General features: G+C 68.2%; 5 protein-coding genes across 11 annotated transcripts; 4 read left to right on the forward strand and 1 right to left on the reverse strand.

Annotated features, from left to right (window-relative positions):
- Positions 1-10451: 10451 nt before the first annotated feature.
- WFDC2 (WAP four-disulfide core domain 2) lies at positions 10452-20682 on the forward strand. Its single transcript, XM_075900791.2, has 4 exons — positions 10452-10608; positions 11950-12084; positions 19807-19957; positions 20330-20682. Exons 1-3 carry the CDS (start codon positions 10521-10523, stop codon positions 19953-19955), a joined length of 372 nt encoding a protein of 123 aa, XP_075756906.1. The 5' UTR covers positions 10452-10520; the 3' UTR covers positions 19956-19957; positions 20330-20682.
- Positions 20683-28954: 8272 nt separating this feature from the next.
- LOC142818803 (uncharacterized) lies at positions 28955-54006 on the forward strand. Of its 5 annotated transcripts, XM_075900778.2 has the most exons (12): positions 29005-29405; positions 29781-29921; positions 30445-30585; positions 32766-32909; positions 33941-34096; positions 34694-34837; positions 36096-36236; positions 37181-37321; positions 40250-40291; positions 44859-45032; positions 47488-47655; positions 53817-54006. In XM_075900778.2, the coding sequence occupies exons 1-12, from the start codon at positions 29321-29323 to the stop codon at positions 53825-53827; spliced, it is 1488 nt and encodes a 495-aa protein (XP_075756893.2). In that variant the 5' UTR covers positions 29005-29320; the 3' UTR covers positions 53828-54006. The 5 variants fall into 5 exon arrangements, with proteins under 5 accessions (XP_075756894.2, XP_075756897.2, XP_075756893.2 ...); XM_075900779.2 differs by lacking the exon at positions 40250-40291 and having other exon boundaries at positions 28955-29405; XM_075900782.2 differs by lacking the exon at positions 44859-45032 and having other exon boundaries at positions 28980-29405.
- Positions 54007-54880: 874 nt separating this feature from the next.
- On the forward strand, positions 54881-86110 carry LOC102453690 (uncharacterized). Of its 3 annotated transcripts, XM_089769774.1 has the most exons (20): positions 54881-55025; positions 60233-60379; positions 61737-61877; positions 64942-65148; positions 65733-65891; positions 67167-67310; positions 68017-68184; positions 69952-70101; positions 71083-71214; positions 72912-73055; positions 73399-73545; positions 73729-73878; positions 74092-74238; positions 79151-79294; positions 79638-79784; positions 80058-80207; positions 80457-80603; positions 83888-84025; positions 85516-85656; positions 85952-86110. In XM_089769774.1, exons 1-20 carry the CDS (start codon positions 54953-54955, stop codon positions 85978-85980), a joined length of 2805 nt encoding a protein of 934 aa, XP_089625900.1. In that variant the 5' UTR covers positions 54881-54952; the 3' UTR covers positions 85981-86110. The 3 variants fall into 3 exon arrangements, with proteins under 3 accessions (XP_089625900.1, XP_089625903.1, XP_089625901.1); XM_089769777.1 differs by lacking the exon at positions 83888-84025; XM_089769775.1 differs by lacking the exon at positions 71083-71214.
- Positions 86111-90141: 4031 nt separating this feature from the next.
- On the forward strand, positions 90142-97478 carry LOC149523479 (uncharacterized). Its single transcript, XM_089769785.1, has 7 exons — positions 90142-90364; positions 93230-93373; positions 93719-93865; positions 95755-95904; positions 96148-96294; positions 96884-97024; positions 97320-97478. Exons 1-7 carry the CDS (start codon positions 90268-90270, stop codon positions 97346-97348), a joined length of 855 nt encoding a protein of 284 aa, XP_089625911.1. The 5' UTR covers positions 90142-90267; the 3' UTR covers positions 97349-97478.
- A 4524-nt stretch (positions 97479-102002) lies between these two features.
- On the reverse strand, positions 102003-106755 carry SPINT4 (serine peptidase inhibitor, Kunitz type 4). The gene is made up of 4 exons (XM_075900792.2): positions 106599-106755; positions 106062-106235; positions 103168-103335; positions 102003-102994 (listed from the first exon to the last, which is right to left on the reverse strand). The coding sequence occupies exons 1-4, from the start codon at positions 106693-106695 to the stop codon at positions 102984-102986; spliced, it is 450 nt and encodes a 149-aa protein (XP_075756907.1). The 5' UTR covers positions 106696-106755; the 3' UTR covers positions 102003-102983.
- Between the last annotated feature and the right edge of the window lie 1922 nt (positions 106756-108677).

Consider the following 108677-nt stretch of genomic DNA (forward strand, 5'->3'; position numbering starts at 1 on the left):
CCAACGCGCCGTCGCACATGGATAAGAAGGGGGGCTCTGGCCATGGGACTCTGGGTTCAGGCCTGCAAGCCGAGCCTCAGGCTATGTCTAGACTACAAGCAGATTTTTCGAAAAAGCGCCGTTCGCATTCAATAGCACCTTTTGGAAAGAGTGCTTGTGAAAAAGGCGTTATTCCGCAGAAAATGAGCTTTACTGTGATGGAAAAAACTGCCACGTTCTTTCCTTTTCCTTTCGAAAGAACGTGGCTGCCGTCTGGATGCAGGTGAAGTGTTTGCGAAAAAACCCTGCAGGCTAAACACGCCCTCAGAGGAGCCTGGAGTCACGATCGCCAAGAACCCGGCTCCTCGCTCCGTCAGCCTGGCCTGCACCACGACGGCGTGGTGCCTGTGCTCCGCCTTCGGGGGAGGGGCGCGCGTGGCTGTAATTCAGTAAATGCGGCGTATTGCCTTTCCCCCACAAAGTTCCCGTGTGCTACCGAGAGCCTTGGGGCAGAGGCTGCTGCAGCCAGGCAGCCAAGGTCTAGTGCCCCTCAGCACAGCACAGCACAGAACCATCCCCACCATCACGCCACTGCCAGCACCCGGCTCCTACAGATCTCCCGGGGCCGGGCGTCGTGGGCTCTGCTCATCGCTGCTCCCTGGAGCCACAGGCAGCTGGCTGCACGTTTGCATGATGCCCTCATTCGCACAAGAGAGCCATGAACACGTGTGTGCACGTGCAGGCACAGTGAGCGTGCACATTGTGGGGCAGCAACGCCTGGGCACGGGGATCTTTACAGCAGAGAATGGGGGCGAGGGCAGCCCCGCCCCCACGCAGACACCCTGGTCCAGCGGCAATGGTGCCGTGGTTAATGATTCCTCACATCATGGCCCTGCCCGGAGCAGGGTTGGGCCAGGACTGTCCTCTGGCCAACGGTGAAATGAAACGACACCTATCGGCACCCAGGGGCCCCAGGAGCCAGCCCTGCCCCCGCCCACCCAGTCAGCCCCTGCTGCGTATAAAACCAGCCAGGATCGGCATCGGCGCTCACACCGACTCTAGATCCAGCTGGGATTGGCGCCAGGCGCTCGCTCCAAGTCTAGATCCAGCCGGGATTGGCGCCAGGCACTCGCTCCGAGTCTAGATCCAGCCGGGATTGGCGCCAGGCACTCGCTCCAAGTCTAGATCCAGCCGGGATTGGCGCCAGGCACTCGCTCCGAGTCTAGATCCAGCCGGGATTGGCGCCAGGCGCTCGCTCCAAGTCTAGATCCAGCCGGGATTGGCGCCAGGCGCTCGCTCCAAGTCTAGATCCAGCCGGGATTGGCGCCAGGCGCTCGCTCCGAGGGTAAATCCAGCCGGGATTGGCGCCAGGCGCTCGCTCCGAGGGTAAATCCAGCCGGGATTGGCGCCAGGCGCTCGCTCCGAGGGTAAATCCAGCCGGGATCGGCGCAGGAGCTCTCACCAGCGGTACCATGAAGCCAGGCACCATCCTCCTCCTCATGGGACTCCTGGCCCTCTGGGCCGCGCTGCAGCCTGTGTCTGGACAAGGTAGGTCAGGCCAGTGCAGACAACAGCAGCCAGGCGGGCGGCCTCTCCCAGACCAGCCCCCTAGCGCCATGTGCCTGGCGGAGAAGCCAGGGACTTGCCCAGAAAGCTCGAGGGTGGGCTGGGGGCCGTGGCTCCCTGCTGTGCGTGCCGGAGCTCAGAGCCACGGGGCTGGTGCTGATGGGAGGGCTGTGCGTGGAGCGCTGGGAGCTGGTGGAGGGCGGGAGGGCCGCCCTGGCAGAGATCGCTGCCCTGGCCAGAGCTCACATCCACAGACCGACTCCGGTAACTGCCCCGGCCCTGGCTCCCAGCAGAGACCAGCTCGGGAAAGTGCCGTAGGGCTGAGCGTGGCACTGCCCCAGGCCCTGAGCCCCGGGGAGCCGCGTCGGGCCACGGCCGCTGAGCGAGGGGAACGGGCAGGAGGCATCGAGTGGGGTGCAGGGGAGGGGGGCCCCCGCTGGACAGCGATGTATCCACCTGCCAGCTGCATGGGAAGTCCTGGGCCGTGCGGGTCCTGCAGCCGGTGGGAGGGGGGGAGGTGGCACCCTGGAGCGGAGCTGCTGCCTTGGTGCTTGGAGCACAAGCTGCAGCATCGTGGGCGGCTCTCCCACCGACCAGGACAGCACCCGCCAAACAGAGCCCCAGCCCCAGGGGTCCCCTCGTCCCTTCCCCCACCCCACAGCACCCGGTCAGCCTCCCCACGCCGCACAGCGCCTGGTCAGCCTCCCCACGCCCCACAGCGCCCGGTCAGCCTCCCCCACGCCCAGCACAGCGCCTGGTCAGCCTCCCCCACGCCCAGCACAGCGCCTGGTCAGCCTCCCCACGCCCAGCACAGCGCCCGGTCAGCCTCCCCCACGCCCAGCACAGCGCCCGGTCAGCCTCCCCACACCCCACAGCGCCCGGTCAGCCTCCCCCACGCCCAGCACAGCGCCCGGTCAGCCTCCCCACACCCCACAGCACCCGGTCAGCCTCCCCCACGCCCAGCACAGCGCCTGGTCAGCCTCCCCACGCCCAGCACAGCGCCCGGTCAGCCTCCCCCACGCCCAGCACAGCGCCCGGTCAGCCTCCCCACGCCCCACAGCGCCCGGTCAGCCTCCCCACACCCCACAGCGCCCGGTCAGCCTCCCCACACCCCACAGCACCCGGTCAGCCTTCCCACGCCCCACAGCGCCCAGTCAGCCTCCCCACGCCCAGCACAGCACCTGGTCAGCCTCCCCACGCCCAGCACAGCACCCACTCAGCCCCCCCATGCCCTGCACAGTGCCCAGTCAGCCCCCCCATGCCCAGCACAGCACCCAATCAGCCCCCCCAACACACACAGAGCACAGCACCCGGTAAGCACCCCCGACACTGAGCACAACACCCAGTAAGCCCCCCCCATGCCCAGCACAGTGCCCAATCAGCCCCCTCCACACTCAGAGCAGTGCCCGGTCAACCCCCCACACACCCAGCGCAGCGCCCAGGCATCCCCCCTCCTGACACCCTGCAGAGGCAGGCAGGCTGGTGGGCGGCGAGGCGGGGGCCAGCCAGGCACGCTGCCAAAGGAGGAGAGGGGTCGCCTGGGGTCGCCGCCCTGGGACCGGCAGCAATTCGAGACGCTGCAGCTCGTCCTCGTTCCCCGCTCTCCCTCCCAGCTGGGGGGTCGCCCCGAGGGGTGCCAGACGGCTTCAACACAACCCCTGATGCCCAGTCCCCACTGCGCCCGCTGGAGACACCACCCGACACTCCTATTGCCTCCGTGTTTCCCGCACAGAGAGCTCCGAGAGCAGACTGAGCGGTTCAAAACTGGATCCCTGGCAGCCCCAGCTCGCCCCGGGAAACCCCCCTCCCCCTCCCCACGGGGCTGCAGCCGGGAAGGAGAGACAGCCTGGGCGGCCGTGGCCCCATCCCATGCCTCAGAGCCCAACCCGCCTCCCTGCCTCGTGGGGACGGCCCTGGGGAGGGGAGCCCCTGGTTGGAGCCGGGGGCCGGGCCACACCGACGCCTGCCTGCCACGGGGGCGGTGGGAGATGGGCATGGCTCGGGGAGGTCTCACTGGGGGGCCCTGCGGGCTGGGCGGGTCTGCGCTGTCAGCCCACGCCTTTGGGTTCCTGGTCCGGCGCCCTCGGAGCAGCCAGCCTGGTTCTCCAGGGCGGGCCAGAGTGGGGGAACTGTGCTGGGGAGGGCTCCAGGCACGTGGGGGCTCAGCTGGCAGGCCCCCCCCACCCTTCACATGCTCCCCTCAGCTGGGGCATGCGGAAGCGCCAGCACCTTGGGGAACGTGCCGCACACATCAGGCAGGCCGGTTCCGGCTGCCCGGTGCCACTGCGAGGCTCTGGCCGGAGGCCAAGCAGGAGTCCAGGCTCTGCGCTCAGAGCTGAGCCAGCCCGCGAATTCCCCGCGCGCCGGGCGGCTGGAGGCGGCTCCAGCCAGAGCAGCTTTGGGAGCAGTTAATCGCCCCGGGGCACAGGCCCGGGCTCAGCACAAACCTGCCAGTGACCCCGGCGGGGGAGCTGCCGCTCCCTGCTGGTCCCTGAGAGGCCACCTGGCGTCTGGGCGCAGGCACGCGAGCGCTGCCCGCTGACCCAGCCGCCAGCCCCGGGGCAGCCAGGCCCAGCGCCGGGGGCAGAGAGCAGGGGGCCCACTGCACCCTGCCTTTGCCTCACGCCCCTCCAGCCGGCTTCTTCGCGTGGGGGTGGCTGTGTCACCGCGTGGTGATTCTCAGGTGCGGGTCCCCCGGGCCCCTCAGTGTCAGCCGCAGGGGGGCAGCCCCTGAGACCCTTCGCTGCTAACTGGGATGCCTCCCCAGCCCCCGGGCGGCTTCAGCTGCCCCGCCCCAGCCCTCAGCCTGGCGAGCTGCCCGTCCCTGCGCTCGCCAGCCACCCAGGCACTTCTCAGGGGAGCCAGCCAGGTGGGTACCTCAGCAGCCGGCGTGCCCGGAGGCAGGAGCCCGGCTCCGTACCAGGGAGGAAGCGTGTCCCCGGAGGGGCGGCGCAGGCCTGACGATGTTCGAGTGCCCCTCTTGGTCCTGCCTCGGGGTGTCTGCTCGGCACCACGGTCTCTCCTTGTCTCCTCGTGCTCCCCCATCATGCCTGGCCCGCCCGGGTTTGCTGGGCAGCCATCTGGGGCGGGGCTGGCCTGTTGTGTGCGGACAGCGCCCGGGCCCCCAGGCGGCTGCTGGCACGATGGTAAGATGGGGGGTGATGCTGGGTCCCCCAGGGCCTCCGGAGCGAGCCGCAGCCCTTCTGAGCCAACGGGCGGCGAGGAGCCAGGCCGCAGGCGGCAGCTGGAAAAGCCTCACGGCAGGCTGGGAACGCGAAGCGTCGGTCGCTGGCAGCCCCCTCCCCGGCCGCCGAGGTGAAGACGCAGTTTCATGGACGCTGGCCAGGAGCAGCCAAGGAGGAGGCCAGGGGCTGATTTCTCCTCCTTTCCAGCCAGCAGGCAGTGCAGCTCCCAGCATCCCTGGGCAGCGTCCGGCCGCCGGCTCGGAGCCCTTGGAGACGCTCCGGGGTTCTGCGCTGGTCTCCCAAGGCCGTACCAGCCGGCCCCGACTCCCTCCTGCCGAGGCAGCCGGATCGGCGAGTTCCCCTCGCTCTCCTTCCCAAGAGCCTCTGCTTAGGGCGAGGGGGCAGGCTCAGCACGGCCTACGGCCTGGGGCTGCCATGGGAGGGGTTAGACAACGTGTGACGGGTCAAGTCCTGGGCTCCATGGGAGAGCAGCTCCAGGGACCTGGGCGGGCGCAGGCAATGAGCTAGTGACCCACCCAATGGCCCTGCCATTTCGCCCAGAGCCTGCTCATCTCTGGCAGGTGCATTATCGCAGCACCGTGGAGCCCCCAGCATGAAGCACAGCCCCACAGTGCAGGGCGCTGTACACGGAGCACAGCCCCACAGTGCAGGGCGCTGTACACGGAGCACAGCCCCACAGTGCAGGGCGCTGTACACGGAGCACAGCCCCACAGTGCAGGGCGCTGTACACGGAGCACAGCCCCACAGTGCAGGGCGCTGTACACGGAGCACAGCCCCACAGTGCAGGGCGCTGTACACGGAACACAGCCCCACAGTGCAGGGCGCTGTACACGGAGCACAGCCCCACAGTGCAGGGCGCTGTACACGGAGCACAGCCCCACAGTGCAGGGCGCTGTACACGGAGCACAGCCCCACAGTGCAGGGCGCTGTACACGGAGCACAGCCCCACAGTGCAGGGCGCTGTACACGGAGCACAGCCCCACAGTGCAGGGCGCTGTACACGGAACACAGCCTCACAGTGCAGGGCGCTGTACACGGAGCACAGCCCCACAGTGCAGGGCGCTGTACACGGAGCACAGCCCCACAGTGCAGGGCGCTGTACACGGAGCACAGCCCCACAGTGCAGGGCGCTGTACACGGAGCACAGCCCCACAGTGCAGGGCGCTGTACACGGAGCACAGCCCCACAGTGCAGGGCGCTTTACACGGAGCACAGCCCCACAGTGCAGGGCGCTGTACACGGAACACAGCCTCACAGTGCAGGGCGCTGTACACGGAGCACAGCCCCACAGTGCAGGGCGCTGTACACGGAGCACAGCCCCACAGTGCAGGGCGCTGTACACGGAGCACAGCCCCACAGTGCAGGGCGCTGTACACGGAACACAGCCCCACAGTGCAGGGCGCTGTACACGGAGACAAGCCGCAGTGCACAGTGCTGTACATGGAACACAGCCCCAATGCACGGTGCTGTACATGGAGACAAGCCACAATGCACGGTGCTGTACATGGAACACAGCCCCAGTGCACAGTGCTGTACATGGAACACAGCCCCAGTGCACGGTGCTGTACACGGAGACAAGCCCCAGTGCACGGTGCTGTACATGGAGACAAGCCCCAGTGCACAGTGCTGTACATGGAACACAGCCCCAGTGCACGGTGCTGTACATGGAACACAGCCCCAGTCCACGGTGCTGTACACGGAGACAAGCCGCAGTGCACAGTGCTGTACATGGAACACAGCCCCAGTGCACAGTGCTGTACACGGAGACAAGCCGCAGTGCACGGTGCTGTACATGGAACACAGCCCCAGAGCACGGTGCTGTACACGGAGACAAGCCGCAGTGCACAGTGCTGTACATGGAACACAGCCCCAGTGCACAGTGCTGTACACGGAGACAAGCCGCAGTGCACGGTGCTGTACATGGAACACAGCCCCAGTGCACGGTGCTGTACATGGAGACAAGCCGCAGTGCACGGTGCTGTACATGGAACACAGCCGCAGTGCACGGTACTGTACATGGAGACAAGCCGCAGTGCACGGTGCTGTACATGGAACACAGCCCCAGTGCACGGTGCTGTACACGGAGACAAGCCGCAGTGCCCGGTGCGGTACACGGAGACAAGCCCCAGTGCACAGTGCTGTACATGGAACACAGCCCCAGTGCACGGTGCTGTACATGGAACACAGCCCCAGTGCACGGTGCTGTACACAGAGACAAGCCGCAGTGCACGGTGCTGTAGACGGAGACAAGCCCCAGTGCACGGTGCTGTAGACGGAGACAAGCCCCAGTGCATGGTGCTGTACATGGAACACAGCCCCAGTGCACGGTGCTGTACACGGAGACAAGCCGCAGTGCACGGTGCTGTACATGGAACACAGCCGCAGTGCACGGTACTGTACATGGAGACAAGCCGCAGTGCACGGTGCTGTACATGGAACACAGCCCCAGTGCACGGTGCTATACACGGAGACAAGCCGCAGTGCCCGGTGCGGTACACGGAGACAAGCCCCAGTGCACGGTGCTGTACATGGAACACAGCCCCAGTGCACGGTGCTGTACATGGAACACAGCCCCAGTGTACGGTGCTGTACACGGAGACAAGCCGCAGTGCACGGTGCGGTACACGGAGACAAGCCGCAGTGCACAGTGCTGTACATGGAACACAGCCCCAGTGCACGGTGCTGTACACGGAGACAAGCCGTAGTGCACGGTGCTGTACACGGAGACAAGCCGCAGTGCACAGTGCTGTACATGGAGACAAGCCACAATGCACGGTGCTGTACATGGAACACAGCCCCAGTGCACAGTGCTGTACATGGAACACAGCCCCAGTGCACGGTGCTGTACACGGAGACAAGCCCCAGTGCACAGTGCTGTACATGGAACACAGCCCCAGTGCACGGTGCTGTACATGGAACACAGCCCCAGTCCACGGTGCTGTACACGGAGACAAGCCGCAGTGCACAGTGCTGTACATGGAACACAGCCCCAGTGCACAGTGCTGTACACGGAGACAAGCCGCAGTGCACGGTGCTGTACATGGAACACAGCCCCAGAGCACGGTGCTGTACACGGAGACAAGCCGCAGTGCACAGTGCTGTACATGGAACACAGCCCCAGTGCACAGTGCTGTACACGGAGACAAGCCGCAGTGCACGGTGCTGTACATGGAACACAGCCCCAGTGCACGGTGCTGTACATGGAGACAAGCCGCAGTGCACGGTGCTGTACATGGAACACAGCCGCAGTGCATGGTACTGTACATGGAGACAAGCCGCAGTGCACGGTGCTGTACATGGAACACAGCCCCAGTGCACGGTGCTGTACACGGAGACAAGCCGCAGTGCCTGGTGCGGTACACGGAGACAAGCCCCAGTGCACAGTGCTGTACATGGAACACAGCCCCAGTGCACGGTGCTGTACACAGAGACAAGCCGCAGTGCACGGTGCTGTAGACGGAGACAAGCCCCAGTGCACGGTGCTGTAGACGGAGACAAGCCCCAGTGCATGGTGCTGTACATGGAACACAGCCCCAGTGCACGGTGCTGTACACGGAGACAAGCCGCAGTGCACGGTGCTGTACATGGAACACAGCCGCAGTGCACGGTACTGTACATGGAGACAAGCCGCAGTGCACGGTGCTGTACATGGAACACAGCCCCAGTGCACGGTGCTATACACGGAGACAAGCCGCAGTGCCCGGTGCGGTACACGGAGACAAGCCCCAGTGCACGGTGCTGTACATGGAACACAGCCCCAGTGCACGGTGCTGTACATGGAACACAGCCCCAGTGTACGGTGCTGTACACGGAGACAAGCCGCAGTGCACGGTGCGGTACACGGAGACAAGCCGCAGTGCACAGTGCTGTACATGGAACACAGCCCCAGTGCACGGTGCTGTACACGGAGACAAGCCGTAGTGCACGGTGCTGTACACGGAGACAAGCCGCAGTGCACAGTGCTGTACATGGAACACAGCCCCAGTGCACGGTGCTGTAGACGGAGACAAGCCGCAGTGCACGGTGCTGTAGACGGAGACAAGCCCCAGTGCACGGTGCTGTACACGGAGCGCAGCCCCCGTGCCCGGATCCCCACTGGCCTGCTACCCTCCCCCTAGGGCTCGCTGCTGGCTGCCCCTCTGGCCGAGTCCCGGCGCAGGGGCGAGCGATTTGAAAGCGTTCTCTCCGCCCGATGGCTGGGCGTCTGCGGGGGCGCTAGCTATTGTGTAGCCAGTGATGTGCGGCCCCTCCACACCCCATCGCGCTGTTGGCTCTGCGCTTCGACAATCTGCGCGGGGACAGAGCTGCCAACCCGTGCATGACTGCAGAGCCAAAGCCAGCACCATGCCCAGCGACACCTCTGCCTGTGAGCTGTGCCTCAGTTTCCCCACCTGCAACTTGGGGATAAGGGGGGGTGGCTTGCCACAAGCAGGGAGATGGTGACAGTCTCCCTCACCTCCTGAGTGTATTGAGAGGCTGGGTCCATCAGTGCTTCAGCACGGCCCCTGGAGAGGCCCAGCGTCTGTCCTGCCGATCCCAGCGCTCCAGGGCCTTGGCGTCAGACAGGCTGCTCCACTTGCCCTGGAGAGGGCTCACTGGGCCTGCTGGGATCACTGCACGGAGTGAGCCAGCGCCCGGGGGCTCCGTGGGGCTCCAGGCCTTCAGCTCCTGTAGGTGCCGCAGTCTCCGCAGCAGCGCAGAGCCCTGCCATGCCCGGGCAGGAGGGCTGCTGGCGTGGTGGCCGCTGCTGGCAGTGAGCAGTTCTGTGGGTGCCCCCCGCTGCCCCGGCACAGGCCTGCCCGGTCCTGCCGGGCTCTGTCGCTCTTGGATTCCCCGCCAGTGATCATGGCGTGGCAGGAACCCACGGCCCGGACATGGGGAGTGCGGTGGGTGCTCGCCAGCAGCGAGCGTGCGAGCCAGGCGCTCCCCGCAGCCAGGCCCAGCGCTGCTCCGGCTCCGGCCGCCCACCTGCAAATTCTAGGCACACGCGCGGTGAGCACAAGTGCCCTGTCCTGGCTCGGGCTGCGATCGGGGAACTGGAGACCCCGTAAGCACCTTCACGGGTGAGGCTCGCTGGCTCCCCGCCCGCCCCAGGCAGGGGGCTGCTCCAGCCCGCGGGGCCGCCAGGGGCTGGGGCTGCTCTGCCGGCCAGAGAGCCGCTGTTCGTGCCAGGCCCGGCCCCGCCGCAGGTAACCTGCCAAGGAGCCGGCTGCAGAGTGCGCAGCGAAGCCACCCCGGGACGGGGACGGGGACGGGGCGCTCGGTGTCAGGGAGCTCAGACTGGCTGAGCTACAGGCTCATGGCGAAACCGCCGTCGCTGGGTTTGTGTGTCCAATCTGCTGCAGTTTGGGGGTCCGGGGCTGCGCCCTGCCCCTGGGGCCCAGCTGTTCAGAGCTGCTCAGCCTGTGATTCTCACCCTGCCCCGGACACGGCGCCCCCAGAGATTTGCCACCCCGGGAAGTTGCCCGCCCCAGGGGAAGCAAGGTCCTGAGCCTCCCAAGCGAGCCCCCTGCGTCCGGGGGCTGGAGACGGGGGCTGCCCGGGAACTGCAGCTCCCTGTGCCGGCGCTTACATGCTGGGTCCCTTTGGAGCTCACTTCCTGGTTCGCGGGCGGGCCAGAGCGGATACCTGACACGCAAGGCTTGTGCAATGGAACGAAGCGAGCGAGCGGGACTCTCCTGGGAGCCAGGCCCCTCCCCCCACCGCTGGGAACGCATAAAGCCCCGCCTGGGCCAGGGCCGGACATTCGGAGCCGCTCCCCACAGCACCATGGGGAAGTCCAGCAGCATCCTGCTCCTCGTGGGGCTCCTGGCTCTCTGGGCCCAGCTGCCGTCGGGGGCTAGCCAGAACGTCACAAGTGAGTAGAAGCGCCGCGCCCCACCCCACGTCCCCGGCCAGAGTGGCCGCCCACGTGTAGCACCAGGCCCACGGACACAGCCCACGTGGAGCACCGGGCCCACAGACACAGCCCACATGGAGCACCAGGCCCACAGACACAGCCCACGTGGAGCACTGGGCCCATGGACACAGCCCACATGGAGCACCAGGCCCACAGACACAGCCCACGTGGAGCACAGGGCCCACGGACACAGCCCACATGGAGCACAGGGCCCATGGACACAGCCCACGTGGAGCACAGGGCCCACGGACACAGCCCACATGGAGCACAGGGCCCATGGACACAGCCCACGTGGAGCACAGGGCCCACGGACACAGCCCACATGGAGCACAGGGCCCATGGACACAGCCCATTGGCTGCAGGGAGCCCACATGTAGCACCAGGTTCATGGACACAGCCCACGTGTAGCACCAGGCCCACGGACACAGCCCACGTGGAGCACTGGGCCCACAGACACAGCCCACATGGAGCACCAGGCCCACGGACACAGCCCAAATGGAGCACAGGGCCCATGGACACAGCCCATTGGCTGCAGGGAGCCCACATGTAGCACCAGGCTCATGGACACAGCCCACGTGTAGCACCAGCCCCACGGACACAGCCCACGTGGAGCACCGGGCCCACAGACACAGCCTACGTGGAGCACTGGGCCCACAGACACAGCCCATTGGCTGCTGGGAGCCCACGTGGAGCACTGGGCCCATGGACACAGCCCATTGGCTGCAGGGAGCCCACGTGGAGCACTGGACCCATGGACACAGCCCACGTGGAGCACTGGGCCCACAGACACAGCCCACATGGAGCACAGGGCCCACAGACACAGCCCACGTGGAGCACAGAGCCCACAGACACAGCCCACGTGGAGCACCGGGCCCACAGACACAGCCCACGTGTAGCACCAGCCCCACGGACACAGCCCACATGGAGCACAGGGCCCACAGACACAGCCCACGTGGAGCACAGAGCCCACAGACACAGCCTACGTGGAGCACTGGGCCCATGGACACAGCCCACGTGGAGCACTGGGCCCACGGACACAGCCCTTTGGCTGCAGGGAGCCCACAAGGAGCACCAGGCCCACGGACACAGCCCATTGGCTGCAGTGAGACCACCGAGGGAGAGGGCTTGTGCATCAAGAACCCGGCCAGCACTGGGAGCCAGCCCCACGGTCTCTAGCTTTCAGGTGCTCCCGGGCTCTCTCCGTGAGCAATGTCTGCGGGCCCTGGTGCTCGGGGCAGGAGACGCGTCCGCGCCCCTGCAGGCCTCTCCTGGCGACACTGTGGGCCTCTCCCGTTTCAGAGACAGAGGACGGGTGCCCGGGCCCGGTGGGGAAGGCAGCTAACTGCTCGGAGGAGTGCCAGGCCGACAGCGACTGCGCAGAGACCCTCAAGTGCTGCCCCACGACCTGCGGCTGGTCCTGTCAGACCCCCTACGGTAACGCCCCGCCGGGCTCCCTCTGGCCCTGGCCCCCGGAGCACTTTGCCCTGGGCTCCCGGAAATGGCCGGAGGTGCTGAGCGGCCGCGGCGAGCAGCGAGGGGAGCCCAGGGACGTGGCTCCGAGACGCGGGGATGTCTCTGTGCCACGGCCCCGGGCTCCTGCTCAGCAGAGACCTGCCTCCTCTCAGGTGGCAGCACCTACAGGCCGGGCGGGGGGAGGGCCCCACCGGGGGGCTGCAGCTCCTGGGCTGGCCCAGTGTTCATGCCCACGTGCAGAACACATGGTGCTGGTGCCCAGTGGGGAGGTGCCATGTGACACGAAACGTCCAATTGGTTCCCCCCACAAAACTCACTCTGCACACGCGCTGAGGGGCCAGGCGGGGGCCACGGAGAGGGGTTCGGGGGGGGGCTCTAGCTAGTGGTGTGAGCTGCCATGGCTCCAGCGGGGCCTGCCAAGGAGGGACGGCGCCACGGCCAGGCAGGGCCAGGCCAGGCTGGGAGGGGACCAGGGGAGAGACACTGCTCCCCGGGCCATGGCTGCTCCACGCTGGGCCACAGGCAGAGCCACAGCAGCTGGGGCTTAGGAAGAGGCGTCTCTCCCCAGCGCAGAACCCAACGGGCAGCGGCGCGGCGAGTGGGCTGGGACCGGGATACAGGCTGAGGCCAGGCACTGCCCAGCTCCTGAGTCGGGGTGGGGGGGGGGCTGCACCAGGCACCGCCCAGTTCCTGAGTCGGGGTGGGGGGGGCTGCACCAGGCACTGCCCAGTCCCTGAGTCGGGGTGTGGGGGGGGGCTGCACCAGGCACTGCCCAGTCCCTGAGTCGGGGTGTGGGGGGGGGCTGCACCAGGCACTGCCCAGTCCCTGAGTCGGGGTGTGGGGGGGGCTGCACCAGGCACTGCCCAGTCCCTGAGTCGGGGTGTGGGGGGGGCTGCACCAGGCACCGCCCAGTTCCTGAGTCGGGGTGGGGGGGGGGCTGCACCAGGCACTGCCCAGTTCCTGAGTCGGGGTGGGGGGGGGGCTGCACCAGGCACCGCCCAGTTCCTGAGTCGGGGTGGGGGGGGGGGCTGCACCAGGCACTGCCCAGTCCCTGAGTCGGGGGGGGCTGCACCAGGCACTGCCCAGTTCCTGAGTCGGGGTGGGGGGGGCTGCACCAGGCACCGCCCAGTTCCTGAGTCGGGGGGGGGGGGGCTGCACCAGGCACCGCCCAGTTCCTGAGTCGGGGTGGGGGGGGGGGGGCTGCACCAGGCACTGCCCAGTTCCTGAGTCGGGGTGTGGGGGGGGGCTGCACCAGGCACCGCCCAGTTCCTGAGTCGGGGTGGGGGGGGCTGCACCAGGCTCTGCCCAGTTCCTGAGTCGGGGTGGGGGGGGGGGGCTGCACCAGGCACCGCCCAGTTCCTGAGTCGGGGTGTGGGGGGGGGGCTGCACCAGGCACCGCCCAGTTCCTGAGTCGGGGTGTGGGGGGGGCTGCACCAGGCACCGCCCAGTTCCTGAGTCGGGGTGGGGGGGGGGGCTGCACCAGGCACCGCCCAGTTCCTGAGTCGGGGTGTGGGGGGGGCTGCACCAGGCACCGCCCAGTTCCTGAGTCGGGGTGGGGGGGGGGGCTGCACCAGGCACCGCCCAGTTCCTGAGTCGGGGTGGGGGGGGCTGCACCAGGCTCTGCCCAGTTCCTGAGTCGGGGTGTGGGGGGGGGGCTGCACCAGGCTCTGCCCAGTTCCTGAGTCGGGGTGGGGGGGGGGCTGCACCAGGCACCGCCCAGTTCCTGAGTCGGGGTGGGGGGGGCTGCACCAGGCACCGCCCAGTTCCTGAGTCGGGGGGGGGGGCTGCACCAGGCACCGCCCAGTTCCTGAGTCGGGGTGGGGGGGGGCTGCACCAGGCACCGCCCAGTTCCTGAGTCGGGGTGGGGGGGGGCTGCACCAGGCTCTGCCCAGTTCCTGAGTCGGGGTGGGGGGGGCTGCACCAGGCACCGCCCAGTTCCTGAGTCGGGGTGGGGGGGGGGGGCTGCACCAGGCACCGCCCAGTTCCTGAGTCGGGGTGGGGGGGGCTGCACCAGGCACCGCCCAGTTCCTGAGTCGGGGTGGGGGGGGCTGCACCAGGCTCTGCCCAGTTCCTGAGTCGGGGTGGGGGGGGCTGCACCAGGCACTGCCCAGTTCCTGAGTCGGGGTGTGTGGGGGGGGCTGCACCAGGCACTGCCCAGTTCCTGAGTCGGGGTGTGGGGGGGGGGCTGCACCAGGCACCGCCCAGTTCCTGAGTGGGGGGGGTGATTCCCACACTTGGGCTCTGACCCAAAGCAGCCCCCTTCGCAGCATGGGCGCTGGAAAGGAGACCGGCCCCAACAAGGGACGCTGGCGAAGGGGATGGAAAGGAGACCGGCCCCAGCAAGGGACGCTGGCGATGGGGCTGGAAAGGAGACTGGCCCCAGCAAGGGACGCTGGCGACGGGGCTGGAAAGGAGACCGGCCCCAGCAAGGGACGCTGGCGACGGGGCTGGAAAGGAGACCGGCCCCAACAAGGGACGCTGGCGAAGAGGATGGAAAGGAGACCGGCCCCAGCAAGGGACGCTGGCGATGGGGCTGGAAAGGAGACCGGCCCCAACAAGGGACGCTGGCGAAGGGGATGGAAAGGAGACCGGCCCCAGCAAGGGACGCTGGCGACGGGGCTGGAAAGGAGACCGGCCCCAGCAAGGGACGCTGGCGAAGGGGCTGGAAAGGAGACCGGCCCCAGCAAGGGACGCTGGCGATGGGGCTGGAAAGGAGACCGGCCCCAGCAAGGGACGCTGGCGAAGGGGATGGAAAGGAGACCGGCCCCAGCAAGGGACGCTGGCGAAGGGGCTGGAAAGGAGACCGGCCCCAGCAAGGGACGCTGGCGATGGGGATGGAAAGGAGACTGGCCCCAGCAAGGGACGCTGGCGACGGGGCTGGAAAGGCCGCTGCACGAGTGCGATGTCTGGGCCCTGCTCGGGCCCGTTCCACACCCCAGCACGGAGGCCCAGATGAACTGTCCCCCCCGGAGAGGCGGGCAGGCTGGAGAGCGCGGCGCCGGGCAGGGAGCCCTGCGGAGGACGGACGGGCCAGACGCTCTGGCACGTCAGGTGCGACCGCGGCCTGGGGCGGGGCAGGAAGCATCCGAGGAGCAACTAGCCAAAGCCGCCAGCGCCAGCAGCAGGGGGGCGCCGGGCGCCGGACGCGGAACCTGCCAGGCGCCGGGGGGGCCCTGGACGCTGGGGGCGCGGATGGAGCCGTCCTCGTGGGGCACTAAGTGGCCTTTGCCTCGGCCTGCTCGCGAGGGCGGGTCCCAGGGCGCTGCCAGCGGCGGAGCCCGGGCGAGGAGGTTGGGAAGCCGGGCGGGATTCCCCAGGAGCTCGGAAGGAGGCGGGTGTGAGACCGCAGACCCCGTCCTCCCTCGGCCCCTGCCCAGGGAACAGGAGAGCAGCCAAGGCCGGGCACTTGGAAAGGGCCCCAGCCGATCCTGGCAGCTACAGGCCAAGAACCTCATTGAAATACCCGGCAGTAGAGAGCAGCGGCGGGGCAGGAGGAGTTCGCAAGGCGCCCTCGCTACGGACTCTGTAAGGAGACCTCCCCGCCCGGCCTGGGGGAACATAACATCAGAACGGCCGTACTGGGTCAGACCCAAGGTCCATCCAGCCCAGTATCCTGCCTGCCGACAGTGGCAGCACCAGGTGCCCCAGAGAGGGTGGACCGAAGACAATGATCAAGCGATTTGTCTCCTGCCATCCCTCTCCAGCCTCTGACAAACAGAGGCCAGGGACACCATTTTATCCCCTGGCTAATAGCCTTTTATGGACCTAACCTCCAGGAAATTATCCAGCTTCTCTTTAAACTCTGTTCTAGTCCTAGCCTTCACAGCCTCCTCTGGCAAGGAGTTCCACAGGTTAACTACACGCTGTGTGAAGAAGAACTTTCTTTTATTAGTTTTAAACCTGCTCCCCATTCATTTCATTTGGTGAACTATTGGCCGGCGAGCAGCAGGGAGAGCCGGGCGATGGATCGCAGGGAGCTTGCACAAGGGCTCGGAAGCGGAGCCGTCACGGGGCAGAGGAAATGGCCCCTCCCGGGCCAGCAGCCCGTTAAAGACGAGTGCCAGGGCGTAACTGGTCAGTGCTCCGGACGGGGAGCGGCCTCGCGGGGCTGCCCAGCGATCGGTCCTGGAGCGGGCGCCTCTCCTCGGGGTGGGGAGTGAGCTGGAGACGGGGGAGCGGTGCGGGGGGGCTGCGGGGTGCGAGCGGGCGCCTCTCCTCGGGGTGGGCGATGAGCTGGAGACTGGGGAGCGGTGCGGGGGGGCTGAGCGGTGCGGGGGAGCTGCGGGGTGCGGGCGGTGCGGGGGGGCTGCGGGGTGCGAGCGGTGCGGGGGGGCTGCGGGTGCGGGCGGTGCGGGGGGGCTGCGGGTGCGGGCGGTGCGGGGGGGCTGCGGGGTGCGGGCGGTGCGGGGGGGCTGCGGGGTGCGAGCGGTGCGGGGGGGCTGCGGGTGCGGGCGGGCGGCCCAGCGTTAACGGGCATCGCGCAGGGCTGGGCGAGACGGGGCAGATGAAATCAGACGTTGGAAATTCCTTCCCCTGTGGCCCATTCCCAGCTGCGGGCACATTGACACTAGGGCCTCATCCCTGCCCCGCCGGGCCAGTCGCCATTGAGGGACGCATCCTCCTGGAACTCATGTTCTTATCGGATCCCTGCTACAGTCTGGGCCTTTCCACCGTCCCCCAGCAGTGAGTTCCACAGGTTCACAGCCCATTTCTTCTGTTTGTTTTAACTGTGCTGCCTGTCGGTGCCGCTGGCTCTGCTCCGGTTACCTTGGCGAAGGAGTAAGTAACATTTCCTTCCTCTATTGCCCCAGCCCTTCGCAAGTTTCTAGACCTCTAGCATATCCCCCACCCGAGTCCTCTCTTTTCCAAGCCCCCCGGCTTGTGACTCTCTGCTCCTGTGGAAGCTGCTCCTTCCCCGAGTCATTCTTTGCCCTTTCTGTACTTTTCCGATTCCAAGAGATCTTTCTGAGACAGCGCGCGGGGACCCCCCGATCCTGCACCCCCGTAGCAGCAAGATGAGACTCCAGAGCCAGTGGGGGGGGGGTTATTGCTTCGCCAGGATACAGCCCAGCACAGATGTGAGGTGGGTACAGGAGTCAGGGGCTGGCAGCCTCAGACCCCGTGGGGGAGGGGTGCCTAGGCCCCTGGACTCCCAGCTCTCGGCTTAGCCTCTTCTCTCCATGTCTGCCCGGCCAAACCGACTCCAACCCCCCCCCCCTTTGGTCAGCCCCTCCCTGGACAGGCGAGAACCGGTCGGGTCCCTGTCTAGGTGACCTGAGGTTCCTCAGGTGACCCCCCACCTGCAGCGCTTCCAGGCGCAGGCCAGTAGGGGTCACCACAGCCCAAGCCGAGCGCCCAGCGATGTCCCGGCACCGCGCCCCGGGGGGACCGGATCCGCGCGCAGTGTTCTCCGCACGGATGTCCCGTGACTTTCGAGAGCGGCAACAGGAGATTTTCTGTCTTCTGGGCTCTTCCTCCCTCGCGACTCCCAATGTCCCTTTGCTCCTTAGGCGGCCAGGCCTTTGAGGAGACGCTTTCAGGAAACTACCCGCGGTGGTTCCAAGGGCTCTGTTTGGGTTTCCATTTTCCACGAGCATTTCTCAACCCTGAATCCCCCTGCCCTGTGCTGCCCCGTCGCCCCGCTTTGCGAGATCCCCTGGTAACTCTTTGGAGTCAGCTCTGGTGCGATGGGGCGCACCAACCCCACACTGGACCAGCAGGGGTTAACCAGAAAGCTCCGCCCCCACAGCCTTGCTGGGCATGCGCCAGCTGGAGGACAGGTATAAAGGCCGGGGCAGCCGCTCAGTCCGGGCTGATGGTCGCTGGGGAGGGAGGTGTGAGCAGGGCTCTGCGGGAAGAGCGAGGCTGGATGGCACCGTGGGGGCTGGTCAGCAGGCACTGGCCGGAGAAGCTTCCAGTCCGGAGTCGGGGAGGCAGTAGCCCGCGGGGGTTCGACCCTGGAGAGTTTGGTGCGTTTAGGGCAGATTCCCTGCGAGCTAATGGTAGGACGCTCCCGCCACCGAGAGCCCGGCTGGCACCCAGTGAAGGGGGTGGGCGTGTCAGGGATTGGGGACCGTGGACAGATGTGAGGTGTCGCTATGAGGCAGGCTGGGCTGCTCCGGCTGCTCGTCTCCCTGCTGCACCCCATCCTGGCCCTCGAAGTTGCAAGAGCCTCCTCCAGGCGCTGGCCAGGGGAGGAGGATGCTGGACGAGGTGCTCGGCTCTGTGGGACTGGTTGCTGCTTGTCCGTGGGCAGAGCTCCCTTGGGCCCCCGCCAAAGGCTCCTGGGAGCCAGGTGCTGTGTGGGGCTCTCTGCTCGGTGTCCCCTGGGCCTCTGAGCCAGCGCCCCTCTCTCCCATCCCCAAACGGGGTTCAGACCTGGCTCCGGTAGCTCCTCCCCTTAGGCTGGGGGGCGGGGCCATCCGATGTGGGAGGGGACAAGAGCCGCCATAGATGCCCTGAATCAGCCGTGGGGCGCAGCCTGTCTGGGGAACTGACCCTGCAGCTCCTGTCAGTCTGGGCACCAGGGCTGTGGGCTGCCCCTCCCGCGGCTCTCAGCCCTGCAGACGCTGCAGCTTGCACAGCCTGTGCCCAGGGCCCGCCCGGCACCCGCCCACCCCGCGCCAGCCCGGCACCCGCCCAGCCCCCATCCAGACTCTGGCCCCTCCGCCCCATCCCGGCTGCACAGCAGGCTCCAGCCCCCGGCCCTTGGCACCGCCCCCGGCTCCGGGCGCTCTGGGCACAGGCTGCCCAGCTGCAGTTAGGACGCCTGCCTCTGCGGGACCCTGGGGCCTGCCCATAGTGGGAGCCCAGAGCGTGGTCCAGAAGGGCCTGGCTGGAGCAGTTCAGCAGGCGGTTACCAGGCCCGGCCCTACGAGCCCCGCACGCCGCTGGCTCGCTCAGGAGCCGAATGCTGCCATGAGGGCCGAGCCGGGTGCGGTCGATTCCCGCGGGCGCTCGGCTCCCAGCACACGGCGCCGGGCAGCAGCCGCCCAGACACCGCGGGCAGGCCGGCAGTAGGAGCGAGCTCTGGTGCTGCTCCTGGGCGCTGGGTCCCGTGGGCTCCACTGATGCCCCCAGTGTCAGCGCCGGGGTGAGGCCGCTCTCCAGAGCACTTACCCCCGAGGGGCCTGGGGCCACAGCCAGAGCCGACTCAGCCCTGGGGCAGCACAGAGGTCAGGCTGGAGCTCGGGGCCGGTTTGTGCCAGGTCTGGGGCTGGGCCCCTCAGCCCCAACGGCTTCACTCCGGGGCACAGACAGGCCAAGCTTGGGGGGCTCTGCCCCTGCGAGCCCAGGCCATTGGGACGGTGCCCCCAGCGAGGGATCGGGGCGCGCTCTGGGCGCAGGGTCCCTGGCTCTGCAGGGCCCGTGCAGCCCAGCTCGGGGGCTTGCTGTGCCGGGGGCGCCCTGGCCCACCCTGTGTCCCTGCCGCCGGCTCTTTGGGATGGGCTGTTCCTGGCCAGCCCCAGTCCCGCCAGGCTGCTCCCCCCGGTGCGCACTGCTCTGGGCCTGGCGGGGAGCTGGGCTCCTGGCCCCGCGGGTCCCTCGCTGCGCAGCTCGGCCGAGCGCCCGACTCCCTGAGCACGGCCAAGGCGGGGCCAGGCACCGGGCCAGGCGGTGCCGTGGGGCAGGGACCCCAGAGCCGGGGGCTCCAGTGACTCACGTGGCCTCTTTGCTCCCCAGAAAAGCCCGGGACGTGCCCCGTGGTGAGACGAGGCTTCCCCTTGCTGGGGCTGTGCCGGCACCAGTGCCGGGTGGACTCGCACTGCCCCAGCAACCGCAAGTGTTGCCGCAACGGCTGCTCCAAGATGGCCTGCGTCTCCCCGCAGTGACGGTGAGCGGGGCGGGGGGCGTCCGTCCGTCTGTCCGCCCCCGGCTGCGGGAGGGGGAGCCTGGCCGCGCCGTGCGTGCGCTGGATCCGGCCCTCGGGGCTCAGCGGCACTTCCCCCGGGGGCTCCAGGCGGGGGGCAGAGGTTCAGCCAGACACCGGGCAGCCTCCCAGCTGCGGGCCTGGCCCCAGTGTCGCGGAGCAGGGCTGAGGCTGCGAGCCAGTCCCGCCTCAGAGAGCCCCGCGGGGCGCAGCCTGGGCCAGAGTCCCCACCCGGGACACGCTGCAGGCTCAGCAGCACCCCGAACCCAGCGCTAGTGGGGCAGGTCCTGCTCCCACCTCCGCCCAGCCCCTCATCGCTTGCCCTTCCCTTCGCAGACCGGCCGGCCTGGCCCCAGGCCCAGGGGAGCGGCTCTGAACAGCCCGGCGCTGCACGTGGGTCCCAGCGCCCCGCACGGACCAGCCCCGCCCTCCTGCCGCTGCTCACGGACCAGCCCTGCGCCCCCCCCCGCCCTCCTGCCGCCGCTCACGGACCAGCCCTGCGCCCCCGCCCTCCTGCCACTGCTCATGGACCAGCCCTGCGCGCCCCCCCGCCCTCCTGCCGCCGCTCACGGACCAGCCCTGCGCCCCCCGCCCTCCTGCCGCTGCTCACGGACCAGCCCTGCGCCCCCCGCCCTCCTGCCGCTGCTCACGGACCAGCCCTGCGCCCGCCCCCATCCTGCCGCTGCTCACGGACCAGCCCAGCCCCCCCCCCCCCTCCTGCCGCCGCTCACGGACCAGCCCTGCACCGCCCTGCCGCTGCTCACGGACCGGCCCTGCGCCCTGCCCCGCCCTCCTGCCGCTGCTCACGGACCAGCCCCGCCTCCCCCCGCCCTCGTCCTGCCGCTGCTCATGGACCAGCCCCGCCTCCCCCTGCCCTCGTCCTGCCGCTGCTCACGGACCAGCCCCCGCCCTTGCCCCCGCCCTGCACACTCTCAGACCAGCACAGCCCTCCCGCCTGCCCCACTCTCCTGCCCTAGGCTCACAGACCAGCCCAGCCCCGCTTGCTCTCCTGCACCCCAATAAAAGTGGCGTTTGTGCAGCTCTGGGCTCCTGTCTCCACCTTCCCAGCTCTCTGGGCCGGGTCGCTGGCCGGCTCTGATCCTGCACGAGCGTTTCACCCTGAGCCCTCCCTCACCCGTAGGGCCAGGTGCCCAGCTGGGCTCCCATCCTGCAGCCCAGGCCCTCAGCCGGCGCGTGTCCCACGGGGGCTCACGAGCTCCCTCGCCACCGTGCACATGGCTGTTTGTCTTGCACAGTGCGTGCACGTCCCATGCACGGCTACCCCGCGTGGCCACCGTGTGCGCACAATCCAGGGCCCTGTGGCTCTCCAGGCCCCCCTGACCGCACGAGGGCTCCCCAGTGCCAGGGCCCCCCAGCTCCCCAAGGCCAGGCCCCTCCACAGCTGGGCTCCCCAGGGCCCCCTGACCCTCCCCCCGCCATGGCCAGGCCCCCCTTCCTGGCACAGTGTGCGTCTCTGTGCGAGGGCCCGGCTGGTCCCGGGATGCACCAGGGTCTCAGCCTCAGGCCTGAGCAGCTACCCAGGGCGTCTCGCCGGCCCTGCCCCGCCCCCACTGTGCCCTGTGGGGCAGCTGCTCGCTCTGCCTGCGCTCGCTCCAGGAGCGGCCGGGGCCACATGAGCTGTGCCAAAGGAATCGGACCCGACCTCCCCCCATGACTGGCCCTGGGCCCCGCAGCCCGGCAGGGCCGCCTGCTGCAGAGCTCGGGGTGCAGGTGGGCTGGGAGCTCAGGCCCCCCAGGAGCAGGGCTGCTCTGTCCCTCCCTGGCTGGGCTCTGCCTGGGGGCATCTCTGCAGGGCTGGAGCTCGGGCCCAGGCGGCCTCTGCGCTCAGGAGCCCTTGGCAGGGGCAGCACCTGCTGCTCAGGACCCAGCTGGACTCGAGTGTCGGAGCTGTCCTGCCCCCAGGGTGGGGATTCCCCCGGGGGGTGGGTGGAAGGCACCCGGCCTGGGACAGGGAGGGGGGCTGCTCTAGCCCCATCCAGGGGGCTGGGCACTGCCCTGTGACGGCGCGTCGGGGTCCCCCCGATCCTGCAGCAGCAGGAACAGACTCCGCCAGCCAGTAGAACGGGGGGGGGGGGGGGTTACTGCTTCTCCAGGACACCGCCCGGCACAGACGTGACGTGGGTACAGGGGCCAGGGCCAGGCAGCCTCAGCCCCCTTGGATTGGGGGATCCGTCGCCCCCCAACCCTCAGCCCCCTTGGATTGGGGGATCCGTCGCCCCTCAGCCCCCAGCTTAGTCTCTTCCCTTCATGTGTCCTAGTCAGAAACTGCCCAGCTCCCAGCCCTGCCCCCCAGCCAGGTGGTGTCTCCCCCTCCCCCCTTCATCTCCCCCGGGAAGAGCCTTGTTCCCTGCCCAGGCTGGGCCTGGGTGTCTGGGCCAGTCCCCATGTGGGTGGGTCAGTGGGGAGCCCAGCGCAGCGCAGGGGACCCCGGGGTGCAGAGCAGACCCCCCCACTGCGTCACATGCCAGAGGCCCTCCCTTGCCAGGCTGGCCACTGTGGGTCTGACCCATGCCCAGGGCTGCCCTGCTCAGCCACACTGCCCAGAGCTGCCCCCCATGCACAGACCCCACTGCCCTGCTCAAACCCCCCCTCCCCCCCCCCCGGACACAGAGGGCTACTCCTGGCTCTGCAGGCCTGGGGGTCAGTGTGTGGGGGGGGGGGCTGGTGTCCTGGCCCAGAGCAAGGGCAGAGCCCAGAGAGCCCGGGGCAGGGAGGGCCCGGCAGGCTGGCAGCGCTGCACTGCCCGGGTGAACGTTGGCGTCCATCAGGCTGCCGGAGAAGCCGGGACTCGCTGCTGGAGCGTGGGCCCTGCACCCGCCTGGCCGGCGCTGGGTCAGGCCCTGTGCGAGGGGCCTAGTGGGCGTCTTCAGCCAGTGGGGTCACTCTGGGCCTGGGAGCCTGCCCATCGCCCAGGGCCCTTTCCTTAGCCGGGGGGGGGGGGTCATGGGGCACCCGGGGCCCTTTCCTTAGCCGGGGGGGGTCACGGGGTACCCAAGGCCCTTTCCTTAGCCGGGGGGGGTCACGGGGTACCCGGGGGCCCTTTCCTTAGCCGGGGGAGGGGGGGTCACGGGGTACCCGGGGCCCTTTCCTTAGCCGGGGAGGGGGGGTCACGGGGTACCCGGGGCCCTTTCCTTAGCCGGGGAGGGGGGGTCACGGGGTATCCGGGGCCCTTTCCTTAGCCGGGGGGGGGGGTCACGGGGTATCCGGGGCCCTTTCCTTAGCCGGGGGAGGGGTCACGGGGTATCCGGGGCCCTTTCCTTAGCCGGGGGGGGTGTCACAGGGTACCCAAGGCCCTTTCCTGAGCGGGGGGTTGGTGGGCTGTGAGGTACCCAGGGCCCTTTCCTTAGCAGCAGGGGAGAGCTGTCACGGGATGCCTGGCTCCCTCCCCTTTCCCCTGTGTAGCTGGGGGCAGGGTCACATCTCTGCCCCTGTCCAGGGCCCCCCCAGCTCACATGGCCCGTGCTGCCAGGCGTGGGGGGCTCAGCCGGCCCTCCCCTCCACAGGGCCCAGCAGAGCAGCGGGAGCTGGTGTCACATTACTGGATTTTAAGGGGAGCAGCCAGATCACTGCTGCACCCAAAGGGGTGGGGGGGGGTGTTTGCCCCAAAGTGATACAAAGGGGCCATGTGAGGGGTCACGGGAAAGCTCCTGTTCTGGTTCTGTGTGTGCTACTCCTGTGCCGGAGTGGGATCTGTGAATGGGGTTAGAAACAGGGACGCTGCAGGGAGGCTGGAAAATCGGTCTGTGGCTGAGCACTGGGCCAGGACAGCTCGGCCAGTGGCTGTGCTAATTAGCAAGGGGACAGCTCGGCCAGTGGCTGTGCTAATTAGCAAGGGGACAGCTCGGCCAGTGGCTGTGCTAATTAGCAAGGGGACAGCTCGGCCAGTGGCTATGCTAATTAGCAAGGGGACAGCGAGGCCAGTGGCTGTGCTAATTAGCAAGGGGACAGCGAGGCCAGTGGCTATGCTAATTAGCAAGGGGACAGCGAGGCCAGTGGCTATGCTAATTAGCAAGGGGACAGCGAGGCTCTCGGGGCCAATACACACCCCAGGAATGGGACTGATGCCTGCGGACCAGCCAGGGTAACGGTTGCTGACTTGGGACATGGGGATAGGTCGATGGACCATGTGATCTGCTCAGGCCAGGAAGATGCCAGGAGGGGTCTCTAAGTGCCACGTGGCCCCTCCATCTGGTCTGCAGTTTTGCTCCTGATCCCACAGGCAGCCTTGCAGGGAACCACAAACCGGGAAGAACCGTGGACCTGTCCTGACATAGGATGCGCACCAGAGACTTTTCGGGTAGCAGAGATGTTGTAAACTGCTGCGAGCTGCATCGAGAACTGGGAGAGTCGCTGCATGTAATTGTGATGTAGTGGGGGTACTTGCTGGGCTGTGGTGACCCCTGCTGTCTGGAGCAAGACCCAGCAGGGAAAACCTCGCTAGGCAGAGGTAAGGACAAACTTGTTGAACCAGTGGCCAGACACCCCACATGGAGAGGAACAAAGGAAGGTGGATGCTGCCCTGGCTGGGGGGGCAGGGCTGGAAGGGAATTTAGTTAGTTACTGTGGGAGAGCATGGAGGAGAGCCTAGGAGAAGGGGCTGGAGTTTAGGGGCCCAGTCTCCCCCATCTCAAGGGGGCCTGAGGCATCCTAGCCCAGCTCTGGGACCAGACTACATCTGTGCTGTGCTGTATCCTGGAGAGGCAATAAACTTCCTCTATTCCACCGGCTGGTGAAGTCTGTGTGTGCCATTTCGGGGTGCAGGAGACGGGGAACCCCCAACGCGCCGTCACACTGGTGTCAGAAGTGGGATGCACTGCACCCCGTGGATGGAGCTTCCAGCGGCAAGCGACAAGGCGCAGTAGAAGCAAGAGCCCTGGAGCCAGGCGTGCTGGAGACAGAGCGAAGCGGTTCCTGGGAATCGTGGGGCGCTGCAGCACTAGACTGGTGAGTCTGCACCGAGAGGCCCAGCGGGCAGATAGCCTACGCCCAACTCTTGAAGGCAGAGCTGGTGGGGCTGTGCAGAGAGAGGGGCTTGCCTGTGCGGAAAGCAACCAAGGCCCAGCTGATTGCCCAGCTGGAAGAGAATGACCAGCCACAGGGCCAGGATCTTGTCCCCAGGGGAAGCAGCCAGACCCCCCCTGAGAGTGTGTCAGGCTCAGAGAGGGGGAGGAGCGCTGGAACCCACCGGAGAGATGAGACAGCGTCTCCCGGGAGGCCTGCAAGCCGTAGCCCATCTAGGGCAGGGGCCAGCCCAGCGGAGCTGCGGCGGCTGGAGATCCAGCTGCGGATGAAGGAATTGGAAGTACAGGACCGAGAGAAGGACCGCCAGGATCGAGAGAGGGAGCGCCAAGATCGAGAGAGGGACCGCCAGGATCGAGAGAGGCAGCGACAGCATGAGCTGGCCATGGCAGAGCGGAGAACCGGCGGGGCCCCGGCTGCGCCAAGAGTGGATGGGCCCCAGGGTCCCGGGGCTGCCAGACGCTTGGAGAGGCTCGTGGTGGCCCAACTGAAGGACGTGGGCGACATAGACGGGTTCCTCAGTGCCTTTGAGAGGGCCTGTGGACTGCAACGGGTTCCCCCAGCTGACTGGCTGCAGGAGCTCATCCCCGCACTGAGCCAGGAGGCGGCCGGAGTGCTCAGTCAGCTGGAGGACCTACAGCCAGGGGATTACAACCGAGTCAAGGAGGCCCTGCTGCACAAGTTCGGGCTGACCCCCGAGATGTACAGGAAGAAGTTCCGGGGGGTACAGAAAGGGCCACGGGAGACCTATGTGGATCTGGCCTCCCGCCTGGCGCAATACTGCCGCAAGTGGGTGTCTGGAGTCGGAGCCCAGACCGCAGAGGAGCTGCTCAAGCTGGTCATGATGGAGCAGTTCTATGAAGCGTGCCCACCCAAACTGAGGCTGTGGCTCAAGGACCAGAGACCAGAGAACCCCCAGGAGGCCGGGAGACTGGCGGACGAGTTCACGGAGAGCCGGTCCGGGTGTGAACGGGAGTCCCGGAGAGAAAGGGAACCGCGCAGAGACCGGATCTCGGCTGAGCGACGGAGGGAGTCAACTACGGGGCGAGACCAAGGAACAGGTCGTCTGCGCCCCAGAGAACCAGCCAGGGCCTGGACAGAGACAGCCCAAAGCCTAACTTGCCATCGCTGTGGGCAAAAAGGCCACAAGAGGGCTCAGTGCACCAGGTCCCAGGACCGGGGACTTTCCAGGGTTAACTGGCTGGGGCGGGAGGAAGGGCAGGCTGCCCCAGAGGCAGGGGCTGGCCAGCAAACCTCAGCTCAGAGAGAGGGGAAGGATGCTCAGTGCACCTCCCCTGGGAGGTCTGATTCTCAGGAGGCGGATTTCTCCGTGTACCGGGTGGGGGCAGGACGGCCCCTGCGGAGCGAGTGCCTCATACCCCTGGAGGTGGATGGTAGGAAGGTGACGGGCTTCTGGGACACGGGGGCGGAGGTGACTCTGGCCCGATCCGACATAGTGGCCCCGGAGCGGATACTACCCCACGCGCAGCTGACCCTGAAGGGCATAGATGGGTCCCCGTTTAAGGTGCCTGTAGCCAGGGTGCTTCTGAAATGGGGGGCCAAGGAGGGCCTCAAGGAAGTGGGGGTGCACCCGCACTTGCCCACCGAGGTGCTGATGGGGAATGACCTAGAGGAGTGGCCCCATGAATCCCAGCGGGCTCTAGTCACTACCCGGAGCCAGAGCCAGCGGGGGGCTGACAACGTGGGTCCAGGGAAGGACTCCTGGCAGCGTCCTCAGGGTCCCATCCCAGTGGACACGGGGTCCAGCCAGGCTGGGACTCCGGACCTAGGCAGAGGTGGGGGACAGGTCCCGATCCCTGCCTCAGCAGCTGAATTCCAGGCTGAGGTGCAGGCAGACCCCTCCTTGCAGAGGCTGAGGGACCAGGCTGGCCTCCATGCAGCTCAGCCCCGGGGGAGAGGTGGCCAGGAGAGATTCCTGCGGGAGCGTGGGCTCCTGTTCCGTGAGTGGCTCCCCCCCAGGAAGGCGAGGGCATGGGGGGTCCAGCGGCAGCTGGTCGTCCCCCGAAAGTATCGCCTCAAGCTGCTGTATTTGGCCCACAATGTCCCCGTTGGGGGCACCGGGGGATCCGGAGCACCCGGCTGAAGCTGCTCCAGCACTTCTATTGGCCGGGAATCTTTACAGCCGTGCAGCGGTACTGCCGGTCCTGTGACTCCTGCCAGAGGGGCGGGAAGGCCCAAGACAGGAGGAAAGCGGCTTGGGGGTCTCTACCCCAGATAGACCCTCTGGGCTTGCTGAGAGAGTTATGGGAGGGGAAGACCTCCCTGGATGGAGCATCGGGGATGGAAGCCGCCCTGGCTGTCCAGAGAAGGCTCGCTGGGCTCATGGCCCCGGCCCGAGAGACCCTGGCCAGAGATCAAGGCCAGCGGAAGGGTGGGTGTGACCCCCGAGGACAGGCCTGCGCCAGTCGCCCTGGAGCGGGGCGGCGAGTGGACAGAGGGAAGCCAGCTCATGTGGGGCCTTGCCACGGCCGGCCTGAGTCAAGGGGAGCACCCATGTCCCCGGGGCGGGTTCCCACGCAGAGGACCCGAACTTCCCTAGGTCACGAGCGGAGTGACCCTGCTCAGTTCGCTCTCGGAGGGGGGAGAACTGTGACGTAGTGGGGGTACTTGCTGGGCTGTGGTGACCCCTGCTGTCTGGAGCAAGACCCAGCAGGGAAAACCTCGCTAGGCAGAGGTAAGGACAAACTTGTTGAACCAGTGGCCAGACACCCCCCATGGAGAGGAACAAAGGAAGGTGGAATGCTGCCCTGACTGGGGGGGCAGGGCTGGAAGGGAATTTAGTTAGTTACTGTGGGAGAGCATGGAGGAGAGCCTAGGGGAAGGGGCTGGAGTTTAGGGGCCCAGTCTCCCCCATCTCAAGGGGGCCTGAGGCATCCTAGCCCAGCTCTGTGACCAGACTACATCTGTGCTGTGCTGTATCCTGGAGAGGCAATAAACTTCCTCTATTCCACCGGCTGGTGAAGTCTGTGTGTGCCATTTCGGGGTGCAGGAGACGGGGAACCCCCAACGCGCCGTCACAGTAATGCAGGATCCTTTAACAGCCTCACCCTCGTGCTTTTCTTTCTTGTCGTAATAAACCTTGAGATTCTAAGGACTGGCCCAGCGCGCTCAGGTGGGTAAGAGCCAGAGTGTACATTGACCTGGGCCCGGTGGCTGGTTTCTTTTGACCGGAGAACCCGTTGGGGGTGGGTGAGATCGGGTCCTATAACCCCTCACCCGTGGGAGGCCTGGGACTGACTGTGGCACAGGGAGAGCTGGGGCGTCGGAGGGGCTTTGCTCATGAGGCTTCCTGCTGGCCAGGCTGGCAGCTGAGCGCTCTGGGACTGGTGTGTGGCCTGTTTGGGAAGGGCTCGTCGGGGGCTGTATGGAGCCCCGAGTTTGAGCAATTCGCCCTGAGCGGACGCCCTCAGCAGTGTCCAGACCCGGCCCGGCCCGTCACTGCTGGCCCTTGGGGTATTGACCGGTGCTCCCTGCGAGCCGGGTGCGTGTGGCCTGTTGGGAGCGATTCCAGAGCCTCCCCGCTGATCGGCAGAGCACCCACGGCTCCATGTGTTTCTCCTGGTGGTGCACTTTCCCGCATGCCTCGGTGCACAGCACAAAACCGCATTCCGCACACCCATGGGACCATTGCCATGGACGCCTTGTGAACGCCCTGCTGGGGCGTCGTCTCCTCACCCCACAGCTGGTGGTGGGGCCCAGAAGCCTGGCCCAGCTCAGGCCAGAACCCCAAGAGCTGCCACCTGGCTCAGGGGTGGGAGGGCAGCTGAGCCAGGGAGGAACTGCCCCGGGCATGCGGCGAATGCCCCCACCCAGCTCCCCTGGCTGTGCTCCGGTGGGGGGGGGGGGGGCTTCAACCAGGCCCTCCACGCGGTGCCGCAGACACCATGCAGCTGGCCCTAGGCAGTGGGGCCCAGCGAGAGCTTTCGCACAGACCCCGGCTGGGCAGAGGCAGGTGGCTGGTGCCCCTCCTGGCAGGCTGGCCTGGGGCTGCCCATCACTGACAGGGCAGCGCCCGAGGGGCACTGCGGGCGGGAACCGGCGCAGGAGGGAGCAGGCTCCCTGGAGAGGTTTGTGGGCTGCCTGCCCAGCTCTGCTCCCACGTCCGGCCCGGCCCGGCCGCCTCCCACGCTGGCATTGTGAGCTGGCAGGGGCACGCTGTCCACCTGGGAGCCGGAGCCAGCCCCTCCCCACCCGGAGCCAGCCCCTCCCCACCCGGAGCCAGCCCCTCCGGCCCGGCTCAGCGCTGGGCACTCTGCCGCAGCTGCCATGGAGTCAGGAGGCATCTCCTTCCTGCTGGGGCTCCTCGCCCTCTGGGCCACGCTGCCGCCCGCCCGGGTGCAGGAGCAGCCAGGTGAGTAGCCGGAGCCACCCAGCCGCATCCGTGCAGCTGGTCCCCGGCTCGGAGCCCCTGCCGGGGGAGCGTTTGCCGGGGGCGCTGCCCGGCAGAGGAGACCCCGCGGGGGGCAGGCCACCAGGCACACGCAGGCTGGGAGTGGGGTGAGCGTGTTTAGCGGGGAGGGGGCCGGACTGGGGGCACAGTTGCCAGCGTGTGGGGCGGATCCTCTGGCCAGTCTCTAACCCCACTGGCTGGGTTTCTGCCCGCTCCGTGTTCGGGGCTGGCCTGCGGGGATCGCCGGGGCTAACCCAGGCCGCTGGGAGTGCAGGGCGGCTGCAGGGAGCTGCGACCGCACAGGTGCTGCCCTGCGGGCTCCTCTCTCTGCCGCAGGCAAAGGGGGCGACTGCCCCGCGGGCAGGGTGGAGTTTGTGCGTCCCTCCAGGATCTACTGCCTCTCCGACCGCAGCTGCCCGGGCAGCGAGAAGTGCTGCAATAGCGGGCACATGAGAACCTGCCTCCTGCCTGACACCGGTACGCCCGGCTCGCCGGCGGCGGGGCCCCGGGGGGGGCAGGGCTGGAAGGGAGGCAGGAGAGCGAACGGGGCCATTCCGAGGCCCTGCCCACGGCTTTGTTCGCCTGGCGCGCGAGCTGGGTCTGGTCCCTGCCCCACAGAGCTAACCGCGGCCCTGGTGTCCGGCAGAGGCTCCCCGAGGAGGCTGCTGCATGCCCTTAGCGACCACCTCTGCTCCAGGCCCCAGGCAGGCACGCTAACTAAACAGGCTCCGCCCAGCGCCCAGGCCCCGCCTCCAGAGCTCTCCTCCAATGGGAGACCAAGATGCAAGGCCCTGCCGCTGAGATGCCGGAGGCTCAGAGGGAGCCGCCCTTGCTCTGGGCTCCGGGCCCATGCTCCTGCCCCCAGGGGCTCCCCGCCGGCTTTGCCCATTCAGTGCCCAGCAGCAGGCACCCCCGGGGCCCCGCCCTCACAGCCGCTGAGCGCCCTTCCTTGCGCGGGGGGCCCGGCTCAGCGACTGCCCCAAGCTCTCCTCTCCGGCAGTGAGTCCCGGCTACTGCCCGGAGCGCGGCGCCGGGGCGGGGGAGCCCTGCCGAGCGAGCTGCAACAACGACTCTGCCTGTGCCAGCGGGGCCAAGTGCTGCGCCCGGGGCTGCCGTGTGCTCTGCGTGGGCGCCGTGCCAGGTGAGCGCCGCGAGCCCTGTGCCCAGGAGCAGAGCGCTTGGCTGGTGGATGCACAAGGTGCCAAGGGCCACCATGCGCCTTCCCAGGGCACTGCCCAGGGCACTGCCCAGGGAAAAGCCCCGGCCCTGGAGACGCTGCCCCCTCCTGCCGATACAGGCTACGAACGGCCCAAGCCGGACCCCGGGCGCCCTGCCCCACAGCGGGGCCTGCGCTGCACAGGCATGGAGACGCTCGAGGCTCTTTGGCACCAGTGGGGGGAGACAGCAACCTGCCGGAGCCGTGAGGCTCCAGCACCAAGCCCAGCCCTGGCAGGGGAGGGACTCGCCCCGGGCAGGGCAGAGGTCGTGGGCACGTTCCCTGCCCCCCTCGGTCCCACACCCACATGCTCTGCATTGCCTAAGCCCTGCCCTAGAGCTGGGGAGAGGGGCAGGAAACGAGGGCAGAGACCCCTGCCCCACATAAAGTCTTGGGCAGAGGGCATGGGGGGGTTACCAGATGGTTTCAAAACAATACTGGCAACACTTGATCTCAGATGGAAGGGGGGGCAGCCGGGAGGAGGTCGGGAGTGGGGAAGCGGCCGGCGGGAAGCAGGCTGGCCGGGGGGGAACGGGCCACAGGGGAGCAGGGCTGGCCAGGGGGGGAACGGGCCATAGGGGAGTGCGGCCGGCCTGGGCAGAGGGCACGGGGGGGCACGGCCGGCCTGGGCAGAGGGCACGGGGGGAGCGCGGCCGGCCTGGGCAGAGGGCACGGGGGGCAGCGCGGCAGGCCTGGGCAGAGGGCACGGGGGGGAGCACGGCCGGCCTGGGCAGAGGGCACGGGGGGAGCGCGGCCGGCCTGGGCAGAGGGCACGGGGGGAGCGCGGCCGGCCTGGGCAGAGGGCACGGGGGGCAGCGCGGCCGGCCTGGGCAGAGGGCACGGGGGGGGCATGGCCGGCCTGGGCAGAGGGCACGGGGGGAGCGCGGCCGGCCTGGGCAGAGGGCACGGGGGGAGCGCGGCCGGCCTGGGCAGAGGGCACGGGGGGGAGCGGGGTCGGCCTGGGCAGAGGGCACGGGGGGGAGCGCGGCCGGCCTGGGCAGAGGGCACGGGGGGGAGCGCGGCCGGCCTGGGCAGAGGGCACGGGGGGGAGCGGGGTCGGCCTGGGCAGAGGGCACGGGGGGGAGCGCGGCCGGCCTGGGCAGAGGGCACGGGGGGGAGCACGGCCGGCCTGGGCAGAGGGCACGGGGGGAGCGCGGCCGGCCTGGGCAGAGGGCACGGGGGGAGCACGGCCGGCCTGGGCAGAGGGCACGGGGGGAGCGCGGCCGGCCTGGGCAGAGGGCACGGGGGGCAGCGCGGCCGGCCTGGGCAGAGGGCACGGGGGGGGCATGGCCGGCCTGGGCAGAGGGCACGGGGGGAGCACGGCCGGCCTGGGCAGAGGGCACGGGGGCAGCGCGGCCGGCCTGGGCAGAGGGCACGGGGGGGAGCACGGCCGGCCTGGGCAGAGGGCACAGGGGGGGCACGGCCGGCCTGGGCAGAGGGCACGGGGGGCAGCGCGGCCGGCCTGGGCAGAGGGCACAGGGGGGGCACGGCCGGCCTGGGCAGAGGGCACGGGGGGCAGCGCGGCCGGCCTGGGCAGAGGGCACAGGGGGGGCACGGCCGGCCTGGGCAGAGGGCACGGGGGGGGCGCGGCCGGCCTGGGCAGAGGGCACGGGGGGGGCGCGGCCGGCCTGGGCAGAGGGCACGGGGGGGGCGCGGCCGGCCTGGGCAGAGGGCACAGGGGGGGCACGGCCGGCCTGGGCAGAGGGCACGGGGGGGAGCGCGGCCGGCCTGGGCAGAGGGCACGGGGGGGAGCGCGGCCGGCCTGGGCAGAGGGCACGGGGGGGAACGCGGCCGGCCTGGGCAGAGGGCACAGGGGGGGCGTGGCCGGTCTGGGCAGAGGGCACGGGGGGGGGGCACGGCCAGCCTGGGCAGAGGGCACGGGGGGAGCGTGGCCGGCCTGGGCAGAGGGCACGGGGGGGAGCGCGGCCGACCTGGGCAGAGGGCACGGGGGGGCACGGCCGGCCTGGGCAGAGGGCACAGGGGGGCACGGCTGGCCTGGGCAGAGGGCACGGGGGGGCGCGGCTGGCCTGGGCAGAGGGCACGGGGGGGGCAGTTGGCAGGGCCGTGTTGGGCAGTCGCATTCTGAGCTGCCTTCTCGCTTCCAGCCAAGCCGGGCGTCTGCCCCAAGAGACGCGTCTCGCAGGATTTCACTCCTTGCGCCAACCAGTGCGAGGACGACCGGCAGTGCCCGGGGCGCCAGAAATGCTGCTTCGCCGCCTGCGGCCTGGCCTGCCTCAGCCCCTACACAGGTACCGGCCCAGTCGGCCCAGGGCTCAGCATCCCCGGCAGCACCGTGCCCGCGGGTCCTGACTCCACGCCGGGGTCTCAAATGCTCCAACACCCTGGCTCAGGTGCCCGTACCCCGGTGTGTGCGCAGACACACGTGTGCACGGGCACCTGCTGCCGGGCCCCATGTCCTCCCCTCAGCACCACCCCAGATTGAGGTGCCTGGGGCAGGAGGGGCTGGCGGCGCTCGGGGCAGGCAGCGCTCGGGGCAGGTGGCGCTCGGGGCAGGCGGCGCTTGGGGCAGGTGGCGCTCGGGACAGGCAGCGCTTGGGGTAGGCGGCGCTCGGGGCAGGAGGGGCTGACGGCGCTCGGGACAGGCAGCGCTCGGGGCAGGAGGGGCTGACGGCGCTCGGGGCAGGAGGGGCTGACGGCGCTCGGGGCAGGCGGCAGGAGGGGCAGGAGGGGCTGACGGCGCTCGGACCAGGCGGCGCTCAGGGCAGGAGGGGCTGACAGTGCTCGGGGCTGGAGGGGCTGACGGCGCTCGGGGCAGGCGGCACTCGGGGCAGGAGGGGCTGACGGCGCTCGGGGCAGGCAGCGCTCGGGGCAGGAGGGGCTGACGGCGCTCGGGACAGGCAGCGCTCGGGGCAGGAGGGGCTGACGGCGCTCGGGGCAGGAGGGGCTGACGGCGCTCGGGGCAGGCAGCGCTCGGGGCAGGAGGGGCTGACGGCGCTCGGGACAGGCAGCGCTCGGGGCAGGAGGGGCTGACGGCGCTCGGGACAGGCAGCGCTCGGGGCAGGAGGGGCTGACGGCGCTCGGGGCAGGCAGCGCTCGGGGCAGGAGGGGCTGACGGCGCTCGGGGCAGGAGGGGCTGACGGCGCTCGGACCAGGCGGCGCTCAGGGCAGGTGGGGCTGACGGCGCTCGGGACAGGCGGCACTCAGGGCAGGAGGGGCTGACGGCGCTCGGGGCAGGCAGCGCTCGGGGCAGGAGGGGCTGACGGCGCTCGGGACAGGCGGCACTCAGGCCAGGCGGCGCTCAGGGCTCCTCTCCCCGCAGAGAAGGCTGGCGTGTGCCCGGACGTGCCGCGGGAGCTGCCCCAGGGGCTGTGTGTGGACGCCTGCGTGGACGCCTGCGTGGACGATGCCGACTGCCCGGGCGAGCAGAAGTGCTGTGCCACAGGCTGTGGCTATAAGTGCCGAGGGCCCCTGGCAGGTACGGCCCCTCCGGGGTAGCCCGCATGCCGGAGGCCCAGCCACAGGGCCCTGCAGCCACCCGGCACAGGGCGAGGCTGGAGCCCTCGGTGGGGGCGGGGCTCCGTGCCAGGGAGCGTCCTTCGCCAGGGGTCGTGCCAGGTGGGCAGGGCCTGGGAGCTCCGCCAGCCTCCTCATCAGTAAATCCATTCGATGACAGGCGCTGGGGCCACGCCAGGCCTGAGAACCCAGGGCCAGGCTAGCCCCCCCCTCGCCGCTACGAGGCACCAGCCCCGTCTCTGGCTGCTGGTCGGGCCGAGGGACACTGGCCGGGGGGCTGGGCTGAGCCCCGGGGGGCAGGGAGCCAGCGGCCGTCCCGGTGCCCGCGGGGGGGCTGTCTCCGGGCGCCCAGGGGACCCGCTGTGTGTCCAGTGCGGCCCGGCGCCTGCCCAGGGCTTGCTCGTCTCCTGCCTGCGGTCGTGCGGGAGCGACAGCGACTGCCCCGCCGCCCACACGTGCTGCAGCAAAGGCTGCGGGCGGCTCTGCGTGGAGCCAGTGCGGGGTACGGCCCGGCCCCAGGGCCCCCGGCTCAGGCCCGGCCACTCTCCCTGCGCTGCAGTGAGGCCAGGGCTGTGCCCAGCCCCAGCCCCGCCGGGCAGCAGGGAGCCCTGCCTTTCCCGGTGCCTGGGGGACAGCGACTGCCCAGGGACCCGCAAGTGCTGCCTGGCCGGCTGCGGCCGCGCCTGCCTGCTCCCGGTGCAGGGTAAGCGCTGCGGGGGGCGCGGGGAGCAGGGCAGCGAGGGGCCGGGCCGGATGTGGGGGGGGGGGCGCCTGCACGGGCAGCAGCGGAGAAGCGGGGCAGGGCCGGTGGGCTCGGGGAGCCGGGGAGGGGGCGTGGGGAAGGCGGGCCGGGCACAGCGGAGACCCGGCTCCGCTCGGTGCATCCTCTCGGCCCGTGGGGGGGCTCGGGCTCCGGCAGGCAGGAGGAGCTGCAGCCAGAGGCGGGGGGGCATAGGGTGAGTGGGGGCTCCAGCAGGCAGGGGTCAGGCGGGGGTGATTCGGAGGGCGGGGGCTCCCACGGGCGGGGGTCAGGCGGGGGCTCCCACGGGAGGGGGTCAGGCGGGGGGTGATTCGGAGGGGCGGGGGCTCCCACGGGCGGGGGTCGGGCGGGGGCTCCCGCGGGCGGGGGTCAGGCGGGGGGTGATTCGGAGGGGCGGGGGCTCCCGCGGGGGGGCTCCCACGGGCAGGGGTCAGGCGGGGGGTGATTCGGAGGGGCGGGGACTCCCACGGGCGGGGCTCCCATGGGCGAGGGTCAGACGGGGACTCCCACGGGGGGGCTCCCACGGGCGGGGGTCAGGCGGGGGGTGATTCGGAGGGCGGGGGCTCCCACGGGCGAGGGTCAGGCGGGGGGTGATTCGGAGGGGCGGGGGCTCCCACGGGCGAGGGTCAGGCGGGGGGTGATTCGGAGGGCGGGGGCTCCCACGGGCGGGGGGGCGGGGGGTGATTCGGAGGGGCGGGGGCTCCCACGGGGGACTCCCACGGGGGGGTCAGGCGGGGGGTGATTCGGAGGGCGGGGGCTCCCACGGGCGGGGGGTGATTCGGAGGGGCGGGGGCTCCCACGGGCGGGGGTCAGGCGGGGGGTGATTCGGAGGGGCGGGGGCTCCCACGGGCGGGGGTCTGGCGGGGGCTCCCACGGGCGGGGGTCAGGCGGGGGGTGATTCGGAGGGCGGGGGCTCCCACGGGCGGGGGTCAGGCGGGGGCTCCCACGGGGGGGTCAGGCGGGGGGTGATTCGGAGGGGCGGGGGCTCCCACGGGCGGGGGTCTGGCGGGGGGTGATTCGGAGGGCGGGGGCTCCCACGGGCGGGGGTCAGGCGGGGGCTCCCACGGGCGGGGGTCAGGCGGGGGGTGATTCGGAGGGCGGGGGCTCCCACGGGCGGGGGTCAGGCGGGGGCTCCCACGGGGGGGGCTCCGGAAGGCGGGTGCCCGGTGCCGGGGGTGACGCGCCGCTCTGCACGTGGCAGTGAAGCCCGGGGCCTGCCCGGCCGTCCTGCGTGGCTCCCTGGGGCCCTGCGTGGAGAGGTGCCGCAGCGACGGGGACTGCGGCCGCACGGAGAAATGCTGCCGCACCGGCTGCGGCCGCGTCTGCAAACCCCCTGTGGAGGGTAAGAGCCCCGGGCCCCCAGCTCCTCCCCCTCCCAAACCCAGCCCCCGTGCCGCCCTCAGGCCCCGCCCCTTCTCGAAGGCCCCGCCCCTCCCTCCACATCCCCATCTCAGCCACTTGCTTGTTGTTGGGAGGGGGAGGGGGAGGGGGGGCTGGGAAACACTTTGGAGCGGGAGGGGCTCCACGCTGGGGCTGGGGGTTGGCATGGGGAGGGGCGTGGGGTCTGCAAGGGAGGGGCCTGTGTCCCCCCCCCCGCCCCGTGCAGGGTAAGATGCTGCCCGAGCCCGGCAGTGGGGAGGGCCCAGCGCCCCCCTGCAGCCACCCACTGGAGGGGGGGAGTGTGACGGCGCGTCGGGGAGCCCCCTGCCCTGCACCCCCGTCCACAGCCGGATGCGACTCCGCCGGCCGGGAGAGTGGCAGGTTTCTTGCTTCTCCGAGATCCAGCGCAGGCTCCATGGGACACAGGAGCCAGGGCAGAGCCTTAGTCCTCTTGGGGGGGGGGGGGTCCACAGGCCCCTGAGCCCCCCTGTCCTGGCCTTAGTCTGCTCCCTGCAGGCTTCCCCCAGCCACTGGGCCCTGAGCCCCCAGGCGGCGCCGCCTCCCGCACTGTCCGGCTCCCAGAGCCAAGGGGAATCTCTGGCCCTGGTCCCCAGGTGTGAGACTCTGCCCCCCTGCCCCAGGGAGTCCTGCCCCCGCCATGCAGAGAGAGCTGCAGACTGGGGGCCTGAGGTCCGCGCACACGCACTACAGCGGTGACGGGAACGGCCTCCCCACTGCCTCACGGGGTCTGTGCAGGGACGAAGGATCCAGGCCAGGAGGGAGCCCCCAGTGACCCGGCTCTGCCCAGGCCGGGGGCGCTGCTGACCCGGGCGGGGCCCTGTGCCCGGCTGCACTGCCCTGGGCGCAGCTCGGCCCTGCCCCTCGACCCCCTTCTTGCCGTCGCAGAGAAGCCGGGCCGGTGCCGCAGGCCGCTGTTCGTGTGCACGGGGGCCGTCACCGCCGAGTGCGACACGGACGCCGAGTGCCCCGGCTCGCACAAGTGCTGCCCCGTCGGCTGTGCCAGGACGTGCCGCCCGCCCGAGACAGGTACAGGCCCTCCCCCCGCTGCCAGCACACGCCGTGGGGCGTGAGTGGGGGGGGCCGCACCCCCTTGGGGGGCAGCCCGACGTCCCATCTCCCGGCCAGTCCGGGGCAGGGTTCCCCCAAGCTCCTGGGGCCCCCAGCCGCAGCAGAGCATGGCCCTGACGTGGGGGGGGGGGAGAGCACTGGGGTGGGAGCAGGCCTGGGGACACGGGCACCGTGGTCGGAACAGGGACCGGCTGCCCAGAGGCCGGTATCAGACGCCAGCGGTGGCTGCATGGGGCTCCCCATGGGGCAGCACAGGGCTGGGGGGTTCCTGCCTCCCTGAAGTCAGGGTCCCTGCTGGGTGGCTGCTGACAGCCCAAGCCCGGGGGGGGGTACCCCATTATAAGGCACCAAACCAGCCACACCAAGCACTTCTGTTTCTCACACTGGCCAGCAAGGAGTCCCACAAGCAACCCCCTCAGGCACCCCAGCGCTCCCTGTGCCCCCCCAGCCCCCCTTACACAGGGGAGAGGTTATAACCCATCCCCCACCTCCCCTCAGACACCCCAGTGCTCCCTGTGCCCCCCAGCCCCCCTTACACAGGGGAGAGGTTCTAACCCATCCCCCACCTCCCCTCAGACACCCCAGCGCTCCCTGTGCCCCCAGCCCCCCTTACACCGGGGAGAGGTTCTAACCCATCCCCCACCTCCCCTCAGACACCCCAGTGCTCCCTGTGCCCCCCCCCAGCCCCACTTTACACAGAGGAGAGGTTAGAACCCATCCCCCACCTCCCCTCTCACACCCCAGCACTCCCTGTGCCCCCCCAGCCCCCCTCACACAGAGGAGAGGTTCTAACCCATCCCCCACCTCCCCTCACACACCCCAGTGCTCCCTGTGCCCCCCCAGCCCCCCTCACACAGAGGGGAGGTTCTAACCCATCCCTCCTCATCTGAGCAGGTTCTCCCAGTCCCAAAGGGCCAGCCCCACGCCCAGGTCAGTTTTTACCTCAGACCCTTCCCCAAGGAGCCCGCCGGCCAGTCCTGCACCTAACACTGCAGGTCTATGGAGGACAGGGTGAGAGTTCAGATTGCTGAGGGAATCCAACACACAGGGATCGCGCCGTCCCAGGGCCCGTGTTCTGCCCTTGCCCGGGGGAGACACTCTTGTTCTGCGGTGTCGTGTGCCCCAGGGTGGAGTCTGTCGCACGGGCACCTCACCCGGCCAGGCCGGGCTGGTCCTTTGCCAGCAGCAGCCATTGTTCCCAGCCAAGCTCATCAGATCCGGGCTGGCACCGCCCGAGGTGCATTGTCAGTCAAGGGCTGCAATTCACTTGACTCCCTCTCACACTGGGCTGGCCCAGCCCCCTGCGGGTGTCTCCCAGAACAAAGACTGGAATTGCGAGGGCAGAGCCCGCGCCTGTCACCTCGCATACCAGGCTGACACCTGCGCCTGAAGAGAACAAACAGCCAGCGCCCGCCGGCTCTCCTAGGGTCTGTCTACACTACCCGCTAGTTCGAACTAGGAGGGTAATGTATGCATACCGCACTTGCAAATGAAGCCCGGGATTTGAATTTCCCGGGCTTCATTTGCATAAGCAGGGAGCCGCCATTTTTAAAACCCCACTGGTTCGAACCCCGTGCAGCGCGGCTACACGGGGTACGAACTAGGTAGTTCGAACTACGAGGTGTACCGGTAGGAGGTGTACACGAGATGCACCGGTAGGAGGTGTACACGAGGTGCACCGGTAGGAGGTGTACACGAGGTGTACCGGTAGGAGGTGTAGACGAGGAGTAACGGTAGGAGGTGTACACGAGGTGTACCGGTAGGAGGTGTACACGAGATGCACCGGTAGGAGGTGTACACGAGATGCACCGGTAGGAGGTGTACACGAGGTGCACCGGTAGGAGGTGTACACGAGGTGCACCGGTAGGAGGTGTACACGAGGTGTACCGGTAGGAGGTGTACACGAGATGCACCGGTAGGAGGTGTACAGGAGGTGTACCGGTAGGAGGTGTACACGAGATGCACCGGTAGGAGGTGTACACGAGGTGCACTGGTAGGAGGTGTACACGAGATGCACCGGTAGGAGGTGTACACGAGATGCACCGGTAGGAGGTGTACACGAGGTGCACCGGTAGGAGGTGTACACGAGGTGTACCGGTAGGAGGTGTAGACGAGGAGTAACGGTAGGAGGTGTACACGAGGTGTACCGGTAGGAGGTGTACACGAGATGCACCGGTAGGAGGTGTACACGAGATGCACCGGTAGGAGGTGTACACGAGGTGCACCGGTAGGAGGTGTACACGAGGTGCACCGGTAGGAGGTGTACACGAGGTGTACCGGTAGGAGGTGTACACGAGATGCACCGGTAGGAGGTGTACAGGAGGTGTACCGGTAGGAGGTGTACACGAGATGCACCGGTAGGAGGTGTACACGAGGTGCACCGGTAGGAGGTGTACACGAGATGCACCGGTAGGAGGTGTACACGAGATGCACCGGTAGGAGGTGTACACGAGATGCACCGGTAGGAGGTGTACACGAGATGCACCGGTAGGAGGTGTACACGAGGTGCACCGGTAGTTCGGAATAGGAATCCTAGTTCGAACTACCTAGTTCGAGTCCCGTGTAGCCGCGCTGCGCGGGGTTCGAACCAGCGGGGTTTTAAAAATGGCAACCTGCCGGCAACGCGCTTGCTGCTCGGATCCAGCGCCCTTCAGAGAGCCTGGGCCCGGCAGCCGTGAGCGGAGGCGCCCTCCTCCCCGTGGCGCCCAGGCGGTGTGACCGTCCCGCCCGCCCCCCGCCCTGCCTGGCCTGCTCTGCGCCGGGCTGCTCCCTCGGCCGAGCCCCCGCTCACAGCAGGGAGGCTAGTGCCCGGCAGGGATCCCAGGGGCGGGCAGGCCGGGGGCCCTGCGCCTGCCACTCCCACAGCTCCCTGCTTTGTGTCCACAGCGCCCAGAGGCAGCGACAGCCGCCTGCCCGCCCGTGGCCAGGGTGAGTGACCATGTGGGGCGGGGGGGAGCTAATGGCCACGTGCTGTGTCCACCGGGGGGGGGGGGACTTCCCCTGAGCTCTGCTCTCCTGCTGCGGGCAGCATTCCTGGGGCCCCTCCCTGCACGTCGGATCCTGGCCGGGCTCGGTGCAGCACGTCCTGCTCCGCAGGGACACCGGGCGTGGTCTCCTCCCCTGGAGGCATGCTGCCTCTGGACCCCGCCCGCACCGCCAGGCCAGCTCCCCCCCCGCCAGGCAACCAGCTCCCGCCCCCCTCAGCCAGCTCCCACCCCCGCCAGGCAACCAGCTCCCGCCCCCCTCAGCCAGCTCCCGCCCCCGCCAGGCAACCAGCTCCCGCCCCCCTCAGCCAGCTCCCCCCCCGCCAGGCAACCAGCTCCCGCCCCCCTCAGCCAGCTCCCCCCCCGCCAGGCAACCAGCTCCTACCCCCTCAGCCAGCTCCCCCCCCGCCAGGCAACCAGCTCCCGCCCCCCTCAGCCAGCTCCCCCCCCGCCAGGCAACCAGCTCCTACCCCCTCAGCCAGCTCCCCCCCCCCGCCAGGCAACCAGCTCCCGTCCCCCTCAGCCAGCCCCCCCCCCGCCAGGCAACCAGCTCCCGCCCCCCTCAGCCAGCTCCCCCCCCGCCAGGCAGCCAGCTCCCGCCCCCCTCAGCCAGCTCCCACCCCCGCCAGGCAACCAGCTCCCGCCCCCCTCAGCTAGCTCCCCCCCCGCCAGGCAGCCAGCTCCCGCCCCCCTCAGCCAGCTCCCGCCCCCGCCAGGCAACCAGCTCCCGCCCCCCTCAGCCAGCTCCCCCCCCTGCCAGGCAACCAGCTCCCGCCCCCCTCAGCTAGCTCCCGCCCCCGCCAGGCAGCCAGCTCCCGCCCCCCTCAGCCAGCTCCCGCCCCCGCCAGGCAACCAGCTCCCGCCCCCCTCAGCCAGCTCCCACCCCACCAGGCAAACAGCTCCCGCCCCCCTCAGCCAGCTCCCCCTCCCGCCAGGCAACCAGCTCCCGCCCCCCTCAGCCAGCTCCCCCCCCACCAGGCAACCAGCTCCCGACCCCCTCAGCCAGCCCCCCCCCGCCAGGCAACCAGCTCCCGCTCCCCTCAGCCAGCCCCCCCCGCCAGGCAACCAGCTCCCGCCCCCCTCAGCCAGCTCCCCCCCGCCAGGCAACCAGCTCCCGCCTCCCTCAGCCAGCTCCCCCCCCGCCAGGCAACCAGCTCCCGCCCCCTCAGCCAGCCCCCCCCACCAGGCCAGGCAACCAGCTCCCACCCCGCCAGCCAGAGCTTCCTGCCCCGCCAGCTGGCTCCCCACCCCTGCCATCCAGTCCGCCTGGCCCCCCATTATCCAGTCAGCCTGGCCCCCCATTATCCAGTCCGCCTGCCCCCCCATTATCCAGTCCGCCTGCCATCCAGACAGCTGATGAGGAGCAGCAATCCAGCCGCTAACCCTTCGCTCCCCAGGGGCTGTTTCCATCATGGCCCCTCTCTGCTGCAGAGAGACCTGGGGCCTGCCCCTGATCCGGCGCCATGTGCCCGCTCAGGGGTGCCCTCTGCTCCGTGACCCTGAGTGCCCGGGGGAGCAGCAGTGCTGCTACGCCGCGTGCCGCCTCCGCTGCCTTGCCCCGGCGGAAGGTAGCTCGAGGCGCGTGGCCGCGTGGCTCAGGCAGAGCGAGCCTCCTGCATGGCTGAGCCGGGGTCCCCTCGCACACTGCTCGCAAGGGGGGGCTCACGGACCGGGGACCCTCCCCCCGTACGCTGGGGACAGGCGGCGCCTGACGCTCCCACCGCAACTTCCACCCCCGGTGACCCTGAGCCCCCAGAGCCCCCAACTGCCCCGCTGCAGCCTGTGGTGGGCGGCCCAGGGAGCGCGGTGTCTGCAGGACGAGCACATGGGCCCCTCTGCAGAGACCCCCAGCTAGTGCGGCTGATGGGGAGCCCAGGCTGACTGGATAAGGGTAGAGGGGGGCCAGGCTGACTGGATAATGGGGGGCCAGGCTGACTGGATAAAGGTAGAGGGGGGCCAGGCTGACTGGATAATGGGGGGACCAGGCTGACTGGATAAGGGTAGAGGGGGGCCAGGCTGACTGGATAATGGGGGGACCAGGCTGACTGGATAAGGGTAGAGGGGGGCCAGGCTGATTGGATAATGGGGGGACCAGGCTGACTGGATAAGGGTAGAGGGGGGCCAGGCTGACTGGATAATGGGGGGGCCAGGCTGACTGGATAAGAGTAGAGGGGGGCCAGGCTGACTGGATAATGGGGGGCCAGGCTGACTGGATAAGGGTAGAGGGGGCCCAGGCTGACTGGATAAGGGTAGAGGGGGGCCAGGCTGACTGGATAATGGGGGGGGCCAGGCTGACTGGATAAGGGTAGAGGGGGGCCAGGCTGACTGGATAATGGGGGGGCCAGGCTGACTGGATAATGGGGGGGCCAGGCTGACTGGATAATGGGGGGACCAGGCTGACTGGATAAGGGTAGAGGGGGCCCAGGCTGACTGGATAAGGGTAGAGGGGGGCCAGGCTGACTGGATAATGGGGGGGCCAGGCTGACTGGATAAGGGTAGAGGGGGGCCAGGCTGACTGGATAATGGGGGGGCCAGGCTGACTGGATAAGGGTAGAGGGGGGCCAGGCTGACTGGATAATGGGGGGGGCTAGGCTGACTGGATAAGGGTAGAGGGGGGCCAGGCTGACTGGATAATGGGGGGGGCTAGGCTGACTGGATAAGGGTAGAGGGGGCCCAGGCTGACTGGATAATGGGGGGCCAGGCTGACTGGATAATGGGGGGACCAGGCTGACTGGATAAGGGTAGAGGGGGCCCAGGCTGACTGGATAATGGGGGGACCAGGCTGACTGGATAAGGGTAGAGGGGGGCCAGGCTGACTGGATAATGGGGGGACCAGGCTGACTGGATAAGGGTAGAGGGGGGCCCAGGCTGACTGGATAAGGGTAGAGGGGGGCCCAGGCTGACTGGATAATGGGGGACCAGGCTGACTGGATAAGGGTAGAGGGGGGCCAGGCTGACTGGATAATGGGGGGCCAGGCTGACTGGATAAGGGTAGAGGGAGCCCAGGCTGACTGGATAATGGGGGGGCCAGGCTGACTGGATAAGAGTAGAGGGGGGCCAGGCTGACTGGATAATGGGGGGCCAGGCTGACTGGATAAGGGTAGAGGGGGCCCAGGCTGACTGGATAATGGGGGGGCCAGGCTGACTGGATAAGGGTAGAGGGGGCCCAGGCTGACTGGATAATGGGGGGGCCAGGCTGACTGGATAAGGGTAGAGGGGGGCCAGGCTGACTGGATAATGGGGGGGGCAGGCTGACTGGATAAGGGTAGACGGGGGCCAGGCTGACTGGATAATGGGGGGGCCAGGCTGACTGGATAATGGGGGGGCCAGGCTGACTGGATAAGGGTAGAGGGGGGCCAGGCTGACTGGATAATGGGGGGCCAGGCTGACTGGATAAGGGTAGAGGGGGCCCAGGCTGAGTGGATAATGGGGGGGCCAGGCTGACTGGATAAGGGTAGAGGGGGCCCAGGCTGACTGGATAATGGGGGGGCCAGGCTGACTGGATAAGGGTAGAGGGGGGCCAGGCTGACTGGATAATGGGGGGGCCAGGCTGACTGGATAAGGGTAGAGGGGGGCCAGGCTGACTGGATAATGGGGGGGGCCAGGCTGACTGGATAAGGGTAGAGGGGGGCCAGGCTGACTGGATAATGGGGGGGCCAGGCTGACTGGATAAGGGTAGAGGGGGGCCAGGCTGACTGGATAATGGGGGGGGCTAGGCTGACTGGATAAGGGTAGAGGGGGCCCAGGCTGACTGGATAATGGGGGGGCCAGGCTGACTGGATAAGGGTAGAGGGGGGCCAGGCTGACTGGATAATGGGGGGCCAGGCTGACTGGATAAGGGTAGAGGGGGGCCAGGCTGACTGGATAATGGGGGGGCCAGGCTGACTGGATAAGGGTAGAGGGGGGCCAGGCTGACTGGATAATGGGGGGGCCAGGCTGACTGGGTAAGGGTAGAGGGGGGCCAGGCTGACTGGATAATGGGGGGGGCTAGGCTGACTGGATAATGGGGGGGCCAGGCTGACTGGATAAGGGTAGAGGGGGGCCAGGCTGACTGGATAATGGGGGGGGCTAGGCTGACTGGATAATGGGGGGGCCAGGCTGACTGGATAAGGGTAGAGGGGGGCCAGGCTGACTGGATAATGGGGGGGCCAGGTTGACTGGATAAGGGTAGAGGGGGGCCAGGCTGACTGGATAATGGGGGGCCAGGCTGACTGGATAAGGGTAGAGGGGGCCCAGGCTGACTGGATAATGGGGGGCCAGGCTGACTGGATAAGGGTAGAGGGGGGCCAGGCTGACTGGATAATGGGGGGCCAGGCTGACTGGATAAGGGTAGAGGGGGGCCAGGCTGACGATAATGGGGGGCAGGCTCAGTCATTCAGGGGACAGGTGGTGGGGGGGGGAATTTCTCTGAGCCGATCGTCCAGGAGCTGCGTCCAGCCAGCACTGGGGGGGGGGGGGGGAGAACGGAGGCTTCCCAGGCCTCCTCCCCTGAGCATCTCTCTTGTCTGCAGAGAAGCCTGGCTACTGCCCGGCCCTGGTGCCTCCAGGCCTGAGCCTCAGTCAGAGCTGCGGCCCCTGCCTGGCCAACAGGTCCTGCTCCGCCTGCGCGGGGGATATGGATTGCCCTGGCCCGGAGAAGTGCTGCCCCAGCCAGTGCGGAACCCGCTGCACAGAGCCCATTGCCAGTAAGAGAACAGAGCAGTGGCCATGCTGGGTCACCTGGGGCCCTGTCTCCTGCCCCTTCCTCCAGGAACCCAGGAGCTCTCTGCTGACCCCAGTTACAGGTTTGGTTTTCACAGACTCCCCTGGCAGGGAGTTCCACAGGTTGCCTGTGCATTATGGGAAGACACACTCCCTTTTCTTTGTTCTAAATCTGCTACCTATTCATTTCATTGGCCGGCCCTTGTCCTTAGGTCATGTGAAGGGATAAATTACACGTCCCTAGTCACTTCCTCCACTCCATTCATGAGTTTATAGGCCTCTGTTACACCGCCCACCCCGTTGTCTCTTTTCCACATTGAACAGTCCCCGTAGGGCCTGTGCCAGGGTGCGCATCCCCCTCCCGATCCCTGAGTGCCAGGACTCAGAATCCGGGGCCCAGGGACAGGGCAGGGTTCCTCAGCAGGCAGAGGTGGTGCTGGGGGGCTGCATAATATTGAGCTCAGCACCCCAGGGTGGCAGGGAGGCTGCTTCTGGGCCCGGACCCCAGCCCTCCAGGATTAGATGCTGCATCGCCCTTCCCGCAGGCCGAGCCCTGCAGGCTACTTGGACCTGGGCCCCTAACCCTGCAGGGGGGCTCGCTCGGACACTGGGCCACTAGCCCTGCGGGGGGGCTCGCTCGGACACTGGGCCACTAACCCTGCGGGGGGGCTCGCTCGGACACTGGGCCACTAACCCTGCGGGGGGGCTCGCTCGGACACTGGGCCACTAGCCCTGCGGGGGGGCTCGCTCGGACACTGGGCCACTAGCCCTGCGGGGGGGCTCGCTCGGACACTGGGCCACTAGCCCTGCGGGGGGGCTCGCTCAGACACTGGGCCACTAGCCCTGCAGGGGGGCTCGCTCGGACACTGGGCCACTAGCCCTGCAGGGGGGGGCTCGCTCGGACACTGGGCCACTAGCCCTGCAGGGGGGGCTCGCTCGGACACTGGGCCACTAGCCCTGCAGGGGGGGCTCGCTCGGACACTGGGCCACTAGCCCTGCGGGGGGGCTCGCTCAGACACTGGGCCACTAACCCTGCAGGGGGGGGCTCGCTCGGACACTGGGCCACTAGCCCTGCAGGGGGGCTCGCTCAGACACTGGGCCACTAGCCCTGCGGGGGGGCTCGCTCAGACACTGGGCCACTAACCCTGCAGGGGGGGGCTCGCTCGGACACTGGGCCACTAACCCTGCAGGGGGGCTCGCTCAGACACTGGGCCACTAACCCTGCGGGGGGGCTCGCTCGGACACTGGGCCACTAACCCTGCGGGGGGGCTCGCTCGGACACTGGGCCACTAGCCCTGCGGGGGGGCTCGCTCAGACACTGGGCCACTAGCCCTGCAGGGGGGCTCGCTCAGACACTGGGCCACTAGCCCTGCAGGGGGGGCTCGCTCGGACACTGGGCCACTAGCCCTGCAGGGGGGGCTCGCTCGGACACTGGGCCACTAGCCCTGCGGGGGGGCTCGCTCGGACACTGGGCCACTAGCCCTGCAGGGGGGCTCGCTCAGACACTGGGCCACTAGCCCTGCAGGGGGGGCTCGCTCGGACACTGGGCCACTAGCCCTGCAGGGGGGGCTCGCTCGGACACTGGGCCACTAGCCCTGCAGGGGGGGCTCGCTCGGACACTGGGCCACTAGCCCTGCGGGGGGGCTCGCTCAGACACTGGGCCACTAACCCTGCAGGGGGGGGCTCGCTCGGACACTGGGCCACTAGCCCTGCAGGGGGGCTCGCTCAGACACTGGGCCACTAGCCCTGCGGGGGGGCTCGCTCAGACACTGGGCCACTAACCCTGCAGGGGGGGGCTCGCTCGGACACTGGGCCACTAACCCTGCGGGGGGGCTCGCTCAGACACTGGGCCACTAACCCTGCGGGGGGGCTCGCTCGGACACTGGGCCACTAGCCCTGCGGGGGGGCTCGCTCGTACACTGGGCCACTAGCCCTGCGGGGGGGCTCGCTCGGACACTGGGCCACTAACCCTGCGGGGGGGCTCGCTCGTACACTGGGCCACTAGCCCTGCGGGGGGGCTCGCTCGGACACTGGGCCACTAACCCTGCGGGGGGGCTCGCTCGGACACTGGGCCACTAGCCCTGCGGGGGGGCTCGCTCGTACACTGGGCCACTAGCCCTGCGGGGGGGCTCGCTCGGACACTGGGCCACTAGCCCTGCGGGGGGGCTCGCTCGGACACTGGGCCACTAGCCCTGCAGGGGGGGCTCGCTCGGACACTGGGCCACTAGCCCTGCGGGGGGGGCTCGCTCGGACACTGGGCCACTAGCCCTGCGGGGGGGCTCGCTCGGACACTGGGCCACTAGCCCTGCGGGGGGGCTCGCTCAGACAGGCCCTGCCATGGCTGCAGGGCATGGAGTCGTGCCGGAGCCACTGAACGGCTCCGCTGTGCTGCCCGGCGTCACGGCCCCCCCACCCCTCCGCTCTGCTCTGCGTCTCCAGACGTCTGCCATCTGGGGCCTGACGTGGGGCCGTGCAAAGCCTGGGTCCCTCGGCTCTTCTACAACGCCAGCGCCCGGCTGTGCGAGCTCTTCATCTACGGCGGCTGCCGGGGGAACACCAACAACTTTGCCGCGGAGGAGGAGTGTCTGCAGGCCTGCGGGCCCCATGGTGAGAGTGGGGACGGGGGAGGATCCACGCCGCTCGGGGCCGCCCGTCCCATCCCCTGCCCCTCCGGCCCTGCCACCACGGCCCAGGCAGCCGAGCCGCGTGGCCTGGGGCCCGCCCTGTTCTGTGCCCGGGGGTCTGCCCACTGCCGCCCGGCTGCTGCCACATTTCTGGGGCACCGCGGAGGGGTCGCACCAGGGAAACTGCTCTGAGCCCGGGCAACTGGCAGCCTGGCCTGGGGCCCTTCCCTACGTGGCACCAGCCCAGCCCCACCGAGCACGACCGCTGCCCCCCCGGCCAGCAAGGAGCCTCCCCAGCAAATCCCCTCGACACCCCAGCGCCCTGAGCCCCCCCTGCACCCCCACACGGGGAGAGGTTATAACCCCTCCCCCCTCCCCTCAGACACCCCAGCGCCCTGAGCCCCCCCTTCACCCCCACACGGGGAGAGGTTATAACCCATCCCCCCCCTCCCCTCAGACACCCCAGCGCCCTGAGCCCCCCCTGCACCCCCACACGGGGAGAGGTTATAACCCATCCCCCCCTCCCCTCAGACACCCCAGCGCCCTGAACCCCCCCTGCGCCCCCACATGGGGAGAGGTTATAACCCATCCCCCCCTCCCCTCACACCCCAGCCCTCCCTGTGACCCCCCAGTCCCCCTTACACAGGAGAGAGGTTACAACCCATCCCCCACCTCCCCTCAGACACCCCAGTGTTCCCTGTGTCCCCCAGCCCCCCTCACACAGGGGAGAGGTTATAACCCATCCCCCACCTCCCCTCACACACCCCAGGGCTCCCTGTGCCCCCCCAGCCGCACCTCGCACAGGGGAGAGGTTATAACCCATCCCCCCACCTCACCTCAGACACCCCAGTGTTCCCTGCGCCCCCCGCCCCACCTCACACAGGATGGGCTGGGTCTGGGCACCGCTGAGGGCGTCTGCTCAGGGAGAATTGCTCAGAACCAGGGCTCCGTACAGCCCCCAGGCTGGAGACCTTCCCAAACAGGCCCCACACCAGTCCCACCGAGCGCTCCAGCTGCCAATCCGGCCAGCAGGAAGCCTCCCGAGCAAAACCCCTCGGACCCCCCAGCTCTCCCTGTGCCACAATCAGCCCCAGGCCTAACACAGGTGAGGGGCTATAGGACCCGATCTCACATACCCTGAACGGGTCCTCTCGGTCCCAAGAAACCAGCCACAGATCCCCGGTCAATGCACCCCCTGGATCGTACCCACGAGATCGCGCCGAGCCAGCCCTTTACAATCTACCCTCTAAAGGGTTATTAACGAGAGAAAGAAAAGGTGGCGAGTCAGGCTGTTGAGGAGAATACGTCACACGCACCGGTCACTCAGTTCCTGATGCAGGCTGGTAACAGCGACGTTCCAAACCGCTCGCTTAGCAGTGTCTGGTGCCCATCCTACGTCAGGACGGGTCGGCGCCCCTTCCCGGCTCTGTCCCTCGCAAGGCGGCACCGGGGATCAGTAGCACGAGTGAAGACCAGATGGAGTCGGCCTCATGGCACTTTCTATCCATCCCTGGTACCTCCCAGGCTGGAACGGGACACATGGCCCCATGACCCGTCCCTGTGTCCCCTGCCAGGAGCCGTGAGATTCTAACTGGTCTGCAGGTGTGTATTGGGCACCCTGAGAGCCATGGTCCTTGGGGCCGAGCTAATACGGGTTCGAATGCAATATTAGAAACAAGAGCACAGAACTGGACACGGTATGAAAACCAGGCCGGCCTTCAATAGGCTTCATCACTGCAAGGTCTCTCCTAGAGACGACCGCATCCTTGCACTGGTTTACAAAGCCAAGGTGAAACTTGGTAAGAACCATCGTGTGGTGGCACTTTGGGGGGACCCCCCGATCCTGCACCCCGTCTCCAGCAAGATGGGACTCCACCAGCCAGTAGAACAGAGAGGGGTCATGGCTTCTCCAGGACACAGCACAGCACAGATGTGATGTGGACATAAGGAGTCAGGGGCTGCCCTAGACCCCTTGGGGCAGGTGCATCGCCCCCCTCAACTCCCAGCACTCCGCTTAGTCTGTTCTCTCCATGGTTTCCCAGCCAAAAAACTGCCCAGCTCCGCAGCCCTGCCCCCCAGCCAAGTGGCCGTCTCCCCCTCCCTCCCTTTGTCTCCCCCCTGGGAAGAGCCTTGTTATCTGCTCAGGCTGGGCCTGGGTGTCTGGGCCAATCCACATGTGGTGAGTCAGTGGGAATCGCACAGCCCAGCGCAGGGGACCCCGGGTTACAGAGCAGACAGCCCCCCACAACATCACACATAGCCAATCCGATCTGCTTTTGCAGCATGAACCACGTGTGTCTTGTGATCTTGCCCGGAGCTAAAGAAAATAGTAAAGCTATCCAGGCCAGCTCTGGCAACCCTGAAGTCCAGTTACCACTGAGTTAATGTAGGGATTCTCATCCCACAGAGCGTAGGCATCTTGGCCCTTCGCCATGAAAACATCATGGTGGTGTGCCTCAGTTTCCCTTTCCACACAGTACATTATGGCTGGAATCCTCTTTGTCCTGCAAGAAGTTCCGAGATCAGTTACAGGCAGTAACTGTGAGCTACCAATATCGCAGGGTCCTTTAACATGCAGACTGTCGTTTGGTGCATTTCTTGGCAGGTTACATGGTCTTTCCAAAACAGCACATTGTACATCTTTACCAGTCTTGGCCACGACAGCACGTCGGTTACAGACGTTGACCTGGGCAATAGGAACAAACCCACATGCAGTGTTCGCTGGCAGTAGTTTCTCTCATGCCACGTCTTTGGCTCCATAGCATTGTAGCTTTGGCCCCTCAGGTTTAAACTGCAGTTTTCCTTTGCCAAAGCAAATTTTGCCCTTCCCCCTGGTCCTGGGGCTTCAAAACCTGACGTCTCTGGCTTAACAAAGACAAAGGGCTGGCTGGGTGTGTCTTCCCTGCTCACAATGGCCTTGGAATTTTCATTGTCCTCCCAGGCAGCCAGGTAACAATAACAAGTAGATTTACAACTCTGGTCCTTCCACCTCCAACCTCTGCTCCCAGTGGAATCAGATGTTCGGTGTCCTGATGGAGTACCAGTGTCCACAGTGTCTAGAGATGGGAGTTTACCTGCCATCTCCTGCATTCCAGAGAGACTAGCCACACAGCTGCTCTGCCCGGCAGACTTAGCTCCACAGTCCTTCTGAATCTGAGACACTGTCCACCCTCCTCATCAGCCTGGAAACAACCCTGCCCCAACCACACTGAGGGTATGTCTACACTACCCCGCTAGTTCGAACTAGGGGGGTAATGTATGCATACCGAACTTGCTAATGAAGCCCGGGATTTGAATTTCCCGGGCTTCATTAGCATAAAGCCGGCGCCGCCATTTTTAAAAGCCGGCTAGTGCGAACCCCGTGCCGCGCGGCTACACACGGCACGGGCTAGATAGTTCGGATTAGGCTTCTAATCCAAACTATCTGTACGCCTCCTTGTGGAAGCCTAATCCGAACTATCTAGTCCGTGCCGTGTGTAGCCACGCGGCACGGGGTTCGCACTAGCCGGCTTTTAAAAATGGCGGCGCCGGCTTTATGCTAATGAAGCCCGGGAAATTCAAATCCCGGGCTTCATTAGCAAGTTCGGTATGCATACATTACCCCCCTAGTTCGAACTAGCGGGGTAGTGTAGACATACCCTGACTTCCCAGCCAGCTGGGCAAACCCAGTTATCACAAGACTGTTCCAATGCTCTGGCTGTTCCTGCCTCAGTTGAAACAACCCTCCGAGACCTCCCCACAACTATCCACACTGGGTCTGTCTACGTCCAAGTCAGCAGAGTCACTGCCAACAGACACATTCAAAGTGTCACCAAACGCACTGCTGCCTTCCCCAGACAGAGCTTTCTCCTGCTCCTCCCCAAGCAGGGAGCTTTTCCTCTCTCCAGCTACCGCCAGCTCCTCCCGAGATTCCTTCACTCCCTGGATCGTCTCTGGCCCAGCAGGTGGATTCCTAGACAACCCCCTTTCAAGGTCAGAGACATTTTCCTTCCCTTTGCAGCTCTCTGGACTGGGCCCCTGATGGCTCCTGTCCCAGCACACACAGGGGTAGGAGCCGTTCTCTCTCCCTCACGTAAAATACAAGCCCCAGAACCGTCTGATCTCTGGGATCCTGGCAGGACGCTGACTGGATCTACCCCAGTCACAGCCTCCTCCCCAGCAGACCCGGTGCTGCCACACACAGACACACAACTAGAGACAGTGTCGTGTGTCCCAGAACCCCTGGCTATTCTCAGGCACACAGCTAGTGGCTGAGACAGCTTCCTTCACTGACACACTGCCACTCAGCAGCCAAACCGCCAGTTTCCACACTCCGTGGCTGCTCACGCTGTGCTCCCTCACACACTCACGGCCAGCTTGTGCAATTGCCGTTTCACAAGCATTACCAGCCAGCAACCCATCACCCTCCAGAACTTTATCTTGTTCCTCAGTGAGGAATTCACCCTGGCCCTCCCCTGCAGCCTGCTCCGGAGAATTGTCCCGACCTCTGGAGTCCCCTTGCCCTGCTTCTGACTGGCACCCAGAACCCTCACCCACAGGCCCACTGCTCCCCTGCACAGACACGGCCATCTGCCTCAGGCAACCAGAGAGAGACGCTTTCCCCTCGGTTACAGTAGGACTGGCTGGCCACAGACAATTGCCCAGAGTCACACGCATCCCCTTCACAAACCCCACCCCTGCTAAGACATCAGCCTGGTTAAACACATCTGCCCTGTCAGACCCACACGGTTACACACCGCACTCCCGGGAGGATTCGGTCTCTTCAGCTCGTCTATTTTCTTAAGCTGAAGCTCAAATCTGGCAGCTCTCTCATTGGCTAGTCTGATTCCTCTGTCCGACTCGGCCATTCTCCTTCTAGCTTCTGCCTTCTCTCAGCAGCTTCTCTTTGTGCCTGAGCCCTTCTCTGCTGGCAGACGAAATTCCTCCAGTTCTTGTTTATATGTAAGTTGCAATCTCCTCGGTGAATCCTGCCTGCTCCTTCCTTCTGCAGCATCTCTGGCCACTAACAAAGGCCTCAGTTCTGGCTTAGAGGCTTTCTCTCTAAAGGCAATGCCTCTCCTGCAGCACAGATCTTCCAGACTCTCATGCGGTCGCTGACTCATCGCAGCAGCTCTTTACCCAAGCGAACTCTCAACACCAGAAATCCAATGGAGACAGGATGGGGTCCTGAGCCCAAGCTCAGTTGACCAAGATCTGTGGATCCTGCCGACTACGCCCCTCTGACGGACCCGGCTGGGTCTGGGCACAGCTGAGAGCGTCCACTCAGGGCAAATTGCTCAAAACCAGGGCTCCTTACAGCCCCGACTGGAGACCTTCCCAAACAGACGGCAAACCAGTCCCACCGAGCGCTCCAGCTGCCAATCCGGCCGGCAGGAAGCCTCCGGAGCAAAACCCCTCAGACAGCCCCCTCTTCCTGTGCCCCAATCAGCCTAACACAGGTGAGGGGTTATAGGACCCGATCTCACCCACCCCGAACGGGTCCTCCCAACCCAAAGAACCAGCCACAGATCCCTGGTCAGTTTACACTCTGGATCTCACCCACGAGATCGCGCTGAGCCAGCCCTTTAGAACCTGCAACCAAAAGGGTTATTAACAAGAGAAAGAAAAGGTGGCGAGTCAGGCTGTTGAGGAGAATACGTCACACGCACCGGTCACTCAGTTCCTGATGCAGGCTGGTAACAGGGACGTTCCAAACCGCTCGCTTAGCAGTGTCTGGTGCCCATCCTACGTCAGGACGGGTCGGCGCCCCTTCCCGGCTCTGTCCCTCGCAAGGCTGCACCGGGGATCAGTAGCAGAATTGAAGACCAGATGGAGTCGGCCTCATGGCACTTTCTATCCATCCCTGGTACCTCCCACGCTGGAGTAGGTCACATGGCGCAGTTCCACGAGGCGTACAGATAGTTTGGAATAGCTAGCCCGTGCCACGTGTAGCCGCGCGGCACGGGGTTCAAACAAGCCGGCATTTAAAAATGGCGCCGGCCGGCTTATGCAAATAAAGCCTGGGAAATTCAAATCCTGGGCTTCATTTGCACGTTCGGTATGCGTACATTACCCCGCTAGTTCGAACTAGGGGGGTAGTGTAGACATACCCCCCTAGAACAGGAGTGAGCCTGGCCCTGTCCTAACCGTGTCCTTCTCTTGCAGGCCTGGCCTAGCCTGGCCAGAACGGGGCTACGCAGGGAGGCTGCGTCCTGCTCCCCCGGCACGACCCTCCCTCGAGACGCTCTGCTGCTGCCCAGGCCGTCTCTGCGCCCGGCTCTCGGGCCCTGCCTGGGGCGGGGGCTGGCCGCCACCACCATCATCACCAATAAAGGAACCCGGCTGATTGACCCTGCCCTGCCTCCAGCGTCCGACCCGCCGAGCCACATCCGCAAGCAGCCTGCCCCGGCCAGACTCACAGCACCCCCCTCGTGCCCGGCTGGGGGGGCAGGGGGTGTCTCCCGGCCCCTCGGAGCGGCGCCTGAGCGCGGCACAGCAAATTGCATGGGGTGGGCCGCTCCTCGGCCACGTTCTCCCACGGCACAGAGGCTCCTGTGGAACCCGCAGGCCCAGTCCCCGCGGTGCCAGCCCACACGTGGCACGAGCCGCTAGCGTCCCTGGCCGCTCTTTGCTGGGCACGTCCCTCGCGGGCCAGCGTCCGGCACCTGGGCCCAGCGGCCCCCGGGGAAGGAGCAGGGAAGGGCACCTGCCTCGCCCCCGTTGGCTGGGTTCCAGCGCCACCCGGCATCTCAGGGAGGCCTCCGGTCTCTGCTGCAGGGCTCAGACTGAGAGCACACGGGGGGGGCACGGCCGCCTCACTTGGGGTCACCCCCCACCCCGGAAGGGCTCAGACTCGGCGCTGCCCTCCCGGGGTGACTCGGGGGCCGAGCCCAGAGCCGCCACAGACCCAAACACTGGCACAGGCTCCGCTGCTGGACTCAGGCGGCTTTTGGTCCCAGGCCGGGGCTGCCCTGTGCCCCCCGGCCTCCCCCAGGTCCTGGCCCCTCGCGGGGGGCTGCTCAGCCGCCGGCTCTGCCCTGGCCCAGCCGAGTCTGAGGGGCAGCCGCGCCCTGCCCTGCCCCGCTGCACATGGCCGTGCTGACAATGCACCCGCCGCCCGATGAGCCTGTTGACACAACCTGGCAGGGCGCCCCGCCTGTGTGCTGCTCCCAGGCGTGGCACGGGCCGGGAGCTGGCGTCTGGCAGGTGCTCCCAGTGCCCACGTGGGAGCCAGCCCTTCCCCTGGAGGCTTTAAGTCCCCCTGGCTCCGGCCGCTGCCCAGAGATTGCCCCGGCAGCACCATGAAGGCCGGCTCCATCCTCCTCCTGGGGCTCCTGGCCCTGGGGGGCCTTGCGCTGGAGGAGGAGCCAAGCGGTGAGCACCCCTGCCCCCTTGCCACGCAGCCGGGGGGGCCCTGCGAGGAGGGAGCCCCCAGCCAGGAGCACGGTGGCTGCCTCTGAGCTGAGGTGCCGCAGGGAGGCTGCAGGGCAGAGGCTGCTGTCGGGAGCCGGTTCGTGCGAGGCACAGACCCCTCTGCCGCTGGGCTCCCCCCACTAGCGCCCTGGCCGTGCTCGGGCAGGACTCACCAGCCGCCAGGGAGCGAGAGCCTGCGCCCTCCTGCTGCGGGGGCCTGGCCCAGCCGGTCTCCCGTGCTCTGCAGGGCGGTGGGCTCGAAGGCCAGGCTGTGCCCAGCCACAACGGCCACCGGCGTCTGGGAGCAAGGCCCCGAGTCCAGCTGGCAACTGGGGGGCCCCGTGGGGCTGGAGCGCAGCAGAGAGCGTGGCTCCACGGAAGGCAGGCTAAGAGCGAGCCAGGCACGTCCGGCCCCGGAGCCTGCCTGCCAGAGCCCCGGGCTGCGGCCAAACACAGGACAGACGGGCGGGGAGGGAAACGGCTCCGGGGCGCATGGTGCCACTAAGCTGGCGTCTCCCTGGGACCCGATTCTCCAGCCGAAGGGCTGTGGCAGATCCCGGCCAGCGGGCACCATGCCAGTGGGACAGTCCCAGTGGGCGTCCCTGCCTCGGGAGGGGACCGGGCTGGCGGAGGTGGGGGCCGGTCTCAGGGCACTCGTAGCTGGGTCGTGGGTGGCTTGGCGCGGACGGGGCGCGAGCTGGCGGAGGTGGGGGCCGGTCTCAGGGCGCTCGTAGCTGGGTCGTGGGTGGCTTGGCGCGGGCGGGGCGCGAGCTGGCGGAGGTGGGGGCCGGTCTCAGGGCGCTCGTAGCTGGGTTATGGGTGGCTTGGCGCGGGCGGGGCGCGAGCTGGCGGAGGTGGGGACCGGTCTCAGGGCGCTCGTAGCTGGGTTGTGGGTGGCTTGGCGCAGGCGGGGCGCGAGCTGGCGGAGGTGGGGGCCGGTCTCAGGGTGCTCGTAGCTGGGTTGTGGGTGGCTTGGCGCAGGCGGGGCGCGAGCTGGCGGAGGTGGGGGCCGGTCTCAGGGCGCTCGTAGCTGGGTTGTGGGTGGCTTGGCGCAGGCGGGGCGCGAGCTGGCGGAGGTGGGGACCGGTCTCAGGGCGCTCGTAGCTGGGTCGTGGGTGGCTTGGCGCGGGCGGGGCGCGAGCTGGCGGAGGTGGGGACCGGTCTCAGGGCGCTCGTAGCTGGGTTGTGGGTGGCTTGGCGCGGGCGGGGCGCGAGCTGGCGGTGGTGGGGGCCGGTCTCAGGGCGCTCGTAGCTGGGTTGTGGGTGGCTTGGCGCGGGCGGGGCGCGAGCTGGCGGAGGTGGGGGCCGGTCTCAGGGCACTCGTAGCTGGGTCGTGGGTGGCTTGGCGCGGGCGGGGCGCGAGCTGGCGGAGGTGGGGGCCGGTCTCAGGGCGCTCGTAGCTGGGTCGTGGGTGGCTTGGCGCAGGCGGGGCGCGAGCTGGCGGAGGTGGGGGCCGGTCTCAGGGCGCTCATAGCTGGGTCGTGGGTGGCTTGGCGCGGGCGGGGCGCGAGCTGGCGGAGGTGGGGGCCGGTCTCAGGGCGCTCGTAGCTGGGTCGTGGGTGGCTTGGCATGGGCGGGGCGCGAGCTGGCGGTGGTGGGGGCCGGTCTCAGGGCGCTCGTAGCTGGGTCGTGGGTGGCTTGGCGCGGGCGGGGCGCGAGCTGGCGGAGGTGGGGGCCGGTCTCAGGGCGCTCGTAGCTGGGTTGTGGGTGGCTTGGCGCGGGCGGGGCGCGAGCTGGCGGAGGTGGGGGCCGGTCTCAGGGCGCTCGTAGCTGGGTTGTGGGTGGATTGGCGCGGGCGGGGCGTGAGCTGGCGGAGGTGGGGCCGGTCTCAGGGCGCTCGTAGCTGGGTTGTGGGTGGCTTGGCGCGGGCGGGGCGCGAGCTGGCGGAGGTGGGGGCCGGTCTCAGGGCGCTCGTAGCTGGGTTGTGGGTGGCTTGGCGCGGGCGGGGCGCGAGCTGGCGGAGGTGGGGGCCGGTCTCAGGGCGCTCGTAGCTGGGTTGTGGGTGGCTTGGCGCGGGCGGGGCGCGAGCTGGCGGAGGTGGGGGCCGGTCTCAGGGCGCTCGTAGCTGGGTTGTGGGTGGCTTGGCGCGGGCGGGGCGCGAGCTGGCGGAGGTGGGGGCCGGTCTCAGGGCGCTCGTAGCTGGGTCGTGGGTGGCTTGGCGCGGACGGGGCGCGAGCTGGCGGAGGTGGGGGCCGGTCTCAGGGCGCTCGTAGCTGGGTTGTGGGTGGCTTGGCATCGGCGGGGCGCGAGCTGGTGGAGGTGGGGGCCGGTCTCAGGGCGCTCGTAGCTGGGTTGTGGGTGGCTTGGCGCAGGCGGGGCGCGAGCTGGCGGAGGTGGGGGCCGGTCTCAGGGCGCTCGTGGCTGGGTCGTGGGTGGCTTGGCGCGGGCGGGGCGCGAGCTGGCGGAGGTGGGGGCCGGTCTCAGGGCGCTCGTAGCTGGGTTGTGGGTGGCTTGGCGCGGGCGGGGCGCGAGCTGGCGGTGGTGGGGGCCGGTCTCAGGGCGCTCGTAGCTGGGTTGTGGGTGGATTGGCGCGGGCGGGGCGTGAGCTGGCGGAGGTGGGGGCCGGTCTCAGGGCGCTTGTAGCTGGGTTGTGGGTGGCTTGGCGCGGGCGGGGCGCGAGCTGGCGGAGGTGGGGGCCGGTCTCAGGGCACTCGTAGCTGGGTCGTGGGTGGCTTGGCGCGGGCGGGGCGCGAGCTGGCGGAGGTGGGGGCCGGTCTCAGGGCGCTCGTAGCTGGGTTGTGGGTGGCTTGGCGCGGGCGGGGCGTGAGCTGGCGGAGGTGGGGGCCGGTCTCAGGGCGCTCGTAGCTGGGTCGTGGGTGGCTTGGCGCGGGCGGGGCGCGAGCTGGCGGAGGTGGGGGCCGGTCTCAGGGCGCTCGTAGCCGGGTTGTGGGTGGCTTGGCGCGGACGGGGCGCGAGCTGGCGGAGGTGGGGGCCAGTCTCAGGGCGCTCGTAGCTGGGTTGTGGGTGGCTTGGCGCAGGCGGGGCGCGAGCTGGCGGAGGTGGGGACCGGTCTCAGGGCGCTCGTAGCTGGGTTGTGGGTGGCTTGGCGCGGGCGGGGCGCGAGCTGGCGGAGGTGGGGACCGGTCTCAGGGCGCTCGTAGCTGGGTTGTGGGTGGCTTGGCGCGGGCGGGGCGCGAGCTGGCGGAGGTGGGGGCCGGTCTCAGGGCGCTCGTAGCCGGGTTGTGGGTGGCTTGGCGCGGACGGGGCGCGAGCTGGCGGAGGTGGGGGCCAGTCTCAGGGCGCTCGTAGCTGGGTTGTGGGTGGCTTGGCGCAGGCGGGGCGCGAGCTGGCGGAGGTGGGGACCGGTCTCAGGGCGCTCGTAGCTGGGTTGTGGGTGGCTTGGCGCGGGCGGGGCGCGAGCTGGCGGAGGTGGGGACCGGTCTCAGGGCGCTCGTAGCTGGGTTGTGGGTGGCTTGGCGCGGGCGGGGCGCGAGCTGGCGGTGGTGGGGGCCGGTCTCAGGGCGCTCGTAGCTGGGTTGTGGGTGGCTTGGCGCGGGCGGGGCGCGAGGTGGCGGAGGTGGGGGCCGGTCTCAGGGCGCTCGTAGCTGGGTTGTGGGTGGCTTGGCGCGGGCGGGGCGCGAGCTGGCGGAGGTGGGGGCCGGTCTCAGGGCGCTCGTAGCTGGGTTGTGGGTGGCTTGGCGCAGGCGGGGCGCGAGCTGGCGGAGGTGGGGACCGGTCTCAGGGCGCTCGTAGCTGGGTTGTGGGTGGCTTGGCGCGGGCGGGGCGCGAGCTGGCGGAGGTGGGGACCGGTCTCAGGGCGCTCGTAGCTGGGTTGTGGGTGGCTTGGCGCGGGCGGGGCGCGAGCTGGCGGTGGTGGGGGCCGGTCTCAGGGCGCTCGTAGCTGGGTTGTGGGTGGCTTGGCGCGGGCGGGGCGCGAGGTGGCGGAGGTGGGGGCCGGTCTCAGGGCGCTCGTAGCTGGGTTGTGGGTGGCTTGGCGCGGGCGGGGCGCGAGCTGGCGGAGGTGGGGGCCGGTCTCAGGGCGCTCGTAGCTGGGTTGTGGGTGGCTTGGCGCGGGCGGGGCGCGAGCTGGCGGAGGTGGGGCCGGTCTCAGGGCGCTCGTAGCTGGGTTGTGGGTGGCTTGGCGCGGGCGGGACGCGAGCTGGCGGAGGTGGGGGCCGGTCTCAGGGCGCTCGTAGCTGGGTTGTGGGTGGCTTGGCGCGGGCGGGGCGCGAGCTGGCGGAGGTGGGGGCCGGTCTCAGGGCGCTCGTAGCTGGGTTGTGGGTGGCTTGGCGCGGGCGGGGCGCGAGCTGGCGGAGGTGGGGCCGGTCTCAGGGCGCTCGTAGCTGGGTTGTGGGTGGCTTGGCACGGGCGGGGCGCGAGCTGGCGGAGGTGGGGGCTGGTCTGTCCTGCAACAGAAACACGTCTGATCCCCTGCTCCCTGCGGGCGGGGCGGGCCTGGGGCCAAGGGCATGGATGCCACAGGAGCTAATCCATGTTCCACGTCTGTCCCTCGCAGCGACCCCTGCAGCTCCCTCCCTTCCCCGGGGGCTCCCGTCCCCCCTCCTTCCCCCAGGGGCTCCCGCGCCCCCTCCCATCCCCGGGGGCTCCCGTGCCCCCTCGTCCCCCTCCCTCCCCTGGGGGTTCCTGTGCCCCCCTCCCTTCCCTGGGGGTTCCCGCGTCCCCTCCCTCCCCCAGAGGCTCCCGTGCCCCCTCCGTCCCCCGGGGGCTCTCGCGCCCCCTTTCCTTCCCCGGGGGCTCCCACGTTCCCCTCCCTCCCTCGGGGATTCCTGCGTCCCCCTCCCTCCCCCAGGGGCTCCCGCGTCCCCCTCCCTCCCTTCTCCAGGGGCTCCCACGTCCCCCTCCCTCCCCCAGGGGCTCCCACGCCCCCTCCCTCCCCCTGCAGGCTCCCGCGTCCCCCTCCCTCCCCCTGGGGGCTCCCACGTCCCCATCCCTCCCCCGGGGGCTCCCGCGTCCCCCTCCCTCCCCCCAGCGGTTCCCCGCCTCCCTCCCTCCCCCAGGGGTTCCTGCACCCCCTCCCGTCTCTGGGGGTGCAGTTTCTGTGGCCCTGCAGCAAGAGCCCAGCTTGGGGCCCAGGTGTTGCCGTGGGCTGAGGGCTCAGGCGGGACCCGGTGTCCCGGGGCAGGGGGGGGTTCTAGAGGGCGCCGGAAGGACCCTCCCTGCAATTTGACCGTCTCCCCAACTGACCCGGGCTCCTGTCTCCTGTGCAGCCCCAGCTAAGGAGGGCGTGTGCCCGGCCGAAGTGAAGGGGCCCTCCCGCCCCCCGCGGGAGTACTGCCTCTCGGACGGGTCCTGCCCGGGCAGCATGAAGTGCTGCAACTTAGGGAGCAGGAAAGTTTGCGTCCTCCCGGATTCAGGTAACGGCTCTTCACTCCGGCAAGGGGGGGAGGGGAGTGAGGCGCGGACAAGCCGAGGGACAGCTCAGGTAGCACCCCCAAGGGGTTCTCTGCACAGAGATGTGGCGGCCTGCGGAACTCACTGCCACTGGATCTCAGCGCACTGATCAGCGTTCCAATTGGGGGCTCAGCGCCGCGGGGTCAGGCAGGACTCACTTGTCCCCCCCCCCCCCCCCCCGAGCCCTGCTCAGCTGGCCAGACACCCGGTGGGTTGTTTGCCTTTCTCTGGAGCATCAGGCACTGAGGGGAGGGGGGCAGTGTCAGAGCAGGGGCGAGGGAGAGGCAGGAATCAGAAAGAAAAGCGGCTCTGGAGAATGGGAAACTGCAGCTGGGCCCCGGCCCCGGCCCCGTGCAGAGAGGCCCAGCCCCGGCTCAGAGGCCTTTCTCCGCTGCTGCTGGCGGGCCAGGCACCCTGCCTTGATGGCTCTCTGGGCACGGGTGGCAGCACGGCCCATCACCCTCGCCAGGGTCCGGCCTGGGTATTGCTGCACGCTGCCAAAGGGCTCTCCACTCGCCCCAGGGCTGTCCACGCTCCGCCAGGGCCAGGCCTCCCCGGGCTCCTCTCACAGCCGGTTACAGCCGCTCCCCTGCTGCCACGTGGCCCGGGACAGCTTGGCCCCGACACCCGGCTCCCAGGACCCAGAGCAGGCCCGGCCCCGTGGTCTCCCCGAGCGGCTGGTGCTCTCCACAGCGCTGGCGATGGTCCCGGCTCCCAGGACCCAGAGCAGGCCCGGCCCCGCGGTCTCCCCGAGCGGCTGGTGCTCTCCGCAGCGCTGGCGATGGTCCCGGCTCCCAGGACCCAGAGCAGGCCCGGCCCCGCGGTCTCCCCGAGCGGCTGGTGCTCTCCGCAGCGCTGGCGATGGTCCCAGCTCCCCCCGGGCTCCGTGGGCGGGCAAAGGGGGATATGTCCCAGCTGTGCTGGCCAGGGCTGGACTGTAGCTCCTGCAGCATCAGGGCCGGCCGGGGGGACCAGCCAACCCACGGGTGGTACGGGCCGCAGGCCGCGTCTCCGTGGCACAGAGCAGCTTCCCCGCCCTGCCTGCTCCTTCCTCCCGCCCGGGCAGCTACCACGCTCAGCGGCCGTGGCCACCCCAGGCCCCGTCAAAAGGCCAAGGCTCCTCCCCGGGCCGACTGCCTTTTCCTGCCGGCTGTTCCTGGGCCTGTCTCCAGACACCCGAGTAGCAAAGGGGGCAGGAGCTGCAGGGATGGGGCAGCCCCACAGCTGGGGCTTTGTGTGGCCCCACCCTGGCCGGGCCTTTGCCTGCTGGAGGGCGGCGCAGCAACCCACAGGGCCCTTTCATTTCCCCTTCTTCCCCAGTGCACCCTGGCTACTGCCCCGCGCCAGAGCCCGGCCTGAGCACCATCTGCCTGGTGAGCTGCTTCAACGACACGCAGTGCTCCCCGGACCAGAAGTGCTGCACCATCGGCTGCCACAAAAAGTGCACCAGAGCGGAGCCAGGTAAACCGCCGGGAGCAGGGCGAGGGGCTAAGCGCATGCACCACGGACCTTTGCTCTGGACCTCGTGCAGCCAGTCACGGCAGCTGTGTGCCCCCTCGTGCAGCCAGTCACGGCAGCTGTGTGCCCCTCGTGCAACCAGTCACGGCAGCTGTGTGCCCCTCGTGCAGCCAGTCACGGCAGCTGTGTGCCCCCTCGTGCAGCCCGTCACGGTCAGCTGTGTGCCCCTCGTGCAGCCCGTCACGGCAGCTGTGTGCCCCCTCGTGCAGCCCGTCACGGCAGCTGTGTGCCCCTCGTGCAGCCCGTCACGGCAGCTGTGTGCCCCTCGTGCAACCAGTCACGGCAGCTGTGTGCCCCCTCGTGCAGCCAGTCACGGCAGCTGTGTGCCCCTTTGTGCAGCCAGTCACGGCAGCTGTGTGCCCCTCGTGCAGCCAGTCACGGCAGCTGTGTGCCCCTCGTGCAGCCCGTCACGGCAGCTGTGTGCCCCTCGTGCAGCCAGTCACGGCAGCTGTGTGCCCCCTCGTGCAGCCAGTCACGGCATCTGTGTGCCCCTCGTGCAGCCAGTCACGGCAGCTGTGTGCCCCCTCGTGCAACCAGTCACGGCAGCTGTGTGCCCCCTCGTGCAACCAGTCATGGCAGCTGTGTGCCCCTCGTGCAACCAGTCACGGCAGCTGTGTGCCCCCTCGTGCAGCCAGTCACTGGCAGCTGTGTGCCCCTCGTGCGGCCCCCGGCACTGGCAGCTGTGTGCCCCTCGTGCAGCCAGTCACGGCAGCTGTGTGCCCCTCGTGCAACCAGTCACGGCAGCTGTGTGCCCCCTCGTGCAGCCAGTCACGGCAGCTGTGTGCCCCCTCGTGCAACCAGTCACGGCAGCTGTGTGCCCCTCGTGCAACCAGTCACGGCAGCTGTGTGCCCCCTCGTGCAACCAGTCACAGCAGCTGTGTGCCCCTCGTGCAGCCAGTCACTGGCAGCTGTGTGCCCCTCGTGCGGCCCCCGGCACTGGCAGCTGTGCGCCCCTCGTGCGGCCCCCAGCGCTGGCAGCTGTGCGCCCCTCGTGCGGCCCCTGGCACTGGCAGCTGTGCGCCCCTCGTGCGGCCCCCGGCACTGGCAGCTGTGTGCCCCTCGTGCGGCCCCCGGCACTGGCAGCTGTGCGCCCCTCGTGCGATCCCTGGCGCTGACAGCTGTGCGCCCCTCGTGCGGCCCCCGGCGCTGGCAGCTGTGCGCCCCTCGTGCGATCCCTGGCGCTGACAGCTGTGCGCCCCTCGTGCGGCCCCCGGCACTAACAGCTGTGTGCCCCTCGTGCGGCCCCCGGCACTGGCAGCTGTGTGCCCCTCGTGCGGCCCCTGGCGCTGGCAGCTGTGCGCCCCTCGTGCGGCCCCCGGCACTGGCAGCTGTGCGCCCCTTGTGCGGCCCCCGGCGCTGGCAGCTGTGCGCCCCTCGTGCGGCCCCTGGCGCTAACAGCTGTGTGCCCCTCGTGCGGCCCCTGGCACTAACAGCTGTGTGCCCCTCGTGCGGCCCCTGGCACTAACAGCTGTGCGCCCCTCGTGCGGCCCCTGGCACTAACAGCTGTGCGCCCCTCGTGCGGCCCCCGGCACTAACAGCTGTGTGCCCCTCGTGCGGCCCCCGGCACTAACAGCTGTGTGCCCCTCGTGCGGCCCCCGGCACTAACAGCTGTGTGCCCCTCGTGCGGCCCCTGGCACTAACAGCTGTGTGCCCCTCGTGCGGCCCCTGGCACTAACAGCTGTGTGCCCCTCGTGCGGCCCCTGGCACTAACAGCTGTGCGCCCCTCGTGCGGCCCCTGGCACTAACAGCTGTGCGCCCCTCGTGCGGCCCCCGGCACTAACAGCTGTGTGCCCCTCGTGCGGCCCCTCGTGCAGTCCCCGGCACTAACAGCTGTGTGCCCCTCGTGCGGCCCCTGGCACTAACAGCTGTGCGCCCCTCGTGCGGCCCCTGGCACTAACAGCTGTGCGCCCCTCGTGCGGCCCCTGGCACTAACAGCTGTGCGCCCCTCGTGCGGCCCCCGGCACTAACAGCTGTGCGCCCCTCGTGCGGCCCCCGGCACTAACAGCTGTGTGCCCCTCGTGCGGCCCCCGGCACTAACAGCTGTGTGCCCCTCGTGCGGCCCCCGGCACTAACAGCTGTGCGCCCCTCGTGCGGCCCCTGGCACTAACAGCTGTGCGCCCCTCGTGCGGCCCCTGGCACTAACAGCTGTGCGCCCCTCGTGCGGCCCCTGGCACTAACAGCTGTGTGCCCCTCGTGCGGCCCCTGGCACTAACAGCTGTGTGCCCCTCGTGCGGCCCCTGGCACTAACAGCTGTGCTCTGACGAGGTGAATCAGGCACGTTTGCTGGCACAGGACCCTTGTGCAAACAGGGTCACTGTGGTCCAATGTGGCCTTGCTCCTGAAGGCTGGAAATCGCTTCCCCACCCCCGTCCCTCAGCCAACCGGTGCCCAGGCAGTGGCTGCAGGCTCCCGGGGTGCAGGGGCCGCGCAGAGCCCGGGGCCGCCGCGATGCCCCCCGCTCTCCGGGCCTTGGCGCCCTGTCGTGCACTCTGCCCCCCCGTCACCCTGGCAGGGCTCTGCAAGGAGCGCCCCCGGAGAGGGGGAGGGGCGGCCTGGCACGCACCCCCATCGCTGCAGCCCGGCCCCTGGCCCTGCAGGTGCCCAGAACAGGCAGCGTCTTTCCCCTGTGGAGGCCGGGTGTGCCCGGACCCCGCGCCTGGCCAGTCCCCGGTACCCCGAGGCCCTGAGCAGCCCCCCCCCCCGTGCTCGAGGGAACCTGGTGCCGAGGGCTGGCGTGTGCGGGCAGCAAGGGCCTGGCGAAGGCTTTGGCAAGCAGCTGGCTGCTGGGGGAGGTGGGTCGGCCTGACCCCAGGCCTTATCTGGGTCCAAACTCCTGCAGCTCCCGGCCAGGGACTGGCTTGGAGCCCACGAGGAACGAGCCGCCACAAGCTGCTCCTGGGGCCAAGAGCCCCCTGGCTGCCCGGGCAGCCTGCCCAGGCTCTGCCCCCGGATGTTTCTCTGGCAGGGACCTGCCCGTTTGCTCACCCTGGGCTCTGCCTCCCTCCAGCCTCCCCGGGCGCCTGCCCCAAGCACAAGGTGCTGCAGCCGCGGCCCTGCCCGAACCGCTGCAGGGACGACCGGGGGTGCCTTGGCCAGCAGAAATGCTGCTTCACCGGCTGTGGCCTGGAGTGCGTTGCCCCGCAAGCTGGGCCCCTCAGCACCCCCCTGCCGCCGGCGCCGCCCGGAGAGGGAGCCTGGACCCCTCAGGCTGCAGGTGAAGCAGGGCCGGGCTCTGAGGGCACCAGGGGGAGCGGGGTGTCACCGGCCCCAGGCGAGGACTGTCTCCCCAGAGCCCCCGACACCTCGCGAGTCCCTGGCCTTGCTGGTGCCCCGCCTGCAGACCGTGCTGGGTGGAGCCCCGACCCCCGGTCAGTGGCAGGGGGCAGCCCCCCCGGACTGAGCGACGAGCCCCGGGTCCAGCCAGGCCTGGCACCCCTCAAGGGGCTGCTCGGAGCCCTGGCACCGCCTGCCTGGCGAGGAGCAAAGGCCCCAGGCTCAGAGCCGCTGCGCCACGTGGTCTGGACCCGCAGCACGTAGCAGAGCGAGCACCCCGCGCTGCAGAGCGCCCGCGTTCCCCTCCACGCGCCCTGGGGGGGCACAGCCCCGTGGGCGGGCAGCCGGCGTGGTGCCCTGGGCAGTGTGTGCCCACATGCAGCCTTCGGAGGGCGCGTGCCCCAGTGTCTGCCCCAGCGAGCGAGGGGCGGGAGGCGAGGGGGTCGCTGTGCTAGCGGAAGGCAGCGGCAGAGTGGGGGGGTCGCTGCCCCCGGGCGCGGTTCCTAGGGCCCCTCTCTGTTTCAGGGACGCCCTGGAGCCCGAGGAAGCCGGGCACCTGCCCGGCCAGCCTGGTCGAGTGCCCCTCCACGGAGCCCGCCCTCTGCCTCAACGACTCCACCTGCCCGGGGCCGCAGAAGTGCTGCTACCACCTGTGCCAGCTCCAGTGCGTGGTCCCCGAGGAAGGTACCCGCCACGCAGAGCCCGGGCACAGAGCCACGGGGCCACCCTCCCATCAGGGCACCGGGGCGCCAACGGCCTCTGCCCAGCCCCCAATGAACCGCTACCCGGCGCCTTCCCCAGCACCGGCCTCATCCTGCCGCCCACAGGCCCCCAGTCCGCCAGGGCCCCCCGCCGGGCACTGCTGCCGGGCGCGGCTTTGCCACCCCCAGGCCCTGGGGAGAGCAGCGATGTGCAGGCGCCCGCGGCCCGGTGGCACTCTCCCCTCGGGCAGAGAGGGGCTGTGGGTGGCACAGAGGGGCAGGGGGCGGCAAGGAGACCGGGGGCTGAGGGAGGGGGCAAAGGCCGGAGCAGGGGCTTGAGGGAAGGGGCAGCCAAGGGTGGGGGCTGAGGGAGGGGGCAGGGGCTGGAGCAGGGGGCTGAGGGAGGGAGCAGCCAGGGCAGGGGGCTGAGGGAGGGGGCAGCCAGGGCAGGGGGCTGAGGGAGGGGGCAGAGGCCGGAGCAGGGGCTTGAGGGAGGGGGCAGCCAGGGGTGGGGGCTGAGGGAAGGGGCAGCCAGGGCAGGGGGCTGAGGGAGGGGGCAGAGGCCGGAGCAGGGGCTTGAGGGAAGGGGCAGCCAGGGGTGGGGGCTGAGGGAGGGGGCAGCCAGGGGTGGGGGCTGAGGGAGGGGGCAGGGGTTGGAGCAGGGGGCTGAGGGAGGGAGCAGCCAGGGCAGGGGGCTGAGGGAGGGGGCAGAGGCCGGAGCAGGGGCTTGAGGGAAGGGGCAGCCAGGGGTGGGGGCTGAGGGAGGGGGCAGGGGCTGGAGCAGGGGGCTGAGGGAGGGAGCAGCCAGGGCAGGGGGCTGAGGGAGGGGGCAGCCAGGGCAGGGGGCTGAGGGAGGGAGCAGCCAGGGCAGGGGGCTGAGGGAGGGGGCAGAGGCCGGAGCAGGGGCTTGAGGGAAGGGGCAGCCAGGGGTGGGGGCTGAGGGAAGGGGCAGCCAGGGGTGGGGGCTGAGGGAGGGGGCAGCCAGGGCAGGGGGCTGAGGGAGGGGGCAGAGGCCGGAGCAGGGGCTTGAGGGAGGGGGCAGCCAGGGCAGGGGGCTGAGGGAGGGGGCAGAGGCCGGAGCAGGGGCTTGAGGGAGGGGGCAGCCAGGGCAGGGGGCTGAGGGAAGGGGCAAAGGCCGGAGCAGGGGCTTGAGGGAAGGGGCAGCCAGGGGTGGGGGCTGAGGGAGGGGGCAGCCAGGGGTGGGGGCTGAGGGAGGGGCCCCATCTCACATCTCTGCCCGTGACCCCTCGTGCTCCAGAGAAACCCGGCTTGTGCCCTGCCGAGGCCCCGAAGGACGTGCTGGACCCCTGCTTCTGGAGCTGCTCGGGGGACAGGGAGTGCCTGGGAAGCGAGAAATGCTGCCGTATCAGCTGCGGCTTTACCTGCCTGGAGCCGGTGCGGGGTAAGGGGAGCTCAGCGTGGAGCCAGCCCCCCCCCCCCCCCCCCCGGCTGAGCCAGCATCAGGATGAGTGACGGCCGGGGACCCCTCTCCGACACCCCCCAGGAGCTCCCAGCTGGGTCCTCGAGGCGGCGGGTGCCAGGGACAGCGGCTGAGGCGGGGCCGTGTCTGTGGGTGCGGGGGGGGGGGGCGAGGGGCACGGGGCAGAGGCAGGAGGCCAGTGGGGCAGGAAACAGGATCCCGGGAGGAGAGCGATGCGGCCCCGGACCCCGCGGGGAAGGGGGAGGGGCAGCGGCTGCGAGTTGGGCTCTGGGCGAGGATCGGCGCCGGATCTAGGCCTGGCGCTCTGGCACCTGCCCCCCCCCCCCCCCGGCCTAGCGCCGGCAGCCCCCGACTCAGTGCCAGGCTCATGTTTAACGCCTCCCTTCTGCAGCACAAACGGGGGGGGCTCCCGGGGGCACCAGTCCCTAGCGCCCTGGGCTCAGGGCCCCACTTAGCGCCCCGCACCCCCGCCCCAGCCAGGAGGGAAAGGGCCCCGGCCGGGACGCAGCAAGGGTCCCCCGGCAGGGGGGGGCAGAGGCAGTTCGGGGAGGGCGCTGGAGCAGGGCCGCTCCCCCCAGCCCCAGCGGGACCCGGCTCGGGCGTGCGCGGCGCCCCCAGCGGGGCTCTCGTTGCTGGTGCCGCCCCCCACCGTCTGCTCTGCCCCCAGACATTTGCCAGCTGCCGCCCCTTGCGGGGCCCTGCGACGCCTACTCGCCCCGGTACTTCTACAACGCCAGCTCCCGGCGCTGCGAGCAGTTCTGGTACCGCGGCTGCCGGGGGAACGCCAACAACTTCCGGACGGAAGCGGAGTGTCGGCAGGCCTGCGCCCCTCCCGGTGAGCTCCGAGGGAGCAGACCTCCTCGCGGAGCCCCTGCTCCACAATCCAGCCTTGTGCGTGCAGGCGGCGGAGTCTCCCTCGGTGCGCCGGAGGCTGATCCTGGCAGAAACCACCATGGTCGGGGACCTCCTGGACTACGACAGGGGGGACTGGGTGGATCCCCGAGCGCTCGCTCAACGCATGGGGCTCTCCACCCTTCGAACCCCCCTGCGCCTACTCCAGGAGGTGAAGGCGGCTTTGTCGCAGCCCGCTCGCGATCTCCTACAGAGAGCCCTGCGAGAGGGAACGCTCCGCCCCTCCCCTCCTGCAAAGCCTCCGTCCCTCTTTATTGGGCCCCTGCCCCGCGGGCCCCCCCGGCCTCCCCACCCTTGGACCCCCAGCCGGCTGCAAAATCTGCAGCCGGTCTGTTTCCGGACCGCGCCCAGGGAACAGCTGTACACGCTCGTGCTCCACGCTTTGCATTTCCCCACCCTCGTGTCCCGCCCCGATACAAAGTGGCGGGACTACCTCAGACCTATAGAGGGTGGGGAACCCCGATGGGCCAGCGTTTATTCGACCTTAATTCCGCAGCCCGTCGGGGACATCAGTTGGCGGCTCCTTCACGGGGCTGTGAGCACGGGCGTGTACTTGGCGCGGTTCACCCCTATCCCAGACACCTGCCCCTTTTGCGGCGTGAGGGAGAACCTGGCGCACGCCTACCTTGAATGCGCCAGGTTGCAGCCCCTATTCCGGCTCCTCCAGAACCTCTTATTGAGGTTCTGGCTGCACTTTTCCCCTCACCTTTTTATTTATGCACACCCAATCCGTGGCCCCACAAAGTCGCGAGACCTCCTCGTCAACCTCCTCCTGGCCTTGGCGAAAGCTGCCATCTACAACAGCAGGAGGAGGATGCTAGACGAGGGGGTTCTCTGCGACTGTGGGGCCTATTTCCGCTCCTCCCTCGTGTCACGAATCCGGGCAGAGTTCCTCTGGGTGGCGTCCACTGGCTCCATCGACAGCTTTGAGGAGCAGTGGGCGCTGTCCGGGGTTCTCTGCTCGGTGTCCCCATCCGGCTCCCTTATTTTGAACCTCTAGCCCGCACTTCTTGATCCTTTAGTCATTATTTGTCCCAAGAAATCAATTGAACATGGGTCCAGTGTCCCTCCCATAAGGTTGGGGAGGGGCTTTTAGAAGGTGGGCGGGCTCCGCCCGCCCACCATCCCATGCTTTCAAATAGGCCCTCCCGGTGAGCCGGGCCAGCTCCACGCCGCGGGGGCCCGCCGGATGGGGCGGCGCCGGACATACCCCCGAGCCCCAGGACGCCCCGGCCAGGCCCAGTTCACTGGCGTCCCCGCAGCGGAGGGGGAGGGGGCAAAGGGGGCCCTGGTGCACTGTCCCACCGAGCTGGAGGCTTTGGCTGAGCGGGGCGCCCTGTGCCCAGCCAGGCCCGGCGAGTGCCCAGCCGCCGGCAGGGACGGACCGGCGCCGGTGAGGAGAAATGGCGCCCAGGCCCCCAGAAGTGCTGTGGGAACGGCTGCAGCTCCCAGTGGGCCCCAGTCCCCCCTCGCTGCAGGCCCCACACGCCCCCGGTCCCGCACCATGGGGCAGTGCGCAGGGCTCTCCTGTGCCTGGGACGCCCCTTCCCATGGCGGGCGTGCAAGAGGCGGGAGCAGGGTTGGGCTACGCCCGGAGGGGAGGCCGTGCCAGGCTGGCCCATGGCCCTAGGGCCCCCTTCCTGCCCCGGGGCTGCGGGCCCAGCTCTGACCCTGTGGCTCTGTCTGGCAGTGGGGTCCGGAGACTGCCCGGCGCTGCCCAAAGGAGCCGTGGGCACCTGTGAGGAGAGGTGCCACTCTGACCACGACTGCCCGGGCGCCCAGCGGTGCTGCAGCAATGGCTGTGGCCTGGCCTGCGTGGACGTGGCAACCGTCCCACCGGGTGAGGAACGTGGCCCCACCGTGCAGCCCCCCTCGCAAGCGTCCTGGCAGCGTAGGGCGCGTCCCCACCCCCCGCTCCGCCCAGGCTAATGCAGCTCTGGCCTAGCCACGAGGCGATGGGGGCTCCCCGTGGGACCACCCCGAATCCTGGCCCATTCGGCACTGGGGAGGCCACGTGTGGAGTGTTGCGACCAGTTCTGGGCCCCCACTATACAAAGGGTGGGGGCGCGTTGGAGGGGCCAGCGGATTCGGGGGCTGGAGCACATGGCCGAGGAGGAGGGGCTGCGTGTGACCACGCAATCGGGGTTCCCCGACCCTGCACCCCCATAGCAGCCAGAACAGACTCCGCCAGCCAGTAGAACGGGGGGGGGGGGGGTTACTGCTTCTCCAGGACCCCGCCCAGCACAGACGGGTCGTGGCTACAGGAGTCTGGGCCAGGCAGCCTCTGCCCCCTTGAGATGGGTCCCTGGGCCCCTAAATTCCAGCCCCTCCTTAGACTGGTCCCTTCATGGTTCCAGCCCCAGACTGCCCCGAAACCTGGGCTGGTCTCCCCATGGAGGAGGTGGCGTGGGGCTCGGCAGGGCCGAGGGGGGCGAGGGATTTGGGGCAGGGGGCAGCTGAGGCTCCAGCTTCGTCTGCGCGCCAGGTGAGATGGCCCGAGCCGGGGGCTGCTCGGGGGCAACCTCTGCCCACCTGTCCCTGCCTGCCAGGGGCCAGGCTGAGCGGCGCCCCCCCAGGGGCCGGAGCCGGGCTTCCCTGGAGCCTGTGGCCCTCGGGTGGGGGCCCCAGCGTTACGGGCCGGGCCTGGCACTGGGGCAGTGAGGGCCGAGGGCCGGGCTGGGCGGGGCAGCAGTGCGCAGAGAGCTGGCGGGGCCCATGGACCGCCGTGGCTGAGGCTAGCTGGAGAGCAGGGTGGTTCGCCAGCCCTGTTCCCTGTGCCAGCGGGGGGGCACCACGGCCCTGTGACCGCCCTGTGTTGCAGGGGACCCCGGCGCGGGCCCCGCCGTCCCCAAGGGCCACGGGGGGCAGCGATGCCACGGGGACCGCGACTGCCCGAGAGCACAGAGCTGCTGCCACCATCGGTGCCAGGCCAAGTGCCCGGCGCAGGGCGCAGGTGAGGCCGGGCGGGAGAACAGCCTCGGGCCAGCCCAGGGACGGGCGGGGAGACCAGACAGCCCACGGCCCAGGGCCGGGCGGAGAGACCAGACAGCCCACGGCCCAGGGCCGGGCGGGGAGACCAGACAGCCCACGGCCCAGGGCCGGGCGGGGAGACCAGACAGCCCACGGCCCAGGGACGGGCGGGGAGACCAGACAGCCCACGGCCCAGGGCCGGGCGGGGAGACCAGACAGCCCACGACCCAGGGCCGGGCGGGGAGACCAGACAGCCCACGGCCCAGGGACGGGCGGAGAGACCAGACAGCCCACGGCCCAGGGACGGGCGGGGAGACCAGACAGCCCACGGCCCAGGGACGGGCGGGGAGACCAGACAGCCCACGGCCCAGGGACGGGCGGGGAGACCAGACAGCCCACGGCCCAGGGACGGGCGGAGAGACCAGACAGCCCACGGCCCAGGGACGGGCGGGGAGACCAGACAGCCCACGGCCCAGGGACGGGCGGGGAGACCAGACAGCCCACGGCCCAGGGACGGGCAGGGAGACCAGACAGCCCACGGCCCAGGGCCGGGCGGGGAGACCAGACAGCCCACGGCCCAGGGCCGGGCGGGGAGACCAGACAGCCCACGGCCCAGGGCCGGGCGGGGAGACCAGACAGCCCACGGCCCAGGCTGCAGCCGGTTGCCTGGGGGAGGGAGGGGGCACCCCCGACAGCATCAATACATGGCACATTACTTAGAAACCGGCTGCTCACTGCCCGGGCCTGGCACCGACCCAGCCACACCCAGCACGCCTGCCTGCCCCTGCCCACACAGGCCACCCTCCGACAGCCCCCCCCGCACAGGCCACCCTCCGACAGCCCCCCCCCCGCACAGGCCACCCTCCGACAGCCCCCCCCCCACAGAGGCCACCCTCCGACAGCCCCCCCCCCGCACAGGCCACCCTCCGACAGCCCCCCCGCACAGGCCACCCTCCGACAGCCCCCCCCCCCCCCCCGCACAGGCCACCCTCCGACAGCCCCCCCCCCCCCCCGCAGAGGCCACCCTCCGACAGCCCCCCCGCACAGGCCACCCTCCGACAGCCCCCCCCCGCAGAGGCCACCCTCCGACAGCCCCCCCCGAACAGGCCACCCTCCGACAGCCCCCCCGTACAGGCCACCCTCCGACAGCCCCCCCCGCACAGGCCACCCTCCGACAGCCCCTCCCGCACATGCCACCCTCCGACAGCGCCCCCCCCCCCTGCACAGGCCACCCTCCGACAGCCCCCCCCCCGCACAGGCCACCCTCCGACAGCGCCTCCCGCACAGGCCACCCTCCGACAGCCCCCCCCCCCCCCGCACAGGCTATCCTCCGACAGCCCCCCCCCCCCGCACAGGCCACCCTCCAACAGCCCCCCCCGCACAGGCCACCCTCCGACAGCCCCCCTCCGCACAGGCCACCCTCCAACAGCCCCCCTCCGCACAGGCCACCCTCCAACAGCCCCCCCCCCCCTGCAGCACTTCACGGAGCAATCGCACCAGGAGATGCTGCTCCCCATCCCACAGCACCAGCCACATGCCCAGGCCCATTGCTGCCCCACATCTCCCCCATGGCCAGCGGCCGATCCCTCCGAATCCCAAATTGAAAGGCAGGCACCCCTCCCCCAGCCTCCCCCGGCCGCCTCTGCCCAGCCCCGTGACCCCCGGCCTCTGTCTGCCCAGGGAAGTCTGGATTCTGCCCCGTGACCAACGGCCTCTACTTCAGCTACGAGTGCGAGGCCCGGTGCCACGGGGACGGCGAGTGCCCCGGGGCCCAGAAGTGCTGCCTGCGCGGCTGTGACCACGAGTGCTTGGCCCCTTCGGAAGGTAGGAGGCAGCTCAGCGCGTCCCGCCAGGCCCTGGCGTCTCCCCCCGGCCGGGCCACGAGACGCTGGTCGGGAGGGAAGGCCCAGCCACGGCCGCAGGGCTGGGGCCAGCAGGGCCAACCCACCGGCGTGGGGGTGGGTGGGACCCAGCAGGGCCAGGCTGGCACGGGCCCCAGGCTCCCCCAGACGGTGGCCAGCCGAGCGCCGAGGCAGAGCCAGCGTGACCCGGCCCCGGCTCGCTCCCGGCACGGAGCAGCAGCACCAGGAGAGCCAGGCTGCGGCCCTGCTGGGGAGGGGGGCTCGCCCCCGGGGAGCCCCCTCACTCCTCTGCCTCCTGCTTGCAGAGAAGCCCGGCGTCTGCCCCCTGACGGACGGGACCACGTCCACGTCGCCCTCGTGCAAGTCCTCGTGCAAGGAGGACAAGGAGTGTGCGGGGCACCAGAAGTGCTGTGCCACGGGGTGTGGCCGGAGGTGCCGGGCCCCAGAGAAAGGTAACCAGAGCCCCAGGGGCTGGCTCCCTCGCCCGCTGGGGGGCAGCGCTCCCACGGGCCAGGAGCCCTCCAGCCTGGGGGGGCATGACACGAGGGCTGGAGGGGGGGCACTGCCCCAGGACGTGGGCACGCCGTGACCCTGGGGCGCCCTGTTCAGCAGCCAAATCTCCCCCCTCTCGCCAGAGAAGCCCGGCGCGTGCCCCAAGCAGAAGCCCTGGCAGACCCTGGTGCCGTGCACCGAGCGGGACACGTGCGCTCACGACCGGGATTGCCCCCGGCAGGACAAATGCTGCTTCGCCGGCTGTGCCATGCACTGCGTGCCCCCCTACCGAGGTAACCAGCTGCAGAGACGCCCCATGGGCAGCCCCCGGTGCCCTGCCCGCCCCGGGCAGACGGGAGAGAAGGGCCGGGCAGGGAGGGGGGCAGGAGCTGGGAGTGAGCAGGGGTCTGCAGAGGGCGGGGGCAGGAGGGGCAGAGTCAGGCCGGGTCACCCCCCCCCCGGGCAGTTCTCATGGGGGGTTCATTGTGCCGCTTGTCCCCCCCCAGAGCACCCCGGGGCCTGTCCCCGGGCAGCGCCCTGCAGCGACCCGAGGCAGCGCCGCTCCAACCGGTGTCTGGACGACCACGTGTGCGAGCGCCTGGAGAAGTGCTGCGACACGGCGTGTGGCCTGGCGTGCGTGGCCGTGCGCACAGGTACGGGCACCGCCCCCTCCCCCCGGCTCCTAGCTCCGCGCGGCCTGTGACCCGGCCTGCGGGCCCTGCTCTTACACAGCCTGGGCACGGCGCGTGTGCACGAGGGCAGCGCTCACGAGCCGTGTGCCGGGGCAGCAGGGCAGGAGCAGCGGCTGCAGTTGGGTCTGCCAGGGACCCCCCCCCCCAGGGTGAGCTGGACTGGGAGCCTGGGGCAGCAGGAGCAGGGTCCACGGGCTCTGCTGTGGCCGCCCCGGGCCGGGACCCTTGCAGCGCTGGGCACGGGCTAAGGGCAGGCTGGGCAGTCACTGCTCTGGGCCCCACAGGGCTGACCTGGAGCCCCCAGCACCAGCCCATCTCCAGGGCGCCCTGCCCCGCGGACTGGCGCTGGCACTGGCACGGTCCGACCGGTCCCGCCTCTGCCAGCCCCCGACACCGCCAGCCCCCAGCTTAGCCTGTTCCCTTCGTCTTTCTTAGCCAGCCACTGTCCCTTCCCCAACTCTCACTTCCTCAGTTCCCCGGCTGCCCTCAGCTCCTCTGACCGCTTGGGTCTTCGTCTACCCCCCCCGCCCCGGCTGGGCCGTGCTCACAGGCAGGGGCCAGTAGGGGTCAGTCACAGCCCAAGCACAGCAGCCAGCCAGGTCCTGACACCGCATGTGGGGGGTCCGTGGGAATCCCAGCACCGCGCAGGGGGCCCGGGTCACAGAGCAGACCCCCCCCCCGCCTCACGCCTCTCCCCCTCCGAGAGCGAACTGAGCAGGGTCGCTCCGCTTGTGCCCTGGGGAAGGCCAGGCCCCCGCCGGTAAAGCCGCCGCGGTGACACTGGCGCCCCCCTTGGCTTGGGCCAGCGCTGCCCTGCAGGAGCCGACTCCCGCTGTGGGGTTCTTGCCCAGCTTTGGGGGACCCAGCATGGGCCCATTCTCTGCGGTCGTACCAGCCCTAACACTGAGCTCGGGCATCTCTCTGGCCGGGCCCACGAGCTCAGCGAGCCTTCCCGGAAAGCCAGGACGTCCCCCGCCCCCGATGCTCCATCCGGGGGGGTCTCCCGCCCCCCCATAACTCAGCAAGCCCGGGGGGGCCTCCCCCTTCTGCACCCTGGCTCCGTCAGGGAGAGCCTGGCAGACCCTCGGGGCCCCTCCCTGTGTGCAGACAGCAGGGGGGCAGGCACTTGTCCCAGTTCTGTGGGTGTTGGTGCACAAAGGCCTCCAGCATCTGCACCAGGGTCCCCTGGCACCTCCCCACCAGCCCGCTGGGCCGGGCGCCCTATGCTGGGGTCCAGGGGAGCCGGGCCCCGTGCGTCTCCCACAGGCACCGGAGCGGGGCCGACATGAGGTGGGATCCCTGGTCCGTGAGGACTCCTGGGGGAACCCCCCGCTGAACAGGGCCAGCAGCGCGTCTGCCACCGTGTCTGCCTGGACAGAGACCTGTTCCCCCCCTTGCCTGGGTCCGGGGCTCTAGCCCTGCTGGGCCCCATGTCTGCTGGGACGGGGCCCTGAGCCCCCTGCAGGGAGCCCTCCCCTGGGTCAGGGCCGCCAGCCCCTCGCTGGCTCTGGCTACGGGTGGTGACCAGGGTCCTGTGGGGTCCTTCTGGCCATTCCTCTAGGTCACCCCCATCAGCACCTCTGTGGGCAAGTGCCAGTGACCCCCCACTTCCCTGGGGCCCCCTTAGCCCCCCATTTCAGATGCACCCGGCATACGGGCACCTTAAACGGGTCCCCTCTGTGCCCCTCAGGGTCAGCTGAGTGTTGGGCACCATGTGGTCTGGGGCTACGACCTCGGGCCGGGCCAGCGTCACCTCCGCCCCGTGTCCCAGTGGCCCGTCACCTCCCTGCCGTCCACCTGCCGGGGCACGAGGCTCTCGCTCCGCCCTGCCCCCACCCGGTACACGGAGAAATCCGCCTCCCGAGGGTCGGACCTCCCAGGGGAGGGGCACTGAGCATCCTTCCCCTCTCTCTGAGCTGAGGTTTGCCTGCCAGCCCCTGCCTCTGGGGCAGCCTGCCCTTCCTCCCGCCCCAGCCAGTTAACCCTGGAAAGTCCCCGGTCCTGGGACCTGGTGCACTGAGCCCTCTTGTGGCCTTTTTGCCCACAGCGATGGCAAGTTAGGCTTTGGGCTGTCTCTGTCCAGGCCCTGGCTGGTTCTCTGGGGCGCAGACGACCTGTTCCTTGGTCTCGCCCCGTAGTTGACTCCCTCCGTCGCTCAGCCGAGATCCGGTCTCTGCGCGGTTCCCTTTCTCTCCGGGACTCCCGTTCACACCCGGACCGGCTCTCCGTGAACTCATCCGCCAGTCTCCCGGCCTCCTGGGGGTTCTCTGGTCTCCGGTCCTTGAGCCACAGCCTCAGTTTGGGTGGGCACGCTTCATAGAACTGCTCCATCATGACCAGCTTGAGCAGCTCCTCTGCGGTCTGGGCTCCGACTCCAGACACCCACTTGCGGCAGGATTGCGCCAGGCGGGAGGCCAGGTCCACATGGGTCTCCCCTGTCCCCTCTGCGCCCCCCGGAACTTCCTCCTGTATGTCTCGGTCAGCCCGACTTGTGCAGCAGGGTCTGTTTGACCGTTCGTAGGCGCCCGGCTGCAGATCCTCCAGCTGCTTGAGCCCCCTGCGGCCTCCTGATCCAGCACGGGGGGGGGGGGTTGTTGCAGCCGGTCTGCTGGGGGAGCTGGTGCCGCTCACAGGAGCTGAGGAACCGTCCGTGTCCCCCACATTCTTACATGGGGCCAACACAAGCTTCTCCAAGTGTCTGGCCGCCCCACTCACCGCAGCCGGGCCCCTCCGCTTCTCCGCTCCGCCATGGCCAGCTCGTGCAGCCGCTGCCTCTCGGTCCTGGCGCTCCTCTCTCCGGTCCCGTACCTCCAACTCCTTCATCCGCAGCTCGATCTCCAGCTGCCGCCGCGCTGCCGGGCTGGGCCCCGCCCTGGACGAACTGCTGCTGCACCGCGTCTGTCTGGCCGGTCTGAGAGCCTGAGGCACTCCCAGGGGGGTCTGGCTGCTCCCTGCGGGGACAGGATCCAGGCCCCTGGACGGGTCATTCTCTTCCAGCCGGGCAGTCCTGGGCCTTGGTTGCTTTCCCCACGGGCAGGCCCCTCCCTCTGCACAGCCCCACCAGCTCTGCTCTCAGGAGTCGGGCGTAGGCCATCTCCCCGTCCGCCGGTCCCCAGGGTGCAGACTCACCAAGTGCTGCAGCGCCCCACGACTCCTGGTATCGCCTCGCTCTGTCTCCAGCACATCTGGCTCTTGGAAGCCCCTTCCTTCTACTGCTCCCCGTCACTTGCCGCTGGAAGCTCCATCCACGGGGTGCATCCCACCGCTGCCACCACTGTGACGCCGAGTCGGGGTTCCCCAAAATCCTGCAGCCCCGTAGCAGCAAGAACAGACTCCGCCAGCCAGAGAGTAGAGAGGGGTTATTGCTCCTTCAGGATACAGCCCAGCACAGGCGTGATATTGCTACAGGAGTCAGGGCCAGGATGCCTCAGACCCCTTGGATTGGGGGGGTCCATCGCCCCTAGCCCTCAGCCCTCAGCTTAGCCTGTTCCCTTCACCCAACACCCTTAGCCAGCCACTGTCCCTTCCCCCAACACTCACTTCCTTAGTTCCCCGGCTGCCCTCAGCTCCTCTGACTGGTTGGGTCTTTGTCTACCTGACTTAGGCAGCCCCCCTGCTGGGCCGTGCTCACAGGCAGGGGCCAGTAGGGGTCAGTCACAGCCCACAGCCCAAGCACAGCAGCCAGCAAGGTCCTGACACCGCATGTGGGTGGGTCAGTGGGAATCTCACCTCACCGCGCAGGGGGGCCCGGGTCACAGGGCAGAGAGCCCCCCCCCCGCTACACCACAGGCATCGGTGGGTTATTAAACCCCGTCTCCGCGCCCTCCTGGCCGGATCGAGCGGCTCCGCCTGGCCTCAGGGGCTTGGCGCTCAGACCTGCAGCCTGTACGTGCAACCTGCCACGTCCCCCCTCGTTACTGCAGGACAAACTCGGCTTCCAAGTGTCCGGCCAGCCCCGCTCTGCTTCCCCCTCCTTGGGAAAGAGGCCTTAGAGCAGGGGTGGGTACCTGCGGCCCACGAGCTGGATTCGGCCCACGGGCTCCGCCTGGCGGGGGGAAGCGGCTGCTGCTCCCCCAGTACCCCGCTGGGAAATGGCCGTGCAGGGGACCATTCTCTGACTGACTTTTCTGTGGGTCAGTGGCCCTGACCCAAAAGAGATTCCGCAGCCCCGCCTTGAAGGGACGGCCTCCCTTCCTTCCCCAGAGCTGGCCACGCGAGGGTCCCTTGGCTTGCTCCTCACCACCCTACAACACTCAGAGGCCGGCCCTTTCTGTCCCCGGGGTAGTGCTTGTCTTTCCGTCCCCCTGCCTGGCCACGTCCCCTTGGCGCCCTGGCCGGGGACACCGCGCCGCTCTCTGTAGAAGGACGCGGTAGCGAAGCGGGTTTCTCGACTGCCCTGGCGCTGCGCCCGTCCCTCGGCGGCCCAGGCCTGGGGGGCGTTGGCAAAGGAAGGGGGAGAGCGCGAGTTGTTCGCGGCACCCAAAGCAAACGCCACCGGTGGGGAGCAGACGTGGGACGAGCTGGCGGCTGCAGTGGCGTGTGGGGAGAAGCAGCCACAGCGTGGCCGGGTCGTTCAGTCCTTCGTGTAGCGCTTCAGCTTGTAGCCAGTGTCGGCAGAGGGGAGCCGCCGGGATGGAGACAAAATGGAGGGGGCTCGGGGCCTTATACATCCTGGGCCGAGTGCGCCAGCCTCCCCCGCTCGCCCTCGTCCTGAGGCTGGCAGCACCCGGCCTCGCCCACCCAGCCCCACAGCCTGATCACCGGCAGCCAGCCCAGGGACCCTCCCTTCTCCTGCCACCCTTCCCCAGCGGGCTCAGGGCCTGCCCGGCCGCCTCTGCCCAGCCCCGTGACCCCCCGGCCTCTGTCTGCCCAGGGAAGTCTGGATTCTGCCCCGTGACCAACGGCCTCTACTTCAGCTACGAGTGCGAGGCCCGGTGCCACGGGGACGGCGAGTGCCCCGGGGCCCAGAAGTGCTGCCTGCGCGGCTGTGACCACGAGTGCTTGGCCCCTTCGGAAGGTAGGAGGCAGCTCAGCGCGTCCCGCCAGGCCCTGGCGTCTCCCCCCGGCCGGGCCACGAGACGCTGGTCGGGAGGGAAGGCCCAGCCACGGCCGCAGGGCTGGGGCCAGCAGGGCAACCCGCCGGCGTGGGGGTGGGTGGGACCCAGCAGGGCCAGGCTGGCACGGGCCCCAGGCTCCCCCAGACGGTGGCCAGCCGAGCGCCGAGGCAGAGCCAGCGTGACCCGGCCCCGGCTCGCTCCCGGCACGGAGCAGCAGCACCAGGAGAGCCAGGCTGCGGCCCTGCTGGGGAGGGGGGCTCACCCCCCGGGGAGCCCCCTCACTCCTCTGCCTCCTGCTTGCAGAGAAGCCCGGCGTCTGCCCCCTGACGGACGGGACCACGTCCACGTCGCCCTCGTGCAAGTCCTCGTGCAAGGAGGACAAGGAGTGTGCGGGGGACCAGAAGTGCTGTGCCACGGGGTGTGGCCGGAGGTGCCGGGCCCCAGAGAAAGGTAACCAGAGTGCCAGGGGCTGGCTGGTGCAAGGGGGCCATGTCCCGCTGTGTCCGGCCTGTGGGCTGCGGATCTGGGCGTGCTGCCCAGAGCCTCGCCTGCCCCACTAGCAGCACAGGGGCCTGGGTGGCCTCGTGCCAGGGGCTAGGGGTCCCAGGCAGCCCCGAGGGGCAGTGGGGAGCAGGCTGGCACGGCTGCTGTGCCGGGCACGTGGGGACGCCGTGACCCTGGGGCGCCCTGTTCAGCAGCCAAATCTCCCCCCTCTCTCGCCAGAGAAGCCCGGCGCGTGCCCCAAGCAGAAGCCCTGGCAGACCCTGGTGCCGTGCACCGAGCGGGACACGTGCGCTCACGACCGGGATTGCCCCCGGCAGGACAAATGCTGCTTCGCCGGCTGTGCCATGCACTGCGTGCCCCCCTACCGAGGTAACCAGCTGCAGAGACGCCCCATGGGCAGCCCCCGGTGCCCTGCCCGCCCCGGGCAGACGGGAGAGAAGGGCCGGGCAGGGAGGGGGGCAGGAGCTGGGAGTGAGCAGGGGTCTGCAGAGGGCGGGGGCAGGAGGGGCAGAGTCAGGCCGGGACACCCCCCCCTCCCCCCGGGCAGTTCTCAGGGCAGGTGGAGATGGAGGGACTCACCTGCATGGGGGGTTCATTGTGCCGCTTGTCCCTCCCCAGCGCACCCCGGGGCCTGTCCCCAGGCAGCGCCCTGCAGCGACCCGAGGCAGCGCCGCTCCAACTGGTGTCTGGACGACCACGTGTGCGAGCGCCACGAGAAGTGCTGTGACACGGGGTGCGGTCGGGCGTGCGTGGCCGTGCGCACAGGTACGGGCACCGCCCCCCCCCACTTCCCGGGCTGCTGCCTCCGCGCGGCCTGTCACCCGGCCTGCCAGCCCTGCTCTTACACAGCCTGGGCACGGCGCGTGTGCACGAGGGCAGCAACGTCCCGGGGGCAGCGGTGCAGACCCCTCCCCCCAGCCCGGTCCTGCACCCCCCAGGCTCCTCCCCCCAGCCCAGTCCTGCACCCCCCAGGCCCCTCCCCCCAGCCTGCTCCTGCACCCCCCAGAACCTTCCCCCCAGCCTGCTCCTGCAACCCCAGAACCTTCCCCCCAGCCTGCTCCTGCACCCCCCAGACTCCTCCCCCCAGCCTGCTCCTGCAGCCCCCAGCCCCCTTCCCCCAGCCCAGTCGTGCACCCCCAGACTCCTCCCCCAGCCTGCTCCTGCACCCCCAGACTCCTCCCCCCAGCCTGCTCCTGCAGCCCCCAGCCCCCTTCCCCCAGCCCAGTCGTGCACCCCCCAGACTCCTCCCCCCAGCCTGCTCCTGCACCCCCCAGACTCCTCCCCCCAGCCTGCTCCTGCATCCCCCAGCCCCCTTCCCCCAGCCCAGTCGTGCACCCCCCAGACTCCTCCCCCCAGCCTGCTCTTGCACCCCCCAGACCCTTCCCCCAGCCTGCTCCTGCACCCCCAGGTCCCTCCCCCCAGCCCAGTCGTGCACCACAGTCCAGTCTCCCACTCACTGAACCCCTCATTTGGCCCATCTCTAGGGCTCAGGGAGGGGCCCAGGAAATCTCTTAGCCTTGGGCCCCAGAAGAGTAAATCCTCCCTCGGGGTCCCTTCCCACCGGGGAGGCACGCGGGGGGGGTCTCCCTTGGGGCCACGTCGCCGAGTGGCGGGATCTTTTGCTTTTCAATTCCGTGAGGCCTCTGACTGATTTTTCTGGGGGTCAGTGCCCCCCCCCCCAAAAGATTCCCCGCCCCTCCCTTGACGGGACCGCCCCCTTCGCGCCCAGAGAGCTGAAGCAGCCACTTCCCGTTCCTTTACTCCCTGCAACAAACCCGCCACGGACTCGTCTGTTCCCAGATGTGGGGGGTTTCATTTGGTGCCTTCCGCTCACCCAGGCCCCACAGCCTGGCCCTTTGCCTTAGGAGAGGGGAGGCGGGTGAACGTCATTTGCCACATTTGGGTTCCGGGATTTGGCTGGAAGGAGGGAGCAGAGAGAGGGAGGGAAGCGAAGGAGCCAGTGGGGAGAGGGTGGGGCGGGGTCTGGGGAGAGGGGGAGGGGTCTGGAGAGAGGGGGCGGGGTCTTGTAAGATGGTGGGGCGGGGTCTGGGGAGATGGGGCGGGGTCTGGAGAGAGGGGGACAGGGTCTTGGGAGATGGTGGGGGGATCTGGAGAGAGGGAGCAGGGTCTGGGGAGACGGTGGGGCGGGGTCTGGAAAGAGGGGGCGGAGTCTGGGGAGACGGGGCGGGGTCTGGAGAGAGGGGGCAGGGTCTGGGGAGATGGTGGGGTGGGGTCTGGAGAGAGGGGGCGGGGTCCGGGGAGATGGGGGCAGGGTCTGGAGAGAGGGGCGGAGTCTGGGGAGACGGTGGGGTGGGGTCTGGAGAGAGGGGGCGGGGTCTGGGGAGATGGGGGCAGGGTCTGGAGAGAGGGGGCGGGGTCTGGGGAGACGGTGGGGTGGGGTCTGGAGAGAGGGGGCGGGGTCTGGGGAGATGGGGGCAGGGTCTGGAGAGAGGGGGCGGGGTCTGGGAAGATGGGGTGGGGTCTGGAGAGAGGGGCGGGGTCTGGGGAGATGGGGCGGGGTCTGGGGAGAGGGGGACAGGGTCTTGGGAGATGGTGGGGGGATCTGGAGAGAGGGAGCAGGGTCTGGGGAGACGGTGGGGCGGGGTCTGGAAAGAGGGGGCGGAGTCTGGGGAGACGGGGCGGGGTCTGGAGAGAGGGGCGGAGTCTGGGGAGACGGTGGGGTGGGGTCTGGAGAGAGGGGGCGGGGTCCGGGGAGATGGGGGCAGGGTCTGGAGAGAGGGGCGGAGTCTGGGGAGACGGTGGGGTGGGGTCTGGAGAGAGGGGGCGGGGTCTGGGGAGATGGGGGCAGGGTCTGGAGAGAGGGGGCGGGGTCTGGGGAGACGGTGGGGTGGGGTCTGGAGAGAGGGGGCGGGGTCTGGGGAGATGGGGGCAGGGTCTGGAGAGAGGGGGCGGGGTCTGGGAAGATGGGGTGGGGTCTGGAGAGAGGGGCGGGGTCTGGAGAGAGGGGCGGGGTCTGGGGAGAGGGGGCGAGGCCTGGGCAGAGCAGGGTTGAGTATGGGCGGGGCCACAGGCTGGGGAACTCGCCTCCCCACGCAGCAGCATCCCCCTGGGTGGCGGCAGACCCTCCCCCAGGCAGGGGCAGGGGCCCTGGCTAAGCCAGGAGGGGTGTGGGGGTCACTCGGGGAGGACCAGGACTCCAGCCCCCTTAGCCAGCCTGGCAGGATCCCACTGCTCCGACTTTCCCCTCTCTCCTGGGTCCTGAGCAGGGAGGGCTCCCGGCTGCAGGTGCCAGGGCCGGGGGGGGGGGGGGGGGGTCAGTCTGCAGCCGTGGCAGGGCCAGAGGCGGGGGGGGGGGTCAGTCTGCAGCCGTGGCAGGGCCAGAGGCGGGGGGGGGGGGTCAGTCTGCGGCCGTGGCAGGGCCAGAGGCGGGGGGGGGGGTCAGTCTGCAGCCGTGGCAGGGCCAGAGGCGGGGGGGGGGGGTCAGTCTGCGGCCGTGGCAGGGCCAGAGGCGGTGGGGGGGGTCAGTCTGCAGCCGTTGCAGGGCCAGAGGCGGGGGGGGGGGTCAGTCTGCGGCCGTGGCAGGGCCAGAGGCGGGGGGGGGGGTCAGTCTGCGGCCGTGGCAGGGCCAGAGGCGGGGGGGGGGGTCAGTCTGCAGCCGTTGCAGGGCCAGAGGCGGGGGGGGGGTCAGTCTGCAGCCGTTGCAGGGCCAGAGGCGGGGGGGGGGGTCAGTCTGCGGCCGTGGCAGGGCCAGAGGCGGGGGGGGGGTCAGTCTGCAGCCGTTGCAGGGCCAGAGGCGGGGGGGGGGTCAGTCTGCAGCCGTTGCAGGGCCAGAGGCGGGGGGGGGGTCAGTCTGCGGCCGTGGCAGGGCCAGAGGCGGGGGGGGGGGGTCAGTCTGCGGCCGTGGCAGGGCCAGAGGCGGGGGGGGGGGGTCAGTCTGCGGCCGTGGCAGGGCCAGAGGCGGGGGGGGGGGTCAGTCTGCGGCCGTGGCAGGGCCAGAGGCGGGGGGGGGGGTCAGTCTGCGGCCGTGGCAGGGCCAGAGGCGGGGGGGGGGTCAGTCTGCGGCCGTGGCAGGGCTGCTCTGTGTGCAGGGGGAGCCGGCATGTGCCCAGAGCCCCAGGGGGCAGGCATCTGCGTGGAGGAGTGCGGCGAGGACGCGGAGTGCCCCCGGGGGCAGAAGTGTTGCAGTAACGGGTGCGGTCACGTCTGCATGCCCCCCGTCTTTGCAGGTAAATTGGAGTCTCCGGGCTGCGCCCGCCCCACACGCAGACTGAGCAGGTGTGTCCAGCGCCCAGCCCCACAGCTGCTGCCCTCACCCCCCCCCCCCCGCCTGGGCCCCTCCCCGGCACTGACAGCGGATCGGCTGGCATCTCCCCTTGCTGCCGCGTTGGAGACACTGTGGGGCCGGGCCCCTTGCACCTCTGCAGTGGGGAGACAGCAGGACGTGGGCTAGGACACACAGCTTAGAGAGGGGCTCGGCCGGGGGGGCGCCATGCAGGTGGGCAGCTTCTCCAGCAGCAGCAGGGCCCTTTGGGGGGGTCCTTGGTGCCATCTTAGCCCCCCCCATCCGTCCGTCAGCCACCCCAGCAGGGGGCGCCCTACCGCCCCAGGGCAGTGGCCGAACCTGTTCCACAAGTTAAGGGAAGAGGCTAAACAAAGGGCCTGGGGAAAGAGTCGGTGTCGCAGTGGAGCCTGAGGCGGGGGCTGGGGTTGTAGGGCCCGGTCGCCCCATGTCAAGGGGGCCTGAGGCATCCTGGCCCCAGTTCCTGTAACCGGATTCCATCTGTGCTGGGCTGCACCCTGGGGAGTCTGTTCCACTGGCTGGTGGAGTCTGTTCCTGCTGCTACGGGGGTGCAGGATCGGGAGGGACCCCAACTCGTCACCCCCCCCGATTCTGCACCCCGGCTGCAGCACGATGAGACTCCACCAGCCGGTAGAACGGGGGGGGGGGGGGTTATTGCTCCTCCCGGACACAGCCCAGCACAGACGTGACGTGGGAACAGGAGGCAGGGCCAGGGTGCCTCAGCCCCCTTGGGGCGGGGGGGTCCATTGTCCCCCCTAGATCATCAGCCCTCAGCTAACACTGCTCCCTTCATGTTTCACAGCCAGCAGCTGTCCCCCCCCCCCCCCCCCCCGTTATCTCCTCGGCCTGAGCCCGGGTGTCTGGGTTAATACACATCAGGGCGCAGGGGACCCCGGGTTACAGAGCAGACAGCCCCCCCGCTACTCCACACCAGGCACACCTGCGGGGGCAGGCCAAGGGGTCACCAGCTTAACCCCTTGCATCCTGGGGGGAAGCCCCCACCGGCCAGGCCTTCTCCCACCCTTCCCACGGCCAGCGCATCTGCAGTTGGGCTCACGGTGCCCGGGAGCGTCGCTGGAGGCAGCTGATCGGTGCTGAGGGGCTGCCTGGGGCAGGACGGGCGCTTTGCAGTGTTGCTGGGCTCCCTCTCCTGGCCTCTCCCGCCCAGCCCCGGCGGCCCCCTTGCTCCCCGGCGCCTCTAGGGCCTGCTCTCCGGAGCCTTGGGTGGCCAGTGCGAGGTCCCCCGGCACCAGGGGCGCACACCCTGAGCAAGGCACAGCACAGGCGGGGGCAGCAGCCTCCCAACCAGCCGCCTCTGGTGCCTGGGCACTGGGTGCCACACAGGTGAGCCCACTGCCGGCTGGGCCGCCGGCTCCCCCCACGCCCGCTGCGAGGCCTTCTCTCTCCCTGCTGCAGAGAAGTCTGGGACCTGCCCACCGGACCCAGCCAGGTGCCAGCGCCAAGACCCGCCGCTGTGTGGCAGCGACAACACGTGCCCTGGCCGGCAGAAGTGCTGCTCTCGGCTGTGCGCCATGCGCTGCGTCGACCCCGAGCCAGGTACCAGCTGTGCATGGCAGCGCTGGGCGCGGGGCCGGGCGGGCACCCCCAGCTCCGGCGGCACCGGGCCCACGGGGGCTCCAGCGCCCCTGGCTGCAGGCACAGATCCCCGCACCAGCCGCAGGGCCGGGGGCACCGGGTGCTGCTCCAGCAGGGCACAGGGAGGCCGGGCACTGGCTGGGCTGAGCCCCCAGGAGAGGGCACGTCGCTCCCCAAGGAGGCCAGTCTGCGCCCACGCCCAGAGAAACACGGTCCCGGCGCCTGCCCGCAGCGGCTGAGCCTGTTTCTCTTTCAGGTGCTGTGTCGCGAGGGCCCGGGAGCTGAGAGCAAGCCGCACCCTTCCCCCGGGACAGCCCCTCGGCAGGACCCTTCCTCGGCCCCACGCCCTGCCTCTCGCCCAGTGTAACGCCCAGTCTGCCCCAGACTGACCAATAAACCGAGCGCCAGCCCCGGCCGCCTGCTGTGTTCCCTGCCACGCTGGGCTGGCCGGCCCCTGGCCCGTCGGTCGGCTCCTCTGGGGTGCAGCCGAGGGGCCAGATTTCCCCAAATCTGCCTTGGGACCGCAGAGCCGCACCCCCATGGGCCCAGCGCCAGCCCCTGGGGCAGATGCAGCCTCCGCCTGCGGCCACATCAGCACAGCTGCCACAGAGGGGGCGGGGGGTGGCCTAGCCCTGTGTGATGGCGCGTTGGGGTTTTCCCATCTCCTGCACCCCCGAAATGGCACGAACAGACTCCCCCAGCCAGTAGAACAGAGGGAGTTTATTGCTTCTCCAGGATACAGCCCAGCACAGATGGAATCTGGTTACAGGGCAGGCCTAGGATGCCTCAGCCCCCCTTGATATGGGGGAGTCTGGGCTCCTAAATCCCAGCCTGTTGCCTGGGCTGCTTCCTCCATGATACCAGACAGAGAATCAATAACTCTCTTCGGGTATGTCTACACTGCTAGTTCCAACTAGGGTGGTAATGTAGGCAACCGGAGTTGCAAATGAAGACGAGGAGTAATGGTAGTTCGGAATAGGAAGCCTAATCCGAACTACCTAGTCCCTGCCGCGTGTAGCCGCGGGCACGGAGTCCGCACTATCGGATATTTAAAAATGGCGGCGCCCGGCGAGATGCAAATGAAGCCCGGGAAATTCAAATCCCGGTCTTCATTTGCAACTCCGGTTGCCTACATTACCACCCTAGTTCGAACTAGGGGGCTAGTGTAGACAGACCCTTCCAGCCCTGCCCCCAGCCAGGGGCGGCATCCACCTTCCTTTGTTTCTCTCCCTGGGGGGTAGCTGGTCAGACAGGTTGAGAGACCCTCCTTGTGCCTGGGCTAAGGGGTCACCCTGGTCCCACAGAGTCGCTCCCCCCTCTTCCAGCAACACAGCAGCATCAGGCACAACATCGGGGTCCCCACTGCCTGGATCTACCCAAGTCACAGCATCCTCCTCCCCAGCAGACACAAACTTAGAGCCACCTCCTTTCTGGGCCTTCTCTGTATCCAGACCCAACTCTGGGACAACAGCCCTGCTCTCAGCCAACACAGGCTGTGGGGCACCTTCCTCAGACACAGGAAGAAACTCTTCCCCACACACAGACAGACAATCAGAGACAGTTTCTCCCTTGTCCCCACACCCCTGGCTAATCTCAGGCATATAGCTAGCCACTGGGACAGCTTCCTTTACTGCCCCACTGCTACTTCCACCAGCCAAATTGCCAGCTTGCACCCACGGCGCTTCACACAACTCAATTTCAGCTTGTGCAGGTTCAATTCCACAAACCTCACCAGCCACCAGCTCCTCAACCAAAACTCCGCTCTGGCCAGCCACTCCAGGCTGCCCCAGAGAAACATTTCCCTGATTTCTGGGCCCTTCTTGCCCTGGTTCTGATTCCAGCCTCACCTGAGGCATCAGACAGGCCCTTGGGTCCCTCACCCACAGGCTCACCGCCCCCCTGCACAGACACAGCCATCTGCCACAGGCACACAGGTAGAGACACTTTCCCCTTGGTTACAGTAAAACTGGCCAGCCCCAGAAAACTCTCTCTGATTTCTGGGCTTTTTTCGTGGAATGAGGAGTAACGGTAGTTCGGATTAGGAAGCCTAGTCCGAACTACCTAGTTCGTGCCGCGTGTAGCCGCGCTGCACGGGGTTCAAACGAGCAGGGATTTAAAAATGGCGGCGCCCAGTTTATGCAAATGAAGCCCAGGAAATTCAAATCCCGGGCTTCATTTGCAAGTGCGGTATGCCTACATTACCCTGCTAGTTCGAACTAGGAGGGTAGTGTAGCCATACCCTCACATCTAAAGGTTTATTATCACAAGAAAGAAAAGCATGAGAGTAAGGTTGCTAAAGAATCATACATTACATGCATCAAAACTCCCAGTTCTCGATGCAGGCTCTAGCAGAGATGTTGCAGCTGCTGGTTTAAAAGTTCTTATTGCGCATCCTAGCACCAGGATGGGTTCACAGGTCTTCCGGGCTCTTCAATCCCTGCAGTGCTGCCTCTGGGATGAAGTGCTGAGCTGAGAACCAAATGGCATCGACCACATGGCCTCTTTATACCCCCTTCCTGGCCTCTTCTTGTATGCAGCCGGTCACCTGGTCCTCAGCCTCTCTCTGCTGGCCGCTCTTAGGTATCCGCCCTCCTGCTTTAGGTGTGTCCTTGGCCCATCGAGTGCCATTGTCCCACAGGGCCTCGCTAATTAGCATGTCCATAGGCCGGGCTCTGCCCAATGCTCAACCACATGCAGAGAAATATTCAGTATCCCCACAGACTACAGATTCCTACCTACACACACAGACATTATACAACCCCATAAATAGCTTACATAGGATTATCGGATAATAAGCTTCTATTCAGCACCCCACATGGCCCCCTTTTATACCATTTTCTGGGGCCAACACCCCACCTATGGGTGCAGCCATGATCTGGCTGCTCCCCTCAAGATCCAGTAACGTGACACCCTCCCCTGCCTGGGTCCGGGGTCCCAGCTCTGTTGAGCCTGGTCCCCTGGGGTCCCTTCTCTGCCGTGATAGGCCCCTCGTGGGGAGCAGAGGGGACGGGGTGCAGAGACCAGCGCCTCCAGCAGGTCCTCACAGGCCCCTCGCGGGGAGCAGCGGGGACGGGGTGCAGAGACCAGCGCCTCCAGCAGGTCCTCACAGGCCCCTCGCGGGGAGCAGCGGGGACGGGGTGCAGAGACCAGCGCCTCCAGCAGGTCCTCATGGGCCCCTCGCAGGGAGCAGCAGGGACGGGGTGCAGAGCCCAGCGCCTCCAGCAGGTCCTCACAGACCCCTCGCAGGGAGCAGCGGGGGACGGGTGCAGAGACCAGCACCTCCAGCAGGTCCTCACAGACCCCTCGCGGGGAGCAGAGGGGATGGGGTGCAGAGCCCAGCGCCTCCAGCAGGTCCTTGCGGGGAGCAGTGGGGGACGGGGTGCAGAGCCCAGCGCCTCCAGCAGCTCCTTGCGGGGAGCAGTGGGGGACGGGGGTGCAGGCTGGGCTCGGGTGCAAGGGGCTAAGAGCGGCCACACTGGGGCAGACCTAAGGTCCCCCCGGCCCAGCGTCCCGTCTGCTGCAGCTCGGTCGCCCGCGGGAATGACTGGACCCAGCAGCCATGACGTGGGCCCGGCCGTTGCTGTCCCCCATTCCCAGCCTGGCAAACGGAGAGTCGCCATCCCTGCCCTGTGCATCAGCTGCCTGGCCGCCCCGCCCCGTGCCCCTCTGGACGCGGGGGGCTGCCTGCCAGCCCAGCCCTGCCTGCACTAGGGCGGCCCGAGGCTCCCCAGCTCAGCCCCCCCCACCCGCACTGGCGACACTGCTGGGTTCGAGGTGACCGTGCACAGCCCCGCGTGAGCGTTCGCCCGAGTGCTGGGCCAGGGGCCGGGGAGGAGCCGCCAAGGCCGACGCTCGGCGGGGCCCGTCCGTGCGATTCCCGCGCCTGCTGCTGTTTGGGCCACTCTGCTGGGTGCCAGAGCTGTGCCCCCACGCGTCACCGGGCCGCACCCGCCTAGGAGGAAGGGCAGAGAGTCCGGTGACTGAGCACTTGCCTGGCAATGGCCCGTAAGTGCTGCCAAACCACATCAGAGCAATTCTGCTGGGACCTGCCGTCAAGCAGGGCCCCAGCCCCTGCCTAGAGGGGCCCCGGAGCCGGGACGTGCTCCTGCGCCAGGCTCCCCTCTGTAAGGGGTGGGCTGGGGGGCACAGGGAGCACTGGGGTGTGTGAGGGGAGGTGGGGGAGGGGTTATAACCTCTCCCCTGTGTAAGGGGGGGCACAGGGAGCACTGGGGTGTGTGAGGGGAGGTGGGGGATGGGTTATAACCTCTCCCCTGTGTAAGGGGAGTTGGGGGGGCACAGGGAGCAATGGGGTGTGTGAGGGGAGGGGGGATGGTGCTGCAGCGCTGGGCGGCTCCTCCCCTTGGCCTGCTTTCCCCGGGGAGTGCGCACGGCCGAGACCCCCCCGTGCGGGGCGGGGCGGCTGCCTGGGGCTGCCAGTGGAATGGATTTGGTGGGAGTCAGACGCCGGCAGGTCCGGACGGGCCACTCGAGAGCCGGCCCCTCCCTCTGCTGCGCCTGCCGCTTAAAGCCGCCCTGCCCGGCCCGAGGAGCCAGACCCGGCGCTGCAGCACCATGAAGCCGGCGGGTGCCCTGCTCCTCGTGGCCCTGCTCTCGCTGTGCGCCCAGCTGCCCCCGGCGTGCGGAGGAGACAGGGGGAGCGCAGGGCACAGTGAGTGGGGCGGGGGCGGCACGGGGGGGCCGGGCTCCCTTGGGGGAGCTGCCGGGGGCCGTGCAGGGCAGGGGGCGGAGGGTGGCTGGGCGGGGAGGGGCAGTGCCCCGCCAAAGCAGACGTGCGACCTGTCTGAGGGTTGCCCCTCATGTCCTGGAAGGCCAAGTGCTGCCCAGACGAGTGCAGCAACACCTGCCAGGAGCCAGTGACAGATACGGGGAGTCCTGGCCCCTGCACCCTGCTGCCAGGAGCTCAGCACCCCGAGGGCAGCTGGGAGCAGAGAGGCAGCAGCTACTGGGGTGGGACATCACCTCCTCCTAATGCAGGGGGCTGGGCTGGGGCTGTGACCCCCTGGTGCACCCTGACTCCTCCGCCCCCACCCCTGGCCCCAGACCCGTCCCGCCGCAGGGCTACCCACAGCCCAAGCCCGGGGCTTCTCCTCCACAAGACACCAAGCCGGCCCCACCGAACATGTCTGTTTGCCACACTGGCCAGCAAGGAGTCACACAACCAAGCCCCTCAGATACCCCAGTGTCTGTGCCCCCCCAGATCCCACCCCATACAGGGGAGAGGTTACACTGGGCTACAATTTTTTAGAAGTCGTCTGCTTCAGAGATTAAATGTGCTATTTATTATGTATTTTGATGTGCTGAATTCAAATATGAGAATTAAAACAACTGATTGGCTACTGTTTCCAAGATATTTAAGTTTTTACATTTTACATCCATGTATATTGTGTAGACAGTAGAGTTTTAATCATAAATTGTAAACCTAGGTCTTTTCATATGGTTGCTTTACATGATAATATTTCACCTGTCCTATTTATGTAACACTTTAAAAATCAGCAAAAGGGTTATAGAAATACAATTTATTATGAAACAAAAGGCAAAAAACTATTACGTACATAGTTTAGTCCTATTCAGTGAAGAATGGGACAAGATCCTTTTGACAGTCACGGAACATGGAAACCCCAACATCACCTGCCAGGAGATTCCACTGCTGTAGTCTGGAGCCCAACAGCTCTGCCTACTCTTGGGTAATTCCAAATCCCTGACAAGGTCATTCAGTTCACCTTGTGTTATGAGGTGTGGTTCAGAGGGGGAGGATGGGAGAAAATGTGGGTCCTGTGACATTGATGGTTCAGGACCAGAAGTTTCATCCTCTTCCTCGTCTGACTCAAGTGAGAATGATTCTGGTGCCTCAGGAACCGGCAGTCCTTCTCCGTGGGGTACTGGGCGTACAGCTGATGGGATGTTTGGATAATGCACAGTCCACTTTTTCTTCTTTGACACCTTTCCCAACTGGAGGCACCACGCAGAAGTAACAATTGCTGGTCTGATCTGTTGGCTCTCTCCAAATCATTGGCACTGCAAAAGGCATAGATTTCCTTTTCCTGGTCAACCACTGGCAAAGATTTGTTGCACAAGTGTTGCAGCATATGTGTGGGGCCCACCTCTTGTCCTGATCACCAATTTTGCTGCCAAAATCAAGGTGATAGGCTTTCTTAACCACTGTGGTTATACTGCGCTTTTGTGATGCAAAAGTCACTTCACCACAAACATAGCAGAAGTTATCTGCACTGTTCACACAAGTACGAGGCATCTCTGCTCACTTTGGCTAAACAGAAATGTGTCCCTTTGCAAAATCAAACACTGGCAAATAAGAGAGCGCGACACAGTGGCTACGTCAAGACTGGCATGATTTTCCAGAAATGCTTTTAAAGGAAAAGTTTTCCGTTAAAAGCATTTTTGGAAAAGAGCATCTAGATTGGCATGGACGCTTTTCCGCAAAAACACTTTTTGCGGAAAAACGTCCGTGCCAATCTAGACGCGCTTTTCCGCAAAAAAGCCCCGATCACCATTTTCACGATTGGGGCTTTGTTGCAGAAAACAAATCTCAGCTGTCTACACTGGCCCTTTTGCGCAAAAGTTTTACGCAAAAGGACTTTTACCCGAACGGGAGCAGCATAGCATTTCCGCAAGAACACTGACAATCTTACATGAGATCGGCAGTGCTTTTGCAGAAATTCAAGCAGCCAGTGTAGACAGCTGGCAAGTTTTTCCGGAAAAGCGGCTGATTTTCCGGAAAACTGGCCAGTCTAGACACAGCCTGTATGATTTCTAGAGCTGATATAGGGCAATTTGTTCAGCAGAGTGATGTAAGTTTCGTTATGATTGCATCATCCATGGCGTCTAGGAATAACATGATGCAATTCATATCATGTATGATGCAATACCAGCTTCAGGTTGCATCATTCATTGTGTTGCCTAAAAAGCAAGTACTGTCCAAACCAAGTCATAGATGTATTCATAGATCCAGTCAAAGATGTATTTAGTCACTTCTGCTTTAAACTGAGATCCCTTCCCTTTATAACTCACTTACCCTCCGCCATTCGCAAGTCAAGGGTCGTCTATACTGACCCAATAGCATATCTTGAAAACTAGAGCCAATCAACCATTTTAAGCATCATTTTCATTCTCAGTGACCCAGAATTAGTAACGTTTGACTACATTTATTTCAGAAGCATATTGGCTGTAGAGCAGTGTTATAACCCATCCCCCACCTCCCCTCAGACACCCCAGCACTCCCTGTGCCCCCCCCAGCCGCACCTTACACAGGGGACAGGCTCTGAAGACCAATCACCCCACATCCCAACAGGTTCTCCCAGTCCCAGAGCTGTGGTGGCCACAGTCCCAGGTCAGTTTCTACCTCAGACCTTCCCCAAACGAGCCCAATGGGCCAGTGCTTTCGCATCTACCAAAGAAAGAAAGGAAGAAAGGAAGGAAGGAAAGCAGGCACCCCTCCCTTGGCCTCCACCTGGCCGCCTCTGCCCAGCCCCGTGACCCCCGGCCTCTGTCTGCCCAGGGAAACCTGGATTCTGCCCCGTGACCAACGGCCTCTACTACAGCTACGAGTGCGAGGCCCGGTGCCTCGGGGACGGCGAGTGCCCCGGGGCCCAGAAGTGCTGCCTGCGCGGCTGTGACCACGAGTGCTTGGACCCTTCGGAAGGTAGGAGGCAGCTCAGCGCGTCCCGCCAGGCCCTGGCGTCTCCCCCCCGGCCGGGCCACGAGACGCTGGTCGGGAGGGAAGGCCCAGCCACGGCCGCAGGGCTGGGGCCAGCAGGGCCAACCCGTCGGCGTGGGGGTGGGTGGGACCCAGCAGGGCCAGGCTGGCACGGGCCCCAGGCTCCCCCAGACGGTGGCCAGCCGAGTGCCGAGGCAGAGCCAGCGTGACCCGGCCCCGGCTCGCTCCAGGCACGGAGCAGCAGCACCAGGAGAGCCAGGCTGCGGCCCTGCTGGGGAGGGGGGCTCGTCCCCCGGGGATCCCCCTCACTCCTCTGCCTCCTGCTTGCAGAGAAGCCCGGTGTCTGCCCCCTGACGGACGGGACCACGTCCACGTCGCCCTCGTGCAAGTCCTCGTGCAAGGAGGACAAGGAGTGTGCGGGGGACCAGAAGTGCTGTGCCACGGGGTGTGGCCGGAGGTGCCGGGCCCCAGAGAAAGGTAACCAGAGCCCCAGGGGCTGGCTCCCTCGCCCGCCGGGGGGCAGCGCTCCCACGGGCCAGGAGCCCTCCAGCCTGGGGGTGGAGAGTTCAACCAAGCAGCAGCTCCCAGGCTTTGGGCGCCTCTGGCTGCAGCTGTGGTGGCAACGTTCCAGGTTGGGCTCCTGCCAGGGGCTACGGGTCCCAGGTAGCCCCGAGGGGCAGTGGGGAGCAGGCTGGCACGGCTGCTGTGCCGGGCACGTGGATGCCGTGACCCTGGGGGCGCCCTGTCCAGCAGCCAAATCTCCCTCCCCTCTGTGACAGTCCGGGCCAGGTCCGGGCACCACTGAGGGCATCTGCTCAGGGTGAATTGCCCCAAACCAGGGCTATTTACAGCCCTTCCAAACAGGCCACACACCAGTCCCACCGAGCACTTCAGCTGCCAATCCGGCCAGCAGGAAGCCTCCCGAGCAAAACCTCTCAGACACCCCAGCTCTCCCTGTGCCCCAATCAGCCCCGGGCCTAGCACAGGTGAGGGGTTATAGGACCCGATCTCACCTCCCCCAAACGGGTCCTCCCATCCCAAAGAACCAGCCACAGATCCCCGGTCAATGCACCCTCTGGATCGTACCCACGAGAGCACGCCGAGCCAACCCTGTAGCATCTAACATCAAAAGGGTTATTAACAAAAGAAAGAAAAGGTGGAGAGCGAGGCTGTTAAGGAGAATACGTCACACGCACCGGTCACCCAGTTCTGGACGCAGGCTCTCAGCAGAGATATTACAACTGCTAGCTTAGCAGTCTCTGGTGCACATCCTATGTCAGGACGGGTCGTCAATCCTTCCCGGCTCTGTCCCTCGCATCTGGGACCAGTAGCAGAACTGAAGAAAAGATGGAGATGGCCTCATGGCACTTTCTATCCATCCCTGGTACCTCCCAAGCTGGAGCGGGACACATGGCCCAGTGACCTGTCTGTCCCCCACATGCCCGCAGCCATTATGCCCTGGCTGGTTGCAGGTTTCCAGACACATTCCTCAGGTGTGTATTGGCCACCCTGATGGCCATTGTCCATGCAGCCGTGCTAATTAGCATAGTCATTCAGTGGACATTCCTTCCTCAGGACAAAGTACAGGACGATGTAGCACTGGAAAGACTAACAAGATGGTTTATTAGGTGATGAGCTTTCGTGCGCCAGACCCACTTCCTCAGATCAAATAGTGGAAGAAAATCGGCACAACCATATATAGCAAAGTGATACAATCTAAAAAATGAACGCATGGGAAATTGACAAATCAAATCTTAGAACAGGGTGGGGTGAGGGGGGAAGGTAAGTTTCTGTGAGGTAATGACATAGGGGTGATAATAGGGGAAGCTATCTTTGTAATGGTAGTTATCTCACTCATTACAGAGATAGCTTCCCCAATTATCACCCCTATGTCACTACCTCACGGAAACTTACCTTCCCCCCTCACTCCGACCCTGTTCTAAAATTTGATTTGTCAATTTCCCATGCGTTCATTTTTTAGATTGTATCACTTTGGTATACATGGTTGTGCCGATTTTCTTCCACTATTCGATCTGAGGAAGTGGGTCTGGCCCACGAAAGCTCATCACCTAATAAACCATCTTGTTGGTCTTTAAAGTGCTACATCGTCCTGTCTTTTGTTCCAGCTACACCAGCCTAACACGGCTGCATCTCTGGCACTCTTCCTCGGGACAGGCAGTCATTCCCGGTACCAGTACAGAGCTCACAGTCGTAACCCCCCGCACACATCACACGAGTACACACGTAGCACACCTCACATGGCCCTTTTGTACAGGCTTTGGGGAAAACACCCCCTCCCCCGTGGGCACAGCAGTGGTCTGTCTGCTCCCCTTAAAATCCAATAACGTGACCCCCTCTCTCGCCAGAGAAGCCCGGCGCGTGCCCCAAGCAGAAGCCCTGGGAGACCGTGTTGCCGTGCACCGAGCGGGACACGTGCGCTCACGACTGGGATTGCCCCCGGCAGGACAAATGCTGCTTCGCCGGCTGTGCCATGCACTGCGTGCCCCCCTACCGAGGTAACCAGCTGCAGAGACGCCCCATGGGCAGCCCCCGGTGCCCTGCCCGCCCCGGGCAGACGGGAGAGAAGGGCCGGGCAGGGAGGGGGGCAGGAGCTGGGAGTGAGCAGGGGTCTGCAGAGGGCGGGGGCAGGAGGGGCAGAGTCTGGCTGCCCCCCCACCGCATGGGCAGTTCTCTGGGCAGGTGGAGATGACGGGTCCCGCCTGCATGGGGGGTTCATTGTGCCGCTTGTCCCTCCCCAGCGCACCCCGGGGCCTGTCCCCAGGCAGCGCCCTACAGTGACCCGAGGCAGCGCTGCTACAACTGGTGTCTGGACGACCACTTGTGTCTGCTCCACGAGAAGTGCTGCGACACGGGGTGTGGCCGGGCGTGCGTGGCCGTGCGCACAGGTACGGGTAGCCCCCCCCTCCCCCCGGCTCCTGGCTCCGCGCAGCCTGTGGCCTGGCCTGACGTCCTGCCCTTACACAGCCTGGGCACCACTCACGAGCAGCGTCCCGGGGGCAGACCCCTCTCCCCCAGCCTGCTTCTGCACCCCCGAGATTCTCCTCCCCCGCCCAGTCCTGCACCTCCACCCCAGCCCACTACTCCACCCCCCAAGCCAGACCCTACCCCCAGCCTGTTCCTGCACCTTCCCCAGACTCTCCTCTCCTACCCCGTTCTGGCACCTTGCACCCAGACCCCCCACCCCAGGGTGCTTCTGGACCTTTCCACCCAGTCACCGAACCTCTCATTCGGCCCCACACTAGACCTTAGGGACGGACCCACAAAATCTAGTGCAAGGTCCCATCCTGGCTCCACAGGGCACCAGCTTGTTGAGGGCACAAGCCCTGAGCACGGCCCAGCAGCAGGCAGAACACGGGCGGGGGCAGCAGCCTCCCCAGCCAGCTCGTCCCTGGGGCCCGGGCACCTAGCCCACTGCGGGCTGGGCCGCCGGCTCCCCCCACGCCCGCTGCGAGGCCTTCTCTCTCCCTGCTGCAGAGAAGTCTGGGACCTGCCCACCGGACCCAGCCAGGTGCCAGCGCCAAGACCCGCCGCTGTGTGGCAGCGACAACACATGCCCTGGCCGGCAGAAGTGCTGCTCTCGGCTGTGCGCCATGCGCTGCGTCGACCCCGAGCCAGGTACCAGCTGTGCATGGCAGCGCTGGGCGCGGGGCCGGGCGGGCACCCCCAGCTCCGGCGGCACCGGGCCCACGGGGGCTCCAGCGCCCCTGGCTGCAGGCACAGATCCCCGCACCAGCCGCAGGGCCGGGGGCACCGGGTGCTGCTCCAGCAGGGCACAGGGAGGCCGGGCACTGGCTGGGCTGAGCCCCCAGGAGAGGGCACGTTGCTCCCCAAGGAGGCCAGTCTGCGCCCAGGCCCAGAGAAACACGGTCCCGGCGCCTGCCCGCAGCGGCTGAGCCTGTTTCTTTTTCAGGTGCTGTGTCGCGAGCGCCCGGGAGCTGAGAACAAGCCGCACCCTTCCCCCGGGACAGCCCCTCGGCAGGACCCTTCCTCGGCCCCACGCCCTGCCTCTCGCCCAGTGTAACGCCCAGTCTGCCCCAGACTGACCAATAAACCGAGCGCCAGCCCCGGCCGCCTGCTGTGTTCCCTGCCACGCTGGGCTGGCCGGCCCCTGGCCCGTCGGTCGGCTCCTCTGGGGTGCAGCCGAGGGGCCAGATTTCCCCAAATCTGCCTTGGGACCGCAGAGCCGCACCCCCGTGGGCCCAGCGCCAGCCCCTGGGGCAGACGCAGCCTCCGCCTGCAGCCACATCGGCACAGCTGCCACGGAGGAGGCGGGGGGTGGCCTAGCCCTGTGTGATGGCGCGTTGGGCTTTTCCCGTCTCCTGCACCCCCGAAATGGCACGAACAGACTCCCCCAGCCAGTAGAACAGAGGGAGTTTATTGCTTCTCCAGGATACAGCCCAGCACAGATGGAATCTGGTTACAGGGCAGGCCTAGGATGCCTCAGCCTCCCCCTTGATATGGGGGGGGTCTGGGCTTCTAAACCCCAGCCTGTTGCCTGGGCTGCTTCCTCCATGATACCAGACAGAGAATCAATAAGGGTCTGTCTACACTACCCCGCTAGTTCGAACTAGGAGGGTAATGTAGGCATACCGCACTTGCAAATGAAGCCCGGGATTTGAATTTCCCGGGCTTCATTTGCATAAGCGGGGAGCCGCCATTTTTAAAACCCCGCTGATTCGAACCCCGTGCAGCGGTTCCACGAGGTGTACCGGTAGTTCGAACTAGGAAGCCTAGTTTGAACTACCTAGTTCGTGCCCCGTGTAGCCGCGCTGCATGGGGTTCGAACGAGCGGGGATTAAAAATGGCGGCTCCCCGCTTATGCAAATGAAATCCGGGAAATTCAAATCCCGGGCTTCATTTGCAAGTGCGGTATGCCTACATTACCCTCCTAGTTCGAACTAGCGGGGTAGTGTAGACAGACCCTAAAGGTTTATTATCATAAGAAAGAAAAGCATGAGAGTAAGGTCGTTAAAGAATAGTACGTTACATGCACCGAATCTCCCAGTCCTCGATGCAGGCTCTAGCAGAGATGTTACAGCTGCTGGTTTAAAAGTCCTTGTTGCGCATCCTAGCACCAGGATGGGTTCACAGGTCTTCCGGGCCCTTCAATCCCTGCAGTGCTGCCTCTGGGATGAAGTGCTGAGCTGAGAACAAAATGGCCTCGACCACATGGCCTATTTATCCCTCCTTCCTGGCCTCTTCTTGGCTGCAGCAGGTCACCTGGTCAGAGGCCAATCTCTGTGTTTCCTGCTGGCTGCTCTCAGGTGACAGCCCCCATTCTTTGGGTGTGTCCTTGGCCCATCAAGTGCCATTGTCCCACAGGGCCTGGCTAATCAGCCTGTCCATAGCAATGCTCAACCACATTCAGAGAAATATTCAGCTTCCACACAGATTACAGATTCCTACCTACACACACAGACATTATACACTCACATAAATAGCATACACAGGATCAGCAAACGATAAGCTCCCATTCAATACCCCACATGGCTCCCTTTTATACCAATTTCTGGGGCCAACACCCCCACCTAGGGGTGCAGCAGCGATCTGGCTGCTTCCCTCCAGTTCGGTAATGTGACAGGGCCCCCACTGGTTTTGGCTATGGGTAGAGACCAGGGCACTGTGGGGTCCTTCTGGCCAATCCTCAAGGTCCCAGCCCATCAGCAGCCCAGCAGGCAGGTGCTGGTGTACCCCACTTCCTAGGGTCCTGGCCCTTCTCCCCCCTTTCCTTCCCAAAGCCCCTTTTCTCCTCCTAACCCAGCCGAGACCGACTCTTCCCCCAGGCCCTGCCCCCAGCCTGGCCTGTCTCCTGTCCCGGGCGGGAGCTGTGATCTGTGTCTGGCCCTCCGGTGTCTGGGCCCGGTGCACACCTGGGGCAACTCTTGCTCTGGCCAGAGCTGCAGCTCCCCGGACAGCAGGAACCACCCAACCCACAGAGCCACTCAGCCATACGAGCCCCACGACGGCCCCCTGGGGCTTGTGTAGGGACCACGGCTGAGCTCAGGGCTGCTGGGCCACAGGGAGGTCTTTGTGGGGAGCGTGGGAAGGGGCTTGAGACCGCAGGGGCATTACTCAGGGTGACGCACCCCTCCCCCGCCTCCACCCCCTCAGGGCCGGCTCTGAGCTGTCAAAGGGACCCTCCTGACCCTGGTGCTGCCCCCCGGCCCGACTTCTCAGCCTTGCTGTCCTGCTGGTCCTGAGACTCCTTCCAGGGGGCGCGGAAGCCCGAGACAGGGGAGAGCTGCCTTGGGGCCCCTGCCCATCATAGAGGAGCCTTTCCAGAGGGTGGCGATGGATCGAGTGGGGCCCCTCGGCAGGACGACCCATCCGGGGGAGAAATACGTCCTGCTGGTGGGGGTGGATTTGGTGACCCGCCCCCCCGGGCCGTGGCCCTGCCCTCTGTCCAGGCAGACACGGTGGCAGATGCTGCTGGCCCTTTTCAGCGGGGGGGGGGGGGGTTCCCCCAGGAGTCCTCACGGACCAGGGGTCCCACTTCATGTCGGCCCCCCTCCGGTGCCTGTGGGAGAAGTGCGGGGCCCGGCTCACCTGGACCCCAGTGTAGGGCGCCCGGCCCAGCGGGCTGGTGGGGAGGTGCCAGGGGACCCGGAAGCAGATGCTGGAGGCCTTTATGCACCAGCACCCGCAGGACTGGGACAAGTGCCTGCCCCCCTGCTGTCTGCACACAGGGAGGGGCCCCGAGGGTCTGCCAGGCTCTCCCCAACCCAGCCAGTGCAGAAGGGGGAGGCCCCCTGGGCTAGCTGAGACATGGGAGGGGGAGGCCTCCCCGGATGGAGAGTCGGGGGAGGAGGGCGTCCTGGCTTTCTGGGAAAGGCTCGCTGAGCTCGAGGGCCCGGTCGGAGAGCCCCTGGGCAGAGCCCGAGGGAGGAGGAGGGGTGGCACGACCGCAGTGCACCGGCCCACACCTGCGGCACAGGAGGCCAGGGGCTGGCGCTCGTCCCTGTGCAGAAGAACAAGCAGCAGGCAGCCGGGTCGGCCCCGTCAAGGTCGTCCAGCAGGCGACTGAGGTGGAGCCGGCTCCTGCAGGACGCGGCCATGGAGGGTCCAGGCTAAGGGGGCGCCAATGGCCCAGCGGATGGGATCTGCACTTCCCCAGGACACAGGCTGTGACCCCGCTCGGTCCGGGCTGCACAGGGGAGAGACGGGCCGGCGTGGGGCTCGTGGGGCTGGGCTGGGTGGGTGGGTCCTGCTGTCCGGGGAGCTGCAGCCCTGGCTGGAGCAGGAGTCGCCCCAGGTGTGCGCCGGGCCCAGACACAGACCACAGGTCCCGCCCGCCGGGAGCCAGGCCAGGCTGGGGGCAGGGCCTGGGGGAGAGTCGGGCGAGGAGGAGAAAAGGGGCTTTCGGCAGGAAAGGGGGCCAGGGCCCTTCTCCCCGAGAGGAGCGATCCCGGCTCTAACATCGCTCCCACGCCGCGCCGTGTCCCTTGAACCAAGAACCCTTCTCTGCAACCTGCCGCCTGAGAGTCCTGTCCGGCTGCAGGGTCAGGGCCCCCCCGACGCGCCGTCACACCCCAGCACACCAGAGCGTCAGACAGGGAGCCAGGCCTGGACAGTAGCCCCCTCCCCCGCCGGGAATCTACCTGCATTTACAGGGGGTGTTCCCCAGCCCCCCAGCCGCAGGGCAGACCCTCTGTGCCCCCACCAAAATCTGAGTTGCTAGATGGGATACTCCCTCAGCCCCCCCACTCCTCTGGCCCGCCCTGCCCCCTCCCCCGCAGGCACCCGGCAGTGCAAAGCTATTTTATGTTTAGCTAAAAGCCATTTTGTATATCAGAAACCATTTCAGCTTTTCTTTTAAGCACGTAAACCAAAGTGAACTGTCTGTCACCCCGTGAGAAGAGGCCTCCAGGATGGGCTATTGGGATGTGTTCATTGGGCTGTGTGGGACAGGAGATGTACTTCCTCATACCTGTCCGCCATCTTGGTAATAAGGCTTTGTTTTTCCACATTTAATTAAAAATGTCTGTAATTAAATGCCCTAACATCAAACTGTTTGGCTAAGGGTATAAAAATACGAAAATTAATTGTATTAGCAGCTTTACTGGGCCCAACTTTGCTGGAACCACGTGTGGCTCACTGTGCTTTACTAATCAGTAAAGCAATCAGTTGTTAGCCACCTAAACAAAAAAAAGCGTGTTTTTGCTTCAACAACAGAGCTGCAGTCTGGGGGGGCTGGTTTCCCGTTTCCAATGCCCGGCCAGGCGGTCCAGTCTGAGCAGAGCCCCCGTCCCGGGGAGCGCCGGAGCCGGAGCCTTCGCCCGTCTCCTGAGCTGGGGAGCCGGCTGGGGCCCGCGGGAAACACGTCCAGGGCTGGGACGCCAGCAGCGCTCGGTTTGCGCTGGAAAACCCGTGTGTGTCGCGCTCTGACCCAGCCCAGCCGGCCTTTGCCGGGGGCTCCGGCTGCTCCCTGGGCGCGGAGTGGGGCTTGCCCACAAGCAGGCCTGGCTGGGTCTTGCCCTCTCCAGGGAGAGGCTCTTTCCTGCGGGAGCCGCCCGCTGGGGGTGACGCCCCTACCCCTCGAGGGACACCTGCTGCACAGTGCCAGTGGCGAGGCACCACAACCTGCCCAGAGGAGTCGGGGAAATGAGGGTTTATTTTTGTGACAGTGGGAGGTGAAGGCTCCACAGGATCAGGGCCCCTTCTGCTGGCTGCTGGGCAAACAGGTAAGAGACAGCCCCTGATCCTGGGAGCTCACTCTCCCACCCGGCACGACAGGGAAACTGAGGCACAGAGCCCTGCCCAGCCTCCCCGTGCTTTGATTGGAGCCCAGGTCTCCTGGCGCCCGGCCCAGCACCTGGCCTCTCCCGGGCAGGGTGGGGGCATCCGGGCAGGGCAGGCCCAGCAGTAGAAGTGGGTGGGTCTCCCGAGAAGGTGGAGCCAGGAGAGCGGCACGGCGAGACCTCAGACCCCATGAGACTGTCCAGTGAGCGCTGGGTCCCTCGCTCACACCCAGCCACGGCGCCAGGCCTGTCCGCACAGTCCTCGTGCTCAGTGGCGGCTCCGATTCCCCGCTCCACGAGCCGGGGCTCCCAGGACAGCCCGGGCTGGGCTCCGGGGCATGGTGCTGGGTCTGTCGCACGGGGGACGCTCCCGCCCAGGTGCTAGGGCTGCCCCCTCCTGCCACGCGAGCTGCTCGAGTCCCTCCAGCAAGGAAGCCGTGGCAGAGCCTGCGTGGCAGCCGGAGGGCGGGGGCAGAGCCACAAACCCACTTCTGTCCGAAAAGGGTCAGCTGTAGAATCCTCCCCGCGGGCCTGGCAAGGCCCAGGAGAATGAAGCAGCTTTGAGGGGCCTTTTCCTGGGCGCCCCACCGCCAGACCAGCCCGGGCTGGGCCAACAGCCTCCCCTTCTGCCTGCGGGTGTCACGCCCACGTCCCTGGCTCCGGAACAGCTGGGGGCCTCTAGCTGGCTCTGCGCCCCTCCGGGAAAGCCCTGCTACGGAGCGTCCGGGAAGCAGGGATCGGGGCTCCCAGGCAGGGACAGGAATTGTGCCCGGGAAGACGGTCACCGGCTGGGAACAGCAGCTGCCATCTCGGCTCCCCGCCCGAGCCAGCCAGGGCTAGGCAGTGTCTGCAACAGAAAGGCAGGTGGTCAGGCCAGCCTCCCCAGTGCGCTCCAAAGGCGGCGTCCCCCCTCCACGCTTGGGGGCTCACCCCCAGCACCGTGGGGGCCTGGCCTGGTCCTGTGCGGAGAGGCCCAGGCCCGAGCCAGCCCTGGGCTCTGCCCTGCGCGGAGCCATTTACCCGGGAACCGGCAGGCGGCCTGGCACTCCTCCTTCGTCTCAAAGTTGTTCTGGTTGCCGCCGCAGCCGCCGTACACAAAGACCTCGCAGCTCTGGCTGGACCAGTTGTAGAAGAAGCGCGGGAAGCGGGCCTTGCAGAACCCGCACACCGAGGGCAGGTGGCAGAGATCTGCAAAGCAAGAGGGCGGGCGCTCAGTGGGACCAGGCACTGGGGCCTGCGCCGTGGGGTGGAGCTCTGCTGCACAGGCCCCCCCTCCGGTCACATGGCACCTGCCCCCCGCCCAGCTCCGCTCCCCCGGCCTCCTGCGTGGCCCCGCTCCCTTCTCAGAACGAGCTGGGCCACCGATGCCTGGAGACCTGCGGGCAAAGGCCCTGGGCCAGCCCCGAGGGGGAGCGCTGAGCCGAAGGCAGGGGGGCGGGGGCAGTGGGGCGCCGCAGCCTGGTAGCGCAGGGCCGTGATGTGCTGGAAGCCAGGGCCTGGGGGAGCGTTCCCCATGGAAGGCTAGTGGGCGCCGTCGGCACCCGGCAGTGTCCTCCCAGCCGCCAGCTGGAGCGTGGGAAGCAACTGCCGACGGGCCTGTCCGAGAGGGCCGGGGCGTCCCGGAGTGGGGGGGGGGGCTCGGCGGCAGCCTTTGCTCGGGGTGGGAGGCCCCAGTGTGAGAGCCACGGTCCCGCCTCCAAAGGGCCCAGCCGCCACGCGCCCCAGGCTGCAGAAAAGTGTCTTTGAGACTCAGGAGCAGCTGAAAACCGAGCCCATCCCCCCCCTCAGGCCTGGGCTGTTCCCTGGCTCTGCCTCCTGGGGCAAAGCCAGCTCCAGTCAGCCCCCCACAGCAGGAGACCAGCGCCTCCAGCAGGTCCTCACAGGCCCCTCGCGGGGAGCAGAGGGGACGGGGTGCAGAGCCCAGCGCCTCTAGCAGGTCCTCACAGACCCCTCGCAGGGAGCAGCGGGGACGGGGTGCAGAGACCAGCACCTCCAGCAGGTCCTCACGGGCCCCTCGTGGGGAGCAGCGGGGACGGGGCGCAGAGCCCAGCGCCTCCAGCAGGTCCTTGCGGGGAGCAGTGGGGGACGGGGGTGCAGGCTGGGCTCGGGCGCAAGGAGCTAAGAGCGGCCACACTGGGGCAGACCAAAGGTCCCCCCGGCCCAGCGTCCCGTCTGCTGCAGCTCGGTCGCCCGCGGGAATGACTGGACCCAGCAGCCATCACGTGGGCCCGGCCGTTGCTGTCCCCCATTCCCAGCCTGGCAAACGGAGAGTCGCCATCCCTGCCCTGTGCATCAGCTGCCTGGCCGCCCCGCCCGTGCCCCTCTGGACGCGGGGGGCTGCCTGCCAGCCCAGCCCTGCCTGCACTAGGGCGGCCCGAGGCTCCCCAGCTCAGCCCCCCCACCCGCACTGGCGACACTGCTGGGTTCGAGGTGACTGCACACAGCCCCGCATGAGCGTTCGCCCGAGTGCTGGGCCAGGGGCCAGGGAGGAGCCGCCAAGGCCGACGCTCGGCGGGGCCCGTCCGTGCGATTCCCGCGCCTGCTGCTGTTTGGGCGGATGCTCTGAGGCTCGGCTCTCTGCTGGGTGCCAGAGCTGTGCCCCCGCGCGTCACCGGGCCGCACCCGCCTAGGAGGAAGGGCGGAGAGTCCGGTGACTGAGCACTTGCCTGGCAATGGCCCGTAAGTGCTGCCAAACCACATCGGAGCAATTCTGGTGGGACCTGCCGTCAAGCAGGGCCCCGGCCCCTGCCTAGAGGGGCCCCGGAGCCGGGACGTGCTCCTGCGCCAGGCTCCCTCTTGGGACACTCACACTGCGAGCGCAATGGGATTCCCCCTCCTGGGCCAGGGGATGGAGGCCCGGGGGTTCCTCCCTCTGTCGGCACTCCAGCCGGAAGGACTGAGGACCCAGCCCGGCACAGGACGTGCGCCACAGGCTTGTGAGCCGGCAGCTCCTTCCCTCCCTGCTCTGAGCCTGCCCAGGGCCGTGGGGATCGGGGTGTGCCCGTTCCTCTCCTCCCCCCATTTCACTCAACCCGCCTTCCTTCTTCTGGGGAAGGTCTGAGGGAGACATTGACCTGGGACTGGGAGAACCTGTTCTGAGGTGGGGAGATTGGTTTTCAGAGCCGCTCCCCTGTGTGAGGGGGTTGGGGGGGCACAGGGAGCACTGGGGTGTGTGAGGGGAGGTGGGGGAGGGGTTCTAACCTCTCCCCTGTGTAAGGGGGGCTGGGGGGGCACAGGGAGCACTGGGGTGTCTGAGGGGAGGTGGGGGATGGGTTATAACCTCTCCCCTGTGTAAGGGGGGGCTGGGGGGGCACAGGGAGCACTGGGGTGTCTGAGGGGAGGTGGGGGATGGGTTATCACCTCTCCCCTGTGTAAGGGGGGGCTGGGGGGGCACAGGGAGCACTGGGGTGTCTGAGGGGAGGTGGGGGATGGGTTATCACCTCTCCCCTGTGTAAGGGGGGCTGGGGGGGCACAGGGAGCACTGGGGTGTCTGAGGGGAGGGGGGGGATGGGCTATAACCTCTCCCCTGTGTAAGGAGGCCTGGGGGGCACAGGGAGCACTGGGGTGTGTGAGGGGAGGTGGGGGATGGGTTATAACCTCTCCCCTGTGTAAGGGGGGGCTGGGGGGGCACAGGGAGCACTGGGGTGTCTGAGGGGAGGTGGGGGATGGGTTATAACCTCTCCCCTGTGTAAGGGGGGCTGGGGGGCACAGGGAGCACTGGGGTGCCTGAGGGGAGGTGGGGGATGGGTTCTAACCTCTCCCCTGTGTGAGGAGGGCTGGGGGGGCACAGGGGTGCCTGAGGGGAGGGGGGGATGGCTCACTAGGGGTCACCGTCCCAGCCCCGCTCCCAGGACTAGGAGGAGGCGGTGTCCTGCCCCAGCTGCCCTGGGGTGCAGGGCCCGTGCGCCCCGTACCTGTCACGGCCTCCTGGCAGGTGTAGCCGCACTCGTCGGGGCAGCACTTGGCCGTGCCGGGGCAGTCGGTGTCTCCGCGGCAGGTGGAGCAGGACCTGTTCTGGCAGGCGGTGCAGTTGTCCCCGTCGAACACGCCCCCCAGCGGGGGCAGGTGGTAGCAGTAGCCATCCTTAGCTGCAAGGGGAGAGGGGTCAGCGCCGGCCCCTGCCCAGGGCGGGGGGGCAGGCACAGGAGGGGCGCACGTCTGCCTTGGCGGGGCACTGCCCCTCCCCGCACAGCACCCTCCGCCCCCACCCTGCACGGCCCCCGGCAGCTCCCCCAAGGGAACCCGGCCCCCCCGTGCCACCCCCGCCCCACTCACTGTGCCCTGCGCTCCCCCAAGGGAGCCCGGCCCCCCCGTGCCGCCCTCCGCCCCCGCCCCGCACGGCCCCCGGCAGCTCCCCCAAGGGAGCCCGGCCCCCCGCTCACTGTGCCCAGCGCTCCCCCAAGGGAGCCCAGCCCCCCCCCGCCCCCCCGTGCCGCCCCCGCCCCACTCACTGTGCCCTGCGCTCCCCCTGTCTCCTCCGCACGCCGGGGGCAGCTGGGCGCACAGCGAGAGCAGGGCCACGAGGAGCAGGGCACCCGCCGGCTTCATGGTGCTGCAGCGCCGGGTCTGGCTCCTCGGGCCGGGCAGGGAGGCTTTAAGCGGCAGGCGCGCGGGGCAGCGCAGCAGAGGGAGGGGCCGGCTCTCGAGTGGCCCGTCCGGACCTGCCGGCGTCTGACTCCCAGCAAACCCATTCCACTGGCAGCCGCCCCGCCCCGCATCGGGGGGTCTCGGCCGGGCGCACTCCCCGGGGACAGCAGGCCAAGGGGGGAGCCCCCGGCCCGGGCCGGGTGAGGCTGTCTCTGCACTGGGAGCCCTGACCGCCCCTCCCTGCGGCCGAGCCCCCGGCTCTCCCCTGGGACCCCGGAGAGCGGTGCAAACAGGCCACCCCAGCAGCAGGGCAGGCTACGATGGGACGCCCCCGCGGGGCAGGAGGGGCCGGGAGCGGCGCAGGGGCCGATGCGCAAGGCCTGGCCGTGGGGTGGGCATGTCACCGTGGGCACCGCAAAGGGACGCGCTGGAACTGGCGGAGACGGGATTCCGCCTGGGCACCTAGAAAGGCCCTTTGAGAAGCTGGTGGATGGAGGGTGGCTCATCTGGGGCAGGCGGGCGGGGCGAGGGGGTTGGGGTGGGTGGGCAGAGGTGAGGGGACTGAGGCAGGCAGGACGGGAAGGGTGGGCTGGGGCAAGCAGACTGGGGCGAGGGGGCAGGGGTGGGCAGGTGGGCCGGGGCAAGCAGGCTGGGGCAGGCAGGCCTGGGTAAGGGGGCTGGGGCAGGTGAGGGGGCAGGGCGGCTGGGGTGGATGGGCAGGCCAAGGCAAGTGGGCTGGGGAGGGCGGGTGGGTGGGCCGGAGCGAGGGGGCTGGGGTGGGTAGGGGCGAGGGGGCCAGGGCAGGTGGGCTGGGGGGGTCGGGGGGGACGAGGGGGCTGGGCCGGGGCAGGCAAGGGGACGAGGGGGCTGGGGGCCTGGGGAGGACAAGGGGGCTGGGCCAGGGCGGGCGGGTGAGGGGACGAGGGGGCTGGGGCAGGAGGGCTGGGGGGTTGGGGGGGCGAGAGGGCTGGGCTGGGGCGGGCGAGGGGGCTGGGGCAGGCGGGCTGGGGGGGATGGAGGGTACGGGGCGGGCGGGCTGGGGGGATGGGGGGACGAGGGGGCTGGGGCAGGCGGGCTGGGGGGGACGGAGGGGACGGGGCGGGCGGGCTGGGGGGACGAGGGGGCCGGGGCGGGCGGGATGGGGGGGCTGGGCTGGGCTGGGGCTGGGGGGGACGGAGGGGACGAGGGGGCCGGGGCAGGCGGGCTGGGGGGCTGGGCTGGGGCGGGCGAGGGGACGAGGGGGCTGGGGCAGGCGGGCGGGGGGGCGGGGGCGAGGGGGCGGGGGGGGGCGGGCGGGGGGCTGGGGGGCCGGGGGGGACAAGGGGGCCGGGGCAGGCGGCCCACCAGGCCCGGCTCAGCAGGAGGGAAGGACGCTCAGCGAGCTCATCCGGCAGCGCAGGCCCCGGCTCCATGGGGCGGCCCCACGCCGGCGCCCCTCGGCTGGGATCTCCCCAGTCCCGAGCGACCTGGGGCCGCCCCGCCCACGCGCTCACATGCCTGCGTGGGAGGCGCCACGTGCCTGGCGTGGTCGGCTTCCTGGCTGCGGGGAGGGAGAGCAAAGCGGGCGAAGGGGCGCGATCCAGGCCAGCAGCCTCCTCCCCTCTGGCGCCCGGGGGGCCGATAGTCCCAGGGGCCCCGTGCCGCCCCCACTGTGCACCCACCCCCTCTCGCCCAGGCAGCATTCCCTGGGTCCATCCCCTCCCCACGGGGCCAGCCCGGCACCTCCCAGAGAACCGGGTCTTTCGGCCCCGCCCCTCTGCTCCCAATCGGCAGGGTGGGGCAGAACCTGGCCTGGCAGGGAAGGTCTGTAAGTGGTTTGTTTAGAGCCATGAGCGCTGAGGTTGCGACATGGGGTGAGGCATGAACAAAACATCCAGCCGGTCCCTGGCCCAGCGCGTGGGCTCCTGCCTGCGTCCCTGCCTCAGGGCTCTGGGCCCGGAGGT

Source organism: Pelodiscus sinensis, chromosome 17, assembly GCF_052426305.1.
Source record: "Pelodiscus sinensis isolate ZL-2025 chromosome 17, ASM5242630v1, whole genome shotgun sequence".
NCBI lineage: Eukaryota > Metazoa > Chordata > Testudines > Trionychidae > Pelodiscus > Pelodiscus sinensis.

Excerpts from the sequence above, each read along its gene's own strand:
- WFDC2 (XM_075900791.2), top strand. The coding sequence starts at position 10,521 with ATGGGGAAGTCCAGCAGCATCCTGCTCCTCGTGGGGCTCCTGGCTCTC. Across the intron at positions 10,609-11,949 it reads GGCTAGCCAGAACGTCACAA|AGACAGAGGACGGGTGCCCG; the intron begins GTGAGTAGAAGC and ends CTCCCGTTTCAG. Across the intron at positions 12,085-19,806 it reads GTCCTGTCAGACCCCCTACG|AAAAGCCCGGGACGTGCCCC; the intron begins GTAACGCCCCGC and ends TTTGCTCCCCAG.
- LOC142818803 (XM_075900778.2), top strand. The coding sequence starts at position 29,321 with ATGGAGTCAGGAGGCATCTCCTTCCTGCTGGGGCTCCTCGCCCTCTGG. Across the intron at positions 29,922-30,444 it reads CTGCCTCCTGCCTGACACCG|TGAGTCCCGGCTACTGCCCG; the intron begins GTACGCCCGGCT and ends CCTCTCCGGCAG. Across the intron at positions 36,237-37,180 it reads CTGCAAACCCCCTGTGGAGG|AGAAGCCGGGCCGGTGCCGC; the intron begins GTAAGAGCCCCG and ends TTGCCGTCGCAG.
- LOC102453690 (XM_089769774.1), top strand. The coding sequence starts at position 54,953 with ATGAAGGCCGGCTCCATCCTCCTCCTGGGGCTCCTGGCCCTGGGGGGC. Across the intron at positions 71,215-72,911 it reads GTGCCCGGCGCAGGGCGCAG|GGAAGTCTGGATTCTGCCCC; the intron begins GTGAGGCCGGGC and ends CTGTCTGCCCAG. Across the intron at positions 73,546-73,728 it reads GTGCCGGGCCCCAGAGAAAG|AGAAGCCCGGCGCGTGCCCC; the intron begins GTAACCAGAGCC and ends CCCTCTCGCCAG.
- LOC149523479 (XM_089769785.1), top strand. The coding sequence starts at position 90,268 with ATGAAGCCGGCGGGTGCCCTGCTCCTCGTGGCCCTGCTCTCGCTGTGC. Across the intron at positions 93,374-93,718 it reads GTGCTTGGACCCTTCGGAAG|AGAAGCCCGGTGTCTGCCCC; the intron begins GTAGGAGGCAGC and ends TCCTGCTTGCAG. Across the intron at positions 93,866-95,754 it reads GTGCCGGGCCCCAGAGAAAG|AGAAGCCCGGCGCGTGCCCC; the intron begins GTAACCAGAGCC and ends CTCTCTCGCCAG.
- SPINT4 (XM_075900792.2), bottom strand. The coding sequence starts at position 106,695 with ATGAAGCCGGCGGGTGCCCTGCTCCTCGTGGCCCTGCTCTCGCTGTGC. Across the intron at positions 106,236-106,598 it reads CAGGGGGAGCGCAGGGCACA|CTAAGGATGGCTACTGCTAC; the intron begins GTGAGTGGGGCG and ends CTCCCCTTGCAG. Across the intron at positions 103,336-106,061 it reads CTGCCAGGAGGCCGTGACAG|ATCTCTGCCACCTGCCCTCG; the intron begins GTACGGGGCGCA and ends CTTGCTTTGCAG.